The 124,424-nt window shown below is 43.0% G+C and overlaps 2 protein-coding genes across 4 annotated transcripts; one reads left to right on the top strand and one right to left on the bottom strand.

The window, feature by feature from the left end:
* Nucleotides 1-3,474: 3,474 nt before the first annotated feature.
* On the top strand, nt 3,475-78,358 carry BCAN (brevican). Of its 2 annotated transcripts, none has more exons than XM_082275672.1 (14): nt 3,475-3,877; nt 46,128-46,215; nt 48,774-49,160; nt 52,367-52,541; nt 53,830-53,957; nt 56,762-57,055; nt 57,187-57,576; nt 58,135-59,322; nt 63,192-63,302; nt 65,236-65,394; nt 71,067-71,149; nt 76,307-76,451; nt 76,911-77,093; nt 77,821-78,358. In XM_082275672.1, the coding sequence occupies exons 2-14, from the start codon at nt 46,134-46,136 to the stop codon at nt 77,829-77,831; spliced, it is 3,336 nt and encodes a 1,111-aa protein (XP_082131798.1). In that variant the 5' UTR covers nt 3,475-3,877; nt 46,128-46,133; the 3' UTR covers nt 77,832-78,358. The 2 variants fall into 2 exon arrangements, with proteins under 2 accessions (XP_082131798.1, XP_082131799.1); XM_082275673.1 differs by having other exon boundaries at nt 3,477-3,877; nt 58,135-58,203.
* A 6,409-nt stretch (nt 78,359-84,767) lies between these two features.
* On the bottom strand, nt 84,768-96,737 carry HAPLN2 (hyaluronan and proteoglycan link protein 2). 2 transcript variants are annotated; one of them, XM_082242887.1, is made up of 6 exons: nt 96,528-96,737; nt 93,301-93,418; nt 91,082-91,435; nt 87,920-88,036; nt 87,641-87,823; nt 84,768-85,083 (listed from the first exon to the last, which is right to left on the bottom strand). In XM_082242887.1, the coding sequence occupies exons 1-6, from the start codon at nt 96,570-96,572 to the stop codon at nt 84,800-84,802; spliced, it is 1,101 nt and encodes a 366-aa protein (XP_082099013.1). In that variant the 5' UTR covers nt 96,573-96,737; the 3' UTR covers nt 84,768-84,799. The 2 variants fall into 2 exon arrangements, with proteins under 2 accessions (XP_082099013.1, XP_082099014.1); XM_082242888.1 differs by having other exon boundaries at nt 93,301-93,414.
* Between the last annotated feature and the right edge of the window lie 27,687 nt (nt 96,738-124,424).

The raw sequence follows: 124,424 nt of genomic DNA, 5'->3' as shown, positions 1-124,424 counted from the left end.
CCAGGCTAATGACATCTTCCAAGTTCGGCGGCTAGGTCCTGTGAACACACACAGATGGGAGTCAGACTCGACTGTCCTGTGTGTACCTGTTCCCGTAGAGGCGGACAGGCATTCCTGTAGTTGTGGGCTCCCCCTCCATGGCCCAAGTGGACGGAAAGCAGCGCAGGGCCGACAGGTGCTTGCCACCTGCTAAGTTCAGCAGCGGGATGCACACAGGAATCAGGACTAATGCTTGGCTGGGTCACTGGGCAGGTGGGGCCCCCCCAGGCAAGTGGGGTCCCTTGGCAACTGCCCAGCGTGCCCATTCGGTAAGATGGCCCTGAGCGGAGTGTGGGTCGGTCCTGTCACACGATCTTTTTATAATATAATCATTATTATGTATATAATTTCTCTCTCTCCTCATCCTCCCCTCTCCATCTCCCCCCACTCACTCTCTCTCCCTCTCCCCCTCTCTCCCCCTCTCCAACTTCCCCTCTTTCTCTCCATCTCCCTCCCCTGCTCTCCATCTCCCCCCTCTCTCTCCACCCCCTCTCTCTCTCCCCATCTCCCCCTGTCTCTCCATCTCACCGCCTTCTCTCTCTCTCTTTCTCCATCTCCCCCTCTCCCCTCCTCTCTCTCTCCATCTCCCTCTTTCTCCCCCCTCTCTCCCCCATCTCTCTCCATCTCCCTCTTTCTCTCCCCTCTCCCCCATCTCTCTCTCCATCTCCCTCTCTCCCCCATCTCTGTCCCCATCTCTAACTCCATCTCCCTCTCTCTCCATCTCTCTTCCCCCCTTTCTCTTTCTCCATCTCCCCTTCTCTCTCTCTCAATCTCCCCCCTCCCAACCTATCGCTTTCCATCTACTCTTTTCTCTTTCTCTCCCCCTCTCTCCTTCTCTCTCCCCCTCTTTCTCCCCCCTCCCTCTCTTTGTCTCTCTTCTCTCTCTCTCTCTCTCTCTCTCTCTCTCTCCATCTCCCCCTCTCTCTCCTCCCTTTCTCTCCCTGTCTGTCTCTCTCCCTCTCCCCCCCCCCTCTCTCTCTCCATCTCCCCTGTCTCTCTCTCCCCCCCCTCTCTCGCTTCATCTCCCCCTCCCCCTTTTTCTATCTCTCCCTCCCCTCTATCTCTCTACAAACCCCCGTCTCTGTCTCCCCTCTCTCTTTCTCTCCACCCCCCGTCTCTCTCTCTCTCCCCATTCCCTCTCTCTCTCCTCCTCTATCTCCCCCCTCCACATTTCCCCTCTCTTGCCCCCCCTTCCTACCCTCTCTCTCCCCCATCTCCATTTCCCCCCTCTCTCTCCCACCTATCTCTCCCCCCATCTCTCCATCTCCCCCCTCTCTCTCCCCCCTCACTTTGTCTCTCCTCTTTCTCTCTCTCTCTCCATCTCCCCACTTTTTCCCCCTCTTTCTCTCTCTCTCTCCCCCCCCAATCTCTCCATCTCCCCCTCTCTCTTTTTCCATCCCCCTCTTTCTCTCTCTCCCCCCCCTCTCTCTCTCCATCTCCCCCTCTCTCTTTTTCCATTCCCCCTCTCTCGCTCTCTCTCTCCCCCTACTCTCTCTCCATCTCCCCCTCTCTCTCTCTCCATCTCCCCCTCTCTCTCCATCTCCCTCTCTCTCCCCCCCCCATCCTCTCTCCCTCCATCCCCCCTCTCTCTCCCCATCGCCACCTCTCTTTCTCCCCATCTCCCTCTCTCTCTCTCTCTCCCCATCTCTCTCTCTCCCCCTCCCTCTCTCTCCATCTCTTTCTCTCTCTCCCATCCTCTCTCTCTCAATCTCCCCCCCCCCTCTCTCTCTCTCCCTCTCTATCTCCCCTCCTCTCTCACTATCTCTCTCCATACACCCCTCTCCATCTCCCCCCCCCCCCTCTCCATGCAGGCACATAGTTTTTGAGGGTGGTAGGCACCAAATTGCCTATTTCCATTTCAAGGAAAAGACTTAAAAAGTAATTTTTTGGCAGTGTGCAGTAATTTCCTCATCTCACCATTTTTTTAAAGCAATCCCCAGATTTATAATTAGTTCAGAGCTCTCATTTAGCCGGTACATCGCCCATCCCGGGCCCGTCCAGCAAAGCGGAGAAGAGCGAAGAGCGGGGTCATCCATCACCTCCTCCTCTCTGTCCCTTTCCACAGAGTCCGCAGTTTGTTTTACAGCTAATGAATCAGCATGGAAGGCATTGATTCCACACAAATGCTAATTTCTGTGTGTGGCCCCCACCAATGGCCCCCCCCCTTTTAATATACAATATCCCATAACCCCCCCCCTTTATTATACAATATCCCATAACCCCCCCCCCTTTATTATACAATACCCCATTACCCCCCCTTTATTATACAATATCCCATTACCCCCCCCCCTTTATTATACAATATCCCATTATCACCCCCCTTTATTCCCCCCTTTATTATACAATATCCCATTACCCCCCCCCCTTTATTATACAATATCCAATTCCCCCCCCCCACCCTTTATTATACAATATCCCATAACCCCCCCCCCCTCCCCTTTATTATACAATATCCCATTACCCCCCCTTTATTATACAATATCCCATTACCCCCCCCCCCTTATTATACAATATCCCATTATCCCCCCCTTTATTCCCCCCTTTATTATACAATATCCCATTACCCCCCCCCCTTTATTATACAATATCCCATTATCCCCCCCTTTATTATACAATATCCCATTACCCCCCCACCCTTTATTATACAATATCCCATAACCCCCTCTCCCCTTTATTATACAATATCCCATTACCCCCCCCTTTATTATACAATCCCATTACCCCCCCCCCCCTTTATTATACAATATCCCATTATCCCCCCCTTTATTCCCCCCTTTATTATACAATATCCCATTACCCCCCCCCACCCTTTATTATACAATATCCCATAACCCCCTCTCCCCTTTATTATACAATATCCCATTACCCCCCCCTTTATTATACAATCCCATTACCCCCCCCCCCTTTATTATACAATATCCCATTACCCCCCCCTTTATTATACAATATCCCATTATCCCCCCCTTTATTATACAATATCCCATTGCCCCCCCTTTATTATACAATATCCCATTACCCCTCCCCTTTATTATACAATATCCCATTACCCCCCCCCCCCCACCCTTTATTATACAATATCCCATAACCCCCCCCCTCCCCTTTATTATACAATATCCTATTACCCCCCCCCCTTTATCATACAATATCCCATTACCCCCCCCCCCCCACCTTAAGTATTGTCATCCCTATATAACCTACTCCTGTCCAGTTACCCCGTCTCTGGGAAATATCTCTGGGAGGGGGGAGAAAAAGGGGCCGGCTTTGTGGGATGAGCCCCCCCCCCACAAGCTTTGCTAAGTCCCCTCCGGTACAGACTTCAGTGTAATGCTGACACCAGAGAGTGAGAGCAGAGAGAGGAAAAAGAGAGAGAGATAGAAAGAAAGAAAGAAAGAAAGAAAGAAAGAAAGAAAGAAAGAAAGAAAGAAAGAAAGAAAGAAAGAAAGAAATGAGATTTGAGTTTTTTTATACATAGAACCCATTACAAAAAAAAGGAGAAAAGTGTTCACCAGAGAGATAGAAAGAGAGAGATAGACAGAAAGAAATAAGGAGCAGACATAGAAGAAGAGGAGAAGGTTGGGGGGGGAGGCAGGGAGAGGAGCAGACTGCTGAGCTCTCGGTGTAACACTAGATCCTGGCAGAGGATCCGGGATACTGTGGAAAACTGCAATTCACCTCTGCATTGCCCTACTGCAACATCCACTGAAGTCTGCAGAGGAGCTCCGCTAAACTTCTCCTTCCCTGTCCTCATCCCGACCAGGACAGACGGACGCAGCCAGGACACCGGGGACAGACAGACGGATTGTTCCACCATCCTTCATCTGCATTCTGCACTGCATAGGTAATTATTTCCTTCCCATCACTGTCATCCCACATCCCCAGATCTATGCAATACCATACACCAGCAGGAGCATTCCCTGGGGGGGACACACTGACTGATGCATGGGGGGGGGGGGGGGGGGAACATGCACTCACATTTCTAGATAGATAGATAGATCAAGACAGACAGATCATCTATCTATCTATCTATCTATCTATCTATCCCATATCTATCTATCTATCTATCTATCTATCTCTCTATCTATCTATCTATCTATCTATCTATCCCATATCTATCTATCTATCTATCTATCTATCTATCTATCTATCTATCTATCTATCTATCTATCTATCTATCTATCTATCTATCTATCTATCTTTCCTGTACCACATATGTATGCATCTATTTAGGTCATAGAAAGTTAGACAGAGATATAAGATACTTAGATGATGAAGAAAAGATAGATAGATAGATAGATAGATAGATAGATAGATAGATAGATAGATAGATAGATAGATAGATAGATAGATAGAGCAAGGCAGACAGATTCTTTTTTCTACACATCTAGATTATCTATCTATCTATCTATCTATCTATCTATCTATCTATCTATCTATCTATCTATCTATCCCATATCTATCTATCTATCTATCTATCTATCTATCTATCTATCTATCTATCTATCTATCTATCTATCTATCCACTCCTGCCATTCTCTATATCATCTATGTATCTTATATCTCTGTTTTTCTAAACTTTTATATATTATCTAAACAGATAGATACATATGGGATGGGCAAACAGATAGATAGATAGATAGATAGATAGATAGATAGATAGATAGATAGATAGATAGATAGAGCAAGGCAGACAGATCATTTTTTCTACCCATCTATCTATCTATCTATCTATCTATCTATCTATCTATCTATCTATCTATCTATCTATCCATCCACTCTTTTCACTATTTCCCTGTGTCTTACCCAATGTCTCTTGTCCCATTTCTGTATATTATCTAAATAGATAGATACATATAGAATGGATTGATAGATAGATAGATAGATATATAGATAGATAGATAGATAGAGTGAGACAGATCTATCTATCTATCTATTCACTGTTGTCATTCTCTCTCTTTATTATCTATGTATCCTATATCTCTGTATTTTTAAATTTCTGTATATTATCTAAATAGATAGATACATATTGGATAGATAGATAGATAGATAGATAGATAGATAGATAGATAGATAGATAGATAGATAGATAGATAGATAGATAGATAGATAGATAGATAGAGCAAGGCAGACAGATCCTATGTCTACCCATCTAGATTATCTATCTATCTATCTATCTATCTATCTATCTATCTATCTATCTATCTATCTATCTATCTATCTATCTATCTATCCACTCTTTTCACTATTTCCCTGTCTTTCTACATTTCTGTATATTATCTAAATAGATAGATAGATAGATAGATAGATAGATAGATAGATAGATAGATAGATAGATAGATAGATAAAATGATAGAATATAGATCATCTTTCTACCCATATAGATTATCTATCTATCTATCTATCTATCTATCTATCTATCTATCTATCTATCTATCTATCTATCTATCTATCTATCTATCTATCTATCTATCTATCTATCTATCTATCTATCTATCCAGCTATCCATCTATCCATCCATCTATCGATCTATCTATCTATCTATCTATCTATCTATCTATCTATCTATCTATCTATCTATCTATCTTCTTTCAATCAAAAAATCTCACATGTTTGCCGAATTCCCATGTTCAGAGTTGCTGAAACATCTCACAGTTGGTCACTGCACACACCCTCCTCGTGTTTTTAACCCTTTGAAGTTTTAAGTCCTTCCAGTGTCTGGGGGTCAACGCCCAACAAGTTATAAAACTAAGAGGTGAAATTGTTTTATTTGAACATCTGCCAGGTAACTTCTCATTCATTCTTATTCAAAGAAGTTTCCACTTAGGTCTACTGAATTCTGCTCTAACAGACCTCCAGGATTTGGCAGTTGGTTTTTACTGGCTAGAAGGCAGAAGGAAGGAGGGAAGAATTATATTTCCAAGGATTTTTAGAAAGTCAAGTTGAGTTTTGTCTGAAAGAATGTCCTTTAGCGACTGTAGACATTCTGTAGACACCTTTACAGAACCGTATACACTATTCAGTAGACCCCCATAGATAGCCGTAGACACTATTCAGTAGACACCTGTAGATACCCATAGACGCTATTCAGTAGACTCTTGTAGATACCCATAGACGCTATTCAGTAGACTCCTGTAGATACCCATAGACACTATACAGTAGACTCTTGTAGATAACCATAGACCCTATACAGTAGACTCTTGTAGATACCCATAGACGCTATTCAGTAGACTCTTGTAGATACCCATAGACACTATTCAGTAGACTCTTGTAGATACCCATAGACACTATACAGTAGACTCTTGTAGATACCCATAGACACTATACAGTAGACTCTTGTAGATACCCATAGACGCTATTCAGTAGACTCTTGTAGATACCCATAGACACTATTCAGTAGACTCTTGTAGATACCCATAGACACTATTCAGTAGACTCTTGTAGATAACCATAGACACTATACAGTAGACTCTTGTAGATACCCATAGACACTATTCAGTAGACTCCTGTAGATACCCATAGACACTATTCAGTAGACTCCTATAGATACCCATAGACACTATACAGTAGACTCTTGTAGATAACCATAGACACTATACAGTAGACTCTTGTAGATACTCATAGACACTATTCAGTAGACTCTTGTAGATAACCATAGACACTATACAGTAGACTCTTGTAGATACTCATAGACACTATTCAGTAGACTCTTGTAGATAACCGTAGACACTATTCAGTAGACTCTTGTAGATAACCGTAGACACTATTCAGTAGACTCTAGTAGATAACCGTAGACACTATTCAGTCAGTAGACACCTGCACATAACTGTAATCACCATTCTGTAGAAACCTGTACAAAGCCATATAATCCACCCAGTAGACCCTCTAGATAACAGTAGACACAATTCAGTAGACCCTTGTAGATAAGTGTAGATACTATTTAGTAGACCCCTGTAAATAACTGTAGACAATATTCAGTAGACCCTTGTAGATAGCCATAGGCACTATTCAGTAGACACCTGTAGAAAATGGTAGACACCATTCTGTAGACACCTATATATAACTGTATAGTCCTTACAGTAGACCTCTGTAGATAATCATAGACACCATTCAGTAGACACCTTTAAATAATGGTAGACACCATTCTGTAGACACTTATACATAACCATAGACACCATTCCATAGACATTTGTACATAGCTGTAGACACCAATCTGAAGAAAGCAGTAGAAAACCATAGACACCATTCTGTAGACCCTTCTACATAACCCTAGGTACTATTCAGCATACCTGTGGATAATGGTAGACACCATTCTATAGATACCAATACATAACCGTAGACACCATTCTGTAGACCCTTCTACATAACCCTAGGTACTATTTAGCATACCTGTGGATAAAGGTAGATACCATTCTATAGATACCGATACATAACTATAGACACCATTCTGTAGACATCTGTACAGACCTGTATACACTATTAAGTAGGTACCTGTACATAACTGTAGACACCATTCTGTACACACCTGTACATAACAGTAGACACCATTCTATAGATACCAATATATAACCGTAGATACCATTCTGTAGACACCTGTACAGAACTGTATATACTATTCAGTAGACCCCTTTACATAACCTTAGACACCATTCTATACATAATTGTAGACACCATTCTGTAGACACCAGTACAGAACTGCATACACTATTTAGAAGACCTCCGTACATAACCATAAACACCATTCTGTAGACAGCTGAACATAACTGTTTAGACCTTTCGGTAGATCCCTGTAGATAATCATAGAAAACATTCAGTAGACGCCTGGAGATAATGGTAGACACCATTCTGTAGACACCTGGCTGTTCATAACCATAGACACCATTCCATGGACACCTGAACATATCTATAAACACTATTCTGTAGACAGTTGAGCATAACTATAGACACCATGCTGTAGACAACTGAACATTTCTGTAGACACTATTCTGTGGACACTTGTACATAACCATAGACCCCATGCTGTAGACATCTGTAGATAGAGGTCAACAAGTGCATCTACCGCCCATAGCGACAAGTACGAGGGTGATAATGTTCTTGGGTGGGTTAGAGTGGCGAAGCTTTCTATAGACTATAGACCCCATGCTGTAGACACCTGAACATTTCTGTAGACACTATTCTGTGGACACTTGTACATGACCATAGACCCCATGCTGTAGACATCTGTAGATAGAGGTCAACAAGTGCATCTACTGCCCATAGCGACAAGTACGAGGGTGATAATGTTCTTGGGTGGGTTAGGGTGGCAAAGCTTTCTATAGACTATAGACACCATGCTGTAGACACCTGAACATATCTGTAGACACTATTCTGTGGACACTTGTACATGACCATAGACCCCATGCTGTAGACATCTGTAGATAGAGGTCAACAAGTGCATCTACTGCCCATAGCGACAAGTACGAGGGTGATAATGTTCTTGGGTGGGTTAGAGTGGCAAAGCTTTCTATAGACTATAGACACTATGCTGTAGACACCTGAACATATCTGTAGACACTATTCTGTGGACACTTGAACATAACCATAGACCCCATGCTGTAGACATCTGTAGAAAGAGGTCAACAAGTGCATCTACTGCCCATAGCGACAAGTACAAGGGTGATAATGTTCTTGGGTGGGTTAGAGTGGCGAAGCTTTCTATAGACTATAGACCCCATGCTGTAGACAACTGAACATTTCTGTAGACACTATTCTGTGGACACCTGAACATAACCATAGACCCCATGCTGTAGACATCTGTAGATAGAGGTCAACAAGTGCATCTACTGCCCATAGCGACAAGTACGAGGGTGATAATGTTCTTGGGTGGGTTAGGGTGGCAAAGCTTTCTATAGACTATAGACACCATGCTGTAGACACCTGAACATATCTGTAGACACTATTCTGTGGACACCTGAACATAACCATAGACCCCATGCTGTAGACATCTGTAGATAGAGGTCAACAAGTGCATCTACTGCCCATAGCGACAAGTACGAGGGTGATAATGTTCTTGGGTGGGTTAGGGTGGCAAAGCTTTCTATAGACTATAGACACCATGCTGTAGACACCTGAACATATCTGTAGACACTATTCTGTGGACACTTGTACATGACCATAGACCCCATGCTGTAGACATCTGTAGATAGAGGTCAACAAGTGCATCTACTGCCCATAGCGACATGTACGAGGGTGATAATGTTCTTGGATGGGTTAGGGTGGCAAAGCTTCATATTGTGGTCCTGGTCAGCAGTGGAGAATAGATGGTGGATCCATCCATAGCATTAAAGTTGCTCTTAAAGGGCTGAACTGCATGTGAAGTTTTTTTTTCCTCTTAGAGGTATGAGATTAGGCTGTAGTTGCTAGTTCCTTGATTTGCACCCTACAGATTCCAAAGTTGGTGATCTACTCCTACTCTGAAAAAGCTCAACTAACTTTTTATTATTAAAAGAGCCCCTGAAATACAGTTTTGTGATTTTGCTTAGGCTGAGATGATGTCATTAGTTTGCCGCAGGTAGGAGGGAGCATTTCCTCAGTCTCCTCTCCTCCAATGATTCCTCAGACTGTACAATGTAACTTTGGAGCAAGTCACAAGCTTAGAAGCCAAAGAAAGACTGATTTGTGTCAGACATTTGTGAACATAGCCAACAACTGCACAGGTACCAAGATTTACATGATTGTGTCATCTCTGATCTAGCAAGTTAGTTAAGGAAGTAAATTATGATTCTGTATGATGCCTAAACAAAATGGTGCCATCCTTCAAAAGAGAAAAGTAGATGACAACATTTTCAGGAGCTGTACTGTGATCTCTGTAACAGGAAAAAAAATAACTGAATGTGTTACAAATACAAATTGTTTAGTATGATAGCATGAAAATACAGTATATATACAGTATATGTTGAATTGGTGGCCATTACTTTATATACAGAAGGCGCAATGACACAAAGAAATACTTTGGATGATATGTAACCTCAAGAACCTTAGATTCTTCAATAGTGCCATGCCAGGACCAGTGTTGGAGGCAAAACCAAATTATAATTTCTTTGAATGCATAGCTTGATAATGATGGGCCTTTACAGGAAGTACCTTTGATCCCCAAAACAAACAGGTCCGACCTAATCACACATTCAGGCAGATGGAACCATAGCATGGAACTGTGGTAATGCAAGAGCAAAAAGGCAAGACACTGGCAATTGTGAAAATTGGTGGGCAACAAACAGACAATTCATGGGCAATAAACAGGCAATTTTGACACTACATGGACAAATAAACAGGCAACTGTGACCATACTTGGGCAATAAATGGGCAACTGGGTCCATACACAGTTTTTAAATAGGATTTAAACAGGCTTTGTGGGACAGTACATTGGCATTAAGTAGGCAATTGTGAAAAGACATAGGCAACAAAAAAGGCAACTGTAACCATATATGGGCAACAACTAGACAATTTTGACAATATATTGGCAACTATGACCATACATAGGCAACAAATAGGCAATTCTGACCATATATGGGCAACAACTGTACAATTTTGACAATATACTGGCAACTGTGACCATACATGGGCAACAAACAGGTAATTGTGACCATATATGGACAACAACTGGGCAATTGTGACAATATATGGACAACTGTGAGCATCCATGGGCAACAACAGGCAGTTGGGACCATATATAGACAACAACTGGGCAATTTTGACAATATATTAGCAAATCTGACCATACATGGGCAACAAACAATACAATCAATAAGAACAACCCCTGCACATGCTGATACACAACATATGCATGGGGAAATACTTCACCAGGCAACAAACAAGTAATCTTGAACATATACGGGCAACAACTGGGAAATTTTGACAATATATTGGCATCTATGACCATACATGGGCAACAAATAGGCAATTCTGATCATAAATGGGCAACAACTTGGCAAGATTGACAATATATGGGCAACTCTGGCCATACATGGGCAACAAACAGGCAATTGTGATCATATATGGGCAACAACTGGGCAATTTTGACAATATATGGGCAACTCTGACCATACATGGGCAAAAAAACAAGTAAATGTGACCATATAGCGGCAACAACTGGGAAACTTTGACAATATATTGGCATCTATGACCATACATGGGCAACAAATAGGCAATTCTGACCATTTATGGACAACAACTGTACAATTTTGACAATATATTGGCAACTGTGACCATACATGGGCAACAAACAGGCAATTGTGATCATATACGGGCAACAGCTTGGCAAGTTTGACAATATATGGGCAACTCTGGCCATACATGGGCAACAAACAGGCAATTGTGGCCATATATGGGCAACAACTGGGCAATTTCGACAATATATTGGCATCTATGACCATACATGGGCAACAAATAGGCAATTCTGACCATTTATGGACAACAACTGTACAATTTTGACAATATATTGGCAACTGTGACCATACATGGGCAACAAACAGGCAATTGTGATCATATACGGGCAACAGCTTGGCAAGTTTGACAATATATGGGCAACTCTGGCCATACATGGGCAACAAACAGGTAATTGTGGCCATATATGGGCAACAACTGTGCAATTTTGAAAATATATGGGCAACGGTGACCATACAAGGTCAACAAGCAGGCAATTGGGACCATATATGGGCAGCAACTGAGCATTTTGAAAATACATGGGTAGCAATTGGGTAATCATGACTACATGACCCCACATGCCCTGAAAATGTTGGTTGCCTGGGGTTCAGGTTGATCCATTGTTATCAAATTCTTTCAGTTCTTAGAACACGTGTGTCCTCTGGTGCTATTTTTGTCATCCTGGTCAAACCAGGCTAAAACTCAGGAAAGCATTGAATCAGGAAACAGTCAGGGGATGAGCATTTTCAGAAGGAGGTCAGCAGTTCAGCCTACATACTGTATTGCTGTCATGACAGATTTCCTTCAAGGGGAAGCATAGAAAACAATTTAAAGCAGGGATCCTCAAACTATGGCCCTCCAGCTGTTGCGGAACTACACATCCCATGAGGCATGGTAAAACTCTGACATTCACAGACATGACTAGGCATGATGGGAATTGTAGTTCGTTCAGGAATTTGGAAAAGTGTTGGACGATGTACTGCCAGTGTATTGCCTACCCTTTAAATCAGGGGTCTTCAAACTATGGCCCTCCAGTTGTTCAGAACTGAAGGGCCATAGTTTGAAGACCCCTGATTTAAAGGGTAGGCAATACACTGGCAGTACATCGTCCAACACTTTTCCAAATTGATGGACTTGTAAGCCAATATGGCTCATACACAGACCTAAATTCTTTCCGAAAGTAATGTTTTAGGGCGCCTTTAGGTGCCTCCACATTCCTACAAAGGTTCTATTTTTTTGGGCCAATGGACAGATATAGTGCACAAAGAGTACACGATCTGCTCCATTTTCTTAGATATTCGTTGTTCTTAGATGCACAGATATTACCTTACATGTTGGAAAATTGCTATCTGTATTGAGCACTTTTGAAGTTTAGAATTGCATGTTTTTGATTGTCCTTCACAGCCTGTTTCAGGTGAAGCTACATCTGGGTCACTTTGATTACTTTAAAGGGTCAGTCACTGCAAAAGTGATGTTTCCTGTCCCCTTATAAATGGTAGTGGCCCCTTATAAATGTTAAGCTTCGTGAGCACACCAGCCATAGTCCCAGGCTCTTTTGCTGTCCATCGTGGGGTTCTTGATGTTTCCATCTATTTTGGGGTGTTCCCACTTAAGCTCTTGCATTTTCCATAACACAAGTTGAAATATCCAATAGATAAGTCCCAGAAAAATGGTGATTTAGGTGTCCAGGATCTTCCAAAACCCGAGGTATGTGTTTTGGATGGACTGACTCTTCTACTGGGCCTTGTAGGACTACTACAAGTACTTGAAGCTCCTTTCTGTCTTTATCATCCACCCAACTTCCCTTCATTGTCTCCCCCAGCTTTCATCCTGATGTTTGATAGTACTTTCAGTACAATATTTTTTGGCATGGTGTGGTATCTGGTACGGGTATGCCATGACTGGTTTCAGGGGCTGACTGGCAACTTTCGGCCTAGAGGGCAAGCACAAACCAGAGGCCCACGGTGCAGCGACTCGGTCCCCCTCCCACTCTCCCTCCTCCTGGCCTCCTTCTGACCCCCATTCCAGGCTGAAGCTCCACTCCAGGTACTCTCTACTCACTGGGCTGGCCGGGGGAGGAGAGTCTCCAGTGGGGCATGGAACCGGCCTCCATTTAGACACAGTTTACACCATCCATGCTGGGGGGGAGGCTGCACTCTGTCCTTGTCTTCATCCCGCACTCAGTAGGTCAACTGTGGGGATGTTTTACTTCTCTTCACCAGGAATTCTTTAGCCATGTCTGTGGCAGAAGTGGTGCAGCCTTTTTACGGGGTATCAGAGTGGCCCGGGGGGCAATTTCCCCCCTGCCCCCTGGCCCAGTCCTCCCCTGACTGGTTTGAGGCTAAAAGTGAATCTGTGTTGTGCCCATGAAGGATGAAGCAACAGGTTCACCTAAAGTGGACTCAGCCTCATACATATTCATTCAAGTGAATTTGTTGGTGGGTGCCGGGCTTCCTTGTGCGCGGCCTAAGCGAGCAGCCGAGCCAAACCCCAACAGACATCATCTCAGCCTAGGCAAAGTCACTGGACTGGAATTCAATGATGGGTATTTCTTTAAATAAAATTTGAAGTCACGGGTCAATGATGTCACAAGCATCTCTTCTCCATTGTGTATGCGCAGCTGCAAAGCCACAGTCCAATGGGTGGTAGTGGGTGTAACAGCTCCCTTCTAATTTTGGTTTGAACCCATGTTCAGACCAAGCCTGAGCTCATTACTAATTATGACATGTTAAGAATGTGTTTGTGTAGATTGATAAAGTTACGATAAGTGCCATCCCTAGCACACATACACCTTACCTTTGTACCCCCAAAGCCAGTATCAAAAAGAGGAACCCCTGTTGGGTCTTGGAGCCTGGGGTGTCGCTAGGGCCAGGTGTCCATGGCAGTTGCCCCACATCTCCTGCCAGATGCTCCAGATCCCGCCGCCATGACGGCTAACCACTGAAGCAGCCAGAAAACTAGAATTCATAGCTGAGGAAAGCTCCTCCTTGGTGATGACTTGCCACATGACACAAGTTGAGGAGTTCCATGAGATTAGTACTAGGAATGGAACCAAGATTTGTATTGGGAGGTGAGATTTTTTTTTTTTTGGGGGGGGGAGACATGCTGAGAAGAGAGAATTTTGGGGAGAAATTGAAGATGGAAGGAGAGATTTTGGCAGGCTGAAGACTTTCACTCGGAGGAGAGTTGGGGGAATAGAAGAATTGTGCTGGGAAGCAGGGTTTGGAGGGAGAGGCAAAGATTTGTGCTGAGAGAGAAAATTTGAGAGGGGGGGGGGGGGCATTTGTACTGGCAGAAGTGAGGGGGGGGGGGGATTTCTGTATTTTTGTTTTGGGGACAATTTTGTCTTGCAGAGGGAGTTTGGGCTTTGTGGGGTGAGCTTGCAAATTATTTTTGGATTTTTTTCCGGTGGTGGTGGTGGTGGTGGTGGGGTTGGGGGGGTGGGGGGCGATATATTCCTAAAAGAGGAAAGTGGATAGAATATTGCTTTTGGGGGAATTTTGCACTCACTTGGCCCTTGCAATTTGTAAATTGCACACACCTGACTCCTACATGGTGTACATTATGTACTTCTAATCCCTGCACTCTGTGCTTTACACAGCCCTGACTCCTGCACACTGTGCGTTACGCATCCTTGACTGTTGCACTCTTGTGTTACACATTCCTGATCCCTGCCCTCTGTGCATTATACACCACTGACTCATTCATTTTGTTCATTGTTCCTAGCCCCTGCACTATGTGCAGCACATACTCCTGGCCCCTGCACTCTGCACGTTATGTACTTTGATTATTATGCATTAAGTACTCATGACCACTGCACTCTGCACATTATGTGCTGTGACCATTATACATTACGTACTCCTGATCCCTGCACTTTGCGCATTATGTACTTTGACCATTATGCATTACGTACTTCCGACCCCTGCACTCTGCGCGAATTGTTTACTTTGACCATTATTCATTACGTACTCCTGACCCCTGGACTCTGTACATTATACACCACTGACTCATTCATTTTGTTCATTGTTCCTAGCCCCTGCACTATGTGCAGCACATACTCCTGGCCCCTGCACTCTGCACGTTATGTACTTTGAGTATTATGAATTACGTTCTCCTGACCCCTGCACTCTGCACGTTATGTGCTGTGACCATCATGCATTACGAACTCCTGATCCCTGCACTTTGCGCGTTATGTACTTTGACCATTATGCATTACGTACTCCTGACCCCTGCACTTTATGAACTTTGACCATTATGAAATATGTACTCCTGACCCCTGCACTCTGCAAGTTATGTACTTTGACCATTATGCATTACGTACTCCTGATCCCTGCACTTTGCGCGTTATGTACTTTGACCATTATGCATTACGTACTCCTGACCCCTGCACTTTATGAACTTTGACCATTATGCAATATGTACTCCTGACCCCTGCACTCTGCACGTTATGTACTTTGACCATTATGCATTGCGTACTCCTGACCCCTGCACTCTGTGCCTTATGTACTTTGACCAATATGCAATATGTACTCCTGACCCCTGCAGTCTGCGTGTTATGTGCTTTGACCATTATGCATTACGTTCTCCTGACCTCTGCACTCTGCGCATTGTTTACTTTGACCATTATGCATTATGTACTCCTGACCCCTGGACTCTGCACATTATGTACTTTGACTTTTATGCATTACGTACTCCTGACCCCAGCACTCTGCACATTATGTGTTGTGACCATTATGCATTATGTACTCCTGACCCCTGCACTCTACACGATTTGTGCTGTGGCCATTATGCATTATGTACTCCTGATCCCTGCACTTTGCGCGTTATATACTTTTACCATTATGCGTTATGTACTCCTGACCTCTGAACTTTATGTACTTTGAACATTATGCAATATTTACTCCTGACCCCTGCAATCTGTGCGTCATGTACTTTGACCATCATACAGTACATACTCCTGACCCCTGCACTCTGTGCAGTACGTACTCCGGACCCCCACACTCTTTGCATTACATACTAATGCGCCCAGTGTGTTACAAACTTCTGCCAGGGCCATCCCTACCATGGGACCCGGGCGGAACTTTAAGGGCGCACTGCCCGAGGACCCGAGGCTCCCTCCCTCTGGCATGCAGTGTCATCCTTGCATCATGCTCCGCTCCCCAGAAGTACAGTAGCAGTTGTACTGCTGGGGAGCAGGGCGGGGCTGGGGAGCGGGGCAGGAGGTGGAGCAGTGTTTCATTCTTGGACCCGTGCAGCACAATGTCTTGGGCCAGCCCTGACTCCTGCACTACATACACTATATATAGTAGTGTACTTCTGACCAAAGTGTCCCTTGTCCCAACCTTTGGTGGCTGCTAAACAGTCCCTGACGACTTTTTTGAATTTACTCTTTAACGAAGGCTCAGATAAAGTGTTAGCTCTCTGTCATGAACTAGCTGCTTTAAAAAGTATGGAGGAAGGAGCGCCCAGTGTTCACAGAAATACGAGTTTGAAGGTTAGGTTAAAGGCAGTTATTGAAAGCAGTGACAAAGTATATCAAGCCAATGCATTTCGGGGAAAGGGACTCCCCCTTCTTCAAGGCTGTGGCTGCAAGCTAAAAGAAAGGGATGATTCCTGGATCATGGTGTGTTAATAACAAAATATCGTAAGGAGAGCTGTCATAGTGGCGGCTATAGTTGCAGAGGCAGCAATGAAAGGGACATTTAGCATTGAGGATTTAAACATTTTTCAATAATAATAACACACATGATCCGGGAATAATCCCCTTCTATTAGCATACAGCAACAGCCCTGAAGAAGGGGAGGCCCTTTCCCCCGAAACCTGTTGGCTTGAAGGATGGTGGAGAGCCAAGTGTACGTTGAGAATATTGTGCTTCCCCTTTCTCATTAGGATGGCCACCAGGGGCAGACTGGCAACTTTCAGCCCAGGGGGCAAGTACAAACCAGAGGCCCATGGTGCAGCAACTCGGCCCCGCTCTCCCTCTTCCTGCCCTCCTCCTGACCCCCATTCCAGGTTGAAGCTCTCTCTACTAACTGGCTGAACCCTGGTTCCCGACCTGGCCAGCAGGGGGCGGTTGGGGTAAGCTGGGACAGCTTGGTTGGGGCTGGACGTGGGAGGAAAGTCTCCAGTGGTGCATGGAACCAGCCTCTGCTCAGACACAGTTTACACTATCCATGTTGGGGAGGAAGGCCTGCGCTCTGTCCTTGTCTTCATCCCGCACTCAGTAGATCAGCGGCAAAGACTTTTTACTCCTTCTCACCAGGAATACTTTAGGCATGTCTGTAGCAGAAGCAGTGCGGCCTTTTATAAGGGCATCAGAGCAGCCCGGGGGGCATTTGCCCCCTTTCCCCCTGGCCCAGTCCTCCCCTGATGGCCACCTAAACTCTCACAGGAACTTGGCATCAAATCAGATAACTACTTTCTCAGAGAGGACTAGCAGAGTCCCTAAGGAGCAATTTCCCTTAACAAACTCCCCTTTCCCTGCAGCATTAGCACAGCGTCACCTACAGGAAAGAAGAAAGACTAAAACTGCCAACATCTTTTTGTTGGGTGTGGCCCAGACTCTTTGGCTTCCATGAATCATGGTGGAGAGCCGAGTGTGCATTGGGAATATTGTGCTTCTCCTTTCACGTTAAGATGACCACCCAAACTTTTATGGTAATTGGGCATCAAATCAGATACCTACCTTTTCAGAGAGGACTAACAGAAAAATTTCCCTTAACCAACTACCCTTCCCCGGTAGCATCGGCACAGTGCCACCTATAGGAAAGAAGAATGACTACACCTGCCTACTCCTTTTTGTTGGGTGTGGCCCCAACTCTTTGGCTTCCATGAATCATGGTGGAGAGCCGAGTGTGTGTTGGGAATATTGTGCTTCTCCTTTCACATTAGGATGGCCACCTGAACTCTTATGGAAATTGGACATCAAATCAGATACCTACCTTCTCAGAGAGGACTAGCAATTTCCCTTAACAAACTACCCTTCCCCTGTAGCATTGGCACAGTGCCACCTACAGGAAAGAAGAATGACTGCACCTTCCTTCACCTTTTCGTAGGGTGTGGCCTCAACTACTTGAGTTCCATGAATCATTGTGGAGAACCGAGTGCATCAAATCAGATACCTACCTTCTCAGGGAGGACAGAATCCCTAATGGAACAATTTCCCTTAGCAAACTCCCCTTCCATGAATCATGGTGGAGAACAGAGCAGAAGGATATGGTCTTGGTTCTGATTTTATAATTTAGTTAGACAAAAGACTCGTAAAAAAAACGCTTCCAGTACATCTATCCCCTGCATTAGAAGTGGTAAAGCAAAGGACATTTTTGAGGTTTAATATTTGTAACAGAGAAGGAACATCGAAGAGTGGCGAGCTCTTGAAGGATCAGACCTGGGTGTGTTTCCAGTTCCATCCGATGAGTAAATTGACCCACTTTATGAACATGTTTCCGCTCTCCCCAATCTTAACCGTCTTGCGTCGGGATGTTGAAGTAGACTTGGCAGTGTTTTTCTTCATCTTTTTATTGCGTTGCCATGGCACCAGCTCTATCCTTAACGTGGCGTTCCTGAACGCCGGCACTCCACAGCTTGTGAGTGGGAAAGTGTGTAACGGAAGGAACATTCGGGCCTCGGCAACCGTCTATTACTGGATGGACGTTTGATTAAAAATAAGATCTAGGAGGGAAAAAAAAATCAGTTAGAACAGATATTTTTGGTTTTAGATGACTCATCAGGAGCCCAATTAAATTTAACAATAAGTATATGTCTGGCCAAAACATTTTGGGCTCGTTCGCACCATGAGGTGCATCTGAACGCGCGCTTTTTTCACCTGCAGAGCATTTGGGCAGCCCATTTATTTCAACGGGCTTCCCGACGCAGTGGAAAACACTTTTTTTTTTTTTTTTTAATTTTACCACGTAAAGACTGGGCATATTTCTGACACTTGTTGTTTACAAGTTAAAATCAGTTATTTTTTCTAAAAAAATAAAAAATAATTATATATATATATATATATATATATATTTTTTTTCTTTTCTTATGTTTATTTTATTTTTTTTGTCTGTGTCCCTATATATGTGTCCCTATGTATATATATTTATTAATTTTTTTTTTCTTTTCTTATGTTTATTTTATTTTTTTGTCTGTGTCCCTATACAGTTTATATATACAGTATATATATATATATATATATATATATATATATATATATATATATATATGTATATATATATATATATATATATATATATATATATATATATATATATATATATATATATGTATATATATATATATATATATATATATATTTTTTTTTTTTTTTCTTTTCTTATGTTTATTTTATTTTTTTTGTCTGTGTCCCTATATATGTGTCCCTATGTATATATATTTATTTATTTATTTTTTTCTTTTCTTATGTTTATTTTATTTTTTTGTCTGTGTCCCTATACAGTTTATATATACAGTATATATATATATATATATATATATATATATATATGTATATATATATATATATATATATATATATATATATATATATATATGTATATGTATATATATATATATATATATATATATATATATATATATTTTTTTTTTTTTTCTTTTCTTATGTTTATTTTATTTTTTTTGTCTGTGTCCCTATATATGTGTCCCTATGTATATATATTTATTTATTTATTTTTTTCTTTTCTTATGTTTATTTTATTTTTTTGTCTGTGTCCCTATACAGTTTATATATACAGTATATATATATATATATATGTATATATATATATATATATATATATATGTATATATGTATATATATATATATATATATATTTTTTTTTTTTTTTTAGCAGAGACCCTAGAGAATAAAATGGAGATCATTGCAATATATTTTTATCACCAAATTAGTGCAATAAATCAAACAATATACACCAAGTTGCGCAAAATTATTGATAGATGTAAAAAATATATGTGAAAAATCAGTAAATCATATAAAAAAATGAATAATATAGCTGTGCAAGATTTGCATATGAACAAACTCCATATAATGAACACACACTGTGAACATAACATTAAAGCCCCATTTAATATTATAGCTGTGCTTGGGACTTTTATGTTATAGTCACAGTGTGTGTTCATTATTTGGAGCTTGTTCATATGCAAATCTTGCACAGCTATATTATTAATTTTTTTATATGATTTACTGATTTTTCACATCTATTTTTTACATCTATCAATAATTTTGCGCAACTTGGTGTATATCGTTTGATTTATTGCACTAATTTGGTGATAAAAAAATATTGCAACGATCTCCATTTTATTCTCTAGGGTCTCTGCTAAAAAAAAAATATATACATATATAATTATTTTATATTTTTCTAGCAAAACAAAAACAGATTTTAACTTGTAAACAACAAGTGTCACAACTATATATATATATATATTGTTGTGACACTTGTTAAAATAATTTTTTTTTGCTAGAAAAATATATAATATATATATATATATATATATATATATATATATATATATATAATTATTTTATATTTTTCTAGCAAAAAAAAAAAACAGATTTTAACTTGTAAACAACAAGTGTTCACACACTGTGAACATAACATTAAAGTCCCAATTAATACTATAGCTGTGCTATAATTTTTTTATATGATTTACTGATTTTTCACATCTATTTTTTACATCTATCCATAATTTTGCGCAACTTGGTGTATATCAACTTGGTGTAAATTGATTAATTGCGCTAATTTGGTAAATTTATATTATAAGTTGCAGCAGTTCTAAGAAGATTGTCACATATTAGCACTTAATTAATTTTATTAGCGCGAGAGACCAACACTAATAATATTTTTTATCACACTGTATTTGCGCAGCGGTCTTACAAACGCAATTTGTTTGGGAAAAAATAGACATTTTTTGAATTAAAAAATAAGAAAACAGTAAAGTTAGCCCAATTTTTTTCTATAATGTGAAAGATAATGTTACGCTGAGTAAATAGATATCCAACATGTCATGCTTCAAAATTGCGCACGCTCGTGGAATGGCAACAAACATTGGTACTAAAAAATCGCCGTAGGTGACACTTTAAAAATTTCTACAGGCTACCAGTTTAGAGTTACAGAGGAGGTCTAATGATCGCGGCGATACCTCACACATGTGGTTTGAACACCGTTTACATATGTGGGCGCAACTTGCGTATGCGTTCGCTTCTGCACGCCAGCTAACGGGGACGGAGCGCTTTAATTTTTTTTTTCCTGATTATTTTATCTTTATTTTTACACTTTTTTTTTTTAATTTCTTGATTTTGGTTTTAACACCATTTACATATGTGGGCGCGACTTGCGTATGCGTCCGCTTCTGCGCACAAACTACTGGGGACAGGGCGCTTTAATTTTTTTTTTCCTGTTTATTTTATCTATATTTTTACACTTTTTTTTTTAATTTCTTGATTTTGGTTTGAAAACCTTTTACATATGTGGGCGCGACTTGCGTATGCGTCCGCTTCTGCGCACAAACTACTGGGGACAGGGCGCTTTAATTTTTATTTATTTTTTATTTATTTTATTTATTATTTTTTATTTTTACACAGTTTTAAAAAAAAAAAAATATTTTTTATTCCTATTACAAAGAATGTATACATCCTTTGTAATAGAAATAAGCAGGACAGGTCCTCCTTAATGTGAGATCTGGGGTCAAAAAGACCTCAAATCTCACATCTACACTAAAAAAGAAAAGAAAAAAAAAAAGAGTCAATTTTTTTTTCATGATGAAAAAAAAATGGGCTCTTTAAATCCGTTGCTTGGAAGCGATGTATGATATTGCTCCAGTCCTCCAGGGTCATAGAGTCGAGTAAGGGCCATCTTGTGTATGTGTTCACTTCTGCGTGCGAGCTCGGAGGGACAGGGCGCTTTAATTTTTTTTTTTTCCTATTTATTTTATCTTTTATTTTTTTATTTTTTACACTGTCCTCTTAAAAAAAAAAAAAAAAAATTTGATCACTTTTATTCCTGTTACTAGAAATGTAAACATCCCTTGTAATAGAAATAAGCACGCTAGCAAATCTTTAATGTGAGATCTGGGGGTCAAAAAGACCTCACATCTCACATCTAAACTAAAAAAAGAAAAAAGAAAAAAAAAAAAGATGAAAGAAAATGGGCTCTTTAAATCCGTATGACGTTGCTCTGGTCCTCCAAGGCCATAGAGTGGAGTGGGGGCCAGCTTGTGTATGCGTTCGCTTCTGCGCGCAAGCTCGGAAGGGACAGGGTGCTTTAATTTTTTTTTCCTCTTTATTTTATCTTTTATTTTATTTATTATTTTTTTTTACACTGTCCCAAAAAAATTTTTTTTGATCACTTTTATTCCTATTACCAGGAATGTAAACATCCCTTGTAATAGAAAAAAGCATGACAGGTCGTTCTTAATGTGAGATCTGGGGGGTCAAAAAGACCTCACATCTCACATCTAAACTAAAAAAGAAAAAAAAAAAGATGAAAAAAATGGGCTAAAAAAAAAAAGAAAAAAAAAAAAAAAAAGAAAAAGAACAAAAAATGGGCTCTTTAAATCTGTATGACATCACTCCGGTCCTCCAAGGCCATAGAGTGCTTGTGTATGCGTTAGCTTCTGCGCACAAGCTCGGAGGCACAGGGTGCTTTAATTTTATTTATTTTTTTTTATTTAATTTTTTTCCTATTTATTTTATCTTTTATTTATTTTTATTTTTTTACACTCTCCCTTTAAAAAAAAAAAAAATTTGATCTCTTTTATTCCTATTACCAGGAATGTAAACATCCCCTGTAATAGAAATAAGCAGGACAGGACCTCTTTAACCACTTAAGCCCCGGAAGATTTTACCCCCTTCCTGACCAGGGTCTATTTTGCGATTCGGCACTGCGTGACTTTAACGGACAATTGCGCGGTCGTGCGACGCTGTACCTAAACGAATTTGGCGTCCTTTTTTTCCCACAAACAGAGCTTTCTTTTGGTGGTATTTGATCACCTGTGCGATTTTTTGATCATGCCCTATAAACAAAAAAAGAGCGTCAATTTTGCAAAAATAACAATATTTTTCACATTTTTTTATATGAAATTCCCCCCAAAAAAAATGTAAAAATCAAAAATTTTTAACATTTTCGGCCAATTTGTTTTATGCTACATATGTTTGGTAAAAAAAAATCGCAAAAAGCGTATTTTGATTGGTTTGCGCAAAAGTTATCGCGTTTACTAACAAAGGGAAAGATTTTTGTCATTTTTTTTTTTTAACGCGTAATGGCGGCGATCTGCGATTTTTGTTGCGGTACTGCGACATTGCGGCGGACAGATCGGACCCTTGACTGACATTTTTGACACTTTTTGGGTTACCAGTGACATTTCTACAGTAATCAGTGCTATACATATGCACTGTTACTGTAAAATTACACTGGCAGTGAAGGGGTTAACTTTTTTTGAGAGGGAGGGGCTATGTGTGTCCCTAGGGGCGTGATTCTAACTGTGATTGGCTGTGGCTTGTGATGTATGAACAGTGATCAACGGTTCTACATAGTAGAACCGTATGATCATCATTCCTACACAGGGGAGAATGACAGGCGGCTTGTTTACATTAGCCGCCTGCCTTTCTCCCTCTCCCCCGACGATCGCGAGTGACCGGCGGACGATCGGGTCCGCCGGTCACACGCGCGGGGGGGGTCCGTGACCGCGCGGGAGCGCGCCTCCGGCGGCGTGCGCTCGCTCCTGAGACCCTCACAGGCTAGAGACGTAGACCTACGTCACTCTGCCTGTGAGGGGCTGACTGCCGCAGTAAATATACTGTGCGCAGTCGGCAAGTGGTTAATGTGAGATCTGGGGTCAAAAAGACCTCATATCTACACTGAAAAAGTTTTTCCTATTTATTTTATCTTTTATTTTCTTATTTTTACACTTTTTTTTTTTTTTCATTTTTGATCACTTTTATTCCTTGGAATGTAAACATCCCTCTTTAATGTGAGATCTGGGGTCAAAAAGACCTCACATCTCACATCTACACAAAAAAAAAAAAAAAATTTCATGATGCCCTGCAGGAGTTCCAGATATGGGATCCAGCGCGCAGCGCCCGCCCTGCAGATGTAAGGCTCCGCCTCCACTAGTGCGACTTGTCATGCAACTTTGGACACATGGCAAGTCACAGCCCATTGATTTCAACGGCACCCCGTTCAAATCAGCGCAACTTAGCGACCGCCCGCCGCGGTCGGCTTTGTCATGCGAAACAACATACCTGTACATCGCTTCATGGGGGGCTCGCGCCCATTCGCCACAGGGGAAGCCGATCAGCGGGTCCCCCCAGCCGTGATCGCTCCCCGTGGAGACAGAACGGCGGTAAACACAGCAGACCGCTGTTCTGTCAGTAATGAACACAGGGATCCTCTTATTTAGGAACACAGGTCTCCGTGTTCATACAGAAAGCCCCTCCCCCCACACAGTTAGAAAGCACCCCCTAGGGACACATTTAACCCCCTTGATCGCCCCTGGTGTTACCCCCTTCCCTGCCAGTGTCATTAGTACAGTGACAGTGCATATTTTTAGCACTGATTACTGTAGTAATGTCACTAATCCCCCCAAAAGTGTCAGAAATGCCAGGTTGGGGGTCCGATCTGTCCGCAGCAACGTCGCAGTCCCGCTAAAAATTGCAGATCGCCGCCATCTTTCCCCTAGTTTGTAGATGCGATAACTTTTGCGCAAACCAATCAATATATACTTTTTTTTTAAACAAAAATATGTAGCAGAATACAAATTGGCCTAAAATGATGAAAAAATTTTGATTTTTACATTTTTTTTTTGAGAATGTTATATAGCAGAAAAAAGTGAAAAATATTGTTTTTTTTTTTTTTTCAGAATTGTCGCTTTTTTTTTGGTTTATAGCGCAAAAAATAAAAATCGCACAGGTGATCAAAAAAAAAAAAAAACAATAAAAATTACATAAAATGTTAGTAGATAACTTTCGCGCAAAACAATCAAAATACGCTTATTGCGATTTTTTTTACCAAAAATATGTAGCAGAAAACAAATTGACCTAAAATGTTGACATCAATTTTATTTGAGTACAGTGTCGCACGACCGCGCAATTGTCCGTTAAAGTAACGCAAGTAATGGCCTGGTCATTAAGGGGAAAAATCTTCCGGTCCAGAGCTGGTTAAGGGGGTAAATCCTTCTTGTCCAGAAGTGGTTAAAGTCGCAACAACTTTGGAAAGGTGCCCTGGACTACTCTGATGCGACTTTTGATGCATCTTCGATCCAGAGAGTGTAACTTTGGATCAAAGTCGCACTCAAAGCCGCACTTTAAATCGCGCTACTTTGGAGTCGCACTAGTGGAAACTAAGCCTGAATGTCTGTGGGGGTGGTCCACAAGCGGATAAGGCGGTATCCGAGCACGCAATTTTTTTTTTGCATGTTAACAAGCAGCGTGCTTTGGGCAGTCAATGGACTCCCCAACGCATTGCAAAGGGTTTTTTTTTTAAATTTTGCATCGCACCAATCCACATCATTGCAGTACTATGCGTTTTGCTGGCCGCAAACTTTGCCTGCATTTGTTAGATGTGTTGGGGGTACCATTAAGAATTAATGGCATCTAAGGCTCCATTTACACCATGGCGTTCCAGATCGTGAAAAACTTCTTTTGGGCTACATGCATCCCGCGATTGCGTTTGCGCGATTTTACCGTGATTCTACAATCGCGGCAAAATAGCTTGATATTGAATATTGAATAGATTGGGGTGCCTTTGGATTAACAGGGATCGCAGGCGTGTCCCACGATTTGCGTCAATTCAGGATCGCGGGCTGAATTATTGCAGCCATTCCGCCCTTGATCCAGAACTTCAGGATCGCGGGCTAAATTATTGCAGCCATTCCGCCCTTGATCCAGGAACTCCATGGTGTAAATGGAGTAGGGCTTGTTCACACCACTTGCGGTGGGGGAACTTTAGCAGGCGCACACGGATGCCCATTAAGGCCTCTTGCACACTGGGCATTTGCCCAGCTCTTCGAAACGCCTTTCTCCCTGCAAGAGAAAAGCAAGCGTCAAAAAACGCGCCCAAAGCTGCTCCATCAAGCACTTTCATTCATTTCATCGGCCAGAATATTCATTGTTGGTTGCATCATTCATTGTTGGGTGCAATGGCGGTGGAGCTCAGCCGCTGGTGTGCGATGATGGTGCATTGTACTGCATACATTTTTGTTCTTTTTTCAACAACTTTATTTAAATGAAGGCGCATTGTACTGAGTACATTTTTTTTTTCAACAACTTTATTGAAATGTCACACTTCATGAAGTTCTATTGGTTGCAGCATGGTGGTGCAATGGCGATGGAACTCAGCCGCTGGTGTGCGATGGCGGTGCGTTGTACTGTGTACATTTTTTTATTTTTTCAACAACTTTATTGAAATAAAGGTACATTGTACTATGTATATTTTTTGTTCAACAACTTTATTGAAATGTCACACTTCATAAAGTTCTATTGGTTGCAGCAGGGTGGTGCCATGGCGATGGAGCTCAGCCGTTGGTGTGCGCTGGCGGTGCATTGTACTGCATACATTTTTTTCTTTTTTCAACAACTTTATTGAACTAAAGGTGCATTGTTCTGTGTACATTTTTTTTTCAACAACTTTATTGAAATGTCACACTTCATAAAGTTCTATTGGTTGTAGCATGGTGGTGCAATGGCGGTGGAGCTCAGCCTCTGGTGTGCAATGGCGGTGCATTGTACTGTGTACATTTTTTTCTTTTTTCAACAACTTTATTGAAATGAAGGCGCATTGTACTGTGTACATTTTTTTTTCAACAACTTTATTTAAATGTCACACTTCAAGAAGTTCTATTGGTTACAGTATGGTGGTGCAATGGCGGTGGAACTCAGCCGCTGGTGTGCGATGGCGGTGCGTTGTACTGTGTACATTTTTTTATTTTTTCAACAACTTTATTGAAATAAAGGTACATTGTACTATGTATATTTTTTGTTCAACAACTTTATTGAAATGTCACACTTCATAAAGTTCTATTGGTTGTAGCAGGGTGGTGCAATGGCGGTGGAGCTCAGCTGCTGGTGTGCGATGGCGGTGCATTGTACTGTGTACATTTTTTTCTTTTTCAACAACTTTATTGAAATAAAGGCGCATTGTACTGTGTACATTTTTTTTTCAACAACTTTATTGAAATGTCACACTTCATGATGTTCTATTGGTTGCAGCAGGGTGGTGCCATGGCGATGGAGCTCAGCCTCTGGTGTGCAATGGCGGTGCATTGTACTGTGTACATTTTTTTCTTTTTTCAACAACTTTATTGAAATGAAGGCGCATTGTTCTGTGTACATTTTTTTTTCAACAACTTTATTGAAATGTCACACTTCATGAAGTTCTATTGGTTGCAGCAGGGTGGTGCCATGGCGATGGAGCTCAGCCGCTGGTGTGCGATGGCGGTGCATTGTACTGCATACATTTTTTTCTTTTTTCAACAACTTTATTGAACTAATAGTGCATTGTTCTGTGTACATTTTTTTTTAACAACTTTATTGAAATGTCACACTTCATGAAGTTCTATTGGTTGCAGCATGGTGGTGCAATGGCGGTGGAGCTCAGCCGCTGGTGTGCAACGGCGGTGCATTGTACTGTGTAAATTTTTTTCTTTTTTCAACAACTTTATTGAACTAAAGGTGCATTGTACTGTGTACATTTTTTTTTTCAACAACTTTATTGAAATGTCGCACTTCATGAAGTTCTATTGGTTGCAGCAGGGTGGTGCAATGGCGATGGAGCTCAGCCGCTGGTGTGCGCTGGCGGTGCATTGTACTGCATACATTTTTTTCTTTTTTCAACAACTTTATTGAACTAAAGGTGCATTGTACTGTGTACATTTTTTTTTCAACAACTTTATTGAAATGTCACACTTCATGAAGTTCTATTGGTTGCAGCATGGTGGTGCAATGGCGGTGGAGCCCAGCCGCTGGTGTGCGATGGCGGTGCATTATACTGCGTACATTTTTTTCTTTTTTTTAACAACTTTATTGAAATAAATGCGCATTGTACTGTGTACATTTTTTTTTTTCAACAACTTTGTTGAAATATCACACTTCATGAAGTTCTATTGGTTGCAGCATTGTGGTGCAAAGCGGCCGATTCACACGCACTGCGCTTATTTTTTTCTTCAGCGCGTACCAGATAGCGTAGTCTGGTTAGGTAGGACACAAAAAATAAGCAGATTAAACGTAAAGTTTAAAAAGTTTTTTTTTTTTTAAACTTACAAAACGAATAATAAAAAAAAAAAACGATTACACCTTTAAATGTCCTCTAAGTTTATTTTTATCCCTTAAGCGTCTCCGCGTCTCTTCACATGTGCGCCGCGCGATCGTTTCCAATTAACGAGCCACGTCTTTTCGCGACCCCGCTGTACGTTTCGGTAATGATGTTCCGATGGCGCAGGCGATTGCTCTCCCGAATTGAAGCCCATAAATTTCAACCCGTTAGGTGGTTGAGTCCGCGGCGGCCCTCGTGAATCACCGCGGTGACCTCACACACCGTGTTTTCATTGCTGGTTAATATGTTATTAAGGCGGCAGGGGCAAAAAAAAACTCCTGACTCAGCCGCAACGGGAGGAAAGAAGAATTAAAGCGTTAGAAGAAGTCTGCGGCCGTCGGTTGTGACCAACGTTCCGCTTCGCTGCTCCCTAATTTATTTCATTTTACTGTAAAAGAAAAACGTTTTCAAGAAACTTTCCGATGCCAGAAGTCAGAAAGTTTCCGTCTTGGCAGATCCTGGACAGACTTATGCCCATGGCGGTAATTGGCTGTAGTCCGATGGCAGAGATATGCCCGGTGATGGGGTTTTTTTTTTTTTTTTTGTGGTTACTTTAGCAAAATATTAGCCAGGCAGTCCTGCTAATAAAATGTCAGCTTGCTTATAGGGAAAATTTACTTGAAAGATCAATCCACCCGAAATTGATAGGTTAGCTATAGGTGGAGCCTGGAGGGTTGAGTCAGACCACCCTGCCGTAATTCCCAGCTGTGTTCCTGTCCACCTCGGAGTTTTTGAAGTTTCTAACCCCCTTTCCTTGGTGACAAGTGTCAACTTTTGGTTTTCCCATCAATGTCATTGTTACATAGTTACATTGTAACTAATCACATGGCTTTGTTTATAGGCATAACCAAGTCAGACCTCCCTGCCATAATTCCCAGCTGTGTTCCTGACCACCTGGGAGTTTTTGAAGTTTCTAACCCCCTTTCCTTGGTGACAAGTGTCAACTTTTGGTTTTCTCATCGATGTCATGGTTACATAGTTACATTGTATCTAATCACATGGCTTTATTTATAGGCATTACCAAGTCAGACCTCCCTGCCGTAATTCTCAGCTGTGTTCCAGTCCACCGGGGAGTTTTGGGTGTTTCTGACCACCTGCTTTGGTGACATGGTGACAAATGTAAACTTTTGGTTTTCCCATCGATGTCATGGTTACATAGTTACATTGTATCTAATCACATGGCTTTATTTATAGGCATAAGCAAGTCAGACCTCCCTGCCATAATTCCCAGCTGTGTTCCTGTCCACCTGGGAGTTTTTGAAGTTTCTAACCCCCTTTCCTTGGTGACAAGTGTCAACTTTTGGTTTTCCCATCAATGTCATTGTTACATAGTTACATTGTAACTAATCACATGGCTTTGTTTATAGGCATAACCAAGTCAGACCTCCCTGCCGTAATTCCCAGCTGTGTTCCTGACCACCTGGGAGTTTTTGAAGTTTCTAACCCCCTTTCCTTGGTGACAAGTGTCAACTTTTGGTTTTCTCATCGATGTCATGGTTACATAGTTACATTGTATCTAATCACATGGCTTTATTTATAGGCATAAGCAAGTCAGACCTCCCTGCCATAATTCCCAGCTGTGTTCCTATCCACCTGGGAGTTTTGGGAGTTTCTATCCACCTGCTTTGGTGACAAATGTAAACTTTTGGTTTTCCCATCGATGTCATGGTTACATAGTTACATTTTAACTAATCACTTGGCTTTGTTTATAAGCATAAAGCAAGTCAGAACTCCCTGCCGTAATTCCCAGCTGTGTTCCTGTCCACCTGGGAGTTTTTGAAGTTTCTAACCCCCTTTCCTTGGTGACAAGTGTCAACTTTTGGTTTTCCCATCAATGTCATGGTTACATAGTTACATTGTAATTAATCACATGGCTTTGTTTATAGGCATTACCAAGTCAGACCTCCCTGCCGTAATTCTCAGCTGTGTTCCAGTCCACCGGGGAGTTTTGGGTGTTTCTGACCACCTGCTTTGGTGACATGGTGACAAATGTAAACTTTTGGTTTTCCCATCGATGTCATGGTTACATAGTTACATTGTATCTAATCACATGGCTTTATTTATAGGCATAAGCAAGTCAGACCTCCCTGCCATAATTCCCAGCTGTGTTCTTATCTACCTGGGAGTTTTGGGTGTTTCTGACCACCTGCTTTGGTGCAAAAATAAGATTTTGGTTTTCCCATCAATGTCATGGTTACATAGTTACATTGTAACTAATCACATGGCTTTGTTTATAGGCATAACCAAGTCAGACCTCCCTGCCGTAATTCTCAGCTGTGTTCCAGTCCACCGGGGAGTTTTGGGTGTTTCTGACCACCTGCTTTGGTGACAAATGTAAACTTTTGGTTTTCCCAGCGATGTCATGGTTACATAGTTACATTGTAACTAATCACATGGCTTTGTTTATAGGCATTACCAAGTCAGACCTCTCTGCCATAATTCTCAGCTGTGTTCCTATCTACCTGGGAGTTTTGGGTGTTTCTGACCACCTGCTTTGGTGACAAGTGTCAACTTTTGGTTTTCCCACCCATGTCATGGTAATCACATGGCTTTGTTTATAACCATAATCCAACTCAGACCTCTCTGCCATAATTCTCAGTGGTGTTCCTGTCCATCTGGGAGTTTTGGGAGTTTCTGACCACCTGCTTTGGTGACAAGTGTCAACTTTTTGTTTTCCCATCCATGTCATGGTTACATAGTTACAAAATAACTAATCAAATGGCTTTGTTTATAAGCATAAACCAAGGCAGACCTCCCTGCCATAATGCTCAGCCTTTTTCTTGCCCACCTGGGAGTTTTGGGAGTTTCTGACCACCTGCTTTGGTGACAAGCGTAAAATGTTGTCTTTCCCATCACTTTCATGACAATCACATGGCTTTGTTTATAAGCATAAAGAAACTCAGACCTCCCTGCCATAATTCTCAGCTGGGTTTCGTGTCCACCTGAGAGTTTTGGGAGTTTCGGACCACCTGCTTTGGTGATAAGGGTAAACTTTTGGTTTTGCCAACGTTGTCATAGTGATCATCATATGGCTTTGTTTATAAGCATAGGGTTAGGGCTAGTATCAGTGTGATGTTTACACACTCCCGAATCCTTGACTCTTGCATTGCACACTCCTGACCCCCTGTAATCTGTGCGTTATAAATTCTATACTCTGTGTATTTCATACCCCTGCACTCTGTGTATTTCATACCACTGACCCCTGCACTCCATGCATTTCATACCCCTGACCCCTGAACTCTGTGTATTTCATACCCCTGACCCATGCACTCTGTGTATTTCATACCCCTGACCCCTGCACTCTGTCTATTTCATACTCCTGACCCCTGCGTTCTGTGCCTTTCACATCCTTGACTCTTGTGTTGCACACTCCTGACAACTGTCATCTGTGCATTATAAACTCCTGACCCCTGCACTCTGTGTATTACAAACTCCTGACCCCCTGGCTTTCTGTGTTTTACATACTGCTGACCCCCTGGGTTTCACATCCATGACTCTTAAGTTGCACACTCCTGACCCCTGCAATCTGTGTATTATAATCGCTTGACCTCTGCACAGTATGCTTTTTTACACACCCCTGACTCCTGCACAGCCACCTCCTGCATGGAGGAGAATATTGCTTTCAGGGGGAACTTTGCACTCCCCTGACCCTTGCAATTTGGGAATTGCACACACACCTGACACCTACATGCTGTACATTGTGCACCCCCCTGACTCCTCGAATCTGTGCTTTATACACACCAAAATCCTGTAATCTGTGCATTATACACTCCTGGCCCCTGAACTCAGAGCTTTACACACCCCTGACCCCTGCACTCTGTGTATCACATACTCCTGACCCCTGCATGCTGTGCCTTTCACACTCTTGACTCTCGCATTACACAATCCTGACCCCTGTAATCTGTGCATTTTAAATTCCTAACCCCTGCACTCTGTGTATTTCATACTCCTGACCCCTGCACTCTGTGTATTTCACACCCCTGACCCCTGCACAGTGTGTGCATTACATGCTCCTGACCTCTGCACTTGGTGCCTTTCAGATTCTTGACTCATGTGTTGCACACTCCTGACCCCTGTAATCTGTACACTATAACCTCCTGACCCCTGCACTCTGTGTATTTCATACTTTTGACCCCTGCACTCTGTGTATTACATACTCCTGTCCCCTGCCCTCTGTGTATTACATACTCCTGACCCCAGCATTCTGTGCCTTTCACATTGTTGACTCTTGTGTTGCACATTCCTAACCCCTGTAATCTGTGTATTACATACTCCTGACCTCTGCACTTGGTGCCTTTCACATTCTTGACTCATGCGTTGCACACTCCTGACCCTAGTAATCTGTGCACTATTAACTCCTGACCCCTGCACTCTGTGTATTACCTACCCCTGACCCCTGCACTCGGTGTATTTCATACTCCTAATCCCTGCACTCTGTGTATTACATACTCCTGACCCCTGCACTCCATGTATTACATACTCCTGACCCCTGCACCCTGTGCCTTTCACATTCTTGACTCTTGTGTTGCACACTCCTGAACCTGTAATCAGTGCATTATAAACTCCTGACCCATGCACTCTGTGCTTTACACACCCCTGACTCCTGCATGGCCACCTGTGTAAATGAGCCCTCAAATGCCACCTTGTGCAGAGGTTTTTCTGCTTTGGGAAACCAGTCTAAGCAGATTGAGGGGGATCATCACTTTTCGTTCACTATCAAAATTATGAAGGAATGCTAAGAGTCATTTATGAGAGCCATGCATGAAACTAAAGACCAGGCAATAAATTCCTTAGGTATCTTTCACATTTGATCCCACCAATTGCTGTTGTTGTTTTTGTTGCTTGTTTTGTAATACTTTTTCTGTAAGCATTTTCTTGCACTGTTTTTCATTTCTTTTATTAAAACGATATTTAAACATTCGTAAACTGTATCTCAGAATGCTATATCTTAGAAACGTAAAAAAAATTACAAATGTTGGGAGCTACTGTATGGCAAACCCTGTTACATTCCTGTCTGGGCATGGCAGAAAGTGATACAGATGTTTGTCATCTGAGTGCTGTGTATTTCAATTGAAACACATGGTAGTGGCTACCATTTGTGTGTGTAGGGTTACCTACGTAGTGATGATCTCTCTGAGTGCTTCGATATTTGTCAGAGCAGGAAAATCTTTATATAGGGTGAAGCCAAGTGTGTAATAAATCACATTCTGGTCTTCAGATGTATCTGTAGAGGTGTTTCCAGAGGTCTCCAGAAGTGATCTCAAGAGGCCCCCCGAGGTGTCTCCAAAGATGGTCTCCAGAGGCATCTCCATAGGTCTCTAGAGGTATCTCTAGATGTCTCTCCAAAGGTGGTCTCTAGATACATCCCCAGAGGTGGTCTCCAGAGGTCTCCAGATGTGCCTCCAAAGGTGGTCCCCAGAGGTCTCTAAAGGTGGTCTCCAGAGGCGTCTCTAGAGGTATCTCTAGATGTGTCTCCAAAGGTGGTCTCTAGATGCATCCCCAGAGGTGGTCTCCAGAGATCTCCAGATGTGCCTCCAAAGGTGGTCCCCAGAGGTCTCTAAAGGTGGTCTCCAGAGGCATCTCCAGAGGTCTCTAGAGGTATCTCTAGATGTGTCTCCAAAGGTGGTCTCTAGATGCATCCCCAGAGGTGGTCTCCAGAGGTCTCCAGATATGCCTCCAAAGGTGGTCCCCAGAGGTCTCTAAAGGTGGTCTCCAGAGGCATCTCCAGAGGTCTCTAGAGGTATCTCTAGATGTGTCTCCAAAGGTGGTCAGTAGATGCATCCCCAGAGGTGGTCTCCAGAGGTCTCCAGATGTGCCTCCAAAGGTGTTCCCCAGAGGTCTCTAAAGGTGGTCTCCAGAGGTCTCTAGAGGTATCTCTAGATATGTCTCCAAAGGTGGTCTCTAGATGCATCCCCAGAGGTGGTCTCCAGAGGTCTCCAGATATGCCTCCAAAGGTGGTCCCCAGAGGTCTCTAAAGGTGGTCTCCAGAGGCATCTCCAGAGGTCTCTAGAGGTATCTCTAGATGTGTCTCCAAAGGTGGTCTCTAGATGCATCCCCAGAGGTGGTTTCCAGAGGTCTCCAGATGTGCCTCCAAAGGTGGTCCCCAGAGGTCTGTAAAGGTGGTCTCCAGAGGTGGTCACCAGAGGTATCTCAATATGTGTCTCCAGAGGCATCTTCAGAGATGGTCTCTAGAGGTAACTCCAGATGTGTCTCCGAAGGTGGTCTCTAGATGCATCTCTAGAGGTGGACTCCAGAGGTCTCCAGAAGTGCCTCCAAAGGTGGTCTCCAGAGATATTTCCAGAGGTGATCTCCAGAGGTGGGATCTCAGAGTGTTGGGTTACTGTGGGATTGGGGCTAGTGCAAGGGTTAGGTTTAGTATTAGGGCTACAGGTAGAGGGTAGCATTTTGGGACAAGTTCAGGGTGGTTAAAAGGTTCAGAAGGGTGGTACTTTTAATATGAAGCTAATATCAAGCACATGGAGGCATGACCTCAAACTAGCATCGGGATAGGTCAAAGTTACCTTAGAGATTTTTATTTTACCAAAAGAGTAGTTGATACTTGGAACTAATTTCCAGCAGAGGTAATGAGTCAGGCAAGAATACCTCTATACTCAAAAAAGAAAACCCAATGTAAAAAAGACGCAGCCTCGATGGACCATTTAATGTTTTCTGCTGTCACTCTTATTCATTTGTATGTTAGTTTTGCCTTTCCCATTATCTTTATTGATTTTCATTGAATTGCAAAATTTGGCCGAAATGTCCCATTTTGGGCCAAAGTGAAACCTCACAATTTCGTTTTTCCATACTGCTATAATTTTCATGGTGATTAAAGATATTGGTTTGGAGTAAAACCCTTATCACTAATAGAAGTTAGCGCATCCCCTTCTCTTTTCCATCCAAGCTTTATATTTACTACTGACGTACAGGTGCTCTTTAGCAGGCAGAAGGGCCATCCCACACACTGCTGTCATCCATTCAGAATTATCTATAGCCATTCCCAATGTCACTTCGTTGTCTCAGATTTAACTGATAGCGTCTGTTGGAGACAGAGTTTTGGTAGTGATCCATCAAGAGCATCTGCCAAGAAGTTACCCACAAGACAGCCATGATGGCTCGTTGGCCGGCAGCCATTGCATCGCCGTGTCCATTCATGATCTCATTCCTGCTACATATTTCTCGGGAGCTGAAGCGGGCAGGACCACAAAATACATTGTACTTTCCTTCTCTTTCACTATTTCACTGCTAAGAAACAGAGTTGACTTCACGAAGAATAGCAGATCTGGTCGTCAATGGGGTAGTGAGTTGTTTTGTTTTTTTGATCAGGGGCTCCTCATTTTTATACTGAGATATAAAATGTATCAAAACCCTTATTTTCTAAGTGTTGGGTAGATTATGAAAGGATTGGACCCTGTCAGGTTTTCTAGTGTTCTCTCAAAACAAGCTGCTGAATAATAAACGACTGATCTTCTAGCCTTGTAGCAACAGTTTGGTGAAGACCCATTTCTGTTTCACCATGACCTTGCCGGCTTCATTACTTGTTTTACTTACCTTAGCTCTGGCTCCCCTGGCAGTTGGCGTTCACTTCTTCCCTCCGACTCTCCAGGTTGTGGACAGGCCCTTGATACCTTGCTTGCAATGTAGGACTGTGGTGCTCTATTGTTCCGTTACCGGATTCCCAAAACCTGTACTGTTGGTCCAGAGTACCTTCCACCTTATCTTACCTTATCCCTTGCTCCCCCAGCAGCCGGCACTCACTTCTTACCTCCAACTCTCCAGGTTGTGGGCGGGCCCCCTGCACTCTCGTTTGCAATGCAGGACTGTTGGTGCTCCATTGTTTCCTTACCAGATTCCTGAATCCAATGCTGTTGGTCAAGAGTACCCCTCCACCTTATCTTACCTTATACTCTGCTTCCTCGGCAGCTGGCACTCACTTCTTCCCTCCAGCTCTCTAGGTTGTGGGTGGGTCCTCGGTGCCCTCGTTTGCAATGCAGGACTGTTGGTGCTCCATTGTTCCCTTACCGGATTCCCAAAACCGGTACTGTTGGTCAAGAGTACCCCTCCACCTTATCTTACCTTATCCCTTGCTCCCCCAGTAGCCGGCACTCACTTCTTACCTCCAACTCTCCAGGTTGTGGGCAGGCCCTCTGCACCCTCGCTTGCAATGCAGGACTGTTGGTGCTCCATTGTTCCCTTATCAGATTCTTGAAACCAAGGCTGTTGGTCAAGAGTACCCCTCCACCTTATCTTACCTTATACTTTGCTTCCACGGCAGCTGGCATTCACATCTTCTCTCCAACTCTCTAGGTTGTGGGTGGGCCTTCGGGCGCCCTCGTTTGCAATGCAGGACTGTTGGTGCTCCATTGTTCCCTTACCGGAATCCCAAAACCAGTACTGTTGGTCAAGAGTACCCCTCCACCTTATCTTACCTTATCCCTTGTTCCCCCAGCTAGCAGCTTGCACTCACTTCTTACCTCCTCCAACTCTCCAGGTTGTGGGCAAGCCCTCTGCACCCTTGCTTGCAATGCAGAACTGTTGGTGCTCTATTGTTCTCTTACCAGATTCCTGAAACCAATGCTGTTGGTCAAGAGTACCCCTCCACCTTATCTTACCTTATACTCTGCATCCTCGGCAGCTGGCACTCCCTTCTTCCCTCCAGCTCTCTAGGTTGTGGGTGGGCCCTCGGTGCCCTAGTTTGCAATGCAGGACTGTTGGTGCTCCATTGTTCCCTTACCAGATTCCCAAAACTGGTACTGTTGGTCAAGAGTACCCCTCCACCTTATCTTACCTTACCCCTTGTTCCCCCAGCAGCTTGCACTCACTTCTAACCACCAACTCTCCAGGTTGTGGGCGGACCCCCTGTTTCCTCGCTTGCAATGCAGGACTGTTGGTGCTCCATTGTTCTCTTACCAGATTCCTGAAACCAATGCTGTTGGTTAAGAGTACCCCTCCACCTTATCTTACCTTATACTTTGCTTCCTCGGCAGCTGGCACTCACTTCTTCTCTCCAACTCTCTAGGCTGTGGGTGGGCTCTCGGTGCCCTCGTTTGTAATGCAGGACTGTTGGTGCTTCATTGTTCCCTTACCGGATTCCCAAAACCGATACTGTTGGTCAAGAGTAGCCCTTCACCAGATTCCTGAAACCGGTGCTGTTGGTCAAGAGTAGCCCTCCACCAGATTCATGAAACCAGTGCTGTTGGTCAAGAGTAGCCCTCCACCATATTCATAAAACCAGTGCTGTTGGTCAAGAGTAGCCCTCCACCAGATTCATGAAACCAGTGCTGTTGGTCAAGAGTAGCCCTCCACCGGATTCCTGAAACCGGTGCTGTTGGTCAAGAGTAGCCCTCCATCAGATTTGTGAAACCAATGCTATTGGTCAAGAGTAGCCCTCCACCAGATTTGTGAAACCAGTGCTGTTGGTCAAGAGTAACCCTCCACCAGATTCATGAAACCAGTGCTGTTGGTCAAGAGTAGCCCTCCACCAGATTCATGAAACCAGTGCTGTTGGTCAAGAGTAGCCCTCCACCGGATTCCTGAAACCGGTGCTGTTGGTCAAGAGTAGCCCTCCACCGGATTCCTGAAACCAGTGCTGTTGGTCAAGAGTAGCCCTCCACCAGATTTATGAAACCAGTGCTGTTGGTCAAGAGTAGCCCTCCACCAGATTCATGAAACCGGTGCTGTTGGTCAAGAGAGTAGCCCTCCACCAGATTCATGAAACCAGTGCTGTTGGTCAAGAGAGTAGCCCTCCACCTTAAGGGTTCTCAAAGCTCCCCTGGCAGGAAGTTTAAAGTGGTCACCACAGGACTGTTACGGCAGAGGATAATGGGGTGACTAAACCACTTATCCTGCGGCACTTTTACATCCTGTCACGATCAATTACATCTGTTCTGGCAGGATTTTCAGCCTCCCAGCATGCACATTGGAAATATTAGCGGGGCTTTAGAAAAGTTAATTTTAACCTCAATAAAATTTGCAGGATTAGCATGTGGCAGAGGACAGATTAGGCGATGGCAGCTATAGAAATTCCCGTCGGCGGTTATCTTGGATAAAACAGTTATTCAGTAAAGCTGCGTCATTCCAGAGCTCCTGGCACTAGCGGTAAAAGGAAACCACTTAATTCAGATGGAAAGAAAATACTTTTTTTTTGTCTCTAGCTAGATGTTACAATTATTTAATTCTCTGCCACGTTGCTGCTGAAAAAAAGCTCCATACTTTAAAGCATGCCTGAATTAAAAGTGGACCTCTCATTAAAATTCATATTAATCAAGAGGACATCTTAGCATTACCAGATCCCATTATTACTAGTGTTCTGTTTCTAAATGCTGCTTTAGGCATCAACATCCCTCCATAGACTCAGGCTGTCATTTGCTGGTCTGGCACCATCCACAGGCAGCTTAACTCTTCATAAGACCAAGAAGTTGAATCCAATGCAATTTTACTTTAGGCAAGTGCAGAGGAGGTTTTTAGTCTTTTGAGGTGTATGAAGACAAAAGGGGTTGATTAACTAAAACCGGAGAGTGCTAAATCTTGTGCAGAATATAAACCAATTATCTTCCAGTTTTCTCTTGTCAAAGCTTAACGGGTAACTCCACTTTCGTGGGGAAAAAAATAGCAAATAAAGAAAAAACAATATAGCGTATACAATTGTGACACAAATCATATTGTAATTGAATGTTATTAAAAATTACCTTTCCTTTTCAGTCTGCAGCCATTGTAATTTTCTGAAATTGCAATGCAATATGGCTACCTGGAGCTGTTCTGAATGTATACTGACCACCAGGGGTTGACTGGCAACGTTCGGCCCAGGGGGCAAGTACAAACCAAAGACCCATGGTGCAGCGCCTCGACCCCCCCTCCCACTCTCCCTCTTCTTTGCCTCCTCCTGACCCCCCATTCCATGCTGAAGCTCCACTCCAGGTTCTCTCTACTCACTGGCCAAACTCGGGGCTGGCCGGAGGAGGAGAGTCTCCAGTGGGGCATAGAACCGGCCTCTGCTCAGACAACAGTTTACACCATCCATGCTGGGGTGGGGGATGCCTGCGCTCTGTCCTTGTCTTCATCCCGCACTCAGTAGGTCAACGATGGGGAATATCTACTTCTGTTCTCCGGGAATCCTTTAGGCATGTCTATGGCAGAAGTGGTGCAGCCTTTTTACAGGGCATCAGAGCGGCCGGGGGGGGGGGGGCAATTGCCCCCCTGTCCCCTGGCCCAGTCTTCCCCTGCTGACCACACCCCATAATCATCATTTCCTGCTTGTGTGATTGGCTCGCCAATTTTCCATGAAGTCTGCACTAAGATACAAATCAGGTTTCTGGCATCCCCTGCAACAAAAATGTAATTTTTGGTGAGATACTCCCAATAGGAACACGTCTAAAGGGATGCAGAACCAGCAGCTTTCCTCAATAGAGCCCTGCAGCTGCCACAGCTGATAGATAATTATGAAACCACTCCCATTTGACCCACTCAGCACAGAGGAACAAACAATGATTTCTTCAGAATAACAAAAGGTAGAAATCTGCAACAAAGTTTGTTAAAATCCTTGTAATGTACAGAGATCACCCAGAGGGGAATGTTTCTTTTCTCAAGAAAAGTGGAGTTACGCTTTACCTAAACAAGCTGAAGTTAGAAGGTGATTGGCTATCAGATTCTGAAAGTGACAGTTTTAAGTAATCTTCTCCAATGACTTTCCTAAGCCTCGTCTCTGAGAGCTAACACTGACTAAGGGAACATGAAAGAAACAGCGAAGGTCTAACTTAGAGTAAACTAGTAAGTACTAAACAGGAGGGGAGAACAGAGGGATATACCAAATCACAAAATAAACAACTTGTAGTAGACCTAAACCACCAATAGGTGTCAGAATACATCAGAACAATAATAACCAGATACAGTTCAATGCCATAACAAAAAAAAAAAAATATAGGTGGGATAGAACAACTAGCATTAAAGTCCAGTTTGGGCAAAAGGTTAAAATATTGAGTTCCCGACACAAGTTCAAAAATAGAAAGAAAAACTGCTACCCCCCTCTGGATTTGTCCCCTGCAGACTTGCCTGCTCACCGGTCCAGCATCTTCTACCAGGTTGAATGAGGCCCGGTATATCTAAAATCACTTTCTGTGAGTTTAGGGTGTCAAGGCCTCACCCCCTGCCTTGGGCCCATAAAAGAATGCACCAGTGACTGAAGCATTTAGGATCCTCCCCCACCCATAGAGAAATAAAAGAGCAAAGATAACCTATGATGTCACCAGATAGGTGACTACTAAGCACTACTAAGCAGGAAGCAGAACCTGCCTTTGTAATAAACAAAACATCTGTGTCCATGTATACATACACTGTATTACCAAAAGTATTGGGTCGCCTGTCTTTACACGCACATGAACTTTAATGGCATCCCAGTCTTAGTCCGTAGGGTTCAATATTGAGTTGGCCCACCCTTTGCAGCTTTAACAGCTTCAACTCTTCTGGGAAGGCTGTCCACAAGGTTTAGGAGTGTTTCTATGGGGATGTTTGACCATTCTACCTGAAGCACATTTGTGAGGATAGGCATTAATGTTGGACAAGAAGGCCTGGCTCGCAGTCTCTGCTCTAATTCATCCCAAAGATGTTCTTCATTTAAAAAAAAATGGCTAATGAGGAGCCTTTTTTTGGGAATAGTTGAAATGCGCGTTCGGAATCCTTGGAAACCATTTAAAGCCCTTTGCGCCTCAAAAGCCAACAAAAAACAAATTTTTGCTATTTCCATCAACGTCCACCATTGTCTTTAGCCAAAATGGCGAACTTTTGCAGAAATCAAAGGTAAATGAAAACCCTCAATTTTACTAATTGAAGTACTTAGTGAAAAAAAAAAAGGTCCACTTTTTTATTTAGGTTTTTAAAGTGTGTATAACTTTATAAACACTATATTGTCAAAAGTATTGGGACGCATGCATTTACACGCACATGAACTTTAATCGCATCTCAGTCTTAGTCTGTAGGGTTCAATATTGAGTAGGCCCGCCCTTTGCAGCTATAACAGCTTAAACTCTTCTGGTCCAAATCATTTGGTGGAGGAGGGGGGGTTATGGTGTGGGGTTGTTTATCAGGGGTTGGGCTTGGCCCCTTAGTTCTAGTGAAGGGAACTTTTAAGGCGTCAGCATACCAAGACATTTTGGACAATTTCATGCTCCCAACTCTGTGGGAACAGTTTTGGGATGGCCCCTTCCCGTTCCAACATGACAGTGCACAAAGCAAGGTCCATAAATGGACCGATAGGATGAGCGCGTTTGAGGTGGTGGAACTTACTGGCCTGCACAGAGTCCTGACCCTAACCCAATAAAAGAGAGAGAGGAGAGCGCCTCTGAGTGTGATCATATTTAATATTGACAGAATAAACAGTAGTAACTCACATAGAAGTAAAAAACGTTGCTCATCTAAGGACGTCTGATGATGCAGTGTAGCCCACACCGAGACCGCAAAGCCCGGGATGTCAGGAGACGATGAGGGAGCCGGCACTCTGCTCTTTCCGGGCGGGCTGGCATCAGCGGGAGGAGGAGACCGCGATGTAATGGCGTGTGACGTCAGGGAAGGACGGAAGCAGCACACAGCGCGTTTCAGAGCATGCACGACGGCCACACCAGGCATGCGTGCTCTTTTTTCAAGTTTAAGAACTCCTTTGGAATGAATTAGAGCGCAGAACACGAGCCAGGCCTTCTATCCAACATTAGTGCCTGACCTCACAAATGCGCTTCTGGAAGAATGGTCAAACATTCCCATAGACACACTCCTAAACCTTGTGGACAGCCTTCCCAGAATAGTTGAAGCTGTTATAGCTGCAAAGGGTGGGCCAACTCAATATTGAACCCTACGGACTAAGACTGGGATGCCATTAAAGTTTATGTGCGTGTAAAGGCAGGTGTCCCAATACATTTGGTAATAGAGTGTATATATAATTATAAACTATAGATAGAAGCAAGACTTTTAAAACACGAGTTTACATTGATGACATTATAAAGCTCATGTCTGTTTATTAAAAATCGAGACTATAGTTTCTTTTAAAGTAAGGAGAGAGTAAGTAGGGTTGACGTTGTACGGTCTTCTCCATGGTTTCGTATAGCTTCGAAATATCACATTTAAAGAGAAGCCTTGAATTGTTTTAGTTCATGAACTGATGTTTTTATATGTTCTTTATTTTATTCCCGGAACTCTTGGAATTACAGCATACTAAGATACACAGGAAGGTATTAAATACCAGTGTTTTTGAAGACACACAACACTATCAAAGGACAAACCATGCCTATAAAGTTTTATTGCTCAGCCAAGGAGGGGGGCCTAACAAAACAACAAGGTCCAAGTCCGCGTCTCCTTTCATCCCCCTGAGAAAGCATCCTTGTGATCGTAGGCATTGGGGGGCCGCTGGGAGACATAATGGTTGCTCTAGAGGCTCGCATAGTTACTGGCATGCCCAGAATACTAAGAGACCACTAGTCTCCTCTATTATCCATCCACGGATTTGGCCTGTATTGGGAACCGGCTCTCTATTGTAGGGCAGCCAACCCTCCTCACCCTGAGTCTATTCATTACGCGGGGCAGGGCTATGGGAACACGGAGGAAAGAAATTTGTTTTCAAAAGACCTGCGACAACAAGGGAACAAAGTGCTGCATCCATTGCTTCTTAAAGAGCTAGCAGGCCCAGTGTACAAAATCAAGAGGCTTTAAAAATGGAGCACTAGAGAAACAACCAACTTTAGATTTAGTAAACTGGAAGTTGGGTCCATGACAGTAGCAGACGTTGACTAAAATGAAGACCCTGGGAATAGAAAATCCAGGGACAATGGGAGCTTGGAGTTATCTTTGCCCAGAAATTCTGGTCGAAACTGGAAGATTTTGGTAAAATTGTCTGGGCCTGAACCCACAAAACCAGGCCGGGCCTGGTAATGTCTATTCTTGCTGAGCCATGCTGGATAGCTTCCTGGACAATTGAATAATCTTGCCTTGAAACTTGTTTGTCTTGAACCTTGAACCCTTTGCCCCTCCCATGAACTTCCTATTAAAGTCAAGCCTTTGCATTTCCTATATGCCAGATTACTGTGTTCCCTTCGGCCAATATCTCGCTCTTGTCACTCCTGCTGCCATCCGTATCTCCACTACCAACCCTTGGCTTGTTCCTTGACTACATTTCTGCTTGATCCCAACCGGTGTTACTGACCTTTGGTTAGTTTACTGACTATGCTTCTGCTTATCCCCATCTGCTATATCTGCTACCCGCCCCCGGATTGCTCCCCTCCTGGTGGGTTGATCCTGAGGACTGCAACCTTATACTAACACACAGTAAAACTCATCTCCACCATCAGGAGCTTTGGTGAATATCAGTTAGTACTTAGACTCCGCACCCGTGTCATCCATAAGAGTGTACTTATCCAGCTGGTTCGGGGGTGCCTCACTCCTGCTATAGCTACTGCTTTCCGAGCCTGACCCTAGGTCGTGAGGAAAATACTTTGGTGTCAACTATCGTTGACCAACATAGTAAACATTGACTAGAATAAAGACACTGGGAATGGAACGTCTAGGGATGATGGAAACTGAGTTTTCATTGTCAAGAAATTCTGGTGGAAACTGGGAGATTTTGGTAAAACGAGTCAACGGGGAAGACAAAGTTAGTTTAGTTAGTTAGTTTAGTTAGTTAGATTAGGTTAGTTAGTTAGTTAGTTAGTTAGTTAGTTAGTTAGTTTATCTAAAGTCAAAACTTTTTTTTCATTTTGGACAGATTAGAGAAGGGTCAATATCAGTTTTTTTGCCATCTGAGGGATTTTGCTTCCCCTCCTAAAAAAATTGTCAAATAATGGAGTGCCACGCTAGTTTGAATAATCCATAAAAAATGTTATTCTGCAACAAAAGTCAGTGTGTTTCGGGGACTTAATGCTCCTTCTTCATCAGAGCCTGAATAGCAATAACCATTTTATGAGGGATATCATCCTTGACTGTCAGTTGGAAGCCAAGATGGCATGTACAGTTCAAGCAGGCGCTTAAACAAAGATAGATTTTATGGCGCCCTGTTGATAGGTTTGTCCATCACTTCCTGTCTTGCAGACTCAACAGGAAATTAAATGGTGTTGAATGACACTGGCTGTCATCTAACCTGGATCACTGAGGACATCTAGTATTTTATATTTTAATGGGCTATTTATTTTTATCTTTGTATTTTTGTCTGGATTCTTGCTCTAAGGCAGGGGTTTCAAACTGCGGCCCTCCTGCTGTTGGAGAACTAAAAGTCCCATCATGCCTCTGCCTTTGGGAGTCATGCTTGTAACTGTCAGCCTTGCAATGCCTCATGGGACTTGTAGTTTGGCAACAGCTGGAGGGCCGCCAGTTTGACAACTGTGCTCTAAGGTGTTTTCTAAGGATGCAAAGGGCTTTAAATGGGGTTACAGAAGCTCCTTTAAATTATCCTGGACCTTGGCCAACAGTAAATGTCAGAATATGTGAGGTTTTCTTGAAAGCACTTTTTTTAGCTGTGCAAATTATTATTATCCTTACTGGAACCCTTTATTCGCAATTGTCCAATCATTCTCCAAATATGTTATATTTTACAGCCATGGCATTCTTCCCCACTAAATGCTTTGCAATCCTGGTACCCAACCTAAGGCTCTTTAGTACTATTTGTGTGGCCCTTCTGGACCCTTGTAGACAATAGTTGGTGTTTTCCTTACCTAGGTGCTTACCCAAGACAATTAAGATGATCTCTGACCATCTCCTGTAGTACTTAGGTCTGCAGTCTTTGACCATCTCCTGTAGCATGTCTGCAGTCTCTGACCGTCTCCTGTAATATGCCTGCAGTCTCTTACCATCTCCTGTAACATGTTTGCAGTCTCCTACAATCTCCTGTAGCATGTCTGCAGTCTCTGACCATCTCCTGTAGTATGTCTGCAGTCTCTGACCATCTCCTGTAGTACGTCTGCAGTCTCTGACCATCTCCTGTAGTACGTCTGCAGTCTCTGACCATCTCCTGTAGTATGTCTGCAGTCTCTGACCACCTCCTGTAAGATGTCTACAGTCTCTTACCATCTACTGTAGTATGGCTGCAGTCTCTGACCACCTCCTGTAAAATGTCTGCAGTCTCTTATCATCTCCTCTGGTATTTCTGCAGTCTCTGACAATCTCCTGTAATATGTCTCCAGTCTCTGAACATCTCCATTGGTATATCTGCAGTCTCTCATCATCTCCTGTAGTATGTCTGTAGTCTCTGACCATCTCCTGTAGTACGTCTGCAGTCTCTGTCCATCTCCTGTAGCAGTCTCTGACCATCTCCTGTAGTATGTCTGCAGTCTCTGAAATTATAAAAATATCATATGGGTACAGTGTTGCATGACCGCGCAATTATCATTCAAAGTGTGAAAGCGCTGGAAGCTCAAAATTGGTCTGGGCAGGAAGGGGGTCAAAAATCCCAGTAGGTAAGTGGTAATGAAAGTTGACCATTACTCCCTTTACTCCCTTACAGAATAATTGGAAATACGTATAATTGAAATATATAGTTACTGATATGTGTTTTATGTCAAATCCAAAAATATACATCACTGTTTTTCGTCCCTTGTGATATATTGATTATTTTCATTTTGTTTTCCTCCCCAGGACAATATGAAGTCAAGTCTACTTTTCCTTTTGCTTGCCATGGCTCTGAGCTCCTCCGCTTTAATCCCAGAAGTAGATGGCATGTCAAGTTAAGTGTTGCCTTACCTTCAGAACTGATAGTTTTCCTTTTCTGTTACTTTATATATTTCAGTGTTTTGGTCATCCAGCCAATGAACATAGGGTATATCATTCTCATGAATTATTTACAATGTTTATACCATGTTTAGCCTTAATGAAGGGGGTACGAGTCTTGAGGAGTGTTAGATAGGTGGCCTCCCTCCTTTAGGAATAGTGCGCTTTCTACCTATTTCTACATCAGTTCTGTAATATTTTGATGGCGAGTTTTTGTAAAAGAAAAAATATTCTGGCTTAGCAGCCCTGGCTGATGCTCTGATTGGCTAAAGATTGACCTAGTGAACAGTCAAAGACCTCCTGTGGCTTTTGGTAATGCTGGTGCCGATTCCCCCTACTGTCCGGGCTTCCCCCTTGTTTCACCCCCCTACCGAAATGTTGCTGGCTTCCCTCCTCTCCCCCAGCTGCTAAAGGGGGATGTTTCAGGATGGAGAGTTATGTTCAATCATAACTGAAGCATAATAAACTGTGTTTCCTATGCTCCAGTTTGTGAAGAAACTGGCTCAGCACAGGACACTTCCCATTCATTCACTGTCCAATACAGCTGAGGCTGCAGAGCAATTAATGTGTATTTGAGCTTTGGGGTGTACACCCTAATGCAGGGATTTCCCAAACTATGGCCCTGCAGCTGTTGCAGAACTGCACATCCCATGAGGCATTGTAAAACTCTGACATTCACATACTAGGCATGATGAAAATTGTAGTTCCTGAACAACTGTAGGGCCGGAGTTTGGGAATCCCTGTCCTAATGCAATAGGCTGTGAATACCTATGCCTGTGAGGATGCTTGTGCTCTGATTGGCTAATTGGTGATCTCATTCTTGGAGTCTTCTGCTGCTCTAATTGCCTGTAGGCTTATCTAGTCTGGTAAGTCATTTGCACAGTTGTTCCATGGCAGGAAGCAAAGTTTGGACATTAATCAAAAGACCTAGATCAACCATTCTCAACCAGGGTTCCATGGAAGCCTAGGGTCCTCCAGAGGCTGCTAGGTGTTCCTTGATCATTGAGTAATTTTTGCTTCTCAGATAAGTAACCACTGACACCAATTACCTTTTTAGCTATCTGTAGGAGTGGATTCTTCCAAATGACCTTAAATGTAAGGAGCATTCTTCCCACTGACCACCAATGTAAGGAGCATTCCTCTCACTGACCACCAATGTAAGGGGCATTCTTCCCACTGATCACCAATGTAAGGAGCATTCTTCCCATTGACCACCAATGTAAGGAGCATTCTTCCCATTGACCTCCAATGTAAGGACTATTCTTTCCACTGACCACCAATGTAAGGAACATTCTTCCACTGACCACCGATTTAAGGAGCATTCCTCCTACTGACCACCAATGTATTGAGTATTCTTCCCACTGACCACCAATGTAATGAGCATTCTCCCCACTGATCACCAATGTAAAAACCTTTTTTCCCACTGAACTCCAATGCAAGGACTATTCTTCCCATTGATCTCCAATGTAAGGAGCTTTCTTCCCACAGACCACCAGTTACCCAAGCGTTCCCTGCAGGAATGGCCCCCATTGTCGTTATCAGAATGGTAGCAGCCCTAGACTCCAATGGATTCTATCACCTACCGCCTATAATTGGGATATAAACCATTGGAAGCAATTTTCTCTATATCCTCCACATAGCAACCTGCCTTGAGGGAGCCTCCAGCGGCACCAGTCAAGAGCTGTTTTCCACCCAAAACCCAATGTAAGTGACATTCTTCCCACTGACCACCAATGCAAGCAGGATTCTTCCCAATGACCACCAATGTAAGGAGCATTCTTCCCACTGACCACCAATGTAAGAGGCATTCTTCCCAATGACCACCAATGTAAGGAGCATTCTTCCCACTGATCACCAGTGTAAGAGGAATTCTTCCCACTGATCATCAGTTTAAGAGGCATTCTTTATAATGACCACCAATGTAAGGAGCATTCTTCCCAATGAACACCAATGTAAGAGGCATTCTTCCCAATGATCATTAATGTAGGGGGCATTCTTCCCACTGATCACCAATGTAAGAGGCATGCCTCCCACATACCACCAATACAAGGACAATTCTTCCCAATGACCATTACAATGATGTACCTTTAGCTTTAGATATAGCGAATATTAGCAGGGGTTTCCTGAGACCTGAAAGATATTTCAAGGGTTCCTCCATGTTGAAAAGGTTGAGAAAGGCTTACCTGGATAGTTCTACAAGAGCCCTAAGAAAGCATTGCAGAGTTGACTATTTAGCTTACATTTTAGTCTTAGAGTTTGTCATGGAAGATGTGGGCTCTAAGCACTAATCTGTGGTTTTATGTAAACTATCTGCTCCTCCGATAATGATGGCTGTTAGTTCAAAGAGTGTCCTGATCGATGGTTTCCATATTTCCTTTCTAAATGTCAACACTGAAAAAATGAAGAGTGTTAATTTCCTGTAAAACATAAAATATTCTGTGGTCGGACAGATGTGGTTTGGCGCCGTGCCCTGCCTAAGCCTGGTTTTTCATTAATGTTTTTTTCCCTTTCCAGAAGATTACAAGAGCTTAAGGGTGAGGATTGGAAACTCTTCAACGAAAGCTGTGTTGTCGGGCACGTTGACCATCCCTTGCCACATCACGTACCAGTCACCAGCGGAAGAAGTGACTGTGGGCCGCCGGGCTGTGCTGGCCACACCTCGGGTGAAATGGACCTTCATCTCCAATGGTAAAGAAGTTGAAATATTGGTGGCTCGGGGCCACAAGGTCAAGATCAATGAGGCTTACAGACTACGGGCCTCTCTCCCTCACTACACGACTTCGGCATATGATGTCACGCTGGTCCTCAAAGACCTGATAAGCAATGATTCGGGGGTTTACAAGTGCCATGTCCAGCATGGCATTGAGGATGACAATGACATGTTGGAGGTGAAGGTCAAAGGTAAGCCACTGGGAAGCCATATTGAACCTGCATGGGAGACAGCCTTGCCTATCTATTACATTCACTGGTCTGTATGTGATAAGAAAACTGTAAGGAGAAGAAGGATTATTATGTATGTCAAACAATTTTATATAGAATGGGGATTGATTTCAACTTTTTAATGCTCACTTGGCCTCCCATTAAAATATTGACCCATAACCAGTTTAATTGAAGTTAAAATTAAAGTATGAAAAACCCACATTAGGGATATAGACAGACATTTTTTAAAATGTTGTTTTAAGCTCTGCATGTAAGAGGGGCTTTGCAATTAGCTGGATGTTGGTGTAAAAAAAAACAAGTCCCTGCCTTGTGACTCTCCTGCTGAGGTTATACCCTCCTCCATATTGTACCCCGCTCCATGCCAGGGGCCTTCATGCGGCATTCCCGGCAGTTGACCTTTATATCCCCAAGCAAGGAATGCCCACACATAAGTAGGGTTGCTCCACTTTACTGGTTGTACTTGGAAAATGGCACAACAGTCACATCACATTGACATACTATCTGGGGGTCGCTTGACAGTACATAGTCATTCACATTTAATAGATGGTCCGCAGTAGTCACATGTGAAAGCATAGTGCAACCTTTAAAGTAAGCCATCTTCCCTACTTAGCCTCTCTCCACCTGGGGTCATTAGTACTCTCTGGATAGGTTCTCTGCAGTCACCTCTTCCCAGGTCCCCCAGGGGTATAGGCTTACTCAGGGAACTCTTGGCCTGGCCTAAAAGGCTTTTCACAACCCGCCCTAGCCCTCACTTCCATAAGGGTCAGGAAGTCTACAGCTGGCTTTTCTGGATGAAGGTCTATCTCTCCTCTGTCTCCAGCCCTGTCCAGGGCCTTCACTTGTTGGCTTCATCTGCATAGATGTGGGGTGTTGGGCTCCTATGGCCCAACTGAAGTAGGGCTCCTTCCAACCTGGCTTATATCTGGCTTTTATCTCACCAATGACATCACTACAGCAGTCAGGAGGGCTCTAACCTAAAGGGGCCTAACACCTGATGATACCACACTCTGTAACCAGACACTATCCTGGAACAGAGGCACATAGTGGCAGACTAGCTAACTGCACCTGCCTACATCAAGAGCAGTGTGCACACTCTAAACTGAACATCAGGTACTATAAAAAAAGGGAGCACACAAAAGAGAAACACAAACAAATGCACATGGTGTACACATGATCCCAGACCCCCCCCCCCCCCAATATGTGAATGAATATGGGGTACATAGTCCCCCTACTCATTCACAAAAAAATATATATTTTTTTATAGAATGAGGAGGTGACACTCACCGCACACCCACAACCACCAGGTCAGGGTTGTGGAGAAGAGGCCATTGTCCTCTTCAACATGGGAGTACTAGATACTAGAGTCTAGTATTGATTTTGGGGGGGACCCCAATGCCATTTTTTCTTTACATTTTGGCATGGGGTTCATGAGGTTCCCCTTAAAATTTATACCAGACCCAGAGGGCCAGGTATGGATTTTTTTTTTTCTTCTCGATTTTTATTTGCCATTGACAACTGATGAGTCATCTGTGGTTAAGTTGGTTACGGACTCCTTAACAAACATGCTACCGCTCCTAAACACTGCTAAACGCCGGCAAAAAACACTAAATATTAGAATTTTTCCAGCAGTTTTTTAAGCTCCTAGTGTGCATGGAGCCTACATGAAATTTACTTTGTAAAATGTAACCCACCCAAGTTATAAGTGAACCATATCCTAAAGACAACATAACAGAGTAACAGAAAGCCTAACAAATTGATTATATACAATATATATATATATATATATATATATATATATATATATATATACAAAATGGGGAACACAAATCAACCAGGTAAACTGGAGATGCAGGAAACAGATGGGAAAGGGGAGCCAGTATTGGGATCAGTAACAAGAGGGGTAGATAAGAGGCAGTAGGGCACAGGATGCAGGGCAAGAGCATGATCCGGGTCACCATCAGAATGAATGGCATGCAGTTTCTGGCAGGAGACCAAAGCACTTTAACAAGAGTCACTATTAGGGGGGACCTAAATACCCACCCACCAGCCACCATTAGGTAGAAACAAAACAAATGGGATCTGCTGGTGGACACCAGAACTACATCCTTCTGCTCTGGGAAGCACAGTGCCACCAGAAGGTGATCCAGATCCCAACAACCTACTATTTAGGAGTGAGTGAAGTTCATATGTGCTGTGCAAAAAAGCGACGAAAAAATCTAGCAAAATAACAGAGTAACAGAAAGCCTTACTAACAAATTGATTCTATACAATATATATACAAAACGGGGAACACAAATCAACCAGGTAAACTGGAGATGCAGGAAACAGATGGGAAAGGGGAGCCAGTATTGGGATCAGTAACAAGAGGGGTAGATAAGAGGCAGTAGGGCACAGGATGCAGGGCGAGAGCATGATCGGGGTCACCATCAGAATAAATGGCATGCAGTATCTGGCAGTAGACCAAAGCACTCTAACAAGAGGCACTAGTAGGGGGGACCTAAATACCCTCCCACCAGCCACCATTAGGTAGAAGCTAAACAAATGGGATCTACTGGTGGACACCAGAACTACATCCTTCTGCTCTGGGAAGCACAGTGCCACCAGAAGGTGACCCAGATCCCAACAACCTACTATTTAGGAGTGAGTGAAGTTCATATGTGCTGTGCAAAAAAGCACAAAAAGATAAGTGCTATTGGGTGCCAAAGTGCAAGACAATGGGGGGCCTTCTGAGATGTGTGCAAACCTGGTCACTAACTACAAGAAACGTCTTACCTCTGTGCTTGAGAGCAAGGTTTTCTCCACCAAGTACTAAGTCATGTTTTGCTTGGGGATCAAATACTTATTTTACTCACTGAACTGCAACATAATTTATAGCATTTGTTTTATGTGTTTTTTTTTTTCTGGATTTCTGGTTGATATTCTGTCACTATCATTTAAAATATACCTATGATATAAATTATAGACCCTTAATTTCTTTGTAAGTGGAAAAATTTGCAAAGTCTGCAGGGGATCAAATAATTATTTTCCCCACTGTACAATTTACAGTTCCCTCCAATACTCTAATGCTTGCCTGCTTTTCTGGGAAAATTCCACAACAGCTTGACAGCAGGTTTGCGCCCGGTGACAATGGTTCTCAATAATTTATCCTGTTCATCTGTGTCCTTTAGGTGTTGTGTTCCTGTATCGAGAAGGAACCTCGCGTTACACTTATACTTTCCCCATGGCCCAAGAAGCCTGCATCAGGATTAAGGCACAGATAGCCACAGCAGACCAACTTTTGGCCGCCTACTATGGTGGATATGAACAGTGTGATGCCGGCTGGATCGCTGACCAAACTGTCAGGTTAGAAGATTATAATAATGTTGGGATAATTGCTTATTTTCAAACAGAAACCCAAGATCTAGGGCAGGGGTCTCCAAACTTTCAAAACAAAGAGCCAGTTTATTGCCCCTCAGACTTTAGGAGGGCCAGTCTGTGACCAATGGAATTAGAAAATGGTGCGCTCTTCTTTTGTTGTTGTCTTTCAGTACATTTTGGAAACCCTTGGTCCTGAGGGGACAGCAAGACCTTGAGTGGTGCATACAAAGACCATATAAGATGCCTTATCCTTCATTACATACCACCCGAGCGCAGGAGAATTTTTGTTTGGTCTTTACAATCTACATCTTTGGTATCAGTGGGAGGAATTTCCCTGCATCATTGGTGTCAGAGGGAGGAATTGTCCTCATTGTTGGTGTCAGTGGGAGGAATAGTGCCTCATCATTAGTGTCAATGGGAGGAATGGTGCCTCATCATTGGTGTCAGTGGGAGGAATAGTGCCCCATCATTGGTGTTAGTGGGAGGAATAGTGCCCCATCATTGGTGTCAGTGGGAGGAATAGTGCCCCATCATTGGTGTCAGTGGGAGGAATAGTGCCCCATCATTGGTGTTAGTGGGAGGAATGGTGCCTCATCACTGGTGTCAGTGGGAGGAATAGTGCCCCATCATTGGTGTCAGTGGGAGGAATAGTGCCTCATCATTGGTGTCAGTGGGAGAAATAATGCCCCAAGGGCCAGATAAAAGCAAGCAGTTTGGAGACAACTGGTCTAGGTCATCCTCTGTCAAATTTTCTTTAACACCGAGGAACCCTTGAAAACTTGTAGGACTCAGGGAACCCCTGCATATAATTATTATATATACAGTGGCACTGTATATGGGAGGCAGACATTTCTCTTTGCCGATAGAACCCTTAGAAACCTTTGGAAGAACCCAAGTTGAGAAAGGCTGCTTTAGAGTACAAAAACAGAAATGTTTTATGGGTTACCTGGGTTTGGTCCCAAAACACACCCACATAATGCTTTATATGCTAATGGCAAACTAAAAATACAAAAAAAAACCCCAGGAAATTCAAGTGTGAATGAACAATAATTGTAAGCAGCCTATTGGTGTTGCCTAAACAATTTATTTATCAGGTATTCATTTTGAACACATCTTTTCACTCTTTTCACAAAAAATCAAAACACACAAAACTGAGATATTAGGTTGTATTTTGTCCAAAATATGATGTAAGCTCACCATCTGCTCCAATGGTCTTCATGTTCTCCCTCACAAGTATCCAAGATGTACTATTCTTGGTCCCTTTCCTTTGCAGGTACCCTATCCAGACACCACGGGAAGGATGCTATGGAGATATGGATGGATTTCCTGGAGTGAGGAACTATGGAGTCTTGGACCCTGATGATGTGTATGATGTCTACTGCTACGTGGAAGAACTTAATGGTAATTCCATTGTTTTTATTCCTAGTCATTGTATTAAGGTTACTACCTTGCCCACTTGAAAGAGGGGAACCTGACTGGTTTTAACAACTGTTTACTTTTGTCCAGTTATAGGGATTTTCATGACTTCTCAATGTGATTATATAGGTTTTCTCTTGATGGTTACTGAAACAATTGGTTGTTGGACTTAACCAATCAAGCCCCGGAGGATTTGGCTGCTCAAAGACCAGGGCCTATTTTGCGATTCGGCACTGCGTGACTTTAACGGACAATTGCGCGGTCGTGCAACGCTGTACCCAAATGAAATTGACGTCCTTTTTTTCCCACAAACAGAGCTTTCTTTTTGTGGTATTTGATCACCTGTGCAATTTTTACTTTTTGCGCTATAAACAAAAAAAGAGCGACAATTTTGAAAAAATAACAATATTTTTCACATTTTTTTATATTAAATTCCCCCCCCCCCAAAAAAATTTAAAAATCTAATTTTTTTTGCATTTTAGGCCAATTTGTTTTCTGCTACATATTTTTGTGAAAAAAATCGCAATAAAAATTTGATTGGTTTGCGCAAAAGTTATTGCATTTACTAACTAAGGGAAAGATTTATGTCATTTTTATTGGTTTTTTTTTTAACTAGTAATGGCGGCGATCTGCGATTTTTTTTGCAGGACTGCGACATTGCGGTGGACAGATCGGACCCTTGACTGACATTTTTGACACTTTTGGGGGTACCAGTGACATTACTACAGTAATCAGTGCTATAAATATGCACTGTTACTGTAAAAATGACACTGGCAGGGAAGGGGTTAACTTTATTGGTGATCAAGGGGTTAAACGTATCTCTAGGGGCGTGATTCTAACTACTGTGGGGGGGCGTGGCTAGTGATGTAACCACAGAGACATATGATCCTACATAGCAGGATCGTACAGTCTTCTGCAGTTACTTCAGGGAGAATGACAGGCGGCTTTGTTTACATCAGCCGCCTGCCTTTCTCCCTCTCCAGCGGGAGATCGCAAGTGACCGGCGGACATCGGAGCTGCCGGTCACTTGCGCGGGGATGTTAGTGAACGAGCGGGAGCGCGCCTCCGGCGGAGCGCGTTTGCCCCCTAGAGGCTCGTGGGCGAGCGACGTAGTACTATGTCGCTTTGCCCAGTAGGGGCTGACTGCCGCAGTAAATAGTCGTGCGGCGGTCGGCAAGTGGTTAAAATATATCAAATTTTTTTTTTAGTCTTGAATAGGTTAAGAAATGATATTGTTTTTAGCTGCTGCCTGTATCCAATTGAGGAGATTTTACTTTACTTCCTGTCATGGGACATAACAGGAAGTGAAAAGGAAGTCTCTCCAAAATTAGGGAATTAGACAATTGTCTTTAGAACAATGTTTCCATTATCTTTTACATTTAGCCCCACTGATATTGTTCACCAGGAAAATATTCGAAGGTAAATTTCCCAAACAGGACACTCACAACAATAAAAAAAAATGGAAAGTTCTTACGAACCTGATTAGTTTCCATCCTCACAGCCATTTACACACTTTTTGGACCTGTAATTTGACAGTTGTTGAGTATGTTTCGGTCATAGTGGGCCTCTGTGGTAACCCCCCCAGCTTCCTTTCTTATCCTGTATCCCTATCCCACTTCTTTTCACCCGTCTCATTGTCCCCTTTACCAATTTGCGATTTTCCAATTTGCGATTTATGTCATTTTTATTTTTTTTTACTATTAATGGCGGCGATCACCGATTTTAGCGGGACTGCGACATTGCGATGGACAGATCGGACACCTAACTGACACTTTTGGGGGGACCAGTGACATTACTACAGTATTCAGTGCTAAAAAATATGCACTGTTACCGTACTAATGAAACTGGCAGGGAAGGGGTTAACAGCAGGGGTGATCAAAGGGAATTTTTTTCCCGTGCTTTAGCAAATTGGATCATGCTTTGCTGGGGTTTATTTTTGCCTTCCTCTGGATCAACAACGGGTATAGGATTGTGTATATGGGATTGTATGGTTGGGTTTTCAATACTGTTTTTTTTTTTTTTTTTGGTTGAACCCCGATGGACTTGTGTCTTTTTTCAACCTGACTAACTATGTAACTAAAATGTGTTCCTAGGGGGTGCTTTTTAACTGTGTGGGGGATAGACTTGCTAGATGAACACAGAGACCCATGTTCCTAAATAGGAGGAATACAAGATCCCTGTGTTCATCACTGACAGAACAGAGGTGTGCCATGTTTACTTCGGCAGACCGCAGTTCTGTCTCTCTGGGGAGCGATCGCAGGTGCCAGCAGACATCGCGTTCGCCGGACCTGCTGACTGGCTCCTCCTCTAGCCAATCAGCGTGTTCGCGCCCCCACTAACTGCTACATGAAACGACGGTTACATCATTTCACGTAACAGAGCCGACCTGCCGCAGTTTAACTATGGTGGCTGGTCGGCAACTGGTTAAGAGTGGTTTGATAGAAACACTTTAGCCAAATAATTCTGGGCATAAAACATCATACGTAATACATATTGGCTAGACCAGAAAAATGACCCCATCATGAAAGCAATCTCTTTAAAATTTGAAGTTATCATCATCCCATTGTCATTGTAGAACTCAGTAGAACGAAAAAATATCCCCTCCACAATCCTGCGAAGGCCTAACTTGTTTTTACTTACCAGTGTCTTTTTGTGTTATAAGATTTTGCTAAGTTGGACTCAGGACACCGTGACTAGGGAAGAAATAGATCTTCAATAAAGTCATCAACCCTTGTAACCATCTCACGGTCTTGTTAGCAGCTTGTTAATTCCCTGTCTCTCTTATTTAGGTGAGGTTTTTCTAGGTCCTGCACAAGACAAATTCACTTTAAGTGAGGCCAGAGACTATTGCAGAACGTTGGGAGCTGAAATGGCAAACACTGGCCAACTCTACGCTGCATGGAATGAAGGGGTTGACCAGTGCAATCCCGGCTGGCTTGCTGATGGAAGTGTCCGGTACCCCATTGTCACACCGAGAGAAAAGTGCGGAGGGAACTCACCAGGAGTCAAGACGGTCTTTCAGTTCCGCAACCAGACAGGCTTTCCAGACCCTCAGGCCAAATATGATGTCTACTGTTTTAGAGGTAAGGTCGTCCATAGATAAAGTAGATGATAGATAGTCTTCTTGACACCCTTGTGGTCCTGTGTCATTAGTTCCAGATTTTAGCAACAGCACATTTTTACTAGATAGATGATCAGCTATCTTCTGCTTTAGGTGAAGGCCCTGTTCAAACAGAGGACCATGGTGAGAGCCCTTCACCTCCAGCCGAGCGAGTCGAAGGAGTCATTACAGTTACAGAAAGCTTTGAAGAGCTGAAGTTGCCGGAAGCAAAAGCTGAGAATGAAGCTCAAGGTTTCGTAGATACCATTCCACTAAACAAGACTGATGCAACTAAGCTTGCAGATGTAGAGATCCTTTCTACCGTCAAAGACCCTCAAGAGTTACCACCACAGCCAACAGCTCTAGTTGATGAAAATGCCAATGGTGATGAAGACCTTTCTCCTGGCGTTGCAAGCTTTCCTCCCTATGAAGACCATTCTGATGACAGCGAAGAGTCCACAACAATGGATTACAAAACCACAGCTATTTTCAGACATTCTCAAGGTAAGCCAAGCAGTATTAAATACTACGGTCTTACTACTTTACCAAGGATGCCCCGGTTCGGGGCTTTGTGTCTGAATAGACACAGGGAGCTGTGATTTGGCTTGGGTGCCGCCATAGCAAGCTGCTTTGTGGGGTCACTGAATAGGAGAGAGGGGCCAGGAGAGCAAAAGAGGGACCCGAGAAGAGGAGGATCCAGGCTGCTCTGTGCAACACCACTGCAACAGAGTAGGTAAGTGTAATGTTTTTTATTTTTGTAGGGAAAAAAATTAGACTTTACAATCACTTCAAGCCTTATATGTCTTGGATAGTCCAATGGCGAGATCAGCAGCCTCCCATGGTGGCACACACTGTGAAGAAGACCGGCCAGGATGGCTGGCGGGTGCCCTGAAAAGAGGAGGATCATGGCCGCTCTGTGCAATTCAATTCTATTGCACAGAGCAGGTACGGATACCATGTTTGTTATTTAAAAAATGTTTGACTTTACAATCATTTTAAAGTAATATATGGTTCCTAAATGCAATTTTAGATAAGGCTTGATGCTTTTTTTTATTTTGGCAGGAGATACACCTGGCTTTGTCCCAGAATCCACCCAAGGAACATTGGAAGGACAAGCTCTGCCCACTGCAGGTGACTCCATCTTAGATGTATCATTTGTGAATGTACTTGCAGAGAATGATTATGACAACTTTACTGACTCGACACAGGAACTTGGAGTTGCTGTGTCAGAATCAGCAAGCCACATTCCAAATGCTGGAACCCCAAACCCAACACAATTTTCAAACACAGAACATGTTGCGGATGTACTTACTCAGGAAAGAACCAGTCAAGGAGATAACTATACCATGACAATAGCAGATACCAATTTTAGTCACATTGTCCCAACTACAGCTTCCTCTATTTTAGACACTGATGTAGAATATAGCGGAGCCGATAAACCATTATCAAGTGTGAATGTTGATAACGAGCCCCCTAACTCTTCCCTAGACACCCCAGTCACTCAAACAATATCCAGTAGCCATCCACATCAAGATGATTTTGAGGCATCTGGACAAGACAATCACTTGACACTTACAGGAGAAACACAAAGTCCGAAAAGTTTGATGGAGGAACTAGCCTCTGGAGACCATGCGAGTGGGACACCAGATCCTGCAAAAAGCTCACAGATACTCGAATCAAGTCTTGTCCTTACAACACCTCTGTCATTTTCTTCTGGGCCTCAAAGCTTTAGTAGCCCCAAATTATCTTGGGAAGAAGGAAGTGGAGAAGTTCCAGATTCTACATGGCTTACCTTAGGTGGGGCTTCAATCTCAGATGTGAATAATACTCAAAAACTAGAAAGAAATGAAAGTGAACATCAAAAATATCTAAACAACGTGGCAAATACGACCATACCTTCTGGACAGAATTTATATGAGGAAGACGAATCGTCTACAGCCCAAATTTCCCACCTGATAAGCCCTCATGTGTCTCCTGGTCCATCTACCATTAAAGATGTTTCTGTAGACCCATATGTTCAAGAGAAAACCCCTTTTCCAACATCTTTAATGAGAACAGTAGAGAGTCACCTAGATCTAGTCTCTCCTGCTCATATAGGTTTCACTCCACCGCCCAACAATCACAGGAATTCCACAAGACAGTTTTTGGAGAAGATCTTTCCACCAACCATGACTTCCCCGAATCCTACCGGTCCCTTGCCCGCTGTCCCAACAGAAAAGGCCATTGTTGGATCCTCAGTGAACTTTTCAGGTAACAATCTACATGTCTACACAGCCGTTGTTCTGTCAACGGTCTTCTCCTTCAAAGGCTTGCAATGAATACTCTTCTTCTCTACCTGTGCTTTCCTCTTCACTCTCTCATTCAAATTTGGGATAACACCTGTAATCTGCACCTTGGCCAGTGCCAAACCAACTAGTCTGACCATTCAAGAGCACGCCTTGTTTTTTTTTTACTTCTGTGAAGTATTTTTTACGATTGTTTCCATGAAAAAAAAAAAATAAAGCAGATTAAATCCTTTTTAGAATTAAAGCAGTGGCTTTAGGTCTAAACTTCCTTTCATTTCCCTGTTCCTTTTCTGTGTCTTCTCTATGTGTGTGTCTGATTCTTTCACTTTACAACCTTTAACCAAGAGTGTTTTCTTAGAAATCCTTGATGTACAATGTACTAACATTTTATCTATAGCAAAGACAATGTTCAAAAATGTTAGAAAACTTTGGCCAACAACTGTATAGAAGGCAGTTTTCCAAGTTCTTTAATGTTCATGCGAGTATAGGCCAACGAGCTATGGAACGGTTTTAAGGTCTATAGAAACTAACCAAGCAACTACTTCCACTTCTTCAAATGAACTTATGTAAAAGTCATTTTAGTTGCCCCACTTGTAGAAAGTATGCCATTTTTAATGTATAGTTCCTAAAATGTAACCAAAGGACCTAATTTACAAAGAAAACCAGAGCAAAGTAGGAGCAGTGGCTAATATCAACCAGTCTGGTTTCGGCTTCCAACTAACCATGGAATCCAGTTGGTTAGTTGTTGATAGTTAAATTTACTTAAAATGTAACCAAAGGACCTAATTTACAAAGAAAACCAGAGCAAACTTGAAGCAGAGGCCAATACCAACCAGTCTGGTTTCAGCTTCCAACTAACCAGGGAATCCAGTTGGTTAGTTGTTGATAGTTAAATTTACTTAAAATGTAAAATATAACCAAAGGACCTAATTTACAAAGAAAACCAGAGCAAACTTGGAGCAGTGGCCAATACCAACCAGTCTGGTTTCATCTTCCAAAAAAATAATAGAATCCATTTGTTTAGTTATTGGTATTTAAAATTTAACTGAAGGACCTTATTCACAAAAAAAGCTAGAGCAAACTTGGAACAGTGACCAACCAGTTTGGTTTCATCTTCCAACTAACCATGGCATCCAATCAGTTATTGGTAAATGCTCCAGTTTGGCACCAATTCTGTTTGTTCCAGTCAGGCCCTGAATCTTCAAAGTGTACAATATGAATTATTTCATTCAAAAATGTAGGAGGTAACATAAAAGCTGACCTTCAGGCAAACAGCTAAAGGAACTTATGAAATACATACATTGGAGCTGTTTTATATGCCAAAAGATTTGTATTTCTGTTCTTTCTAGTTCTGAGATTTACAAGGCTCTTCCACACAGCATAGCCCTGTCTAGAAGGTCTAGTCTACAAAACAATTGTCATTTGACCTGCAAATTATTTCATAGTGGATTTTATAACAAAGAGTATTTATTCTACCTTGGAGTTTAAAGTAGTGAATTAAAGCGGTGTTCCAACTGGGGGAAAAAAAATTAAAAGTCAGCAGGTACAAATACTGTAGCTGCTGACTTTTAATATATAGACGCTTACCTCTTCAGGGAGCCTGCGATGTCAGCACCTCAGCCAGTTTTCGAATCGGCTGCCGGGTGCTGCCGCCGCTATTCATTGTAAGGGAGACCAGCGGTGTTCCCTACTGCGCATGTGCGAAACGAGATGCACTTTCTAATTGGCCTGGTGAGGAGGGGAAGGAGGAGGGAGGCCGAATTTCCGAGGGACGGCACCATGGCACTGTCTCCCGGAAGTGGGGAAGGGTACCTGTCAAATACAGGGTACTCATTCCCCCCTGAAAGGTGCCAAATGTGGCACCGGAGGGGGGGGGGGGAGCAGATGAGCGGAAGTTCCACTTTTGGGTGGAACTCTGCTTTAAGAATATAATATAATAATGAAATAAATAATATAATGGCTAATTTAAAATAGGACATACCAAGGATTATAAACACAGTGGATACATTTGATTAGTAAATATCATTAAAAAATAGTGTTATATATAATAACTAACTAGCTTTCTGGTCTCTAACACAGGATAGGAAAGGCAAGGCAAAATTTGATTACTGGTTCCTGTAATACATTCACGTTTGGTTGTCTTCCTCTACTTGGAACAACATTCATAACGCATTAATTAGCTATTAGTAGTGTCAAAATATACCTGCATAAGATCAACTAACATTGTGTAATTCAAAATTGCATCCCAAATAATATTTCAACACGTCAAAGCTATATTTCAATAGATAGTGAAACAGATAGAGTGTGGAAGGGTTGCCCCGGAAAAGAAAGTGAGGATCAAATTTAAAATTTCAGTTGATATCAGAATTTCCGAGGGACGGAACCCCTCAAAATTTCCGAGGGACGGCACCCCTCAGAATTTCCGAGGGACGGCACCCCTCAGAATTTCCGAGGGATGGCACCCCTCAGAATTTCCTGAGGGACGGCACCGTGGCACTGTCTCCCGGAAGTGGGGAAGGGTACCTGTCAAATACAGGGAACCCATTTCCCTCTGAAAGGTGCCAAATGTGGCACCGGAGGGGGGGGCGGAAGCAGATGAGCGGAAGTCCCACTTTTGGGTGGAACTCTGCTTTAAGAATATAATATCATAATGAAATAAATAAAATAATGGCTAATTTAAAATAGGACATACCAAGGATTATGAACACAGTGCATACATTTGATTAGTAAATATCTTTCAAAATTGAGTGTTATGTATATAATAACCAACTAGCTTTCTGGTCTCCAACAAAAGCTATATTTCAACAGATAGTGAAACAGATAGAGTATGGAAGAGTTGCCCCCCAGAAAAGAAAGTGAGGATAAAATCTAAAATTTCAGTTGTCATCAGAATTAATTAAGCTCCCTAAACTGATAAATTGGAGGGCTTGTGGTTTATGATTTTTATTCAATTTGAGTATTTTGGTCACATTGAATGATCATATCAATACACGTGTGACCACCTTAAGGGAGGGTTTGTCCTCAGTTTGGAAGGATTTTGGCTAATTTTGCCTTATGATGGGATTTAGCTATTCCCTACTCTATACCAAACTGAAAAAGATATTGGCAATGTGATTTTAGCTGGCGGCTACAGTCCTTGCTTGGGAAGGGCCCCCGATCCTCATATGATTCCATGGCCAATATCTAGGCTTTGGTCATGTTACCACAGTTTCTGCAGGACTAATCATTTTAAACCTTTTTTCACAATTATGGTGAAAAAGTTCAGAAAGGAGGATTTAATTTTGGTATAGATCCATAATGATAAGAAAAATGTTGCAAACTATGTAAAAAGTTAGTATATATTTATATTTTAAATGTATTAGACAAATATAGCCACTTGATTTGCTCCACTCTGATCCACCAACTATATGAGTAATAGTTTTGTCCCTCATATATTAAATTGGTCTTTTTTATATTTAAATCTAGGTTTCCTATAATTTTTTATTAATTGAGCAGATTAATCAAGACATCTTAATGATAATTATATAGGTCCCAGGTGTGATTTATTAAAACTAGCATCTGCTTAAATCAATATGTCCAACCCCAAATGTACAACATATATACTGGATAAAACTATTCTTAATTGTTCCTGTCATGTTTGCAATACATCTGGTTATTTCAACCCTACAAATGACAGTTGGCAAAAACATACCCTACATTTGACTGGATCCTGAACAAGTATAGTTCTTCATAGATAACTGAGATAGATAGTTCTCATAGATAACTGAGACTTAATGTACTGTACCCCTCACTTTTGGGCACACCTGCAGCTTCCCTTTGTACCTTGTGTTGTAGATGTCTGCTTTCCCAACCCATGTGAGAATGGAGGGACCTGCATTGAGGAAGACGATGCCGACTTCCATTGTTTGTGTTTGCCAGGCTATTTTGGAAAAGGCTGTGAAATAAGTGAGTCAAAAGTACACTCTAGTTATGTGGTCAACTCATGTTACCTGATGGTATGTAATAATAAACTTTTAACACCCATGACAAGGTAGGACAGCACATGGTGGTATTGTTTGAAGGAATGGCAATGGGGTCTTACAAAAACCCTGCAATTATTAAAGCTAAAGTATATTTTGCTTATACTTTGCCTACCCTGGTTCCTCCTGCCAGCAACATGCTAATCACAGTAAAAAAATTTATTTTCATTACATATATATATATATATATATATATATATATATATATATATATATATATATATATTTTTTTTTTTAACCCAGTGATATCATCTTCACAGATGTAGTTTGAAGGCACTGCAATGGGGTATTGCAACACCCCTGCAGTTATTAAAGCCTATACTTTGCCTTCCCTGGTCCCTACTGCCTTCAACAAGCTTATTACAATTTTTAATGAAACTATTCTATTTTCATGACATACCTTTTTTTTTTTAACCCAGTGACATCATCATCATCACAGATTTTGTTTGAAGGAACTGCAAATGGGACTTACAACACCCCTGCAGTTATTAAAGCTGAAGTTTATTCTGCTTATACTTTGCCTTCCCTGGTTCCTCCTGCCATCAACAAACGTATTACAATTTTCAAATAAAACCATTACATTTTTGTTACATTTTGGACCCAGTGACCTCATCATGCTGCCCCAGTACTCCTCTCATGAGTCCTCAGCCCATGCAAGCAGTGGTCTAGCTCTTGGGAGGAGTTATGAAAATATCAAAATGCCTTGATGGGTGGAGGTCAGTCTGGACCTAGGCATTCTTAGATAGGCTGTATTTTTTTGCAGTCCACCCTGGGTAACACCTGAATGCGATGCTGAGCCTCTATGATTAAAAATTTGAAATCCAATGAATGAAAGGGATGGGCCAGGGTGGAAATGAAAGGGCTAAATAATGCTGGACTTTTTCCAGACAGGAAATGAGATGGGCTCTATCAAATTTGCTACAGCTTCTAAATGCACCCTGTGAGAAGGTCACAGTGTGCAGTGAAATTGAAGTAAGTACAGGAGAGAAGCCTGTACAACTGTAAGTGGTGCTGAAGGTAAGACTGGAGTTCGGCTCTAGGGATCACCTGTCCCAGTATAAACAACTACAATTTTGATGGCCATTAGTTTAAAAAAAAAATTAGGACCACAAACATGCAATTCAAAATACTTCACACTTTCCAAAAGCAACAACAACAAAAAAAATGTTGAATATGGTTAGGTTTGTAAACATTAATGTAGGTTGGAAGGGACAAAATTCACATATGTAATAACATATTTTCTTATGTCTGTTGTTTTTGCTTACTTTTATTGGCTTGCAAAGAAAATAATTGGTATTATTTTTGTAAAAAAAAAAGTGAGGAAATTGCAACTTCTGTTGGTCTTACAAATACCATTTTTAATTTTGCCTTAATTTTCTTGCTAAGTTATGGATATAGGAGAATTAGACGTAGTAGAAAATGTTCAAATATTGCTTGTTGCTATACTATAGGCATATTGTGGACATGCAGTCGTGCCCATGGTATGCCACTATGTCAGTCAAGCTTTGTTGGGACCCTAATACTTTACTCTGGGATCCCTATTATTGGTTTTTAGACCCCAAAATGTGAAGTTCCAGTTTAAAATATTTTACATATTACAATCTGGGAAGCCCATGCACTAAACTAATATTTTGGACTGTTTGAGAAAATCAAAGTGAGACTCTGGCTGGAGGTTATAGGCACCATGGACTGTCCTTCCTTCCATGCATTAGGCCCTCTCTGCTATGTTAACATACTTTATATACATAGTTGTACAGTATGTAGTTGTATGTCCTTGGCTTTCATATATAATACCCAGATATTTAAGGGTGGAATCCTGCTCGCCCTTTTCATAGCTGAATGTCACTGTTTCTGGATAGATGTAGAAAAGTGTCCATATGAGTGGGACTCATTCCAGGGATTCTGCTACAAGCATTTCTATGACCGGAAAAGCTGGGAAGAGGCAGAAACCAACTGCAGAGACCTCGGAGGCCATCTTGTCAGCATCATAACCCCTGAGGAGCAAGACTTTGTGAACAGTAAGTGGTGAAGGCCAGCAAGCCAAACAGTTAGCAGTTTGAATAAAAATCTGAATGATTTAGAGATATCAAGGTATCAAGTAACCAGAATGTTCTGCTCTCTTCCCACTGACTTTAGGTTTTTCTTGACTTTCCAAAAGTCTCTAAAGCCCAAATTCTTCCTTTTATGCTGGCCATAGTCCGTTCGAATCTTGGTTCAGCAGGGACTGGCCGAGATTCGAAACATGCATGTGCAGGCTGATTGTACCCAAGCTGATGGATGGATCAAAACTTGGGTACAACCAGCATGTTGGATTTTTCTGCATACCGTTACTGCCAGTGGCTATGGCCACTAGCAGCAACCATTGTATTCTGCTCCCCGCTCCCCCCCCCCCCCCGCTGGCAAAACACAATAGTGCAGCGGGACTGACTGTGTTGATGGGGGAATCAAGTAATTTTCTTTCCTTCTACGGAAAAAAAATCGTATCATCTGTGGGCAGCCTTAGTTTAGGATAGTATAGGGAAAACTTAACTTCCCTGTTAGTTTATTTTTTGTTCTCTATGCCCCCTTTGAGAAATTTACCTTCACTTCCTGCCCATGAAAAACAGAAAAAAAATTGTTTCCAACATTCTCTCCCCATTCCCAAAACATGTCCTCTTATTTGAGGATTTTCCCTCTATTCCTGTTCCCGTGGCAACCATTATATTTTGGTTTCCCATCAAGGTCTGCCTAAGTTACAATGGAACAACTCACCCCCCCATGTTTTTTTTTAACCCAGCTTACTGTGAGGTTTGTTCTGCGCATTTTAAATACTCCGCCACCCAGCGGATCCAGTGTTGTCCCACTGAGATCCTCTGATCCCCTGCCTCTACTTGGCCCCGCACCGCGATATTGTTTTTGATGTCATCAAGAGGCTCTCCAAAGCTTCCGGGTTTAGTGGGTAGGCCTCCTGATGATGCACCACTTGGCCCACCCCCTCCTCCTTTGTGAATGAAACACTATGCCTCCTGGGATATGTGAGGTGCACACGTTATTTGCCTAGGGTAGTGACGTGCAGTGGAGGGGGAGGGCCAGGCACTTTCCTTAGAAAAAAATTGAAAAACACTATCCATGCAAAGGATGGAAAGGGGGGGGGGGTGTGGAGTGGAGGAAATTTAATTAAGTGGGTGAAGGTCCATTTTAATATCCACTGTTGTTGAAGACCATCTCACTTGCTTCGATGAGACTGCCTACTTGTGCCAGAGCATACCCGGGGGGGGGGGGGGGGGGCTCTTTTTAAAAATTCAACTATGTAAGAATCAGTAGGATCCCACACCAATGGTCAAAAAGACAAACAAGATGCAAATTTTACTAGATAGTCAGTAGAATGAAAAGTTCAACACATTGAAAAAGAATAAATGAACCCCCCGAAAGGCGTTGGCTTTCGTATTCTGCTGATGATCGTCCCAAAAAATAAGAGAGGTTCTAAACCTTCCCTTTTTTTTTCTAAAAACGAATAAAAAAAGTTTAGATGCGCCATTGGCTGAGAGCACTAATGCCTCGTTTCCACTGAGTGGAACGGTTCGGGTCGGTAAAGTTTGGAAGGGAATGGTCCGGTCTATTCAGGTGAGCGTTTCCACTGCAAGTCGGGCTACAGGGGGCCATGCGGGGTTTACACCAAATGAGGTGTTTGTTTTGCTCTTTCATTTGACATGAGCATTGATGGTTTCCTGTCCGCCAATCAGTGGACTCTATCGTGTGACGCCAGTAGCTCCGCCCTAACTGTACCGTACCATTTCCTATGGCCCTACATCTGAAGCAGGACCAGGAATGGTGCGGTTTGGTTCGGTTGTATGGGCCACTTTCATAATGGAAACACTCAAATTAGCGTACCGTACCGAACCGACCCGAACCGATCCGCTCAGTGGAAACGAGGCATAATTGGATGCCAGGGGCATCTGATCGGTATGGGACTTTTGCTCCAATGATGCAAGACAACCCTTCCTGCCTGAAGCCACAATACTTCTTTAACAATATTGGCATGATACACTAGACCTCAGTTTCTCAACCTTTTCGACACAGAGGAACCCTTGAAATAACTTTCCGGTCTCAGGGAACCCGTGCTAAAAACAATATAACCTACAACTCATGATACATTATGATGAAGAATGCTCCTTACACCCTTGGTCATTGAGAAGAATCCCCCCCCCCCCCCCTTACATATGGCTAAAACGATCAATGATGTCAATGGGAACTTATCTGAGAGGAAGAAAATGCTCATTGCTGAAGGAACCCCTAGCAACCTGTGGAAGAACTTTGGTTGAGAAAACTTTCACCAGACAGTTCCTCATGAGGACAATATCACCCTATGGCCTCATGTACACATATCCTACTTTGACTTCTGGCCATGGGAAAACACAAAACGTGGCAAGATTGTGCTTCAATTTTTCTGTGTTTTGGGGCCTGTGGTCAAAAAGTTCCTATCCTGAATAAGATTCTTCCGTGTTCAGGGGAGGTTTAGGTTTCCTAACCGCAGCAGCTCCTAAACTCTCCTAAAAGCTTATGTGTACATGGACACATAGATTTTTATGGAGTTGAGTTTAGGAGCTTTGGAAAAAAAATGCCAAAAGTTCCTAAACTCAAGTGTAGGAGCTGTAGTGTACATGAAGCCTACATGGAGGCTATTGTACATGGAGTCAGTTTTTGGTAGATGGTAGAGAGTTTATTCACCTTTTTTGTTTACCACTGGTGGTAAGATTTACCAAAATTAGGAGTCCAACTCTCCCGGCAGAATGTAAACTTCATTTCACATAGTATAACGTGTAACACTAATGCCCCGTACACACGCGTTGATAGTTGGCCGTGAATTTTCGGCCAACGTCCGATCGGCCGATTTTCGGCTTGTTAGTATGATGCTTTCCAAAACCGACTCCGACTTTTCGGCCGAAAAAAATCTGGTGTGCAGGCTATAAAATTTTTGTTGGCTGTCAACACAACGGCCGATTTTCTGTCAGTCAGTACAGATTTCGGCAGACAAAAATCTGATGAGCAAGACTGGGCATGCTCAGAGAAGAAAAAACACACGGAAAGTAAACCAGCACATGACATCACTTCTGAAGTTGATTTTTGTTGGCCGAGAAAATTCGTGTGCAGTCTAGAGCACATTTCAACCAACACAACAACACTGGACAAAAGTCGGCCGATAATTGTTGCGTGTGTACGGGGCTTAAGAATGGGAACATCCCAAGGTGGGCAGGGACACCTAAAACTCCAAGGGGATCTACTACAGAACCAGGAACTGTGATGAAGGATATACAAATCCAAAGAAGAAGGAAGCCCAAGAAGATTCCAATCCAACAGAGAGTAGATTAGTGTGGGCGCTTCCGTGGATCTAAGCAGGCGGCGTGTAGGTCCCTGCACCTGGGCAGCACTTGAGAGAAGAAGCTGCTCTAGGAAACAATGGAAGAATCCTTCATTTGATAATAAATATCCGAGTTACTGCACTTAGAGGTGCCTTGCTTCTTCTTCCAATCCAACAGAGAGTACCCACTGAGACTTTCCACTGACACGATTCACTTGGGTGAAACATTTTAGAGGAGGAGGTCCCAAGCAGAGACTGTGAGACCCCGTTCACACTGGGGCGACCCAACGTTGCAGAGTGACCTGTGAAGTCTCGGTGCGCAGCTCGCAACACGACCTCGGAGCTGCCGGCATGGACTTCATATCATTGAAGTCAATGCAGGTCGCTCCAGGTCGCCCCAAAGAAGCTCCGGACCCTTTTTCTAAGTCGGAGCAACTTGTGTTGCTCCTATTAGAACGGGTCCTGTGCTGCTCTATGGCAGGCGACCCACGGCGACTTGTCAGGCGACCAGGTCGCCTGACAGGTCGCCCCAGTGTGAACGGGGTCTTAGCTTTGTCCAAAATAATAACAATTATCTGGTTTTGAATCTTTCAGAGCGTAGCCAGCTTACTTCTCCTTGGCATCTGTGCAGTGTGTGGGGCAGAGGACGAACTGCTTGCTGCCATCTTGCACCCATTCTTTGGGAGGTTGACCCAAGTTCAGGCTTGGGAGAAAGAGAGATTCTTCTGCTGGGGTGCCCAAGACATATTAGAAGCCATTGGGTTACTCAAACCATCAAACTCCATCTATATTTTGAAAGTCCTTTAAAGAGACTCTTGGCCAACTCCCCCAACGTTGGCTGCGCTCCCCTTTACTGGCTGTATACTGGTTTTGGATCAATGACTTCAAAATCCAGAGACAATCAGACAACTAAAATTTTCAGAGATAGCAGCTTCCAAATTCTCCTTAAACCTTCTTAGCGGTATTTCCGAGTGTGGCTCGGGGTAAAATTTCAGAGCCAAAAGCGGTAATCCCGAGCAACACTCGGGGTACCGCCAGAAGCATCGCTGGATCCTGTAAGCAGGGTTACTTACCTTGTCACCGGGATCCAGCGATGTGTCCCGGCGGTGTCTGGCGGCGGTTCTTCCTCCCGATCCTCTCCGTGCCCCGACTTCCGTCTCCCGCGACGTGACGTTCGCAGGGGGGGTGGAACCGGCGGCAAATTCAAATGTAAAACACACCAAACACAATGATAAAATTCAAAATAAAAAAAAAAACACATTAGTTTGCCCCCCCCCCCCCCCCAGTGCCCTTTCCTGCAGTTTTACTGTACTTTTTATGTATATATATATATATATATATATATATATACACGTTTATGTATATATATATATATATATATATATATACAGTTTTACTTTACTTTTTATGTATATATATATATATATATATATATATATATATATGTGTGTGTGTGTGTGTATATATATATATGTATATATATATATATATACGTATATATATATATATATATATACATATATGTATATATATATATATATATATATATATATATACACACACGTATATATATATATATATATATATATATATATATATATATATATATAATAAATGTATACAGTTGGTTTGGGCTGCTCATTCACAAGAATTACATGCAAAACAATGGTACCGCTTTCAGCACCTAAAATCCAAAAGAATCATACCGCCAGGGAGGTTAATACTTCTATAGCCACTGGTCCATGGATACACTGTCATTTAATAATGAATGCTACATCCAGGTTTCGAGTGCCTATTAAATAAATATGTACAGTACAATGTATACTTATTACTTAATTCAATCTCCGCCTTTCATTTAAATGATCCATGGTGAATATGCCATGAAGGTCCCTGTTCAGGAACTTCCTGTTATGGGGTGACAACTGTCCCCAAATTGTGCTACTGTATTGTCATCCTGTCACATGTGCCCCCTGGTGGAGACTAAAATCAACACATTGTATATCCATCATCAACACTATAATTGATCCAGAGAAAAGATGCCCAGCAGGAGCATACATAAAGAAAGTGGCTAAAGAGCCTGCGGGAAATCAGCAGAACTGAGATTTTTTAAAAAAAAGCAAATGAAGAAAAAAAAAAAAAAGAAAATAATATTTAAAAAAAAAAAACAATAGGTAATTTAATTTCATCCAGTTAGGGGTTTATATCTACTCTCAGGTCACTTTTACCAATAAATGTATAAAATCATGTTACCTGCAGGGTTCAGGTTTTCATATTATCACTCGTCCTATACAAGCTTGCTTTTATTAAACAAGGTAGACATTACAGTAATAATAATTTTCAATGTTCTCTCAGACCAGTACAAAGACTACCAATGGACGGGTCTGAATGACCGCACCATAGAGGGCGATTTCCAGTGGTCAGATGGGAATACTGTGGTAAGATGCCGGCAACTTTAACTGAAACATTAATGTTATATACTGTAAATGTAAAAAAAGTCATTTTTGGGCCTCAAGATTACATAAAATCCCCCAAACATTATATATTTTCTGAAAGAGAATAAAATAGTCTTTCATAGATCATATATTTCAGATATTTTGTGAAATGTAAACCCATTTTGCCTCTAATAAAATTAAATTTGCAAAAAAAAGAGAATAAAATAGTAGTAGTTTCAATTTTTTTTTTTTTTGCCAAATTATATCAGGATCTAGGAAATGCAAAATTTCTGTAAAAAATACACTAGTTAATTTTAGGGCACACAAATGCAAGAAATTTCCCAATTTTTTAGTAAAATATAAAATATGAGGTTGCGCCGACTAAATAGATAACCAACATGTCAAACCTTAACCAATTCTGGACCAGAAGATTTTCCCCCTTAAAGACCAGGCCATTTTTTTGTGATTCGGCACTGCGCTATTTTAACAGACAATTGCGCAGTCGTGCGACGCTGTCTCTTTTTTTTCCCCACAAATTTTCTTTTGGTGGTATTTGATCACCTGTGCGATTTTTATTTTATGCGTTATAAACAAAAAAAGAGCAACAATTCTGGAAAAATAAAACAATATTTTTCACTTTCTGCTATATAACATTCCCTATAAAAAAATTTAAAAATCAAATTTTTTTCATTATTTTAGGCCAATTTGTATTCTGCTACATATTTTTGGTAAAAAAAAAAATCCCAATAAGCGTATTTTGATTGGTTTGGGCAAAAGTTATCGCGTCTACAAACTAGGGGAAAGAATTATGTCATTTTTTTTTTTTTTACTAGTAATGGCGGCGATCATCGATTTTTAGCGGGATTGCGACAGATTAAACCCCTCAATGGGTACCCAGAAGCAACACGTATACAAATGGGCACCAAAACACAAAGTGAAACAGTCCTAAGTGACTTTGGTTGTTCATAATACCATCACATAAAAACAGCCAACATGCTTTGGGGGCTACAAAGCTCCTCCTTCATCAGGGCTTGGAAAAAATGGAAAATGGACTGGAACGGGCTCAAATGAAAACTATACCCAAATAGAACTATGTTTGGTTTAGTGTGAAGTTTCCTTTCCTACAGGAATTATTAAAATTATAACAATATAATCAGATTACACTGACTACTTTGGTACGATTGGTAAAATGCCAAATCAAATTTTTCCGCCAGGTCAAATACAGTTCCAGTTTACTATAGCTTCCTTTGAGTCTCCTCAAGTCTTTCTACTCTTCTAAGCCAGGGATCCTCAAACTACGGCCCTCCAGCTGTTGCAGAACTACAAATCCCTTGAGGCATTGTAAAACTCTGACATTCACAGACATGACTAGGCATGATGGGAACTGTAGTTCCTGAACAGCTGGAGGGCCATAGTTTGAAGACCTCTGTATATCTAAGCCCTGATAAAGGTGGAGTTTTGTTACCTCGAAACGCATTGGCTGTTTTTTTTTTTGTGACAGTTGCGGCAACAATGAAAATTATGTTGAATTCATTTACTTTGTGGTTTGATGCCCTTTAAGTTGCTTCTAGGAACCCATGGTCTATGTATTTGGGCATACCTCACCAGAACCAATGAGCTTGCTTGCGTTTGTGCCACTGAAATCCCAGTGCCTCCTAAATGTATTCTATAAAAACCTGATAGGGGTTCTCATACTTCCACAATCCATCCAAAAATAAAAAAAGGTTTTGCCTTTAGAATACCTAAAAATGGATTGCTTCCTACAGGTCACACGTCCATTAATCTAGTGAAACAGATTTATTGATTTAGGTAGTCACATTACATACTGTAGGTCTTAACATAATACATTCATCCATTATCTCCAGCTTCTGTCTTCAAAAGAACTTACAATTTTACATCCCCAATTCATACATACATCACACAGACATAGACACTCCTAAGCCATTTTTGTCTGATCCAAATTAACCTACTAGAATGCTTTTGAGATGTGGTAGGCCAATGATGGCGAACCGTGGCACCCCAGATGTTTTGGAACTACATTTACCATGACACTCAACCACTCTGCAGTGTAGATGAGCATCATGGGAAATGTAGTTCAAAAACATCTGGGGTGCCAAGGTTCCCCATCACTGTGGTAGGCATTCAATGGAGAGAAAAGCCACAGAAATGTGTGGGTAAGATACAATTACATAAGGAGTTTGCCATGTGGGGTCCCACCAGAAGCCCCTTCAAGACAATTACCTACTTCATACATACATCACACATGCATAGACGCTCCTAAGCCATGTTGGACAGATCCCAACTAACCTACTAGAATGTTTTAGAAATGTGGTAGGACTTTACAGGGAAGAACCCACAGAAACATGGGGGAAAGATACAATTCCATGGTAAGTTTGTCTTGTGGGATTCCACCACAAGACCCTACAAGACAAATCCCTACTTCATACATACATCACACAGACATGGACATAGCTAAGTTATTTTGGTCAGAACCCAATTAACCTACTAGAATGTTTTTGAGATGTGGTAGGCATTCAATGGAGAGAAAAGCCACAGAAACGTGTGGGTAAGATATAATTACGTAAGGAGTTTGCCATGTGGGATCCCACCAGAAGCCCCTTCAAGACAATTACCTACTTCATACATACATCACACATGCATAGACGCTCCTAAGCCATGTTGGACAGAGCCCAACTAACCTACTAGAATGTTTTAGAGATGTGGTAGGACTTTGCTAGGAAGAAAACCCACAGAAACATGGGGGTAAGATACAATTCCATGGTAAGTTTGCCTTGTGGGATCCCACCACAAGACCCTACAAGACAAATCCCTACTTCATACATACATCACACAGACATGGACATAGCTAAGTCATGTTGGTCAGATCCCAATTACCTACTAGAATGTTTTTGAGATGTGGTAGGCATTCAATGTAGAGAAAAGCCACAGAATTGTGTGGGTAAGATATAATTACGTAAGGAGTTTGCCATATGGGATCCCACCACAAGACCCTTCAAGACAATTACCTACTTTATACATACATCACACATGCATAGACGTTCCTAAGCCATGTTGGTCAGATTCCAATTACCTACTAGAATGTTTTTGAGATGTGGTAGGACTTTACAGGGAAGAACCAACAGAAACATGGGGCTAAGATACAATTCCATGGTAAGTTTGCCATTTTTGTCAGATCCCAATTAACCTACTACAATGCTTTTGAGATGTGGTAGGCCAATGATGGCGAACCTTGGCACCCCAGATGTTTTGGAACTACATTTCCCATGACACTCAACCACTCTGCAGTGTAGTTGAGCATCATGGGAAATGTAGTTCAAAAACATCTGGGGTGCCAAGGTTCCCCATCACTGTGGTAGGCATTCAATGGAGAGAAAAGCCACAGAAACGTGTGGGTAAGATACAATTACGTAAGGAGTTTGCCATGTGCGATCTCACCGGAAGCCCCTTCAAGACAATTACCTACTCCATACATACATCACACATGCATAGACACTCCTAAGCCATGTTGGACAGATCCCAATTAACCTAGTAGAATGTTTTAGAAATGTGGTAGGACTTTACAGGGAAGAACCCACAGAAACAAGGGGCTAAGATACAATTCCATGGTAAGTTTGCCAATTTTTTCAGATCCCAATTAACCTACTAGAATGCTTTTGAGATGTGGTAGGCCAATGATGGCGAACCTTGGCACCCCAGATGTTTTGGAACTACATTTACCATGACACTCAACCACTCTGCAGTGTAGTTGAGCATCATGGGAAATGTAGTTCAAAAACATCTGGGGTGCCAAGGTTCCCCATCACTGTGGTAGGCATTCAATGGCGAGAAAAGCCACAGAAACATGTGGGTAAGATACAATGACGTAAAGAGTTTGCCATGTGCGATCCCACCAGAAGCCCCTTCAAGACAATTACCTACTTCATACATACATCACACATGCATAGACGCTCCTAAGCCATGTTGGACAGATCCCAACGAACCTACTAGAATGTTTTTGAGATGTGGTAGGACTTTACTGGGAAGAAAATCCACAGAAACATGGGGGTAAGATACAATTCCATGGTAAGTTTGCATTGTGGGATCCCACCGCAAGACCCTACAAGACAAATCCCTACTTCATACATACATCACACAGACATAGACATTGCTAAGTCATGTTGGTCAGAGCCCAATTAACCTACTAGAATGTTTTTGAGATGTGGTAGGCATTCAATGGAGAGAAAAGCCACAGAAACGTGTGGGTAAGATACAATTACGTAAAGAGTTTGCCATGTGGGGTCCCACCCGAAGTCCCTTGAAGACAATTACCTACTTCATACATACATCACACATGGATAGACGCTCCTAAGCCATTTTTGTCAGATCCCAATTAACCTACTAGAATGTTTTTGGGATGTGGTAGGCATTCAATGGAGAGAAAAGCCACAGAAACACGTGGGTAAGATATAATTACGTAAGGAGTTTGCCATGTGCGATCCCACCGGAAGCCCCTTTAAGACAATCACCTACTTCATACATACATAACACATGCATAGACACTCCTAAGCCATGTTGGACAGATCCCAATTAACCTACTAGAATGTTTTAGAAATGTGGTAGGACTTTACTGGGAAGAACCCACAGAAACATGGGGCTAAGATACAATTCCATGGTAAGTTTGCCTTGTGGGATCCCACCACAAGACCCTAGTCATGTTGGTCAGATCCCAATTACCTACTAGAATGTTTTAGAGATGTGGTAGGCATTGACTAGGGAGAAAACCCACAGAAACATGGGGGAAAGATACAATTAGGAGTTTGCCTTGTGGGATCCCGCCAGTAGACTCTAGAAGACAAAATCCATAAACAACTATGAACTGTAGGAATGGAATAATGCCCCCCTTATCATGGTGGTCACAATGCTACCCTTACCGATAGCTATAAAGCTAATTTGTGTCATGCCACTGACTCATTCAGTGGCGTTAGTCCTGGAACTGTGCAGGAACTATCAAATGGGAGGTCAGTCAGCCTCAGCTCAAGCTACCCTTAGTATCCTCTGGAGGAACCCTATGGTTCCATGGAACCCTGGTTGAGAATGGCTGGACCATACCATAGTTTGAAATATCATTGTCTTTTTAATTTCTCCACATTTCTGTTACAGCTCTTTGAAAACTGGAATAAAGGACAGCCTGACAGCTACTTCCTCTCTGGTGAGGACTGTGTGGTAGCAGGGTGGCATGATAATGGCCAATGGAGTGATGTGCCGTGCAACTACCACCTCCCGTACACCTGCAAGATGGGTCTGGGTAAGAAGATTTGTTGTAACTTCCTGTGAAAAAGCATTAAGTTCTGTTAAAAGGCATTTACTTTTAATTTTCTTCAGAAGGGTACATTTTCGGTTTAAGAAATAATTGAAGTTCACCCCAAGTGGTCTGTCTTCGCTGATCATTTGAGCCCTACTGTTTATGGCCTGCACAATGTTTCACTAAGTCTTTACCAAAAGTCTCACTTCTCTCTCCTACTTCTTCCTCCCTGTCTGCTCTCTTCAACTGGGCCATTTGAAGTTTCAATTAGAAAGAGACAGTCTGAAAGAAGGTTCTGGTGTGCTCTTTCAGAAGTGACAGCACAGTCATGGTTGCATTTGGCCAACTAATGAGCAATGCTCATTATCTTTCATAAGAGGTGTAAAATATATTGCACCCAAAATAATTACTTTTACTCACATGTAAGGTTTGTTCACGATGTGGCCTGCCTATGTCTTCTAGTGACCTGTGGAGCTCCCCCTGAGGTGGCCAATGCATCTACATATGGCCGACCCAAAACCCGATACCAGATCAACTCCGTAATTGGTTATCGCTGCGACGATGGTTTCCTTCAGCGCAATTCTCCGGTCACTATGTGCCAGTCAGATGGAATGTGGGAGGAACCCCAGATAAGCTGTCTATCGTGTAAGTAGAACATTTCAAAGGGAATTACTATAGTGGTGTGTACCTTTATCTTAAAATCTGCTCTTCTAAAAAAATGTTCTTTGGTCACTCAAACAAGTATCCTTACATTTTCCTTTTTAGTATGCCACAGTTCCTTGAAAGTGTCCTCCACGTTCAAATCTTGCCCCAGTGGGCAGGGTTACTCTATGACAGGGGTCTCCAAACTTTCTAAAAAGTTTTTTGTCCATCGGACTTTAGGAGGCCAGACTGTGGCTAGCAGGAGTGGAAATTTTCCTGGCATCAGTGGGAGTAAACATCACATTAGTTATTGGGTGGAGGAACAGTGTCTTATCATTGGTATCATTGGAAATAATAAATGGTTTCAATGGGAGCAATGGTGCCCTATTGTTGGTGTCAGTAGGAGAAATTATGACCCATCGTTGGTGTCAATGGGAGAAATGGTGCCCCATTGTTGGTGTCAATGGGAGAAATGGTGTCCCATTGCCATCGCCAGTTGGTAGAATAGTGTCCCATATCAGCAGGAGTAATACTGCCTCAAGGGCCAGGTAAAGGCAAGCAAAGGACCCCCCACCCCTTTCCCCCTTGGAGACCACTGCCCTATGATGTCCTACCTTAAATTATCCTTCGGGAACTGTGGAAAATTTACAAATGCACTCTTTTGATTTGATATATAATGGGATTTTTTTTTTAATTGAAGTACTTGACTGCTGATTTTTTTTTTCTACAGCTCTACAATGATGTGACCTCTTTTGAGGACTCCTCTTGCCTCTCTGTTAGGAATTGTTACCCTGGTAGCCAATGGGAATAACGTTACCCCAGGCCCTGTTGCTGCAGGAAAGGCAGGCCTTGTTCAACCAGGGATGTTTTATGTACTTTGACTAAGACCACTCTCATCCACACCACCAGTACCTTCAACACTTTCACTGAAAGGCCATGGCAAGTCCATCAATGAAGAAGACATGATACATCGTGCCTATTGATACAAGCACTTATTTAAACTGGTTCTTGGGTAATGAGGATGGAATATTACTGTAAACATGACTAGAGACATTAAAGCTGGGCCTTAAATGATGGCTACAATCCACTGAACCCCACCTCAGTTTCGCATTGCCTCCCGAGTTTGACCACATCCTTTCTCTTGCTTAGTGTGACTTCAAATGAGCCAAGAACTATATAGGTGGCAGCTAAGCATCCTTGACTGATTTTCATAGACAAAAAGGGCCAGGAACCACTAGTTTAATGGTTGGCAGTCATTGGTTTCAGCAAAAGGGCAATCGCATGGACCTATTAGCAAAATAATGTTATAGCCCATATAATGGTAGATAGCCTATTTAGACCCATTGCAAGTTGGTGGGCAGAGGTGGGCAGCCAACAGTGCACCTCTATAGGGGTCTTATTTATACCTTTAAGACTTCTGGTCAATGTAACTGAATACTTACAAGTTGTAGCTGGACAGTCTAAAATAGGTGCAGGATGAGCTGTTCATAAATGCAATCCATCCATAGATCAGTGTTGTTTTGAAAATGTTGTAGATACCTGCCCTTCATACTTCTGTGAGCTTGAAGAATATCCCGTCCTAGATTACCTACATACTTACAGAAGCTTGTAAAACATTCCATCCTAGATGAACTTCATACTTATAGGAGCTTGAAGGACATCCCATCCTATATAACCTTCATACTTATATAAGCTAATAGGACATTCCATCCTAGGTGACCTTCATACTTATACTGTATGAGCTTGTAGGACATTCCATCCTAGGTGACCTTCATAATTATACTGTATGAGCTTGTAGGACATTTCATCCTAGGTGACCTTCATACTTATACTGTATGAGCTTGTAGGACATTCCATCCTAGGTGACATTCATACTTATACTGTATGAGCTTGTAGGACATTCCATCCTAGGTGACCATCATACTTATGTGAGCTTGTAGGACATTCCTTCCTAAATTACCTTCATACTTATATGAGCTTATAGGACATTCCATCCTAGATGACCTTGATACTTATATGAGCTTGTAGGACATTCCATCCTAGGTGACATTCATACTTATACTGTATGAGCTTGTAGGACATTCCATCCTAGGTGACCATCATACTTATGTGAGCTTGTAGGACATTCCTTCCTAAATGACCTTCATACTTATATGAGCTTATAGGACATTCCATCCTAGATGACCTTCATACTTATATGAGCTTATAGGACATTCCATCCTAGATGACCTTCATACTTATATGAGCTTGTAGGACATTCCATCCTAAATGAACCTCATACTTATATGAGCTTATAGGACATTCCATCCTAGGTGACCTTCATACTTATACTGTATGAGCTTGTAGGACATCCCATCCTATATGACCTTCATACTTATATGAGCTTATAGGACATTCCATCCTAGGTGACCTTCATACTTATACTGTATGAGCTTGTAGGACATTCCATCCTAGGTGACCTTCTTACTTATACTGTATGAGCTTGTAGGACATTCCATCCTAGGTGACCTTCTTACTTATACTGTATGAGCTTATAGGACATTCCATCCTAGGTGACCTTCTTTCTTATACTGTATGAGCTTGTAGGACATTCCATCCTAGGTGACCTTCATACTTATATGAGCTTGTACGACATTCCATCCTAAATTACCTTCATACTTATACTGTATGAGCTTGTAGGACATTCCATCCTAGGTGACCTTCATACTTATGTGAGCTTGTAGGACATTCCATCCTAGGTGACATTCATACTTATGTGAGCTTGTAGGACATTCCATCCTAGGTGACATTCATACTTATACTGTATGAGCTTGTAGGACATTCCATCCTAGGTGACCTTCATACTTATGTGAGCTTGTAAGACATCCCATCCTGCGACTACATAATACATAATATGGAAATTTAGGTAAAATTTCATCAATTTGACTCAATACCTTAGAATCAATGGAGGAGCTCTTATAACATCAAACAATGTAATATAACAATGGTATTTGATCTATGCAAAATACTTACATTTAAAACCCAACGGAATTTCTACCCCTTACTGCTCTATCCAAACCGAAAGCTATAACTATAATTGGACCTAAAATGAATATTTATTCTCAGGAATATTGCTCATGTCTTGAAATGGCAAGGATCACCTTACCTTGGTGATGTTTTGGACTACAGTGAACCAGTTTTCCTGAATATTGGTCCACAACCAAAATGGCTGCTGTTTTTAGATCAGAGATCCTGCTGTTCATAATATATTTAGACTGCCCTCCTTTGTAGGGTTGTGCCATTACGGTTGCCTGTGGCTTACCACTGTAAGGTTTCTGCAAGCCACAGAAAGGATCATTTTGATTCTTTCAGATCTCTCGTTCCAAGTTGGCTGCCCACACTGTACCTCTGTGTTGACCATTCATAAAAAATGTATGCAGAGGTTGCTTGCTGGCTCAATTTAGGATATATATATGGTGATATAGAATAGAAGAACCAGCAACTCAATCCAAGACAATGCTTTGGCTCTCCACATGGATATAGTAATCTACAACAAGGATGAAAAAGACACTCATAGGTCCTCCAGAGGAGAATAAAGATAATAATGAAGTTCTTTTTCTCATGACCAACCTCAAGGTCATGAGAAAGCAAGGACCTGCTAAAAACCCTGGTCTAACAAAACTAATGTATTACTATCTTCATTCTCCTTAGGAGGACCTATGAGTCCCCATTATATCCTGATTTATACTGTATATGTATATATATATATATATATATATATATATATATGCATTTATTGTACTTCCATGAATGGTTAGACCGCATTCTTATAAATACCTTCTCAGCCCCCAACCATGTCTGCCTTCTCTTGTTTAGGGAGGTGCTCTTGGTATAATGTTCTCTTCCAGTTTTGTATAGGTGCTACATTGTATTTTATATGTTGTTGTTTTTTTTTTTTTAACGCGCAGTGCATCATGGGAATAACATTTTTTAGTAAGTATACATGATAAATCTTCTGACACTTGAACCATTTCTTTTACAGATGATTAAAAGCCTGTAAAATAAAGAAATAAAGCCAATTATATAAAAAGCAGTGTAAACTGGGTGCATTTTTTCTTTCCAGTGGTGTAAAAAGGGGGCAGTGGTGGCAGGTGCCTAGAGATTAATACATGTGGCACAATGTTACATTATAAAATTATATTTTTAAAGCAAATACATATATATGTGTATATATATATATATATATTTATATGTATGTATGTATATATATATATCATTTTATATATATATATATATACACACAAAATATATCTATACATATATATATACACACACAAACACACACATATATATATATATATATATACACACACATACATATACATATATATATTTATATATATTTATATATATATATATATATATATATATATATATATATATATATATATATATATATATATATATATACACATATATATGTATGTGTGTGTATATATATATATATATATATGTGTGTGTTTGTGTGTGTATATATATATGTATAGATATATTTTGTGTGTATATATATATATATATAAAATGATATATATATATACATACATACATATAAATATATATATATATATATATATATACACACACACACATATACATACTGTATATATATATATATATATATATATATATATATATATATAAATATATATAAATATATATATACATATATAAATATATATTTATATATATATATATATATATATATATATATATATATATATATATATATATATATATATACACACACACAAAATATATCTATACATATACATATATATATATATATATATATATATATATATATATATATATTTATTTATTATATAATAATATATGCATGATTATTATAATACTAATCTGGAATAACTTTATACCTGAAATTTGAATATTCAAATCTTACATCATCTATGGAATAATACAAAGTATATAATACAAAGTATATAAGAATACTATACAGTAAACATGTTTACGTCCTGCACAAAACAATAATGTCCCAATTAGATCATCCTATGCAAAATATGCAAAAGGAATACAAAGCTTAACCAATGTGCAAACCAACTTTTCCCATAGAGTTAAGCTTGGAACCTGCCGAAATCTCTCAAGCCTCAATATTGTTTCTTTATGTGACGGAACGCCAATAGAGTGACTGGAGAGGTAGAAGGATAATAATTGATTATATTATAATATTTAGTTATATATAATAATTATCTATAGTAATATAATAAGTATGTATCTTTGTTTTATAACCCTGATGATGGAGGAGTGTTGTTAGCCCCTGAAACGCACTGGCTGGATTGGATGGGAGGCCAATAGAGAAGATCGAAGGGGTAGAAGACCATACAAAAAAGAACACAAGATTGAATGGTAAAAGCATCCAAATGACTTTAATTGTTCATATGATCACATAAATAACCCAACACGTTTCAGGGGCCAACAATACTTTGTCAGGGCTATAAAACAAATAGAATGATGGTTTTTAATAATATAATATTTATTATATATACTAATTATTGACAATAATATAATAAATATTTATTATGTATAAAAATGTATTACTGCATTTCAGGGGCCACCAGCACTCCTCCTTCATCGGGGCTATAAGACAATAATATAATAAATGTGTATTATATATGATAATCTACTGTGTTTCAGGGGCTAACAACACTCCTCCTTTATCAGGGCTTTAAGGCGAATGTTATTATATTATTACAAATAATTATTATATATAATAAATATAATATCTATTTTATTATGAATAATGATTATTTTTTATATATAATATACATATTTTTGATAATATTTATATTTATTTTATGTAATAATTATTGATAATAATGTAATAAATATGTATTATATATGATAATCGATTGTGTTTCAGGGGCCAACAACACTCCTCCTTCATCAGGGCTACAAAACAAATTGTATTACATTATTACAAATAATTATTATATATAATAAATATAATATCTATTTTAATATTAAAATAATTAATTTTTATGTATAATATAAATATTTCTGAATATATATATATATATATATAATCGACTGTGTTTCAGGGGCCAACAACACTCTTCATTCATCAGGGCTACAAAACAAATGTTATTATATTATTACAAATAATTATTATACTTTATATAATAAATATAATATCTATTTATTAAAAAAATAATTATTTTTTATGTATAATATAAACATTTTTCAATATATATATATATATATATATATATATAAATAGATATAGATATATATATATCTATATCTATATATACATCATTGGTGTCAATGGGAGGAATAGTGCCTCATCATTGGTGTCAGTGGGAGGAATAGTGCCTCATCATTGGTGTCAGTGGGAGGAATAGTGTCCCATCATTGGTGTCAGTGGGAGTGGGAGGAATAGTGTTCCAAGGGCCAGATAAAGGTTGACAAAGAGCACACGGGCCGCAGTTTGGAGACCAATGCAGTAGAGCAATCCCTATGATCGCCAGCTCCATCTAGTGGCCAAAATGCAGTAAAGTTTTCTGAAATACTTCAATGAGAAAATATATCACATTTTGTCCACTATATGGAGCTACCAAAAACAACAGGGATTGCTTTATGAGAGCAATTACAGCCAAAAGTCACGCAGCATGCACAAATGTGTTTGATAATAATCCAATGAAAGTTTGATAAATAGACAGCTAGCATATTTGACACTATTTTAATAAATATTTTATCCTATTGTAGAGATACAGTATTGTATGTACTGGGTATACTAACACATAAGGCATTTGATGGTGATGAACAACAAAATAGGTGAATGGTATTGCTATACATTCGGGGTCACATCTGTACAACTCATCAAAGTAATTTAAACTTACATTATATGAGACTGCTGCCCCCCTCTGCCCATTCCTGGGTAGTGAGAAGAATGGAAATCCCATGAATGGAAAGTCCCAGGATGCTCTGGGGGGGCCCAATACATAGAGTAGTTCTAGTTACCCCAACCCTGCCTGCTTGGTTTTGGTAGAACTACTGTATGCGCGGGGGCTTTTTTTATTGGTGAGATGAGGATCACAGTCTCAGCAACAGCTTGCTGCCAGTCATTATTTACTTACTAGCACACATTGTAGAACAACATATGGTCCGTGTTTGCTTTCACTAAGAGAACAAGAAAATATTAAAATTAGGTTATCTGTTAAAGGTCTTTACATGCTTTTCTAGGCTGGAGTTCTCCATTAAAGCGTAACTCCGGGCATCCTATAAAAAGCACCACTTAATCAAGTTATGGGTTAATTTTCAGAAAAGTTAAATAGACGTATGTGAATGTGTTCTGGAACCCCCTGTACTGCCGCTCTCAGACTAACTGGGGGCCAATCAGAGCTCTGTCGCCGTGCACAGTCAACAGTTTGAACATGCCTTCGGAAAGGAGAAAGGAAAAGTAAGGAAGTCATCAGTGCTCTGCCTTTACTTCATTATCCAATCACAGGCTAGGGGCGGGTCAGTGACCAAGCTGTATTGCTTAACATCAGAAAAGTAAGGTCAGCGACCCGGCTATGCTGGCTGAACGCAGTTACAAGTCCCTTTCTTTGGTCCTATCTCTTGCATGCTTTGGTTGGTAAGTAGACTTAATTTTGTCTTAGTCCAGACTTCTTCATCAAGATATCCCAAAGACGATGATGGGCAGATGATCCCTAAACGGGGGTGTAACAATACACCCCATATCGTCGTTCTGTCTGGCTGGGAAAACCAAAGCTAATCACTCCCGGGTCAGGGAGACCCCCACACTTTTTCCGAGGATCGGTGATGGGAAAGCGGACACTGCCATCCACCAACCAGCCTCCATCGCAGTGGTCCAAGCCAAGAAACCTCCATGCAGCGTATAAGTGCCCAACCTTGGCCATCTGAGCCTTGTGGGCCAGGCAGATGTCCAGAGCCTCTGTGTAGTTCATCGGGCCAAGGATGAAGAAAACTCGACCTGAAAAAAATGAAGCATACTAAATCATATAAATAGCAAGAAGGGGAGATCTTAGTTCTTCAAATAAAAAATGTAACTAAAATTTGTAGTTTTTCTCAACCTTTCCAACACAGAGGAACCCTTGAAATAATTTTCAGGTCTCAGGGAACCCCTGCTAAAAAATTACTAGATCTACAACTCATGATACATTCATGTGATGGTCAGTGGGATGAATGCTCCTTACACTTGTGGACATTGGGAAGAATGACCTTCTTCCAGATAGCTAAAAAGATCAATGGTGTCATGGTGTCAGGGGGAACTTATCTGAGAGGCAGAAATTGCCCATTGCTCAAGGAACCCCTAGCAACCTCAGGAGGAACCCCTAGCAACCTCTGGAGGAACCCCCAGCACCCTCTGGAGGAACCCTAGGGTTCCACAGAACAATGGTTGAGAAACACTGAGCACATGTCACACCTAAAAACCTATTGGTGCCACACGTGTAACACTGCCTGTGCTACATTGCCATCTTGTGGTCATTTTAAAATATGCAGGCACCCACAGTGGCCGGTAAAATACAATCGAAAGGATAAATATTGTCCCATCAAAGTATTTTATTCATCTGTCCATGTTCCTGCTGGAGCCATTCTGTGCAGCACACTAGCCACACATACATTAGCCTCAGAATACATTTTATTAAAAAGACATATACAGCCAACACTTTTCAGGAGTTCAAAGGGTCCCCCTTCATCAGGGCTTAGTATTGATTAAAGAAGTATATTCTGGAGAACAGAACTAAAATGTATCTTTGAGGAATAACTTACACAGTTACAGAGTTAGTCTGGTTGAAAAAAGGACAAAAGTCCATCTAGGTCAACAAATAAAAGGGGAAAAAAATCATACATTCCCATATATATAATCCTATACCCACAGTTGACCCATAGGAAGGCAAAAAACCCCAACTGAAGGACTCCAAGTCCTTCAGTTAATCTTTGGGGCCAAAGGCTTTGTATTCTAGGAGGAAGGCCCCTGCCGTAGGGTTGCTGCAGGACAATAACTGGGTAGTAAACCCCACCCTTGAGGAGCCATATGACATTGCACCACTCAAGGCCATCTGTCCATGCTGGCAGTTAGGAATAACTTCCATAGTTACATAGGTAGTCTGGTTGAAAAAAGGACAAAAGTCCATCTAGTTCAACCAATAAAAGGGGGGGAAAAAATCATACATTTCCATATATATAACCCTATACCCATATTTGATCCAGAGGAAGGCAAAAAAAACAACCGAAGGACTTTAAGTCCTCCAGTTGATCTTTGGGGCCAAATGCTTTGTATTCTAGGAGGAAGGGCCCTGCCGTAGGGTTGCTGCAGGACAATAACTGGGTAGTAAACCCCACCCTTGAGGAGCCATCTGGCATTGCACCAGTCAAGGCCATCTGTCCATGCTGACAATAAGGAATACCTTCCATAGTTACATAGTTAGTCTGGTACAATAACTGGGTAGTAAACCCCGCCCTTGAGGAGCCATCTGGCATTGCACCAGTCAAGGCCATCTGTCCATGCTGGCAATAAGGAATACCTTCCATAGTTACATAGTTAGTCTGGTACAATAACTGGGTAGTAAAACCCGCCCTTCAGGAGCCATCTGGCATTGCACCAGTCAAGACCATCTGTCCATACTTGCAATAAGAAGAGAGTTTGGGATTTCACATATAAACAGGCCTGGTCCAGTCTCAAAGAAACAAAAAAGTAAAGCATTGGCTGTTTTTATTGTGCTTGTCTTCTTATTAAAATGTATCCTGAAACAGGCACATTTTGGCACTTTCCGATATGAACTTTTAAGCTGTATTTGAGATAGGATCAGCTTTATGGGTTTTGTCCATAGAGAGCTGGCTAAGGGAAGCTCCCATATTAAAAAAAAAAAAAAATGTAGGTTCCCATTAATGGCACTTTTCCACTGCAAGTACCGGCTCGGCTCTACTCGGCCCTGCTTGGCCCTGCTTGGCCCGGTTTGCTTTTCCACTGCTGGTACCGCATGGTGTTGGAACGGTTCGGTACGGTACGGTATGGTTTGCTTTTCCACTAAAGTAGTACTAAAGTTAAGTGGGTGGGATAACAACGAGGTGGGTGGGATTCTCTGACCAATCAGTGGCTAGTAGTGACTGCATGCAAAGGATTGTGGGATATGGTACCAGTTTGGTACCTGTTGGAACCACAATCGAGTAGGTACTGTTTTTTCAGAGCCGTACCGTACCGTACCATTCGGTTCCATGCAGTGGAAAAGCGCCGCCGTACCATACCGTACCGAACCGTTCCTACACTATACCATGCGGTACCAGCAGTGGAAAAGCACAAAAGCGTGCCGAACCGTTCGGTTCCATGCAGTGGAAAAGCGCCATAAGTGATCACTTGACCCAAGGTTCTACTAATTGACTTTTTTTTCAGCAGAGCAGCTAATAATAGACAGGTACTACTGGTAAACAAGGAATCTTGAGATCCCCCCATCTAATTAGAATTGAAAATATAATCAACAGCGCAGCTAATAGTAGACAGTTTTTTAGCATAACTATAATCATAGTACCATTTATAGCTGATGTGAAGCAAAAGGCATCGAATTTGTCCTTCAGTTGATCTTTGGGGCCATAGTTCCGTATTCCAGGAGGAAGGTCCCCACCACACGGATGCCGCGGGACGATAACTGGGTAATGAACCCCGCCCTCGAGGAGCCATCCGGCATTGCACCAGTCAAGACCATCTGTCCATGCTGGCAATAAGGAGGGAGATCACATTGGTTTTTCTTGCTCAGGTTGGACTACGGCATTACATCTCTGTAAACCATAGGTGGATAAGATAGACTCACCTTGGTAAAGTTGGGCGTAAGTTGCGAGTCTTCCATCTTGTCCTTCACAAGCTTGTCGTGCTTCAATGTAATTAAAATGATACCGCCCTTCTTTGGACTGATATGGAAACACAACTCCTAGAACATAGGAAAGAAAGTTCTATTAACAAAGAGAACATTTGACATTATGTACCTCTATCTACTTTATTTACTTAGCCTCTTACAGACCATCAAACTTTCCCTGCCTGACACCTGCTACTTGCCTAGTGGATACGAACATTTTTTAATGACAGCTACGAATAAAATCTGGAAACTAGGAAATACATGGTCTGTGATAAATTATGGAGGTATAAAAGGAGACTTGTGCGTTCTTATACAATATGGCGGCAGGCCCAAGCTGACAAACCACATAACCCTGTATTCGGCATGGATTTGGTTGACCTTAGGTAGTCATATCTCTATGGGGCAGACCAAGCACCTCCTTAACCACTTGCCTTCTGTGCACTTTCACCCCCTTCCCATCCAGACCAATTTTCAGCTTTCAGCGCTCTCACATTTTGAATGACAATTGCGCGGTCATGCTACACTGTACCCATATGAAATTTTTATCATTTTTTTCACACAAATAGAGCTTTCTTTTGGTGGTATTTAATCATCTCTGGGTTTTTTATTTTTTACAAAAAAAAAGAAAAAAGACAGAAAATTTTGAAAAAAAAAAAGTTTTTCTTATTTTCTGCGAGTAAATTTTGAAAATAAATAAATTTTTCTCCTTCACTGATGTGCGCTGCTGAGGTGGCACTGATAGGCACTGATAGGCTGCACTGATGGGCACTGATGAGGTGGCACTTATGGGCACTGATGAGGTAGCACTGATGAGGAGGTACTAATATGCCGCACTGATGAGCACTGATAGGTGGCACTGATGAGCACTGATAGGCGGCACTGCTGGGCACTGAGGGGTGGCACTGCTGGGCACTGAGGTGGCACTGCTGGGCACTGAGAGGCAGCACTGACGGGCGGCACTGATGGGCACTGACGGGCGGCACTGATGGGCACTGGTGGGCAGCACTGATAGGCACTGGCGGGTGGCACTGATTGACACTGATGGGTGGCACTGATGGGCAGCACCATCAGTGCCCACACTCAGTGCCCATAGTGCTGCCAGTCAGTGCTCATCAGGGCCTAGATGAGCAGGCACTGATGGGCACTGACTGGCAGCACTATGGGCACTGATTGTGTGCACTGATGGGGGGCACTGTGGGCACTGATGGTGGGCAGTTAGTGTGTTTGGTGTACCTTGTGTAATCAGGGCACTGGTGATCAGTGCCCTGATTACTTTTTTCTTTGTCCCCGGCGCTGATCTGCTCTCTCCTTTCTCACACTGCAGTCTCCGTGTGAGGAAGGAGCGCTGGCGATGAGAGATGATCTCATATGTTTACATATGAGATCATCTCTCATTGGATGGTCCGATCACGTGGTGAATGGCCACTGTGATTGGCCATTCACCATGATCTGTGATCGGCTGTGTCCAAGGGACACGGCCGACACAGATTTTCCCCGATGCGCGCTCACGGGAGTGCGCGGGGAGCCTGTGTCTGGGAGGCCGTTTAAAGACGGCCTCCCGAAAATGTGAGTCCGCGCTGCAGCCGTACTTCGGCTGTAGCGCGGATGGGAGGAGGTTAATATGGTCCTCTAGATACCTTACCAAATTCAATTTTGGTTTTGGAGAATCCATGATAAGGAACTTTCACTCCTTCATAATGACCTTGTTTGGGCTATTAAGTCCTTATGATGTAGCACCCTCCTAGTTAGGTGCTAGGTTCAAAGCATTGTATGCTCCGTCTGCCTATCAGGGGAGCTTGATCTATTAGGTTGCCTGTTGCATGTTCCCAGGTGTGATTCACTGGGTCTAAGGGAGTGTCCCCACTGCATCCAATAGGGGAGCCTGTTGGACAGTGGAGGAAACCTGACCAGTGACACTTTGGCTTTTGAGTCCCAGTGGGAGGGCACTCTTGCAGTGCATCCTGGGATTGCTCATAAAAGCCGGGGGACATGTGACAGGGTGTCTTTGGGGGAAAGCAGAGTCCCAGGAGGAAGCTGGTGGCTTGTCTCTCCTCCTGCTGCATGAGGAAAGTGGCCTAGTGAACCAGGTGTGGAGCTGAGTCGCAGAGGATCCAGTACAGCTGACGGTGGAGCTGCTGGCAGTGTCTTCCAGGAAAAACAGTGTCCTTGAGTACCAGGGGACTTGCCAAAGGGTCTGCCCAGGAAGGGGCACCACTCCAGTGAAGTCAGAGGATCAAGGGGCCAGCTCACACAGAGTGTCAGAGTAAAGGGGGTGGCAGGTTCAGAACCCTGAAGAGTAGGGACAAAGGGGGTGCCAAGTAGGACCCTGAAGAGTGATTCACAGTGCAGTACAGTTCAGTTTTTTTTCTTCACCAAAGTGGCAAGGTGAAGCAGCGGCCTTGCTACACTCAGCGTTATTTAGAAGTCCCAGCAATTGTGCATAGTTTATACAGTTGGAGTATCCCACTCATCCCTTCTCCGATCCAAGTTCTTAAATAAATCAACAAAAAAAAAAAAAAACCCCTAGACTGTTTTCTGAGCACTTTGAATATGCTATATTGTCAAGTTGTTGCTATGGGTAACCCAGGGGAATCTGTAACCAGCAGCTCCCAAGGGAGTAGTGCTACATAAGGTAGAATCCAAATAAAGGTGGTACAACCAGGGGATGCAGCACACCCATAAGGCTCTGAACTCTACCGTTGTTATATACAATATTTGGTGTACATCAGTTTTCCCAATTTGCTAATTGACCAGAGTTAAGGACCTTTTTACAAGTTCCTGTCAGTGCTGCATTGCGGAAAACAATCCGCCCTTGTGGATTTGTGGTTGAGGGACCTCAAAAGATTTGCCCATCAAAAGCTCATCAAAGATGCTTGTCCACCTGAAACTGAAGATCTTGCAAATTTTTTGAAGCCTTCAAAAGTTTCAGGTTATCATTACCAATCAAATGAAAATGCTTCAGGCCAAACCAGGGTAATGAAGACTGGTGGGTTCTTCTATATTCAACCATATTTGGCATCTCTGTGGTTCATGCTACTACTCATTATATAAAGACATTCAACCCAACACAGACTTTGTCCCACTCAATTAGAAACTTGCTCTAATACTGTATTAATTTACCTTCTAGATGTAGGGACAACGTCAGGCTCTGGTCTTCCAGGCCGTTTACCAGCTCACACTTGTACCGACCCTCATCCTCCAGCGTTACATTGGTGATGACCAGAGAGGCATCAAGTCGGTGGCTTCTCCTCATTCTGGCCCGTCCCTTCAACTTGTCGTAATTCTTGTGGTACTTGCCATTGGTGATGATGATGAGGTTCTCCATGGGGTCTAAAGGATTGATCTTACTCCATTTCACCTTGTAGCTCCTGGGCCGAAGTCTCATAATACAAGGTAGAGTGACGTTGGCGCCTCTGGTGCTTTGAATCACATTGTTAATGGGATCCAGGAGGTAATGGGAGCCAGGGTTGTGATCTGAAAAGCGGGTAACAAGTTTAATTACATCTTAGTGTGCATCTATAGGTTATGGCACTTGTGTAGTTCTCCTGGTTGTCCCCATTGCATACAGTGAACCTTGGCTTCTAGAGCTGCATGGGGGACATGGTAGCAATGGCCCTGCCATTAGAGGAACACCTTGGGAAGGCATAGGCTACATATAGGCGGGTGGAAGGGTTTCTTGGGTTGGTTGTCCATAGAGTGGGAAAGTGTAACTGTATTCCCTGTCCCAGGGTTTTTTTTTCTCAGAGAATAGGTGCAGGAACTCCCCCGTTCTAAGTCACTTTGCCCCCTACCCACCTCCGAGCACTGACCCTTGGTTTCACCCCCCTACCCAGCTCCGAGCACTGACCCTTGGTTTCACCTCCCTACCCACCTCTGAGCACTGACCCTTGGTTTCACCCCCCCCTACCTAGCTCCGAGCACCGACCCTTGTTTTCACCCCCCCACCCACCTCCGAGCACTGACCCTTGGTTTCACCCCCCCACCTAGCTCCGAGCACTGACCCTTGTTTTCACCCCCCCCACCCACCTCCGAGCACTGACCCTTGGTTTCACCCCCCCTACCCAGTTTCGAGCACTGACCCTTGGTTTCACCCCCCCTACCCACCTCTGAGCACTGACCCTTGGTTTCACCCCCCCCCCCACCTAGCTCCGAGCACTGACCCTTGTTTTCACCCCCCCCACACCCACCTCCGTGCACTGACCCTTGGTTTCACCCCCCCCCCCCTACCCAGTTTCGAGCACTGACCCTTGGTTTCACCCCCCTACCCAGCTCCCAGTACAGACCCTTTTGGAGAATAAAGGGCCAAGTATCATTTAGTAGAATGGAATTATGGAATTTGGTAATGATAACAAGAAAAGCAATAAAATAGATCCCCCACAGCCAGCAGCAATAGACCCCCCCCCCCTCCAGCAACAACAGACCCCCAGCAGCGACAACAGATCTCCCAGCTAGCAACAATGGACTCTCCAGCAGCCAGCAACAGCAGACCCCTCCCTAAACAGTAGATCCCTCCCTGCCAGTCACAATTAACCCCCAGTTACAAAAGATCCTCCACCAGCAACAATAGATTGGCATGCAAAAATAGACCCCTCCAGCAACAATAGATCCCCCAGCAGCAAGCATCAGTAGACACTCCAGAACACCCAAGAACCCCTTGCCATGTCATACATTCAGTGCTGGAGGTGCCGGAACTGCGTTCCCCCGCGTTCCCGCTGAAAAAAAGCCCTGCTCTGTCCAGAGTCTGTCCTAAGATCCTTCAATCCCCCAGCAAGAGTTCTCAGTTGTAAAAGTTATATGGCTTCCCCTTCAAGGGGAAAGTTCTGTATGTGGTGCAGGCTTACTACCTACATGATGCTCAAAGCTGACAACCAACCCAGGAAACCTCTAGTCTTCGTAGATATAACCTATGCAACCAAGACCTGCAAGGTTACCATGTCACCCATGCGACTCCAGAAGCAATGGTTGATTATTTTCATTGGGGACATCTGGTGGTCAACCAGGAGAACTACACAAGTGCCATACCCACTGCTTACCAAAAATATCGAAACATCTGCTTAACGACCCCAATATTCAAATTTTGATTTTTGATAGATGAAGTTGGCCTGCCACTCCCATCTGCCCCTTGCCACCAGATTTTTCTTGTTCTAATTAACTTACAGCAGCTCTAAAGTAGGATTGTGCGGAGCTGTGGGTAGGAGATTTGTATTCAAACACACAACTTTTGACCGCGTATAAATTGCATTCAAACATGAATTTGGACAAGTGTCCATTTTATTTCACTCTTATCATGGGAATTATTTTATGTGCCGGCAACTCATGACCCCCCTGATGTGGTAGACCTTGATTCCGGTCAGCGTTGCGATAGACCGCAGGATCTTCAATGGAGACAGAAGAGAGCAACAAAAGCAGAAGAAGGACAATTCCTTTCATCTTTGGATAGAAGAGCCTGTGGTCTGTCTGGAAGACACAAGAAGGACTCAGTCAGTCCAGAAATTACCGATGACATAAGATTTTACACTGACTTTCCACAATGACATTACACATGACATTTAACTCACCCATAGACATCCGCCATCTAAATATATCCAGCAGAAGAGCTTTACCAACATATTTTATTAGTGTAGAATAAATATCTATATTCCTTTACGTATTTAGGAAACCATCATTGCCTACATCACTAAACTATCCCCTAAGATCACTCTTCCGTTACTACCCTACCAATTCTTTCAAGCAATAAAATACCCAGATGATAGAATATCCCAGTTTTATTCCAACTTGGTCCATAAACCCCCTCCCTCTCTAAATGGGACTTAATCCTAGAACAAACCATCCCAGAATCAACATGGCAAAGGCCTTTAAATCTTAATTTAAAGCATCCATTGGTGCCAATCATCGAAAGGCATACTTGAAAGTTCTTCACCAATGGTATCTAACACCTCTTAAACTTTCTAAAATATACCCTTCTCATCCATCACGCTGTTGGAGATCCTGCAGTGAAACTGGCTCCTTATTTCACATCATTTGGTCATGTAAACCAGTGTTCCCCAACCGGTACCAGTCCGTGGATCAAACAGTACCGGGCCTCCCGAGGAACTTTAAATTATTTTACTGTCTCGCCGCAGTGGCGGCCGGTGCGTTGGGTGTGCCGGGGCGCAGAGCAGTGCGCCCCAAGCCCACCAATTGTGTGACCATAGCGAATGAAAATTTGCTATTGTCACACGGATCCTCCTCCTGGCCAATCAGGAATCGGGTCCTCACCCCATGCCATTGGCCGAGGAGGAGGCGGGAGGACTGAGGACTCGAGGAGACTCGGGGGACGGAGGAGAAGCCGCCGCTGCCTGAGGTAAGTGCACTGATCTCGCGGGGGGGGGGGGGGGGAGGGCATGCTGCGCTGGCATCTCTGCATTGAAAGGGGGAACGCTGGCATCTCTGCATTGAAAGGGGGCACGCTCGTATCTCTGCAATGAAAGGGGGCACGCTGGTATCTCTGCATTGAAAGGGGGCATGCTTGCATCTCTGCATTGAGAGGGGGCACGCTGGTATCTCTGCATTGAAAGGGGGCACGCTAGCATCTCTGCATTGAAATGGGGCACGCTGGCATCTCTGCATTGAAAGGGGGCACGCTAGTATCTCTACATTGAAAGGGGGCACGCTGGCATCTCTGCATTGAAAGGGGGAACGCTGGTATCTCTGCATTGAAAGGGGGCATGCTGATCTCTGCATTGAAGGGGGCACGCTGGCATCTCTGCATTGAAAGGGGGCACGCTGGCATCTATGCATTGAAAGGGGGAACGCAGGCATCTCTGCATTGAAAGGGGGCACGCTGGCATCTCTGCATTGAAAGGGGGAATAAATCAAAACAAACGGGCCACGGAAAAATTATCAAGCGTTTACCGGTCCGCGGCGATAAAAAGGTTGGGGAACACGTAAACCAATCAAATCTTTTTGGAATAAAATCTTCACATTAATCTCCGAAATCTCAGGCAAAATAACTCAACCAGATCCCAAGCTATCGTTATTTCACCTAGATGTGGAACAATTCCCTCCCATCTCCAGAACAATTATTCTACACCTACTATACGCAGCAAAAACCAACATCACTAGAATCTAGAAATCCGACTCCATTCCTTCACTCTCGAATATAATCTCCGATCCTAACTACCAATGTGAGATGGAAAGACACTTCGCTCTCAGATCCTCTTCTCTTTCCAAGTTTACTAAAACATGGTACAGTATATGGTTCCAAAATCCTAACTGTACGGTTTTAGTGTGATAACTTCATAGAAAACAGAAAAGTTATGATAATTGGTACTTGTTTTGTTACATATACACTACTTAGGTTATAACTGTCACCCCCATAACCCCCCTTTCCCCTCACCCCCAATCTGCTTCCTTCCCATCCATTTAATCGAGCTTACAATGTTGAATGTAAACAGTATAATGTGCATACATACTTATATACCCTTTACAAGAAACTCAGTATAAATTTTGATATTATAAGAAATTATTCTCCTACATTGTATCATTGTCAGCTTGTTGATTGATTTGTTATGTTTAAACTTCAATAAAAACGATTGAAACATAACAACATATCCAAATAAACTTCACAAAATCCTAAGCCCCCGTTCACACTAAGGCGACCTGTGAGGCGACCTGGTCGCCTCACAGGTCGCCGTAGGTCGCCTTCCATAGGGAAGCTGCGAACCCGTTCTAATAGGAGCGACACAAGTCGCTCCGACTTAGAAAAAGGGTCCGGAGCTTCTTTGGGGCGACCAGGAGGCGACCGCCATAGACTTCAATGTTATGAAGTCCGTGGCGGCCGCTCTGAGGTCGCGGCGCGCTGCTCGCCCCGCGACCTCGGAGGTCGCGGTGCGAAGTAGCGTCGCCTGCATGTGAACGGGGGCTAAAGCATAACTCCTACTAATGTTAGTATTGTGAAGCAGGTGCAGCGTATGTCCTAATGTATACCACCTCTATATCTATCTATCTATCTATCTATCTATCTATCTATTCTAAGGTAAATTCAACTTAATAAAGTCTTAAAGCATAGAATATGTTAGTATTGTAGAGCCTTTCTATCCATATCAAATCTAACTATCTATGTATCTATCTGTCTGTCTATCTATCCATTATCTAACTATTTATCTATCTATCTATCTATCTATCTATCTATCTATCTATCTATCTATCTATCCATCTATCTATCTATCTATCTATCCATTATAATCTGTTGGCGCTATATAAATCCTGTTAAATAATATCTATCTATCTATCTATCTATCTATCTATCTATCTATCTATCTATCTATCTATCCATCTATCCATCTATCTATCTCTCTAGAACAACTCAACCAAATAAACCACAAAATCCTAAAGCATAACTCCTACTAATGTTAGTATTGTAAAGCAGGTGCAGCATATGTCCAAATGCATACCACCTCAATATCTATCTATCTATCTATCTATCTATCTATCTATCTATCTATCTATCTATCTATCTATCTATCTATCTATCTATCTATCTATCTATCTATCTATATCTATCATGATTCATGGGAGATCTCACCTTCAGAGACTGATCCCAATTCCTGACCTCCACCTCTGTCGCCATGAAGCAGCAGGCGCCCTCAAACCTCCATGGCCATCCCCGCCATCACCTTGACCCTGGCCTGGTCCTGTCAGCTGGCGGGAGGTGACACCTCTTGCCCCCAGATAGCGAGGTCTGGTGCTCTGGCTGCCCTTCTGCTGCGAAGTCAGTAAACAGTTTGTGTGCCTGTCGGTCACTTCCCCTCTGAACTGACAAGAATGGCCGGGGACACAATGCGCCATTGTTCTGCGGCGGGGACATCTCGTCAATGCTTTGTCTGTCTGATCCCGGCTGAAGCAGACGCAAAGCAATGGGAAGAAAATGTCAACATGTGGATGGAAGATCGAGACACCTCTGGGGATTCAGCTCCGGTCCAACTTTCTGTCCCACACCACCAGACGAAAACAAACCCAGTCTTCACGAGGCGCTGTGACTCCCATTTTCCGAGGCTGTAATTTATTGTAGGCACCTGCGAGATGTGTCCACCTACTTAGAACTGGCAAAGATCGAGTCATTCAAAAATGCATTGGTCAGCAACTTTGCCGCCCAATGAAAGTAATTAGCTCCTATTATTCTTTGTTAAGGCCCAAGTGAACTTTTAGTTTAAATTAGGGAAATAGACCCCCAGGGTCATCAAAGCTAAGGTGTGCAAAGTCTTACTGTTCATTTTCTGACTAAAGCAGCCACAGCCTGAGTAGAAAAGCCTGCCCCCTGCCAGCACAGGGATAGAGCTCTGCAATCACCAATATATTGCTGCTTGCTGATTGGAGAGCTCTAGCTCTGACTCAGCAGGGAGCTTGTCGGACTTCTGCAGAGAGACCACTGCTTCCACACAGAGAGCAAGGGTCCTTCTTTCCAGCATGCTGGCAGGGGACAGGCTTTCCTACTCAGGCTTTGGCTGCTTTCTAAAGAAAGATTTGATATCCAAATCTGAAGGTTCAGTTGGTCTTTAACATTTTGCTACCTTCAGGTACCTTAAGGAATCTGGTTCACTTTATTGCCTTATCCACCCCCCCATCCCTGCTTATATTCACCATCACTTTGTTCACCTTCAAAAGTAATGAGAAAAAACCCTGTGTAAGCTCCATGTTGGTCTGGTTGGAGCTTACACAAGGCTTAGGACTCAGGCCCCGTGTCCAAGAAGCAGCATTTGGGTGTGGTGATAGGCTGCTCAGGCAGCCAGCACTGTCTAATGGAAGAAAGGGTCACACTCTCCCCTATATCTGGAAGTACTGAATGGAGTATAGTACCCTGGTCCTCAACTGGGGCAACTATGCAAATGTAGTTTTTAGCTGGGCTGTAGGCAGCTTAGATTGATTGTACGGTATATCTGGTCTTTTCCTAATCTCAATTAGATTGTGCATTTCTCCCTGTCACCAGTAGGTGTCACTGGTACCACAGGCCTGTATTAGATAGTACAACTAGGTTGAATATTATGAATATTTATTATTCTTCCAGCCAGCCCAGTAGGAGCTTCTGAGACGCTGGTGCATTCTGGGAGAGGATATATATTTGGTTGGGGCCATGTGCTTGCTCTCTTGCCTCAGGCCCTCCTAGCATGGGGATGTGCTGCTGCTGAAGTGATCTCTGCAAGTAAGCCCAGAAGCCTGTCTGGGGCCTACTAATCCTGAGGTGGTCCTTTGGATGTCTTGCCTGGCTTGGAAGAAGCCAAGCCAAATTGAGAAGATCCATGGGAGGACCCTTGCTGGAGAGAGCCAGGAATAAGGATGGTCTCTCGGTAGGGCCTGGTGACTCATTTGGAGGATGTACCTACATCTAAAACGTGCTTACAGTGTTGCCGGGGCGGCTTAAAGGTTTTGACACTGTGAAGCTGGATCTTGTTCTACATCTTAAAATGTGTTTGCAGTTTGATCACATTTAGTCTAAATCATAGGAAAAGGAGGCATGAGGGTAGCGCAAGAACTCTAAATTTCAAACGAGCAAACTTTTCTGAACTGTGCTCAATACTACAAGACATTATTTGGAACCAATTCCTAGAAACATTGAACACGGAAGAAAAATGGGACTGCTTTAAGAACATATTAAAAATAGGTTTTACACAGTGCATTCCAATGGGCAATAAAAGAGTGAAGGCTAAACCTAAAAAGCCTTATTAAAGAGAAAAAAAATGACCTTTAAAAAGTATAAAGGGGAGGGGCATGTCACAGAATGTACTCTTGTGGCTAACAGAGGCCAGAGTCAAGGAAAGTGAAATAAATCACCGGGACCAGATGGCTTACACCCCAGAGTCCTCAAAGAACTCAGTCAGGTTATAGCCAGACCATTATTTCCAATCTTTGTGGACAGTATAATGACAGGAACTGTACCAGCTGATTGGAAAAAAGCCAATGTGATACCAATGTTGAAAAAAGGAAACTACAGGCCAGTCAGCCTAACATCAATAGTAGGTAAATTATTGGAGAGGATGGTAAGGGACAATATCCAAGAATTTGCTGAAGATAACAGTATTAGTAGTAGTAATCAGCAAGGGTTTACGAAGGGCCGTATGAAGGGCCATTCTTGCCAGACCAATCTGTTAACATTCTACAAGGAAGCGAGCTGCCATCAAGATAGGGGGAGGCCTGTGGATGTAGGGCATCTGGATTTTGCAAAAGCATTCAATACAGTTCCCCATAAACACGTAATCTACAAGCTGTGGTCTAATTGCATGGACCATAAGGTTTGTTCTTGGATAGAAAACTGGTTACATGGGGCGCATCCAATGGGTAGTAATAAATTACCGGTACTCTCTCTGGTCTGGAGTGGTAAGTGGGGTACCCCAAGGCTCTGTCTTGGGAGCCATTCAGTTTAATTTATTCATAAATGATATAGAGGATGGGATACATAGCTCAATCTCAGTTTTTGTGGACGACACAACAAGAAAAAGCAGGGCAATAACTTTACATCAGGATATAAAAATTTTACAGAAAGATCTTAACAAAATAATGGAGTAGGCACTCACTGATGGCACTGATGTGCACTGATAAGCACTCATTGCCCCCAAGTGCATAACCTTACATTTCTCCACATTAAGCCGAATTTTCCTACAACCACAGCAAAAAAAAGCCCATTACGACAGCAGAACAGTGTGAACTGGCCCCACCCATTACCACAGCACAACAGTATGAACCGGCCCTGCCTATTACCACAGCAGAGCAGTGTGAACTGGCCCTTCCTATAACCACAGCAAAAACAGTGTGAGCTGTCCCCGCCCATTACCACAGCAGAACAATGTGAACCGACCCTGCCCATTATGACAGCAGGACAGTGTGAGCCAGCCCCGCCCATTACCACAGCAGGTTACTGAGAACCGACCCACCCATTAACGCATCAGGACAGTGTGAACCAGCCCTGCCCATTACCACAGAAGGACAGTGTGAACCTGGCCCCGCCTATCCCCGCAGTAAAACAGTGTGAACCTGCCCCACCTATTATCTCAGCAGAACAGTGTGAACCAGCCCCGCCCATTACCGCAGCAGAACAGTGTGAACTGGCTCCGCCCATTACGCAGCAGAAAATGATGAACCGGCACAGCCTATTACCGCATTTGAACAGTGTGAACTGCCCCACCCATTACCGCAGCAGAACAGTGTAAACTGGCCCCACCCATTACCGCAGCAGAACAGTGAAAACTGGCCCTGCCCATTACCGCAGCAGAACAGTGTAAACTGGCCCAGCCCATTACCGCAGCAGAACAGTGTGAACCAGCCCCACCCATTACCGCAGCAAAACAGTGTGAACCGGTCCGCCCATTACCGCAGCAGAACAGTGTGAACTGCCCCACCCATTACCGCAGCAGAACAGTGTGAACCAGCCCCGCCCAATACCGCAGCAGAACAGTGTGAGCCGGCCCGCCCATTACCGCAGCAGAACAGTGTGAACCGGCCCGCCCATTACCGCAGCAGAACAGTGTGAACTGACACAAGCTTATTACCGCAGCAGAACAGTGGGAACTGGCCCCGCCCATTTCTGCAGCAGAACAGTGTGAACTGGCCCCCGCCTATTACTGCAGCAGAACAGTGAAAACTGGCCCTGCCCATTACCGCAGCACAACAGTGTGAACTGACCCACCCATTACTGCAGCAGAACAGTGTAAACTGGCCCTGCCCATTACTGCAGCAGAACAGTGAAAACTGGCCCTGCCCATTACCGCAGCAGAACAGTGTGAACTGCCCCGCCCATTACCGCAGCAGAACAGTGTAAAACGGCCCCGCCCATTACCACAGCAGAACAGTGTAAACTGGCCCTGCCCATTACCGCAGCAGAACAGTGTGAACTTCCCCGCCCATTACTGCAGCAGAACAGTGTGAACTGCCCCGCCCATTACCGCAGCAGAACAGTGTGAACCGGTCCCAATTCTTCTGGAAAAGTCAGAGGGGAGAATGTCATTCCTCTGAGTCATTCTGGCCTTTTCTTGGGGCAACATCCAGAGCCACCAGGAAGCAATTGGCTGACTATAGCTCCCCCTGCTTGCTACAGATGATAAATGTGAAAAACAGAAAAAACACTAGGTACAGTGTATTAAATACTTCATTTTTACTTGATTAAATAGTGGCAAATATTTAGAAAAAATTTAGATAAAAATAAAATTATTATATAATAAATATAATAATTTAAAATATTTTTAATTGTATATTAAATATTTTTAGACAAATAAATATATTTTTAATAAATATATTTTATTTGTATTATATCGATCCTAATGTGGAAAAATCACATGTATAAAAAAATAAATAAAAAATAATAAACTATAATTTATTTATTTTTTTAAGAAGAGCTACAATCAGGTTGGTTGCCAATAGTTGCTGATTCAGCTTGCTTGCCCCACCTACAACCAAAATGTCAGGTTACGGTGAACCGGCCGTCCATGCCTGCCAACTTTGCCTGAGAAAACATTGCGTGTTCTATCAATGTGCATTATAAAAAAATGCATATTTTTTATTATTAATAGATGGAGCAAAGCATTGATTAGCTAGGCTTTTTTTTTTATCTTTTATTTTTTTGCAGATTAAGTATTTTTCCTCCTCATAATAATGTTTGCATTCTGCTGTTCCCACAAACACGCTGATGGGCATGGCTGACTCATTCTGCTGCATTACAGTCACATTGCTGAAATTTGCAAAATGCCACAAGCTCGGTCACGCTGCACGATACCTTAAAGAGGAACTCCAGGCCAAAAAGGCTGCACAGTTGAAATACAGATAGGAGAGATGCTTTACCTGCCAGAGGTTTTTGCAGTTCTGTCCAGCTAGCCTTGTGATCCAGACACCTCTGCCATACTGCAGCTTCCTATGTCAGCCCTCAGCGTTCATCCCCCCTCAATGGACATTTAATGAGCATGCTCACACTGCTGAGGACCTACCTGTGCTGTCCTCCTGCAAGCTGCCTCAACCTCTCCTCTTCTGTCTCCCAGTAATTGAAACATGTCACACCGGCAGAACTATGTGATGCAGTAGAACCTTGTTGACCACCCACTCTTAAAGAAAACCTGTTCTAAGTTTTTCAAAGCACAAACTAATATGAAAAAACGAACTGCAGACCACTCTTACCTTAACGATCCCTTGTTACACCTTGTAACAGAACCACCGACCCACACTGTACTTGTGGTCTTCCGTCATATACGGCTTCCTTGCAGTCATGAACATATATCACAGATTTTCTCAGCCGCCCTCATACAGAGCTAGCTAACAATTTAGCTTGTACAAGTTTTGGAACCTTCACTCTTTTATTGAACAGTTTCACACTCAATTTATACATACATAAGCACATCCCCCTCCTGATCAAACTACTACACACAGGTCAGGGGTTGCCTGATTACATTATCATATGCAGATGAAATTGTATACAGAAACAGAATTAACCTGAACTAATTATCTGGCCACCTGGACAGAACAATGTGAGGACATTAACATTTAACAATGGGACAGGCAGATTTAACACAATCCATACCACAGTTCAATCGATAGACAATAGGACCAGACTGCCAATGACAGTCTGTCCGTCTACTACATTGAAACACATGGAGTACACATCTAGGTTTCACAGACTCCATGGCAACAGGCCACAGGTCTCACAGTGCAAAGTGGGATCAAATCTCCACATTTCTTGAGAGGTATTTTTGGCAAATACCATTCTCCCATCTGAAGCCATCCAAACCATTCTCTCAGCATCCCCCAAGCATCTGTCCCTCACTCCCAGTGACGGTGAACACCGTCACACACCCCTATGAAAATTCCATGCAGATGCTGACTTTCTGAATGTCAGTGCTGGCATAGGGGTAGGCAGACCCCCCAAGTGGCAGCGATTGGTCCTTTGGGCATCAAATAATGGATTGCAAGAGGAAGAGGGTGTGTCTAGTTCAGTGTTTCTCAACTCCGATCCTCAGGGCACACTACCAGGCCAGATTTTAAGTATTACCTTGAGGAGATGCAGACTAGACTACTGCAATCACTGAGAAGCAAATGATATCACCTGTGATGTATTTCAGTTTTCTTGCAAACCTGGCCTGTTAGTGTGCCCTGAGGACCGGAGTTGAGAAACGCTGGTCTAGTTTATGTATGCCCACAGCACTCAGTTGCATGATTCACAGTCGTGTACCTGTTTTTGGGTATACAATTGCCATGTCTACACTTCTCAATTGGTTGTTGTTTAGAGTGCAGAAATAGAATACCTGGAGAGGAAGTGAGGGGAAATCTCCAACATGGGGACACAGATAGTAAAAGTCCTCGCGGAGGTTCTCCTCTTTCTCAATGTGTTTTTATGGCTTTACGTGTCTCTGTTGGAGGTAGAACCTCTTGTAATGTCAAGTAGACAGGAAGAAGGGAGTTTTTTTCTCACTTTCTTTTTTTTGCTGATGCTGATCAAGGAGAATAGACATTTCCTCAGTTATTTTTCAGTCAGACACCTGTCATTAGGGTGTCTCTATCCTAAGTGTTGCTAGGCTGTTGTCAGCCTGAGCTCTGATTGGTATTGTTATCTGGGTTGGATGGGTTTTCCCAAGGCCCAGGACATTATTTGCTTCTGCCTGCTACTGTTGAGGGTTCTCCAGTAGGAATGAGCTGAACCCAGGTATGTTCAGGGCTTCCAGATTCCGATAAGTCCCCTACTCGCAGACCCCCATTACCATCAGGCCAGGGTTGTGAGAAAGAGGCCCTTGTCCTCCTCTGTATGGTGTCTCTATCCTAAGTGTTGCTAGGCTGTTGCCAGCCTGAGCTCTGATTGGTATTGTTATCTGGGTTGGTTGGGTTTTCCCAAAGCCCAGGACATTATTTGCTTCTGCCTGCTACTGTTGAGTGTTCTCCAGTAGGGATGAGCTGAACCCAGATATGTTCAGGGCTTCCAGATTCCGATAAGTCCCCTACTCGCAGACCCCCCATTACCATCAGGCTAGGGTTGTGGGAAAGAGGCCCTTGTCCTCCTCTGTAGGGTGTCTCTATCCTAAGTGTTGCTAGGCTGTTGCCAGCCTGAGCTCTGATTGGTATTGTTATCTGGGTTGGTTGGGTTTTCCCAAGGCCCAGGACATTATTTGCTTCTGCCTGCTACTGTTGAGTGTTCTCCAGTAGGGATGAGCTGAACCCAGGTATGTTCAGGGCTTCCAGATTCCGATAAGTCCCCTACTCGCAGACCCCCATTACCATCAGGCCAGGGTTGTGGGAAAGAAGCCCTTGTCCTCCTCTGTAGGGTGTCTCTATCCTAAGTGTTGCTAGGCTGTTGCCAGCCTGAGCTCTGATTGGTATTGTTATCTGGGTTGGTTGGGTTTTCCCAAGGCCCAGGACATTATTTGCTTCTGCCTGCTACTGTTGAGTGTTCTCCAGTAGGGATGAGCTGAACCCAGGTATGTCCAGGGCTTCCAGATTCCGATAAGTCCCCTTCTCGCAGACCCCCATTACTATAAGGCCAGGGTTGTGGGTAAGAGGCCCTTGTCCTCCTCTGTAGGGTGTCTCTATCCTAAGTGTTGCTAGGCTGTTGTCAGCCTGAGCTCTGATTGGTATTGTTATCTGGGTTGGTTGGGTTTTCCCAAGGCCCAGGACATTATTTGCTTCTGCCTGCCTACTGTTGAGTGTTCTCCAGTAGGGATGAGCTGAACCCAGATATGTTCAGGGCTTCCAGATTCCGATAAGTCCCCTACTCGCAGACCCCCATTACCATCAGGCCAGGGTTGTGGGAAAGAGGCCCTTGTCCTCCTCTGTAGGGTGTCTCTATCCTAAGTGTTGCTAGGCTGTTGCCAGCCTGAGCTCTGATTGGTATTGTTATCTGGGTTGGTTGGGTTTTCCCAAGGCCCAGGACATTATTTGCTTCTGCCTGCCTACTGTTGAGTGTTCTCCAGTAGGGATGAGCTGAACCCAGATATGTTCAGGGCTTCCAGATTCCGATAAGTCCCCTACTCGCAGACCCCCATTACCATCAGGCCAGGGTTGTGGGAAAGAGGCCCCTGTCCTCCTCTGTAGGGTGTCTCTATCCTAAGTGTTGCTAGGCTGTTGCCAGCCTGAGCTCTGATTTGTATTGTTATCTGGGTTGGTTGGGTTTTCCCAAAGCTTAGGACATTATTTGCTTCTGCCTGCTACTGTTGAGTGTTCTCCAGTAGGGATGAGCTGAACCCAGATATGTTCAGGGCTTCCAGATTCCGATAAGTCCCCTACTCGCAGACCCCCATTACCATCAGGCCAGGGTTGTGGGAAAGAGGCCCTTGTCCTCCTCTGTAGGGTGTCTCTATCCTAAGTGTTGCTAGGCTGTTGCCAGCCTGAGCTCTGATTGGTATTGTTATCTGGGTTGGTTGGGTTTTCCCAAAGCTTAGGACATTATTTGCTTCTGCCTGCTACTGTTGAGTGTTCTCCAGTAGGGATGAGCTGAACCCAGATATGTTCAGGGCTTCCAGATTCCGATAAGTCCCCTACTCGCAGACCCCCATTACCATCAGGCCAGGTTTGTGGGAAAGAGGCCCTTGTCCTCCTCTGTAGGGTGTCTCTATTCTAAGTGTTGCTAGGCTGTTGTCAGCCTGAGCTCTGATTTGTATTGTTATCTGGGTTGGTTGGGTTTTCCCAAGGCCCAGGACATTATTTTCTTCTGCCTGCCTACTGTTGAGTGTTCTCCAGTAAGGATGAGCTGAACCCAGATATGTTCAGGGCTTCCAGATTCCGATAAGTCCCCTACTCGCAGACCCCCATTACCATCAGGCCAGGGTTGTGGGAAAGAGGCCCTTGTCCTCCTCTGTAGGGTGTCTCTATCCTAAGTGTTGCTAGGCTGTTGCCAGCCTGAGCTCTGATTGGTATTGTTATCTGGGTTGGTTGGGTTTTCCCAAAGCTTAGGACATTATTTGCTTCTGCCTGATACTGTTGAGTGTTCTCCAGTAGGGATGAGCTGAACCCAGATATGTTCAGGGCTTCCAGATTCCGATAAGTCCCCTACTTGCAGACCCCCATTACCATCAGGCCAGGGTTGTGGGAAAGAGGCCCTTGTCCTCCTCTGTAGGGTGTCTCTATCCTAAGTGTTGCTAGGCTGTTGTCAGCCTGAGCTCTGATTGGTATTGTTATCTGGGTTGGTTGGGTTTTCCCAAGGCCCAGGACATTATTTGCTTCTGCCTGCCTATTGTTGAGTGTTCTCCAGTAGGGATGAGCTGAACCCAGATATGTTCAGGGCTTCCAGATTCCGATAAGTCCCCTACTCGCAGACCCCCATTACCATCAGGCCAGGGTTGTGGGAAAGAGGCCCTTGACCTCCTCTGTAGGGTGTCTCTATCCTAAGTGTTGCTAGGCTGTTGCCAGCCTGAGCTCTGATTGGTATTGTTATCTGGGTTGGTTGGGTTTTCCCAAAGCTTAGGACATTATTTGCTTCTGCCTGCTACTGTTGAGTGTTCTCCAGTAGGGATGAGCTGAACCCAGATATGTTTAGGGCTTCCAGATTCCGATAAGTCCCCTACTCGCAGACCCCCATTACCATCAGGCTAGGGTTGTGGGAAAGAGGCCCTTGTCCTCCTCAACATGGGGACAAGGTATTTTGCCAGGGAGGAACCCCCTTGCAAGGTACCTCCAATGTTGAGGGCATATGGCCTGGTATGGTTCAGAAACACGGGTGGGCACATACTCAAATTCTCCTTTCTTGTCCAGTCAGGCTGCATGCTTAGATCAGGGTTCGGTATGAATATTGAGGGTGACCCCACAATTTTTTTTTACAAATCCCTACCCTAGAGGCTTCCTAACAACCAGCCATCACATTTAGCAACGGTTGTAACACCACTGCTAAACGTATCACTTCCCACTGTCACTGGAGGTTAATTTCGGCAGTACACCAATTTAGTACAGCTGCTTCCTAAACCTCCAAATCAGCAAATTTTAAACCACCAAGCCAGCAGGTTATCAATATTCTCCAGTAAGTAGGGCAAGACAATACAATCATCAATCAGTTAGTTCTAAACACCCTTATTGTACTCAAAGCTAAGAAACCATTTTGTCTGGAGCTAGGCTTTTAAGCATTCACCTAGCATTTTTTATTTTTTTTCTAAATGTCTGGCCCTTTGCCTGGCCTTCTAATCCTGTAAGTGTGCGGATAATATGAGCAAATATTATACACATACACGATGATAATAATAATTACATAAAGAGGCGAGCTGCCAAGCCTGCTTTGATATTCCGAAAGGGAAGAAAAGATGGCACAGAGCCGTAGATAAACCGGTAAACCCAGTTTCTGTCTATGCAGGTCAGGATGCCGACGAATGCGACAATCACCAATCATGCCAGTGCTCATGGTGGGCCGACAGTAAACATTTCAACATGTACTTTAGAGATCTGCCACCAGGTGGTGATCATTCTCCAAAAAGCCAACAACGCTACAATAAGCTCTCCCTGCACATCCACTACCAGGACAGCATTGGAAACATTCGTGCACTTCAAACCTGGGAACATAATTTCTATTATATGTTCAAATATTTGCGGACACCTGACCATCACACTCACAGTGCTATCAAAAGTATTCCTACCCCTTGAAATTTTCTACATTTTGTCGTGTTACAACCAAAAACGTAAATGTATTTTATTGGGATTTTATGTGATAGACCAACACAAAGTGGCACAAAATTGTGACGTGGAAGGAAAATGATCAATGGTTTTCAAAATGTTTAACAAATAAATATCTCAAAAGTGTGGCATGCATTTGTATTCAGCCCCCTTTACTCTGATACCCCTAACTAAACTCTAATGGAACCAATTCCCTTCAGAAGTCACCTAATTAGTAAATAGAGTCCACCTGTGTGTAATTTAATCTCAGTATAAATACAGCTGTTCTGTGAAGCCTTCAGAGGTTTGTTAGAGAACCTTAATGAACAAACAGCATCATGAAGGCCAATGAACACACCAGACAGGTCAGGGATAAAGTTGTTGAGAAATTTAAAGCAAGGTTAGGTTATAAAAAAAATATCCCAAGCTTTGAACATCTCACGGACCACTGTTCAATCCATCATCTGAAAATGAAAGAGTATGGCACAACTGCAAACCAACCAAGACATGGCCGTCCACCTAAACTGACCGGCCGGGCAAAGAGAGCATTAATCAGAGAAGCAGCCAAGAGGCCCATGGAAACTCTGGAGGAGCTGCAGAGATCCACAGCTCAGGTGGGAGAATCTGTCCACAGGACAACTATTAGTCGTGCGCTCCACAAATCTGGCCTTTATCTAAGAGGACAACTATTAGTTGTGCACTCCACAGATCTGGCCTTTATGGAAGAGGACAACTATTAGTCTTCCATCTACAAATCTGGCCTTTATAGAAGAGGACAACTATTAGTCGTGTACTCCAAAGATCTGGCCTTTATGGAAGAGGACAACTATTAGTTGTGCACTCCACAGATCTGGCCTTTATGGAAGAGGACCACTATTAGTTGTGCACTCCACAGATCTGGCGTTTATGGAAGAGGACAACTATTCGACGTGCACTCCACAGATCTGGCCTTTATGGAAGAGGACAACTATTAGTCGTGCACTCCACAGATCTGACCTTCATGGAAGAGGACAACTATTAGTCTTCCATCTACAAATCTGGCCTTTATAGAAGAGGACAACTATTAGTCGTGTACTCCAAAGATCTGGCCTTTATGGAAGAGGACAACTATTAGTCGTGTACTCCAAAGATCTGGCCTTTACGGAAGAGGACAACTATTAGTCGTGTACTCCAAAGATCTGGCCTTTATGGAAGAGGACAACTATTAGTCGTGCGCTCCACAAATCTGGCCTTTATGGAAGAGGACAACTATTAGTTGTGCACTCCACAGATCTGGCCTTTATGGAAGAGGACAACTATTAGTTGTGCACTCCACAGATCTGGCGTTTATGGAAGAGGACAACTATTCGACGTGCACTCCACAGATCTGGCCTTTATGGAAGAGGACAACTATTAGTCGTGCACTCCACAGATCTGACCTTCATGGAAGAGGACAACTATTAGTCGTGCACTCCACAAATCTGGCCTTTATGGAAGAGGACAACTATTAGTCATGCACTCCACGGATCTGGCCTTTATGGAAGAGGACAACTATTAGTCGTGTACTCCAAAGATCTGGCCTTTATGGAAGAGGACAACTATTAGTCGTGTACTCCAAAGATCTGGCCTTTATGGAAGAGGACAACTATTAGTCGTGTACTCCAAAGATCTGGCCTTTATGGAAGAGGACAACTATTAGTCGTGTACTCCAAAGATCTGGCCTTTATGGAAGAGGACAACTATTAGTCGTGCGCTCCACAAATCTGGCCTTTATGGAAGAGGACAACTATTAGTTGTGCACTCCACAGATCTGGCCTTTATGGAAGAGGACAACTATTAGTTGTGCACTCCACAGATCTGGCCTTTATGGAAGAGGACAACTATTCGACGTGCACTCCACAGATCTGGCCTTTATGGAAGAGGACAACTATTAGTCGTGCACTCCACAGATCTGGCCTTTATGGAAGAGGACAACTATTAGTTGTGCACTCCACAGATCTGGCGTTTATGGAAGAGGACAACTATTAGTCGTGCACTCCACAGATCTGGCCTTTATGGAAGAGGACAACTATTAGTTGTGCACTCCACAGATCGGGCCTTTATGGAAGAGGACAACTATTAGTCGTGCACTCTACAGATCTGGCCTTTATGGGGGAGGACAACTATTAGCCGTGCACTCCACAAATCTGGCCTTTATGGAAGAGGACAACTATTAGTCATGCACTCCACGGATCTGGCCTTTATGGAAGAGGACAACTATTAGTCGTGTACTCCAAAGATCTGGCCTTTATGGAAGAGGACAACTATTAGTCGTGCACTCCAAAGATCTGGCCTTTATGGAAGAGGACAACTATTAGTCGTGCGCTCCACAAATCTGGCCTTTATGGAAGAGGACAACTATTAGTTGTGCACTCCACAGATCTGGCCTTTATGGAGGAGGACAACTACTAGTCTTCCATCTACAAATCTGGCCTTTATGGAAGAGGACAACTATTAGTCGTGCGCTCCACAAATCTGGCCTTCATGCATGGAAGAGGACAACTATTAGGTGTGCACTCCACAGATCTGACCTTCATGGAAGAGGACAACTATTCGACGTGCACTCCACAAATCTGGCCTTTATGGAAGAGGACAACTATTAGTCGTGCACTCCACAGATCTGGCGTTTATAGAAGAGGACAACTATTAGTCGTGCACTCCACAGATCTGGACTTTATGGAAGAGTGGCAAGAAGAAAGCCATTGTTGAAAGAAAGCCATAAGAAGTCCTGTTTGCAGTTTGCGAGAAGCCACGTGGGAGACACAGCAAACATGTGGAAGAAGGTGCTCTGGTCAGATGAGACCAAAATTGAACTTTTTGGCCTGAAAGCAAAACGCTATGTGTGGCGGAAAACGAACACTGCACATTACCTGAACACACCCACTGTGAAACATGGTGGTGGAGGCATCATGTTGTGGGGATGCTTTTCTTTAGCAGGGACAGGGAAGCTGGTCAGAGTTGATGAGAAGATGGATGGAGCCAAGTATAGAGCAATCTTAGAAGAAAACCTGTTGAGAGTCTGCAATAGACTTGAGACTGGGAGGAGGTTCAACTTCCAGCAGGACAACGACCCTAACATACAGCCAGAGCTCCAATGGAATGGTTTAGATCAGAGGTCTCCAACCTGAGGCCCTCCAGATGTTTCAGGACTACATCTCCCATACTACTCTGTCAGCTAAGAGGCTGGCAAGGGAGTATGGGAGATGTAGTCTTCCAACATCTGGAGGGCCGCAGGTTGGAAACCCTGGTTTAGATCAAAGCATATTCATGTGTTAGAATGGGCCAGTCAAAGTCCAGACCTAAATCCAATTGAGAATCTGTGGCAAGACTTGAAAATTGCTGTTCACAGACACTCTCCATCCAATCCGACAGAGCTTGAGATATTTTGCAGAGAAGAATGGGCAAACGTGTACCTCTCTAGATGTGTAAAGCTGGTAGAGACTCACTTTTGTTGCCAGCGGTTTAGACATTAATGGCTGTGTGTTGAGTTATTTTGAGGGGACAGAAAATTTACACTGTTATACAAGCTGTACACTCACTACTTTACATTGTAGCAAAGTGTCATTTCTTCAGTGTCGTCACATGAAAAGATATAATAAAGTATTTACAAAAAATGGGAGGGGTGCACTTTCTTTTGTGAGATACTGTAACTATGTAATAATATCCATACATAGAATTCTTTAAAGTGACTTTACTGCTTGTTCAGAACATACAAATATTTTAATCTGAGCACCGTTCCACTTTATAGTCATCGCTAAAGACATGGGTTTAGCTTCTGCACGCAGAAAGTATTCTTTACTGTAAGAGCTGTGCAAATGCAGCACAGTCTTTCCCAGGAACTAATTCTACGTGACAAAAACAAGCAGCTGGGTATGTTTCTACATGCGTAAATGATAATCAGATACAATTATATATGAAAAATTACACTGTAGAATATTTATACAGGGAGTAAACGATTGCCCTAGGGGGATCCCGAAGGAAATTGGAGCAAACTGGAGCAAGCTTTATACGTTTTTTATTTTTCCTCTGGATCCACGGTGGGTTTAGGGTTTGGAATATACAAGCTTTTTTCTTTGGCTGAACTCAACTGACACATGACTGTTTCAACTTGAGTCTAACCTTGTATCAGCTCCGTGTCATGAAATGATTATTTTCTTACATCTAAAACTCCCGACAATGTCAAGGGAACTGGAGATTGGCAGGAGTGGAAATTTTTTAACCAAGCACTATTGTTTACCTCCTCTGAGGGCCAACGACTGCATGCATTCCTTTGTAACTTACTGTCAAGCATTGATTTGTAAAGGGGCTCTAATGGCAATGTTATCTAGCAGTTTCATATGACCGTCTCTAACAGTATCCTGCAGCATGTCTTTAAACTCCATTTAACCTGTAGGGTATCATCATCCGTCTCTGACCATCTCCTGTAGTAGGTCTGCAGTCTCTGACCATCTCCTTTAGTATTTCTGCAGTCTCTGACCATCTCCTGTAGTATGTCTGCAGTCTCTGACCATCTCCTGTAGTAGGTCTGCAGTCTCTGACTGTCTCCTGTAGTAGGTCTGCAGTCTCTGACCATCCCCTGTACTGTGTCTGCAGTCTCTGACCGTCTCCTGTACTGTGTCTGCAGTCTCGGACCGTCTCCTGTACTGTGTCTGCAGTCTCTGACCGTCTCCTGTACTGTGTCTGCAGTCTCGGACCATCTCCTGTAGTAGGTCTGCAGTCTCTGACCATCTCCTGTAGTATGTCTGCAGTCTCTGACCTTCTCCTGTAGTATGTCTGCAGTCTCTGACCTTCTCCTGTAGTATGTCTGCAGTCTCTGACCTTCTCCTGTAGTATGTCTGCAGTCTCTGACCTTCTCCTGTAGTATGCCTGCTGTCACTGACCATACCCTGTAGTTTGCAGCTGATCCCCCCCGCCTCCTATATCTAGTAAGTTGACCACCACTGTTGTACAGTGTGCTAGGGATGTGTGAATTTTATGACTGGCTGAACAGCATTACAAATACTTTTGCAGGTATGAAAGCTCCCATAAGTGTATTTCACCTCGGTATGTAGCTGCATGCCTGGAATCCACCTATAAAAACACAATTTTTCATCATCTGAATCATGCTTGACTACATTTTTATGTGCAAATTTTCTAGCGAGTAGAGAAATCAGCCAAATTCAGAGATTTTCTTCTTCCCCTTCGGTAGATATAGAGTTACAATTTTCGGAGCCTCCTGATAGAAGGAAGTGCCCAGAGGGCTTCAAGATACCATCATACCAGCAATTAATTTGTAAAGTGATCTGTCAACAGAGAACATTCCTTTATTGTCCAGCTTGACGGGTTCAAGAGCAACCTGATGACTAAATGGCTGATGATGGCCATTGTCAGTCAAGTACGTCTAGAAAGAAATGGCAGAGAACCAATCCCAAAATTTGGATGACGTTGAATTCCGGCAAAGCTCACGTATTCCAATTTCATTGTTATTTTTGGCAGTTTGGATGCCCAAAAGTTTCTGTGAAAAACGGACCAAAAGCTGCTCCATTGGCTGGTTCTGTCTTATATCTGATGTTGCCTTTAGCTTGAGGTCCCTCATTCCCACCAGATCCCACCATTCTATCTTAGTCTCTGGCTGGTTCTGTCTTATATCTGATGTTGCCTTCAGCTTGAGGTCCCTCATTCCCACCAGATCCCACCATTCTATCTTAGTCTCTGGCTGGTTCTGTCTAATATCTAATGTTGCCTTTAGCTTGAGGTCCCTCATTCCCACCAGATCCCACCATTCTATCTTAGTCTCTGGCTGGTTCTGTCTTATATCTGATGTTGCCTTCAGCTTGAGGTCCTTCATTCCCACCAGATCCCACCATTCTATCTTAGTCTCTGGCTGGTTCTGTCTTATATCTGATGTTGCCTTTAGCTTGAGGTCCCTCATTCCCACCAGATCCCACCATTCTATCTTAGTCGCTGGCTGGTTCTGTCTTATATTTGATGTTGCCTTCAGCTTGAGGTCCCTCAATCCCACCAGATCCCACCATTCTATCTTAGTCTCTGGCTGGCTCTGTCTTATATCTGATGTTGCCTGAGGTCCCTCAGTCCCACCAGATCCCACCATTCTATCTTAGTCTCTGGCTGGTTCTGTCTTATATCTGAAGTTGCCTTTAGCTTGAGGTCCCTCATTCTCACCAGATCCCACCATTCTATCTTAGTCTCTGGCTGGTTCTTTCTTATATCTGATGTTGCCTTTAGCTTGAGGTCCCTCAGTCCCACCAGATCCCACCATTCTATCTTAGTCTCTGGCTGGCTCTGTCTTATATCTGATGTTGCCTGAGGTCCCTCATTCCCACCAGATCCCACCATTCTATCTTAGTCTCTGGCTGGTTCTGTCTTATATCTGATGTTGCCTTTAGCTTGAGGTCCCTCATTCTCACCAGATCCCACCATTCTATCTTAGTCTCTGGCTGGTTCTTTCTTATATCTGATGTTGCCTTTAGCTTGAGGTCCCTCATTCCCACCAGATCCCAGCATTCTATCTTAGTGCCTCTGGTATCATTTTTTGACCCCTTCCATCTACATAACGCATACGTTCGGGAGCAAAGAGTATGGGCCTTCGCACCTACATGCAGAAGATCAATTGACGGAATAGGTTTTGGTGCTGAAAGAGTGCTCACTTTCACGCTCCCAGCAAAGTGATTGAGCTTGTAAGTGGTAACCTGATCAGGCAGTCCTTCACATCCCCAGGCATAAAGACTCTGTTAAAGGGATGTCGGGGCTAGGCGGGAAGGGGTTAAAAAAGAGGCTCAGGCTTTTGTTTATGGCCCCATCGTCTCCTTAGGCTACCCCAAGTTTCCCAAACCTTTCTGCCCAATTTGCACCAATTTTTGCTTTAATACACACTTTTTGGAACTTTACAGACACTTGCTTATCTCTGGTTGTCGTTGTTAAGAGACAGATTTAGGAATTTTCCAGCAAGTTGGGACATTTGTAATGTACACTATATTACCAAATGTATTGGGACAGCTTAAATGACATCCCAATTTTACTCCCTAGGCTTCAATATTGAGTTGGCCCAATCTTTGCAGTTATAACATCTTCAACTCTTCTGAGAAGGCTACCCACAAGGTTTAGGAATGTGTCTATGGGAATGTTTGATCATTCCTCCAGAAGTGCATTTGTGAGGTCAGGCACTGATTTTGGTCGAGAAGGCCTGACTCACAGTCTCCGCTCTAACTCATCCCAAAGGTGCTCACAATCTCCGCTCGAATTCATCCCAAATCTGTTCTATCGGGTTGAGGTCAGGACTCTTTGCAGATTAGTCCAGTTCCTCCACCCCAAACTCGCTCATCCATGTCTTTATGGACCTTGCTTTGTGCACTGGTCCAAATCATTCTGTGGAGAGGGTGATTATGGTGCGGGGTTGCTTTTTAGGGGTTTGGGCTTGGCCCCTTATTTCCAGTGAAGGGAACTCTTAAGGCGTCAGGTCAGCATACCAAGACTTTTTGGACAATTTCATGTTCCCAATTTTATGGGAACAGTTTGGGGATGGCCCCTCCCTGTTCCAACATGACTGCACACCAGTGAACAAACAAGGTCCATAAAGACATGGATGAGCAAGATTGGGGTGGAGGAACTTCACTGGCCTGCACAGAGCCCTGATCTCAACCCGATAGAACAACTTTGGGAGGAATTAGAGCAGACAGTGGGAGCAGGGCCAGATTAACGTAGGGGCTATTGGAGCTGCAGCTCCAGGCCCCTACCTTAATATAGGCCCCGGGTTGGCCATATTCACTGTTACCGCTCTTCTGTCACTTGTAAACACAGAAGTCTGGCTTCTATGCTCGCTTCCCCAGGCAGCTCCCTCAGAACCTCCCCACACAGCACGAAGGCCGGACAAGGAGGGACAGTTGCCGATGCATGGATGTGTTTATGGGCTTCAGAGACAGCATCCCATGTTGAATTAGGCATGCATGGCTGCACCCTTCCTCTTCTGGGTGCATGCCAAGGCACGGCCCTTAAGGCCCTTCAAAATCCTCAGCACCAAGCCCATGATGCTCTTAATCTGGCCCTGACTGGGAGCCAAAATCAGTGCCTGATCGCACAAGTGCGCTTCTGGAAGAATGGTCAAACATTTCCATAGACACACTCCTAAACCTTGTGGACAGCCTTCCCAGAAGAGTTGAAGTTGGTATAGCTGCAAAGGGTGGGCCAACTCAATATTGAACCCTACAGACTAAGACTGGGACGCCCCTAAAGTTTATTAGCGTGTAAAGGCAGGTGTCCCAATACTTTTGACAACATAGTGTATGTTAATGCTGCCCATACATGAATGAAAATTCGACTGGGTCAGCAGGGACTGGCTGAATTGTGATCCATGCATAGGCATGTGGTTGGCGAGATGTGGTTGAGGCATGTGGTTGTCTGCAGATCGACTTCTGTGCAACTACCTTGTCGGATTTTTCTCACTCAGCTATAGCCTGCAATGCTGATCAGTGTATTCTGATGGTGGGAAAGTCTCCCTGCTGCCATAATACAATTGCTCATCGGGGAGGGTTCCTCCATCCACATTGAATAGTATGATGGCTTGCCAGGCTGGTCATAAATTAAAATCAGTACAGAGATGCAGAACTTTCCCAGCAAATCCGGAACATTGGTATGTATGTCAAGGTAGATCCCAATATAGTTTTGGAAGATCGAAAGGAGTTTGTGCAGATATCCTAAAATAAGGTTGTAATGTGTGGATGATTAAGCTCGGGGGTCGGAGTGAAACGTGTTGGGGAGTGGCCCTATTGGAGCACGGGCTGAGGCTGTCATACACTTCCTTACAAGGTTTCCTCTCCCTAATAGATGTTTTGAGCTGGGACGAGCTCTGCCCTTGTTGGCGCTCCTAGCGGTTTGTCGTGCAAGAGGACCTGGTGGAGCCTTGAGCAGCACCTCTCATTTTTGTTAAAGTTCCAATATAGTTTTGGTTCATCCAAAAGAGTTTGTGCAAAGATTCTACAATAAGATTGTAGCGTGTAACGCCAGCCTTAGGGATAGCATGAGCTATGTAATATGAGGGCTTGCCTGGCTGGTCATGGATTAAATCCAGGACAGAGATGCAGGACTTTCCCAGCAAATCGAGTACAGTTAGCATGTTTGTCAAGGTAGACTCCAATATAGATTTGGTTGATCCAAAGGAGTTTCTGCAGCGATCGTACAAAAAGATTGAAATGTGTATGGCCAGCTTTGGTGACACCCTTAGCTACCTGCCTGGTAGTGAATTGTATCCAGAACAGAGATGCGGGACTTTCACAGTAAATCGGAGGCACTTGGCATGTATGTCAAGGTAGACCCCAATATAGTTGCTACAGCCAAATGAGTTTGCGCAGAAATCATACAAGAAGATTGTAATGTATGAGGCTAGCCTTAAGAACTTTACTGGTAATTTGGGTACAGTTAGCATGTATGTCAAGGTAGACCCCAATATAGTTCTGGTAGATCCAATGGAGCTTGTGCAGAAATTATATGGCCAACCTTAGGGATACCCTCAGCTACGTAGTGTGAGAGCGCGCCTGGCTGGTCATGAATTGAAACCAAAAAGATGTGGGACTTTCCCATCAAATTAGGGGCAGTTGGCATGGTTGCCAAGGTAGACCCCAATATAGTTTTGGTAGACCCAAATGAGTTTGTGCAGAGATCGTACAATAAGATTGTAAAATGTAATCCATCCCCATAAGTAAGCTCCAGTGGTCAGAGTGAAATGCATTGGGAGCATGGCCTGGCAGGGGTCCAGGCTGAGACTGCCACTCGTCTACATAGAGCAGATCTTGTTCTGATGTGCGGCTCCCTGGATCTTCTGCTCTTATCTGTCATTGTCTGGAGCGTGGGCGGGCTCCTTCCCAACCAGCACTCACAGCAGCAGGCACAGGACTACATTTCCTAGCAGCCTGAGCGGTTCACATACATACCATTGTAACATCATGTAAGGCTAGCCTTAGTGACACTATCTGCTACGTAGTTTAAGGGCTTGCATGGCCAGTCATGAATTGAATCTAGAACAGAGATGCATGACTTTTCCTGGAAATCGGGGGCAGTTATCATGTATGTCAATGGTAGACCCCAGTATAGTTTTGGTGACTCCTAAGGAGTTTATGCAGAGGTCGTACAATAAGGTTATAATGTGTATGGCTAGCCTTAGCGATACCATCAGCTGCATTGTGTGAGGGATTGCCTGGCTGGCCATGAATGGAATCCAGAACAGAGATGCATGACTTTCCAGGTAAATTGGGGGCATTTAGGAATGTATGTCAAGGTAGACTCCATTAAAAATTTCGTAGATCCAAAGGAGTTTGTGCAGAAATCCTGCAATAAGACTGTAATGTGTAAGGCCAGCCTTAGTGATACCATAAGCTACGTAGTATGAGGACTTGCCTGGCTGTGTCACGTACCTTGTAGCAGAGCCTGACGTGCAGAGGGAGACCTCTCGTACAGCCCTGGCTCAGGCACCACTGGAGTTGCAACAGTGGATGCAAGAGCGCAGTGAGGTAAGAGTGCCTGCGCTGGTCTTCTGTTGGCAGTTGAGAAGAGTAGCTGATAGGTCACTGAACGCGGCTGGATTGCTGAGCAGCAGGAAGAAGCAGGTAAAGAGGTGCGGATGCACAGCGGATGCACAGCGGATGCAGGACAGCGTCTCCAGGCACTGGAAGGAGCTGGATGGGCAAAGACTGGAGCAGGGTCAGACAAGCCGGTTTCAGACACAGGTAATCAGATACAGTTCAAGCAGCAGGCAGAGAGTAGTCAGTGTACAGGCAGGGGTTGGCAGCAGGATATCAGGCAGGAAGCAGGTATAGCAGAGTCAAAGCAAGCCGGGATCAGGACTGGAGATAGCAACGAAGTCAGACAAGCCAGGTCAATACAGGAATCAATACAAGCACAGGAACAGACTCAAAGTAAAGCTGCAGATCAGACAGCAATGACACAGTGCTTCTGAGGTGTTTAAATAGGGCAGCCTGTTACCAATCATTGCAATTAGTCTGCACTAAGTTAACCCTTAGGTGGCAGACCCATGACAGGCTGGTCATGAACTGAATCCAGAACGGAGATGTAGGAATTTCCCAGTAAACTAAGGACACTTGAGGTGTATGTCAAGGTAGACTCCAATATAGTTTTGGTAGATTCAAAGGAGTTTGTGCAGAGATCCTACAATAAGATTGTAATTTATAAGCCCAGCCTTAGTGAGACCATCAGCTATATAGTGTGAGGGCTTGCCTGGCTGGTCATGAAATTAATTCAGGACAGAGATATGGGACTTTCCCAGTAAATCTGGGACAGTTAACGTATATGTTAAGGTAGACTCCAGTACAGTTTTGGTCAGGGCTTTTTTTCAGCGGGAACGCGGGGGAACGCATTTCCGGAACCTCCAGTCTGAATGTATGCAATGGCAAAGGGGTGCTGGGGTCAGTGGGGTGAGCTGAAGGGCCTATTGATGCTGGCTGCTGGGGGATCTATTGTTGCTGGAGGGAATTTTGTTGTGGGTGGGGCTATTGTTACAGTGGGGGATTTATTGTTGCTGAGGGGATCTATTGTTGGGGGGGTCTATTGTTGCTGATTATAGGGGATCTATTTTACTGCTTTTCTTGTTACCATTAACGAATTCTATACAAACTACTTAGCACAACAAAATGATACTTGGTTCTGTATTCTCTAAATTAGGTGGTGCTGGAAGGTGGGTAGGGGGTGGAACCAAGGGATGGTGCTCAGAGGGGGGTAGGGGGTGGAACCAAGGGATGGTGCTCAGAGGGGGGTAGGGGATGGAACCAAGGGATGGTGCTCAGAGGGAAGTAGGGGGTGGAACCATGGGATGGTGCTCAGAGGGGGGTAGTGGGTGGAACCAAGGGATGGTGCTCAGAGGGGGGTAGGGGGTGGAACCAAGGGATGGTGCTCAGAGGGAAGTAGGGGGTGGAACCAAGGGATGGTGCTCGGAGGTGGGTAGGGGGTGGAACCAAGGGACGGTGCTCGGAGGTGGGTAGGAGGTGGAACCAAGGGACAGTGCTCGGAGGTGGGTAGGGGTGGAACCAAGGGACAGTCCTCGGAGGTGGGTAGGGGTGGAACCAAGGGACGGTGCTCGGAGGTTTGTAGGGCCGGAGACTAGGAGTGACTCAGAAGTGGGGAGTTCCAGCACCTATTCTCTGAGAAAAAAAGCCCTGTTGGTAGATCCAAAGGAGTTTGTGCAGAGATTGTACAATAAGATGATAATGTGTAAGGCCAGCCTTAGTGATACCATCAGCTATGTAGTGTAAGGGCTTGCTTGGCTGGTCATGAATTGAATCCAAGACAGAGATATGGGACTTTCCCAGTAATTTGGGTACAGTTGGCATGTATGTCAAGGTAGACCCCAATATAGTTTTGGTAGATCCAAAGAAGTTTGTTCAGAGATCGTATGGCCAGCCTTAGGGGTACCATCAGCTATGTAGTGTGAGGGCTTACCTGGCTGGTTATGAATTGATTTCAGGACAGTTAACATCTATGCTGTTCCAATGACAACGGTCTCCCCTTACATTGGAGGTTTCCTTCCACTTCACGTTGCACCTCTTGGATAGAGACTGAAGTGAAATCTCCACAGTGGAGACACACATGGCAAAAAAACCTAACAGGGTTTCTATCCTTTCCTTAGTCTATTCAAAACTGAAAAAAAATCAGTGTTGGCTTGAGATACACTTTAAGTCCATGCTTCTTCTATACATTAGGGTGACCGATGTCTACTGTCAAATCTGTGCCATAAATACATTTGTTTCTCAAACCTCTCGTGACTTTTGACTAAAAATTTCCAGTCAACACAAAATTATCGTACATTCCTGAAACACTTTACTCTCCATGGTAAAATGATCCTACTTTTAAAGGAATTTTATGTACAAGGAAGCCCAAATGGGTCACTGAGGGTTCAGCAGTCACTGCATGTTGTTGCCTGCATCATATAGGCCTTATCTAGCTACATAGTCACTGAGGCAACCCAACCCCCGCCTCACATTGGCTCCCTCTCTACCCTTATTCTCTTTGGGTCTGTACATGTTGAGTTTATTATTGATGTTATACTACCAGCATGCTGAATCTATTCAAGTCTGCTTATTTATCATCCTAGTATGGTGTGAAACTAGCATAAAACGTGTCTACCCTTCGAAAATTCAAGCCCTATTTTAAGTTGCTGTGCCAATGGTGGCCATTTTGTTGGTTGGATCAGGGACCCTGGTGGATAAACATTCGATGGACAAAGAGTGGTGTCACCCTTTGTGAACATTAAAATGCATATTGCTTCTCAAAAAGTTCAAGGATTATGAAAGTAGGGACCAGGGGTTATATAACTATTGTAAGAGTCCACCAGGTTAGGCGAGCCCACCACCAGACCCCCCCTCCCAACAAATCCAACTTTTGGGGGTATGATCCACTAACTCCAGCACTGGGGAACACAAGGGGGCGCCCTTTTGTGTTCCCTTTTTGTTTTCTCATTTCACTGTATGGGCCACTGATGTTGCTTAGGCGCCTTTAAGTGTAGACTTTATGCAACAGGTTTAATGAATAAAATTATGCACTCACGTTAGTAAGCATATATTCATGCCCATAAAACAAGGTTCCAGTGTGGAGAAGTGTACATCATCCGGTCATGGACATCCGTCCTGCTGGAGCCGAAATCCTTTCGCCGTGGCCGGCTTGTACGGCAAGGTTAGAACCAGGAAGTATTTGCTTGACAGCGAGGCTTGGTGGATAGTCGAACCTGGATGATGTCATCTGCATGTGACGCGTTTCCGAGCGTGCTTGCTGCCCTGGGGATACTTGCCATGAAGAAGGAGCGCGGCTGCCCTCCCCCGAGCAGCAAGCACGCTCGGAAACGCGTCGCATGCAGATGACAACATCCAGGTTCGACTATCCACCAAGCCTCGCTGTCAAGCAAATACACCAAGCCTGCTTCCTGGTTCTAACCTTGCCGTACAAGCCGGCCATGGTGAAAGGATTTTGGCTCCACCAGGACGGATGTCCATGACCGGATGATGTACACTTCTCCACACTGGAACCTTGTTTTATGGGCATGAATATATGCTTACTAACGTGAGTGCATAATTTTATTCATTAAACCTGTTGCATAAAGTCTACACTTAAAGGCGCCTCTCTGATGTTGCTTAGTCTATAGTTTATATGGACTTCTTGCTTGTAGACTTTTTATTTCTGGGCTTCGTTTTTAAGAGCCATTAGGGTATGGCCTAACCTCTCCAGCGCCGTTTACCTTATCTATATACACTCATTGGCCACGTTATTATGTAGACCTTGCTAGTACCAGGTTGGACCCCCCTTTGCCTTCAGAACTGCCTTCATTCTTTGTGGCATTGATTCCACGTGGTGTTGAAAACCTTCATCAGAGATTTTGGTCCATAGTGACATGATAGCATCACTCAGTTCCTGCAGATTTGTCGGCTGCACATCCATGATGCCAAACTCCCACCACATCCCAAAGGTGCTCTATTGGATGAGATCTGGTGACTGTGGAGGCCATTGGAGGACAGTGACCTCATCGTCATGTTGAAGAAACCAGTGGTGAGATGATTGGAGCTTTGTGACATGGTGTATTATCCTGCTGGAAGGAGCCATCAGAAGATGGATACACTGTAGGTATAAAGGGATGGACATGGTCAGCAACAATACTCAGGTAGGCCGTGGCGTCTAAATGATGCTCAATTGGTATTAAGGGGCCCAAAGTGTGCCAAGAATAAATCCCCCACACCGTTACACCACCACCCTGAACTGTTGATACAAGGCAGGATGGATCCATGCTTTCATGTTGTTTACGCCAAATTCTGACCCTACCATCTGAATATCGCAGCTGAAATTGAGACTCATCAGACCAGGCAACGTTTTTCCAATCTTCTATTGTCCAATTTTGGTGATCCTGTGCGATTTGTAGCCTCAGTTTCCTGTTCTTAGCTGACAGGAGTGGCACCCCGGTGTGGTCTTCTGCTGCTGAAGCTCATTTGCTTCAAGGTTTGATATGTTGTGCGTTCAGAGATGATATTCTGCATACCTTGGTTGTAACGAGTGGTTATTTGAGTTACTGTTGCCTTTCTATCATCTTGAACCAGTCCGCTCATTCTCCTCTGACATCAACACGGCATTTTCCTCCACACAACCTACGCTCACTGGATATTTTCTCTTATTCGGACCATTCTCTGGTCCCCCCAAAAGTATAAAAAATAAAAAAGTAAAAAAAAGATCAGTAAGGGGTCCGATCTGTTTGCTGCAATGTCGCAGTCCCACTAAAAATCGCAGATCGCCGCCATTACTAGTAAAAAAATAAATAAATAAAAACGACATAAATCTTTCCCCTAGTTTGAAGACGCGATAACTTTTGCGCAAACCAATCAAAATACGCTTATAGGGATTTTTTTCCCCAAAAATATGTAGGAGAATACAAATTGGCCTAAAATGATGAAAACATTAGATTTTTAATTTTTGGGGGGGGAATGTTATATAGCAGAAAGTAAAAAATATTGTTTTGTTTTTTTTTCAGAATTTTCGTTCTTTTTGTGTTTATAGCGCAAACAACAAAAATCGCACAGGTGATCAAATATCACCAAAAGAAAGCTTTATTTGGGTACAGCATCGCACGACCACGCAATTGTCAGTTAAAGAAACGCAGTGCCGAATCGCAAAAAAATGGCCTGGTCATTAAGGGGGAAAATCCTTCCGGTCCAGCAGTGGTTACCTTCAATGCAAAATCGCGTCCCATTGACCTCAATGCAAAAAATGCCAGGCACAATAGTTAAATTTTATTTTTAAAAAACTGTCAGTTTCGGTTTCCGCCCAATGCATCCTGAATTTTTATTTCGGTGCATTACTAAAAAAAGAAAATAGGCATTTGAAACAGAACACTTGTGCGCAGATATCATTTCATAAGGTTTAACTCATACGATTATGTACAGCAAGTCAATCTCTTTGATGTTTATTGAAGAAAGCACAGAAAACACGATAAATTCCTTTTGAATGTTCATTTTCTCCTGCAGCGTTTACTTTTATGGATGTGCTCACATAGCTGTCAAAACTTCCCCTCCATAGGTGTGTCGCCTTTACTATACATCTCCATTGTAAATGTGAACTTCAGTACCCAGAGGTCTTTCAGCACCTGTCATTCATCTCGGAGAGAAACATAGGTATTTTTCTAAGCAATTATGAGGAATTCAAAAAACAAACATTGCAGTGAACCTACAGTCTAAAAAAAACAACTATGCGAAAAATCCCAATCAAGAGCAGAGCCTGCAGCCCATAATATTATTCTTCCATTCCATACACACGGCCGGCTAACCAACAAGGCCCACCACCACCTACAGATCGTTATTTGAGGTTTAATTACTTTTTCCCGGATTCCTGGAATTTCTGCAAGGCAGGGCCAGTCCCAAATATTCCTGAAAATACTTTGAAGCTCTAGTTGTGGGCACCTATGGTGGAGATAGGGAGACTGTCTACTGAGACAGATGAATATGTTATTTTTAATTCCTGAACCACATGCGGGTAGCTACACTGTAGCGCTAACCCAAACAGATTATAAATAACAAACACGGTTATCTCTAAGGGGGGAAGATTTAGACAAGACCCATATGTAATGTACAATGGAATGGGTGGAAGAATTCCACCACCATGTTGGATGGAGATTTTACCTTTTTTTTTTTTTAGATGGGGTAAACTAGGTTGAGGATGAGTTTACTCTACTTAATAGCCTACCGGAGATAGGCTAAGGGGGAAGATTTAGACAAGAACCATATGTAAAGTACAATGGAATAGATGGAATAATTCTACCACCATGTTGAACGTAGAAATTACCTTGAGTTTACTCTACTTAATAGCCTACCAGAGATAGGCTAAGGGGAAAGATTTA

This window comes from Pelophylax lessonae, assembly GCF_965119305.1.
Source record: "Pelophylax lessonae genome assembly, chromosome: 13".
Lineage (NCBI taxonomy): Eukaryota > Metazoa > Chordata > Amphibia > Anura > Ranidae > Pelophylax > Pelophylax lessonae.
Note: the sequence above shows the minus strand (reverse complement) of the source record. Positions and strands in the feature narration are given on the sequence as shown.

Excerpts from the sequence above, each read along its gene's own strand:
- BCAN (XM_082275672.1), top strand. The coding sequence starts at position 46,134 with ATGAAGTCAAGTCTACTTTTCCTTTTGCTTGCCATGGCTCTGAGCTCC. Across the intron at positions 57,577-58,134 it reads TATTTTCAGACATTCTCAAG|GAGATACACCTGGCTTTGTC; the intron begins GTAAGCCAAGCA and ends TTATTTTGGCAG. Across the intron at positions 65,395-71,066 it reads GGAGCAAGACTTTGTGAACA|ACCAGTACAAAGACTACCAA; the intron begins GTAAGTGGTGAA and ends ATGTTCTCTCAG.
- HAPLN2 (XM_082242887.1), bottom strand. The coding sequence starts at position 96,572 with ATGGCGACAGAGGTGGAGGTCAGGAATTGGGATCAGTCTCTGAAG. Across the intron at positions 93,419-96,527 it reads ATTGGGATCAGTCTCTGAAG|ACAGACCACAGGCTCTTCTA; the intron begins GTGAGATCTCCC and ends TGTGTCTTCCAG. Across the intron at positions 85,084-87,640 it reads CTTCACATCAGCTATAAATG|GTCGAGTTTTCTTCATCCTT; the intron begins GTACTATGATTA and ends CATTTTTTTCAG.